We start from the raw sequence: 144,179 nt of genomic DNA, 5'->3' as shown, positions 1-144,179 counted from the left end.
CCTCCCTCTCCTCACCCAGGTGTCAGACTAGCCCTGTGGATTGCAGCCTTTCCCTTCAGAGTACTGCTTCCTCCCCTTTACCCTTCACACAAGTTCCCTCGTTAAATCCCTTGTACATCAGATCTTTCCTTGGCTTCTGTTTCTCAGAGAACCCAAACATAGAAAATTTGTTCAGTCATACTTGTAAACTCTTTCAACACCCTCTTATATCATAGGAGATTGGGCACTTAATTTATTTGAAAGAGCACTAACTGCTATTGTAAGTTTACAATTATAATCATTGCTCTCTCCAAAGGTGTAGAATAAAAAAGAAAGGCCTACCATTTGCGTTCCACAGTTGCATCCCATATTTATTGATGCGAGACTTTTTTTCACTAGAAGCAACATGTAACACTAATAGCTTGTGTCACATCACAAGCTTTGACTCTGTTGCTTGGTTTCAAGTTATGGATGATAATATACACAGATGGCATGTTGCAAAACCATGTACACTTGTGCAGTCTATGGTGCAGATTATGCCTTACATTTATCATCTTGAAGAATGCTGTAAATACAAGAGACTTTATTCTTAGTAAACACTGCCTTATAGTCTGGTGATGCTTTATGGCCTATCCAGTGATTTTCAAACCCTCATTCCTTTAAGTATGGCTTTTTAAAAACAAATACTTGCCTATTAAGAAATAAAAATATTAGTATTTAAGGGCCTAGAGTCTCACCCATTCAACCTCTCTGCCCCAGAGACTCCTAGGATTTCCCCTTGCATTTTGAAAACCGCCATGAAAACTATTCCAAGCTTTGGGATCACAAACTAAATTTCTACCCCCTTAGGTGTTAAGAAGGTATTTACGGACCTTGTTCCATATGGTGTCTTTTTTTTAGCAGTGACAGAACTTTCTATGAATGACAGTGAAAATTACATATCTGCAACATTAATGGTGAAAAAATTAATCACAGCTGGCACCAACATTTTTCTTGGGAGATAATTGTCTTTGTTTAGGACAATACTTTGGTAAGTCTTTTTGTGTTGCACCTGAGACCATCAAGACATGAACTCTGAATACAAATTTTAAAATGATAACTAGACTCATCTGCTGTCCATATGTATAGGAAATAGAGGGCTGGAAAAGAACAAAGCAAAAGAATTGGGGGAGAGAAGAAGCAGTGACAGTCAAGCAAGACAGTAAGGGACAGGGTTCCTGGGTTTTACTCTCAAAAACCAAATGTATACTAAACTTCATTATAATATAAATTACATACAGTAAGTATGTCTGACTCCCACATTATAGGGCATCAGTCGTTGCTACAGTTGTTGAGGTGTTTTATATATTTTATTTTTAACCCACATAACAATTTCATAATGCACAGGATATTCCCACTTTACTGACAGGATATTCATCGCAACAGGCAAATCTTACTGACAGCTTACAAGGTGGTACAAACCATGTTAGATTCTGTGGTAGAATAGAAAACAGAGGAGGCTGACGTTCATGGTCTCAGGAAGTTTTATTTATCTGCTTTATGCTTGTGCCAAAAGATTTAATTCTAGGCATATATTTTAAAATGAAATACACTACAATAAGTCAAACTTTTTAAACAAGGCAACTCTTTAAGAAGTTAACAAACTTGGCCTTTCTAGTTCTTCATATCTGATAATAGACCCAAAATAGGTGAATAAGCTACTAGAACTACACACCTAACCATGTGTTACTGATTACTTCAGGAGCCTTTCATAGCTACGCACAGGATTTGGAACAGAACTTTGAATGTAGAATGTCTTCTTCTGTGCTTGATGTACCTAATCATGTCAGCACCAGCTGGAAGGGGCTATTGACAAGACAAGAGGGTACAACACGTTATATTCCCTCTATAATTCGAATTCAGTGGCAGGCTCTCACCTCCGTCTCCCCTTCCACCTCCATCAGCTTACAGTAGCTCGAGCCTAGAGCTCCACATTTAAACACACAGAAGAAAGTGCATGCAATGGCAGGTGTTGCTATGCTCCCAACACTTCAGTATCAGAGGTCTCTAATACCCAAATTATCATCGATAATTAAATTACTAATAGCCACATGAAATGCATACCATGTTAGGTTTCAAATGATGTTTTAACAGCCTTGTTAATTTGTGCACTGGTGACAAATTCTGATCAATTTCTTTCTCCTTCCTGGGGTTAAACAGTATATCCCATCTGCTTTCATCACCTTTGCAGCGCCAAAGCCTTATGAGTCTACCAATAACTTAGGTAGGTATTCAATTGAACCATTTAGTTTCTGCCATAAACATATAAGTAAATGTATGATGTACAGTCCTCTAAAAGGTGTTTTTTCCTACTTTTATAATTTAACAAATATTTATTGAATGACCACTATGTTCCTGGTGATGGAGCTATAAGATACAGAAGATACAGTTCTTCTTGTCTAGAAGCTAGCAAGGGACACTGACAAGCAGGCAAATAAGTAAACTGAATAGATAGAAATTCACAGAATGTTTATGGAAGCACTTGGGAGGACAACCTAGTCTCACAGTGGGGTATGTGGGGGCTATTTAAAAATTGATATTTAAAAATAAAATGTTTACATACTCTCCATATGGGAAAACAAAACCATCAACTATTTAAATGGAATAATTCCTAGAAAATAATTTTAAGCAACTGAACAAAAACAAACTGGCTGCTTAGTACAGCTTGTCAAATATGTATTTTATAATATCTGAGAAGGCTAATCACTTTTCTTAAAAATTAAGCACAATGGATATTTTTAGAAACTCAATATCCTTAAACTTCTATAATATGAACAATGTAAATAAAATGTTATTTTAAAATAAGACAATTTCAATGATTGTAACCTTGCTTTATGAAATTAGCATAAATGGCTAATGTGTTATATCTTATACAAGTGCTTAAAATATAGAGCATTTAGGAAATATGTTCAGAAATCCCCCCATCGATTAGGCATGAAAAGCAAACAAAAACTGCTATAAAACATAAATGTTTATCTGATATTAAAATACTGTAAATGTAATTTTTTCATTATTGATCATAGGTACACTAAGAAGCTGCGTTAGTGTGGTGCACATTTTAAGTCCCAAAGTTAAACACGTGTGTGTGTGTGTGTGTGTGTGTGTGTGTGTATTATTTTGGTTCTTATATAGGTTTTTCATTTTCAGGGAACAGAGATTTATTCAGGTTTCCTCATACAGAGAATCCTATAAAAATAAGGAAAACAGGAATTTTAGTCAATCCTCAAGGAAAGCCAGGGGGAAAAAAGCTGTTTTAAGTAAGAATAAGAAACACTGAACAGCCAGGCCTTGTAGCAAATGGAATGCAGTCTCTGAGAGCCAAAGCAACTATCAAGTTACTTCATTGCTTTCTCCACTCTCTGGGCCCCATTCCTCCCCACTCAGCATCTAATTGCTACCTGTCGGGGCTCCCTTTGGTACATTTCCGTGTCTGCTTCCACCACCAATGAGCACTTTTCTGTGTGTCTTCCAGTCCAGTCCCATCCGGGAGGGAGATATGATTAGTTTGGGTATCAGTGTCACAGTGATGTAGGACTGTCACCTCATGCTATCTCAGGAGCCTCTGGTGGCCTTGGAGTTGCCCACCCCGGTGAAATCACTGTGGTCAAGATGGCAGGGTCAAGTGGCAGACAGTGTGACCACCTATGACTGAACTGCCACCTGGAGTCCTCTTTGCAGGCCTTTATTAAATTAATGGTACTCGCTTCTAACACTTCCCGCGTGCGGCACAGCTGCTTTGGCATATGCTGACTTGAGCACCCTTTCTGCAATACACTGTGGATTATTCTCAGAGGGCTTCAGTTTCCCTAGAAACATGAGAAGCATGTAGACGAAATTGAAACCAGAAACAAGTGTATTTTCTTTTGCATCAAACAAAAACATTGTAAACAATGCTCAGTATCTGGCATTCTAGAGGGAAAATACGAATAAGATTTAAGGCTCTAGGGATTTAATGAAACTTTATCAAGACAAAATAAAACCATTAGTTGCCTCACTACATTAACTAGAGAGGAGGTCTAGAACCCTGGGCTCAAATCAGTATGTAAATTAGCCAATGTTTTCATTGTTACCTATGTGTTTTGGTGTTATATACCTATCACTTAGATTAAGATAAACCATAAATGTGCAAAGTCATGTACCTTATTAATAATTCAAAATGTTAATAGTCCATTTGTTAATATTTTGACTGCTTATTATATGTTACATGCAAAATAAAGTATCAAGTTATTTTGATAAGTTAACTTATTTAATACCTCATTCTAATAGAGTTAAAAATATTAATTATCCCTATTTACAGATAAAGAAACTAAGTCATAGAGAGGTTTCATTATTTGCTCAAGGTCAATTCACGGCTGCTGAGTGTTGGGGTCACGATTTGGTGACAGGCACCCCAAGTTGAGAACCTGTTCTCTTCGTCATCACTGTTCCATACTAGCTACCAGAGAGAAATGTTTAAGGGGATAGATTATCCTGGCTTTCAAGGAAAAACTACCTTCCCTGTGTGATTTTGTTGAGGAAATAAATTTTTCTTTCAACTTTTAGGCAACTAGGTGATCAAAAGTTCAGGAAGAAGAAAAGAAGCTGTAAAAGAAAAGGCAAGAAAGAGGGAAGCTGGTTCTGAGGACTGACTTTCGGGAAGCATGGGTTGGTCTGCCACGGTTAAGAATCTGTCTAATTTTCATCCTCTAGACATATATACACATTATACCATTTGAAGTACTTTCCCTAAATTTTCGTGACTACCCAAGGGTCTACTAACTTAAATTGTTGTTAAAAATCATCTTTAAACATGATGAGGCCTCTGTCCAACCTGACCTTAGTTCTATGGGATTCTCTGTTTTCCAACTGGCCGAGGGTAGCCCACTGGTTGAACTCACGCTAGGTCCATTTTGAGGTGCAGGAACTGGGAAAAGCAGGAGTGAGCAAGGGTGGCACATGTAGTTTTGGAATTTTCTAAAAACTGACTGCTTAATTACAATGCCAGCAAGTCTTGATTCAAGCACCTACTTAGCCTTACTTGGAAGCAAGGACAAAAGAAACTATCAAAGCCATACATTTTATGCAACTCATTTTACTATAAAAACCCTGTGTTTCCTTGGGGTGAAAGAACTCTTTCTAATGGCCAGATTATTTCTCCTACCACTGCTGGAATATTAGCTATCAGAAGACACTCTCCAGTACAATTCAATCACGCGCAAACTGGAGTCTGGCTACTTTGACAGTATTTTTATCCCAACACCTATCCGAAATCCAATGCACTGAGGAGTGACATTGTTCTCCACTCATAGTTTTCATGATGAGGCAGTTTCCACAAATGCACCCGCAGAAACAGAGCTGGAAGGATCCAAAAACACCACCATAGTTTGTGTCAAAATTTTCTCTTCACCAGATTTGTTTCCTTTCTTCTCATTTCTGTCCTAAATGATTTCTAACCTAGCAAATGGACCTCAGGCTCAATGGGTTCAGAAGCAATGTGTTTTCAATAAATTTTTGTCATGTGTTCTTAGGGTCTAATCCTCCTACAGGTATTCAAGTGTCTTTGAGATTTGTTACTAGCCTATCTTTGCTGTTAAGATTATGTCTTAGCTTCATATTTTTTGTACATAAATATTCCAAACTTACAGGAAAATAAAGCACGTATTATAATACTCATGTATCCTTCATCAGAAACAAATGAGTGATAGCACTTAGGGATGTTTTCTTCAGATCATTTTGTTAAGGAAATAAGAACTTTATTGATTCAACAAATATTTTTGAAGTACCTACTATGAACCAGCCACTTTTCTTGGTGTTTAGAATATATCAGTGAGCAAAACAAACCACAGTAGCTGCTAGTGGGAAGTTTGCATTCTTTGCAAGTTATTTTAAAAACTTTTAGAGGAAGAAAGCTTCCTGCCCATTCCTGCCTCCTGCTGTTTCCTTCTATGTGGAGATAACTTATTAGCACAGCAAGGCTGGCCTCCCCAGGCTCTTGCCTTTCTTGTGAGGAGGAGCCATTTCTCTTGCTGGGAGTCTGGGAGAAGAAGCTGGGTCTGGGCATTCGTCTCCTCCTCCTCAGGGAGAAACACGGCATTGCTCTTGAGCAGCAACATAATGTTAATTTTCCTGGGGGCAGCCCTGACCCTACAGGAATGGTCTGTATAAGCCCAGAGCGGCTCATGAGAGCATGGGCGCACAATTTGTGTTATGTTTATTTTTAATATTAAGAAGCCTGTTTGTTGCATTCCTATATCACATCCCTCAATCTAGACTTGATTGAAATAGAGGTAATATGTTGCTCTCCAGTTGCCAAATATTTTTGTTTGTTTGTTAATCAGTGCTAAGGTAAGTAGAGATCAATTATTGGGACTTCTCAAACATCCCTATTCCTAACTCTTCTTCCAGTTTCCCTCATAGAAATAGCTTCCTAATTGGTGCGTATTCTTCCAGTCTGTGGTTTGTTTGGTTTTGTCTTATTTTTAACAACATTTGTCTATAGCCATAAAAAATTCAGTATTATTTTGTGTAGTTTTAAACTTTACGAAACTGTTCTGTCACTGAACAAAAACTGAGGTTTGGCTGCCTGTTGCCACAAAAACTCATGAGGCAAGTGTTGGCGCAAAAAGGAGGGGTTTGTTCAGGTGCCACACCACCTGGGAGAGTTATGGACTCTTGTCTCAAAGGCTTCCTCATCTTCCCACTCCAGCCTGTCCTTCTTCCAGGGAGAGGAGGGGAGGGCTTTTTTCTATCTAATTGTATTATTAGCTTTTGTTGCACTGGGCACCCTGTCCATTCATCATTCTAGCTTTCCACATGCTCAGTGTAAGAACCTCCCCCTTCCACCGTCGTGATCAATGGGGGAGACTCCCTGGTGCTCTGACTGACTGTCCATGGTAACACATGTTATACACATTATCCTTTAACCTGTGTTTCACTAAATTTTGTTATTAAGTTCCACCCATATTAGTCTTGGTATAGCTAGTTTGTCTATAATTATTGTATGATATAATATCATTTAAATATAATATAAGTGTTTACCCATTCCCTCTGTGATGGAAATTCTTTTGCCTGCCTTACATCTCTGCTGTCTGTAGTTGTGCTTCGGTTCTTCTCGATGCACCGTGTACTCAGCTCTGGTCTTTTCACCTGCTGTTGCTTCTGTCAGGAGCGCCTGCCTCTGCTCAGCGTATCCCGTTCCCAGCCCCAGTGCTCACTGCCTGGCTAACTCAGTACGGAGACTTCTTTCACAAAGCTTTCTCTAGTCTGCATCATGTCTTGGCTTTTCCAGATTGTTGTAAGAACACATAATTTAAATATAAGTCCTGAAATTGAAAGTACTTCGTAAACTGGATTGAGTTCTACACACAAATGAAATATTAGTGAGTGATGTTTTGTAAATTCTCTGTTATATCTCAGCAAATTAAAAGTAAAAGTAAACTTTGGATACTGGCAGGCCTTTTCCTCCAGGACTAGGTTAGAAAGCTAGCTGGTAATGAAGCCAAATGTGCATCTCATATTCTCTTTTCTGCACGTTGCACTGAAGAATTTCTGATTAGAATAGAACCATGTCCACCGATTTAAAATCTCTAAGTTACATCAATGCTGGAGGACATAGTGAAAAAGAACAAATTTGTCTTTTTAAATTAAAAAAATGGGCAGCATTTTATTTTATATGAAGGACATTTCTTTGCAAAATGTATTGTTCATTTATTGTGTACTTTGTTTAAAATCTAGTTTAAATTATTTATGGTGATACTGTTGCTGGTGGAAATGAAGTCCTTTCACTGGGTCACAAGGAAAACATTCCAGGGACCCACTTATGGGAGGTCTGGTTTGTGGTAAAATTTATTGGGGTGGGAATAGAAGGCTGCCTCCAGGTCCCCAGTGTCCCGTCTCCACCCATCCCACCATGGAAAAAGTCCAACATCGCCTTCATCAAGTTCAGTACAAAGGCGAGTGCATAGATATTCTGTGCCATGCTGAAGCTTAGTCCAGTCTAGCCCACGCCTGTCCCCACCTGGCTGTCCCCACAGATGTGTTCCCAGCTGTGCTCTGGCTGGTGCTGTCCCCAGGACCACACTTGGAGCTCACACAACTAGACCCCAGGCCCCAGGCTGTTACAAGGGCCACAAGGCTGTTATGGAGAGAGAACATGCGAACAAAGAGGGAGCCTTTATTTCCAGGAGAGAGAGAGAACAGAGAGAGAAAAAGAGCTTTGTTTCACTTGGGTTATATTATCTCTGGCTTGGGAAGAACAGGCTCTTCGAACGAACCAATCAACTTCCTAATCTTTTGTGGGCTTGCATTGGATCTTCCCCCTGACAAATCCATTTTCTAGATCTCCCAGGGTCCTGGGTCCCTCATCCAGTCCCATCAAGGCTAGACAGATGGGCCTTTTTTTGTGGTCATCATCTTGGTTCCTACTGCACAAGTCTCATAGTAGGAGCACCACCCCCTGTACTATCTTGACTTCTCCTGTGGTTGTGCCTAGCAGAGGAATTTCTCCTGTTTTTACTCCTCCCTTGGTAATCCTTCCTGCCAGCCTTGGGGGATTAGATCCCGAGGGCAGATAATGCCTTTGGGAGAGTGTGAGGCAGTAACTTGTGAAGCACGAAGGTTCATTATTCTATTCAGCTCCTAGTTTATTTGGCTTCTTACGGATGATTCCCCTGTCCTTCATTAATATCTATCTACCTATACTAACTATACTTTATACTATAGTTTATAGCCTGAATCATGTGAGCCTTCAATGAAGATTTTTTGCTATTAACTCTTTGCTAAGAAGAATGGAAGAACAAGTTTTCAGTGAGCTTTCCAGAATGAGTAAAAGAATTAGTATGCATTTAGCATACATTATATATACTAAGTTCAGTTCTGAGGAATATAAATCTCTCTGTACAGTCCAGGGAAGTTTTGGTTTATTTTATTATTTTTTTTTATTTGAGAAAAAATGCTATGTTTCTGATGCACAGGGTGTTTTGTGGATAACACTCATTAGGGTTAATGGCATTAAGATGCAAAAATCTCTCCTGCTTTGTGAGAAGAACAGGCCCCATAATATTTCCAGGAGGAATACTGTGAAACCTTCATAAAACATTCATATCACTTGAATAGAAAAAAAAACAGAAAACCTCCTTTAATAAAACATTTGCCCCTATTACACTATGCTGCCATGAGAATTTTATTGAAGAATCATACAATAGATTTGCATTGCATGTACATTGTACAAATAATGAGAGCATACCAATGCATTTATGTTTTGAAAAATAGCTGCTGCACAATGAAAGTGAGTTTAGAAAAAACCTACATGTTCCTCCATTGTCCTGGCTTTATGTGTATGTCAGTCCTAGTTTGGATTCTAAAACCTATGTTCAGCTTTGGGTCTCAAATTAACACGATAAAGAAGAGAAAGCTTATTTTTATTTAACTTTCTGAGTTAGAGGGTACTAAAACTATAACTAAAAGTTTATAATGGGTAAAAATAAATAGACATATTAACAGAACTACAAACTAAATTTATTTTGCAGTATGATTGAGTATACATTAAATGCTGTGATTTAGCTGAAATTTTAGCAATGTGAAAATAATTTTAAAATAATATGTTACTTTTTGAAGTCTCTAAATAAAAATAAATTTTAAAATATCACAAAAGAAAAAACTTTATACATTACTGCCTATATATAATGCATAATTTCATAAATTCTAACAAAATATTATTTCTGGGCAACTTTTTGGGAAGCAGTATTCAGTTACTATTTATATATCTTGAGTGAAATATCCCACTCGTCTTCAGGAAATGTTAAAATGTTAAACATCTATGTTCTCCACAAGTAAATAACACATTATATGGCTACATTATGGCCAGATTATATCTATTAGTTACTGCTGTGTACCATGTAAATCTTTAGATTCCCCTGGGAAATGAGAAAATCATTTCAGACTTCAATAACTAACAATCAGTTATTGCTCTGGGCAATAATAAAGCTGAATGCAATTACCTAAAGTGAATTTAGCAGTGTAACAAATGAAATACAGATTCTTTTCCTCTCTTAAAATAAATGTAGCATCTCCTCATCCCACACTAGTATGTGTAACAGTGTCTTCTAAATAGAGTGTTGTCTGCATATTCTGCTTGAGACTTGAAATACATGTGGCTAAAAATTATAAAATTACTTCGTATGGTCTCATTTGGTGCTCAAAATAGCAACAAAACTACAAAAAATAAAAATAAAACAATAAGGCCCATAAGAATTGCAAAATGTAAAACATTGATTTTATTTAACAGGCGTGTGTCTTTAAAAATGTTGAATTTTACCAATAAAAATGTGAAACTTTTTTCACTAATTTTTGTTCACATAGGAAATAGACTAGGATGAAAAATGATAAAATCATTTTCAGAGCTAGCTATAAATAGGTTTACATATATATTATTCCGCTACACTTTAAGGTGTTTATTGAAATGAATATTAAAAAGAAAGAAGTGATTCAGAATAATTGCTAATTTATAAATTTAACTCAGGATTTATTTTTTCTATTGCATTATTTATTCAAAATTGATTTTTAATTCATTATTTGCATATATTTTCTATTTGTCACAACAGAATGTAATTATACTGAAACAGATTTCCCAGTAGAAAGTTAATCCTGCTGTTTCACATTTTGTTTAACCATTTTTTAATGTATAATTGTAGGCTGTGTTTTGGCACAGACCACTCCTGAAACAGTAGATTTCCTGGCAATTTGGCTGTTAGCATACATATGATGGTGAATATAGCCTTTCATTAGCTCTGTATTCAAATAGCACTGCCAAAGTATTTTTCATGTTCTTTACTCATTTCTGTTTATAATAAATCCTTGGAAGCTTGACGCTGACATCTGTTTTCTGAAGTAATCCTTTCTCTTTCCTCTATATGGGCTCATACTGACTTGTTATTGTAGGATTGTTTATTAGAATTGGGCTGCTAGCAATTATTATTATTATTTAAGAAAAATGGATTGTTTTGTGGGAGAAAACACATAGGAAAACTGCATGAATAATGTTACAAAAGAATATGTAAAAATTGGCACCTACAAACACTGACAGCATCTGCTTAACTACATATTTATTCTCTGTAGTTTTATTATATGTTGATTACTTTGAGGGATGCTTCTATTTCATGGACCACACACTACTTGAGAATCAAATTCATGTACCAGAGTAAAGTATTTATTGAATTTGCTTGTCTGAAACCCCTATTTTAATTTATCTCATTTGTTTCTCTTTCCCTTCCTCTCTCCTAACCTCTCCTTAGACTGCCCTCTCTTCTGACTGCCCTCTTTCCTCCCATTGACATTTATTGACCACGTACCAAGTTCCAGGCTCTGGGAGCCAACAAAGGCAGTTCAAAGGTCAGCTGGACATGGCCCCTAACCACAAGAAGCTCACCATCTAACAAGGAAGAAAAACACATAAACAAAAATGACAATTAATTTTAAGTTACTAAACAAAGCTTTAATTAGGATGTTTCCTGTACCCCCTGCCCCAAAGACAGATGGTAATCATTGTTTTTGCAAAGTTCAAATAATCTTTGCCTTCTCACCAAAATTCTTAGCTCTAAACTTACAGGATAGGATTGATCCATCCAATTGCAAGAGTCCAAAATTAGTCTTATTTCCTCCCACTCATTTCTAATTCCTATCTCATTCCCCTGGCTTTTGAAAAATATCTTGCCTTAATAATAGTCCTGCCACAGATATTTACTTTATACCATCTCCAGAGACTTTTCTAAAAGCTTACAAATATTTACTCTCTCTCCCCTCAGCTTTCTGTCATGCACTTCTGTCTCCTGCTTTCAGATTCTCGTATATTTGGTTTTGATGTATTTGCAGTTCCAAGTAGAAGGATAGTAGGAAGAGAATGGGCTTTAGGTTTAGATTGAATCAGAATCCCATCCCTTTTGATTAGTACCCTGTTACTTGAGTCAAGTTTGCAACCTTTCTGGTGCTCGGTTGCTTCATCTGTAAGTGAGGTTAATTGTCACCATACAGTTTTGTGCTGATGTTTCAATGATTGATGTAAAGGACAGTCCAGTGTTTGGCACTCAGTGAATGAATGCTTACTTGATGGTGTTGCTCTTTCTTCCTCTCTTTTCTCTCCCCACAAATTCTGTTCCCATCAGACATACGTTTCTATAACCTCCACTTTCCCACCCCTGCAACCATCTTATTACCAGAGAAGGGAATCTGGAAATGTTCATGTTGTTTTTTGATTTTATTAAAAATAAGTGAGCATTCTTAACCTACATATCTTATACATCCTGCCTGCCCACGGTTTTCTCTCCCCCTCTAGCAGGCCTGTAAAATTTTCTAGCTTGACCAGAGCTGTTAAGATGGGTGTTGGGGACAAGAGGTCCCATCTTCTCTGGTTGCGGCCCGTGAATAAACCTCTGTCCTTCTAGCCAGCACCTGTCTTGGCTTTTACTGCAGCAGGACCCGCGTTGCTTCACGACTACTCTTGAATGCTGGAGGGAAATGCCTACCAGATACTGCTGAGGCAATTGTATTTGTTTATTCAGACACCCTAGAAAAACGTGATTTGGTTCATACCAGTCTGCTCTCTTTCTCTCTTACACACACACACACACACACACACACACACAGAACTCTGAATTTTATTATGTGTTAGCAAACTCTTTGCAAATACTAACTTGTGGCTTCCGAAGCTGGAGATGTGTTCTTCACTATATACTCAGCATTTGGGGTGCCTAGAACATAATGGGCACTACATAATCTTGTGTTTGGATAAACCATGCTCTCTCATGCCTCTATGACTTTGAACATGATAGTCCTATTACATCCACATCCCTTTGACAGACACATTCCCTTTCACACCTGAGAGATTTTCTGTTGGTCTCTAGAGACATTTTTGTAAATTTTTCATTTAACTCTGAGCTGTCCTTTCTTCACTGCTCCCAGTGCCCCTTGGTTTTTACCTCTTTAAACAAGCAAGCAAAATACAGCCAGAGGCATTAAAATAAAGAACAAACTGACAGTAAACAGAGGGGAGGGGGAGGGAATAATGAGGGGTTATAGGGGAAGGGCCATCAAGGAACATGTATAAAGGGCTCATGTACAAAACCAAAAGCGGTAGGTTCGAGGACGGGAGTTGGGGATGGGTGGGGTGGGGGGCCATGGTGGGGTGAAAATGGAGACAACTGTACCTGAACAACAACGATAAAAAATAATACATATTAGACTCTTTTTGAATGTTTATTTACTTGTCTGACTTTATCCTTGAGGCTGAGTATCTTAAAGGTCATTTCATTTTTGTAGCTGCATGCCTAAAATAGTAACAAAAGTACAGCCTGTATAACAATCTTTTGAAATGAATAAAAACTAATGAAATTACTAATGTTTTTTGCTTTTGAGATATATCGATAATAATATTTCCCAAATGGTAGTTTAATTATATACTTACCTACAACTCCCCTTATGTTGTAGATAAAATACTTGTACTTTTCTCACAAAGTTTTATTTTTATTATTGTAGTCCTCAAGTTTCTTGACAGTCTTTGATGGATTATAAAGCATAGAAGTTTAAAAAGTATTGATTTTGTTTAATATGCTGCCTTTTTACTGTGTAACACTAACCCCTTCTAAATTTCCCAGTTTCTATCAGTAAAGTGCATTCTTACCCAAACACCTTATTCACCAATTGTCTGTTTTTAACTGCATATAAATCCTCACATTGAAGTTTAACTTCGTTTCCCTTTCGCACTACATCTTTATTATAACACTGAAAATTAATGGAGAGACTAAAATTAATATGGAAAGGAAATTAAAATATATCAATATTAAGTAGGAAACATATTTAATATTTGATTACATAATGCAATCATTAATCATTCATTCTTTATCTTACAAATACTTATTTTTAACTGCTGAGGAGCTTTATGCAGTGTCAAAGCAAAATTCAAACAAGTCTTCTGATTCCTAGATGAAATATATTGCTGTAATATGTCCTTTAAATATCACAAAAGATAGATTGAGCCACAAAGAATCTCTTTACAATTATTCTTGTTTACAATTATTTTCCATCATATCTCCCTTGCAGTGACTTACACAAAAGAGTGGACCAGGAGAGGGGTATTGCTGAGACGAGAGAGTGGACCAGGAGAGGGGTAGGGCTTGTTCAAACATCAAGATAAAAAGACTAAAATCATGAATAATAATCTTTGTTTAAATAATGTTTTATTTCTAAATTACAGTTGACATACAATGTTGGATTACTTTCAGGTGTACACTATTATAATTAGACATTTATATATCACTTACCAAGCGATTGTCCCAATCAATCTGGTACACATCTGACACCATACACGATTATGACAGTGTTATCACCCGTATTCTCCATGCTGTACTCTACATCCTCGTGACTATTTTGTAACTACCAATTTGTACATCTTAATCTCTTCCACTTTCTCACCCAGTCTCCCAATCCTCCTCCTATCTGGCAAACATCAAAATGTTCTCTGTCTATGTTTGGTTTATTCATTTGTTTTGGTTCATAGATTCCACATATAAGTGAAATCATATGATATTTATCTTTCTCTGACTTACTTCACTTGGCATTAACACCCTCTAGGTCCACCCATGTTGTTGCAGATGGCAAGATTTCATTCTTTTTTATGGCTGAGTCATATTTCATTGTATATATGCACCACTTCTTTATTCATTTCCTTATCGATAGACACACAGTTTGCTTCCATATCTTGGCTATTGTAAATAATGTGCAATGAATATGTGGATGCATATATATTTTTGAATTTGTGTTTTGTGTTTCTTCAATTAAATACCCAGAAGTGAAATTGCTGGACCATCTTTGCCTCCTCTGATAGACTTTGTTTTGAAGTCTATTTTGTGTAGTCTAAGTCATATAAGCCCAGCTTTCTCTTTTCATTTCCATTTTCATAAAATATACTTTTTATCTCTTTACTTTCAGTCTGTGAGTGTCTTCCCATCTGAAGTGAGTTTCTGTGTATATATATGGCCTTGTTTTCTTATCCATTCAGGAACCTTATGTCTTTTGATTGAAGCATTTAATCCCTTTAAAGTAATTGTTGACAGATATGTATTTATGGCTATTTTATTACTCATATTTTTATCTTTTTTTTCCTTTTTCCTCTTCAAGAAGTTCCTTTAACATTGCTTGTAATGATGGTTTGGTTGTGATTAACTCCTCCTTTAGTTTTTTCTTGTCTGGGAAGCTCTTTATCTGCCTTTTAGTTCTAAATTATAGCTTTGCTGGCTACAGTAATCTTGGTTGTAGATCCTTGCTTTTCCCTAATTTGAATTATTCATGCCAATCGCTTCTGGCCTGCAAAGTTTCATTGAGAAAGAAGCTGGTAGTCTTATGGAGGCTCCCTTGTAGGTAACTAACTGCTTTTCTCTTGCTGATTTGAAGGTTCTCTCTTTGTCTCTGATTTTTGGCATTTTAATTATGATGTGTCCTGGTTGGGTCACTTTGGGTTTATTTTGTTTGAGACTCTCTGTTTCCTGATCTTGTATGTTCATTTTCTTCACCAGGTTAGGAAAGTTTTCATCTTTATTTCTTCAAATAAGTTATTCAATTTTTTGCTTTTTTGTTCTGGCACCCCAATGATGCAGATATTGGTACACTTGATGTTGTCCCAGAGGCCCCTTAAACTGTCCTCAGTTTTTTTAATTCTTTTTTGTTTTTGCTGTTCTGACTGGATGTTTTCTGCTACCTTATCTTCCAAATCACTGATTTGATTCTCTGCTTTATCTAATTTACTTGACTCTCTCTAATGAATTCACCATTTCAGTTATTGTATTCTTAATTTCTGACTGTTTTTTTTCTGTTTTGTTTCCATTTTTATATTTCCTATCTCTGTTGAAGTTCTGACTGAGATCATTGAGTATTCTTGTAACCAGTATTTTGAACTCCATATTAGGTAGATTGCTGGTTTCCATTTTGTTTGGTTGCTTTTCTAGCATTTTGTTCTGTTCTTTCATTTGGGACATGTTTATTTATCTCTTTATTTTGGCTGACTCCTGGATTTGTTTCAATGTATTAGGTAGAGCTGCTACATCTCCCAGGCTTGGTAGGGTGGCCTTATGTAGTAGGCATTCTGCGGGGCACAGTGGCACTGTCTTTCTGGTCACATGACCTGGGTGTTTTAGGTGTGTCCCTTGTGTAGGCTGTGTGTGCACTCCTGTTGTAGTTGAGCCTTTATTACTGTTGGCACATCAATGGGAGGAATCAATCTTCAGGATGATTGCTAATGAGGACCGGTCATGACTATAGTGGAGGAACTATTATTCAGGAGCTGACCCTATGGAACAGGGTTTTCTTTAGGGGGCTCTGGTACCTGGCAAGTCTGCCCTTTGAGTGTGTCATTTGTGGAAGTGGTTGAGTGATGCTCTGGTGTGGTCTGAAGCTGACCACCAGGTGTGTTGGTTCTGGGGCCTGTTGAGAGGTATAGGCTGGTTCAGCCACTGCCTGTGACCTGCCTAGGGTCACTGTATATGACCTACAAAAGAAAATCTTCAGTTGGTGACCACTCATGTTGGGCTTCACGCCACATAGCAAAAAAGTACAGGGCACACAGAGGTCAGATGCTGATCATTGGGGTTGATGAACTTTTGAGAGATTTTAGGAAGGTCCACAGTGCAAGCCAAGATAGGCCATTTGTATGGAAAACACCCCTGGAATTGGATTGCACAGGTAGGCCTGCAAGTTCAGTAGGGTGGGATCTGGGGGAATCACCAAAGTGGGACTAACGGTGTTAGCCAGGTGGATGCCTGCAGGGGAAAGGCTCAATGAAGGTACAATGGCTTCTGCTAGCACTTCTGTCAGGGAGAAGGCTACCCTTCCAGTCCTCACTCTGAAGGCAAACAGTTCAGTTCCTCCCCAGTATGGTATGTCCCTGGCACCTCTCAAGCTGCTGCCCCAGTGCTGAAGTTTAGGGCGAGTTAATCTGTTGGTGAGTTCTGCAAGTCCCTGCACGCTCTCTTTAAGAGGAGCACCTGGGACTTCAGAAGACCTCTGTCTCACTCAGCTGTAATCTTCGATGGTTTTCACAGCCTGAAGTACTAGAGACTTCTGTTCCTGACATTGCATTGCTGGGCTGGGGACCCTGGTTTTGGGTTGGAACTTCTAGCTCCTCAGAGGGTATCTTTGCAGCTAAGATATTTCTCTTTATTCTTAATGACCACACATGGGTTTGTAACCAGCCGGTTCAGCATCTTCCCCTCACCCGTTGTGGTCTTTCATGGCTTCTTCTGTATATCTTTAGTTACACAACTTTTGTTCAGATAGATTTCAGGTGGTCTCAGTGATGGTTGTTCTGTAGGTTAGTTGTAATTGTGATGTGGTCATGGGAGGAGGTGAGTACAGCATTTACCTACTTTGTTATCTTGACCAAAAGTCTGTATCCCACAAACACTGAGGGATCATTAAGGACCAAACACTGTGTTAGGGGCTTTATATAGGATTAAAATATGAGCAAGTCATAGTTACTGTTTATTGAAATTCTAGTAGATAAAATTTTAGCCTTGGGGTTAACTAAACATATTGTTTCATTTATATTGATAATTGCTCTTGTTTCTCATACTAATCACATATACGTGTGTGTATATATACTTGATTTATGTGAATGTTTACAAAATTAATTCTGTAAATAATTAGTCTGCATTGATTAGTATTATAACATTTCTAGACTCCTCTTTATTTTATTTGTGTGAGTGTTATCTTATTGTTGGAAACCTTTTAATATTCTTACCTGGTCTATTACAGCTAGAGAAATGCTCAGAGACCAAATTGAGATTCTTTACATTTACACATAAGCTGAAGCCTGAAGGTATTAACAGTCAGAATCAAACCCAGTTCCTTAACGTTTCATTATCGTTTCCTTTATACATTTATTCTCCCACTCACTCATGCCTTGGTTAACTTATTATTCATTCATTCAATATATATATCAAAATCTACGATGTGTAGGTGCTAAGATACCAGTGCCTTTCCACAGTGCCTTTATATCTGCTACTAGCAATCACAACATCAAAGAAATGTTGTTCAATATTTTAAAATCCAAATAAATCACAAACCTCAAGTCTTACTACTAATGATTATAGATGTAAGGACAAGAATTGAGCTACATTTAAGATGACATAATACTGTTCACTTAAAAATTATAAAAATTTTTATCCTTGATATTAAGTCTTCTAGTCCCCTGAGGTTTATAGAGTTGGAGCTATCCTTTTTTATTTTTATAGGCATATAATGTCTTCTTAAAGGTCTGTCACATATGCTGTGTAAATTCTAGCAAGGTCCATAATATTTTTGAGAGTTTCTTAGAAGACTTCACTTCTTTGCTCCTTGGCACAATCTGAGTTTCTAGTGCCAGTTTGTCTATAGTTTCTGGTTCCACTGTCTCACTTCCTGTGATCCTCCTTTCTCAGTTCCTCTCTGCTCACCTGCTCTTTGATGTATTACTAGCAAAAAGTGACATTTGTAAAATTTTTAAATGAAGGTTTGTAGATGTAAAGGGGGATTACACCACAGCATTGAAAGAGAAAGAATATAATTGAGTATTAGTTATCTCAAAATTATCTACCCTCAGCCCAAGGAATTTCCTAGTGGATACCAGTGTTTATAGGCATTATCCTTATTTATTCCTTGCCCCTAACCTCTTCTGAGGTTATTCTCCCATTTTTCCGTTTGTTCTGCCAACACTTTCTCTTGATAATTAAAATTTCAGTTAATCTTTTTTGAAGATTAACTTAGTTCTCAATATCCACTCTGGTTGTAATTATAGGCCTCTCTGTGCAAATTCACAAGGCTTTTTCAGAAACAGCTTAGAAAAAAGAGCTGTTTGTAATTCTAGCTCTTGTAAATTTAGTAATAAAAACAAAAGTAGAAGCTTCCAAGAATTTAAGAGGGGTCAGCATCTCACTTAATTCACTATTGAATATATAGCTGTCATCTTATAGTAATAAATAACCAGCACTGAGATGACTTAGAGAAGAATGGCTCACAGTTCTTAATGTCAAGATGATAACAGTCTATGAATTATGTTATCTTTTCTTTGTGAACTATTTTTCTTAGCAACCATTTACTCCAAATACAAGTAGCTACTTCCTCCTTAAGGCCCAACACTATTCCTTATACATCATTGTTGTAGCATCTACAGGACACAACACACAGTTAAACCTACAGGTATGTCTTGCTTTCTGGTTCAAAGAAGTAGCCTAACCATTAATTTACCTCCTAATTTCATTGAAATAACAACAAACATAAACTGAAAATTCCATAAGAACGTTGACAGTAACAAAGGGTATAATCAATGGGCCAGGAATTTGAAAGAATTTTGGGAAAATGGAAAATGGAACAGAAAGACTCACTCTAGTGTGGCACATGCTAAGGCTGGGGAAGCAGACAACATCTAGCTCAGGCAAACTCTGCAGACTCTGGAAAGGACCTCATATTAATTTCAAGTGCTATGCAAAGTCACTGAAGAATTTTAGTCAAGGAAGTAACATAAGCTGATTTCTATTGTTAGAAGGTCATTCAAGGAGACTCTGGGAAAATGACATTCTGAACTCAAGTTCAGGACACCCATATTCCCAATATCTTATCAACTAAATTTTTTCTGAAATGCAGAAAACAGGACAAGTAGCTTGACAGAGCTGCAACCGTGTGTATTTGTTCAAGGTTTTTCTCAAAATTTGGAGGAGTAACCATGTGAAATCCTGGTGGTGGGTGTAAGGAAGCTCAAATTCAGGATCTTCCTGTGCCCAGAGTATAGCAAAAGAAGGCACACAGATGGACTGAGGTAATTGTTACGCCCAAGACTGGAAATACATCAAGACTTTTAACTGAAGAGAACACAGATGAGAGAAGCCTCCTTCTGGCACCTCAACAGAGACCTGCCAGTTGATAGGTACACATCACCTGCTCACAGGAAGCCAATCTGTGTACCTACTACTTTGATTTCCTACTGCATGAATAATTCAGGAAACCTAACCTCACTAGCAGAGTTGAATGAAGGCATGAGTAGATGAAGGAAAAATATCTGTACCCTTAAAGAAACCAAACAGATCCTTTAAAATAGATGACTTAGATGACCCCTATGAACTAAAATTGTAACACTTAAACGTTAAGACTTCTAAATTAACACAGGTAAAAACAGGAATAAACAATATAGGAAAAAAATAAGAAAAAGGAAAGAAAAGAAGCAACATAGTAAACATTTGTTCCTCTAAATATCAGCCTGGGAAGAAAAACATGTTTTGTAATTACTTTTAAAGAAACAAGTGAAACAAGGGGATAAAAAAAGGTGAAAAGAAAGGAGTGGGCCTAGAGATAGCAGAGATAAATAGACAAAAGAGGAACAGTCATTTCTTCAAGAGACTCACTTGACATCCAAAGACACAAGAAGTTTGAAAGTGAAAGTACAGGAAAAAAGTGTATTGCTTTAAAAATCCTTTAATATTAATAAAAGGAAGATAAAATAAAGAAACGTAACATTCCTCTTAGTAAATTAAAAAAGTAGTAGGATATTGGAATGAAAAAACTGTAGGCAGACATTAATAGAACTTTTAAAAATAGAAAGCAAGTTATATGGAAAAAACAATAAAATAGTTATGTCCCCTAATGAGCCTGATAAAAGACACAGTTATGAAAGTAAAAATACACATAATCTGAATAATATTAGAAACATAGTCAGAAATATATAGGTAATCAAAGATTATAAAAGAAAAATTGCACTTTTGGCAAAAATTTGAAAAATTGATAAAAATGGATGTTTGTCTAACAAAATTTAAGTTAATAATATCAACCCAAGAGGAAGAAAGCCTGAGTAGATCAATGACCATAAAATAAATTGAAAGTGTACTTAATATCGACCATTAAAAAAGGCATCACACTCAAGTAAACTTAGATATGCTATGTAACTTTTGCATGCTCAGGTTTTCTCACCTGTAAAATATGGATAATGTCTACCTCACAAAGTTGTTGTGATAATTAACTAAGTTAATATATGGCACTTGACTGTGTAAAAATTTTTAAAGAAAAACTTCTTGATTGTTAAAAAATTTAGGGAATTAAAAGGTAAGCAACAAATAATAGGAATATTGCCATGGTATTAATGGCATTAATAGCTAATTTGTAATAACAGACTTTAAAAATACTAATAAGTGACTTAGATCACAAAAAGGAAATTCATAAAAACATAGATTAAATATAAAATATTGGTGTAACAATTTTTGGTATTGGTCAGAATGTGGTAAGATTGAAACATAACACTGCAATTACTAAAGAAACCGTGTATCATGCTCTCAACATTGCTTATTAAAACAGCACAATGAAATATATTTTATTTTATTTTCCTCAAATGTTGGAAACTTGTTTTATATTTGTCAATAACAAAATTAAATTAACCAGAACATCTGCTTCTCTAAGAATTTTAGTCAATTATGGTACTAATACTGATGCTATTTTTGCTGTAATGCTTATGATTTATTTCTCTTTGTGTTTTCTCTATATTTTGGGGGAGGGTGTCAGATTTGTGAAAGATCTGTTTATATTACTGGTTTATAAATTAAAGAAAAACATTAAAATCAAATTTTACTTATTACAACTTATAGGATGTATTGCTATCAAGCAGCAAAAATGTACTGATTAACATAAGCCATGAAAATTGAATTTATTGCTGGGTCATAGATTTGAGAAACATGAATGAGAGGACCATAGAAGCAGCAGCCTATGTGAAATAACAAATTGATGTCTCTCTCTTTCTCCTGAATCAATAAAAATTAGAAAAAAGTAAAATGGAATAAGTTACTTAAATTAAATTTTTTATTTATTTCTGCTTCATTCTTTTTTTGAATATTATATTTATATATATTTTAGAGAGAATGGAAAGGAGAGAGAAAGAGGGAGAAAAGCATGAATGTGAGAGAGAAACATTGATCATTCCTGATAGGGAACCAAACCCAAAACCCAGGCATGCGCCCTGACCTGGAATCAGAAGGTGGACCTATGGAAGATGCCCAACCAACTGAGCCACACCAGTCAGGGCTGTTTACACACTTCTTGTTCTAGGCACTATTTAAAGCTCTAGAGCAGCGGTCCTCAACCTTTTTGGCACCAGGGACTTGTTCTGTGGAAGCTGGTGTGGTGGGCAGTTGGGGAGACAGAAGATGGAGCTCAGTGGAGCTTCAATTACTGCCTAGTTCCTGACAGACTGCAGACTGCCCCTGCCCTGGGGTTGGGTCTCCTGTTCTAGAGGATATAGCAGAGGACAAAACAAAAACTCTTCCTTATGGAGTTCCCATTTTGGAGGTCAGTATGACAGACAATAAGCCAGAATAAAAACTAAAATACACAGAGTGTTGTACAGTTTTTAGTGCTGATGATGATAAATCACAGAGGTTCGTGAACAAAGTGGAGGGTGGGCTAAATCATGGTAACAGGGAGAACACCTATTGTATTACTAATTTTAAAATATAGAGTCTCACTGTTTTCAATGTTATTGTTGCAAGTCATTTTTTATATTTAATGATTTCTTTTTCAATTTTAGTTTTTAAAAATTAAGATGGCACCTAAATTTTATCAAATACTTTAAAGTATGTAATTATATATTCATAATGACTTCCTCCTTTAATCCATTAGTGAGACTAATTTATTTATGGATATAAGCTTTTCCTAACTTTCCTAAAATAAGCCATATTTTGTGATAATGTATGGTTATTTTTAATGTGCTAGATTCAATTTGCTAATATTCTTGAAATACAGCTTTATAGTGAAATTAGTCTATATTTTTCTGTCTGTCTTTTAAAGATCAAATTTAAGAATTATTTCAATGAAGAATTTTTCATATTTTTTCTGCAGCCTGAATCATTTAAATAGCTTTGGATTATATTTTTAACACAAGAGTAGTTAATGTTTACAAGTATATATCTTTTTCGATGGTATCTTCGCTTACTTTTAGACTTAAATTGTTTTGATTATCCACATATTCTGCTATATTTTATTCTAGATAGTCATAATTTCTTCTATGGTTTAGTTTTAACTTTTGATACACCTGGGATTTGCTTTTGGGATGAATCATACTCCTAAACTGATTATTTAAAATAAACACATTTTATAGACTAATTCTTCCATTCCTGACAGATATCATCTTCATCACATATTACATTAAATCCTTATGGCTAAAGCAGTTTATAGATTGTCCTCTTTCACTGATTTGTCCATATATTTTATCTCTGTAGTACACCAATTTTCTTAGTTCTTCTTATTTATTACTTTTCAAAATAAAGTTTAGAATAATTTTTGTATGCCCACTGCCAAAAGGTAATAAATCACCACTGTATTTTGGTTGAAATGGAATTAAAATTACAAACTGGGGAAAAGGGGTAGACATTTTAATAATAGTTGCTTCAAAACAAACTCATCATATACTACTCCATGGTATAAAAAGGTGAATAAGATGTAATCCCTGATTTTGAGACATTGTGGTAAATATAACTTGCTAAATGTTCAGAGAGAAATATCTTTGTTGTAATTAAAACAGAGAACTAACACATGGGACAAACTGGGGATTTTGGAGAGCTTTTGGGAACAGATGGTGTTTGAGATTACCTATTTATTATTAAATGTTACCCAAGTAAGTGTTGAAGATTAAGTAGAACAGAGCCTATCTGGAATAGAATACTTTTAGAAAACTTAGATCACTGAACAAATTATAACACTTGAAAATAAGACTGACTTTTTATTTTCTGGTATGAAACTAAAAATTGAATGTATGCAATTAATCTAATACTCTTTTTTATTTAAATGCTGGAAAAGCTACCATTTGAATTTATACAACCATGTACATACACAAACATATACTTTTCTTCCTTTCTCCTTCCTTTGAAGGGAACAAAAAAAATAAAGAATATAAATGCACTCTTTGGGACACAATAATTTTAGAAAATATAAGTAAGTATAAGGTAAAAATAGAAATTCCCAGTGTGTCATCCAAAGATAATGCTGAGAACCATACACCATATCTGTTTGTTTCTGTACCCATCAGTATCAATATTGAGATTATAGTAAATACACTGTTAGCCTGATTTATCACTTGAGAAGTCACCTCCATGTTTTAAACATTCTTCAAAAATAAGACTTTAATAAGTACTATGTATCATGGAGTATGAACATATTGTGAAAGTCTTTGCATTAGTTACTGTAGATAATTTTTCTAATCGTTGTTTTCAGGGAATTATGATTTTCATTTATTCTGATGAATTATATATTTACCTCCTATAATTTTGATTATTATTAACTGTGCCAAGCAATTACTTCTGATAATAGCTCACCACAAACTAAGCCGCTTCTTTAGACTGCTGGTATTGAAAGACAATAATAGTACCTATTCATTCTATGTTTGTGCTAATTATGTAGAAGCTCAAATACTTATCACATAAAACCAAATGATATACACAAACATATAAGCCTATACATTAAATTATTATTTATAGAGTTGACATTCTCTGGAGGATAACTAATTCTTTTTTCTTCTTTTTTTGCTAGTTTTTAAGGAACATAGTAAATTCTTTGGAGAATCTAGAAAGTTTATGACATTTACAATTTTAATTTTGTTTACATCTGTTTACAATTTTTAAGAGCCACTTTTAAAAACATCAGTCATTGGACCACAAAGTAAAGGTAGGTGGATCTTTTCAGTAGAATGTCACCAAAGTAAGCTAGCTGCTATTGTTTCTAGAGGCTTTTATGATATATTATCTTCCTGAATTTGGGATATTTCATACTTCTGCAACTAAAAAAAATCACTTTTTAGTGTTCCAGATTTGATTAGGAAAGTTGATACATATAATATTAAATTGCAACAAATGGAAAGTTCTGAAAGACAAAGGACCTGAATAGACACTTCTCAAAAGATCACATACGGATGCCAATAGACATATGAAAAGATGCTCAACGTCACTAATCATCAGAGAAATGCAAATTAAAATCACAATGAGATACCATCTCACACCTGTCAGAATGGCTGTAATCAATAAATCAACAAACAAGTACTGGCCAGGATGTGGAGAAAGGGGAACACTTTTGTACTGTTGGCAGGAATGCAGATTTTGTGCAACCACTGTGGAAAGCAGTATGGAAATACATCAAAAAATTAAAAATGGACTGTCTTTTGACCCAATGATCCCACTCTGGGAATATATCCAAAGGAACCCAAAACACTAATTCGAAAAAACATAAGCACCCCTATGTTCATTGCAGCATTATTTACAATAACCAAGATCTGGAAAGAGACCAAGTGTCCATCAGTAGATGAGTGGATAAAACAACTATGGTACTTTTACACAATGGGTTACTATTTGGCAGTAAAAAAAGAAGAAATCTTTACACTTTGATAAAGTATGGATGGACTTGGAGAACATTATACTAAGTCAAATAAGCCAGCCAGAGCAAGACAAATGCCATATGGTTTCACTCATATGTGTAATTTAATGAACAAGCTGAACTAACAAGGAAAATGGGGATGAATTCATAGACTGAGAACAGGCCTACAGCTCTGGGTGGGGTAGGGAGTTGGGAGGTGGAGGGATGGAGAAAAAAAGAAAAAGGACTCATGGACATGAACAACAGTGTGGTGTTTGTAGGGGTGAGGGTGTGGGTGGGGGTGGAAGAAGGTATAATGGGGATAAATGATAATGGAACAAATGCATAAAAAAATAAAAATTTAAAAAATTCAACTAAAAAAAATTGCAGTGAGACAACTTTTTAGCTGGTCATTCCATTCTCTCCTAATAGGCACACATCTGGGGAAATGGGTCATACCTTATGCCCTGATTTGTAATTAATTTGACTTTCAAAGAGTAATTTATTTATTGTCAAATTGTTAAAAGACAATTCATTGTAATCCTTAGATTCCATCCAGTTTTTTTCCTGCATGGATAAATGAGTCTCTGCATGTCTATACCAAATCTCTAATTTCTACATTTGGTAAAGAACCACTGTAGAACAAACATTTTGGCCTCTATATCATGAATATTCATACAAACATTATCACTTACTGACTTCTGACAAAGTATCCACTGCAGTTCATTGTGGAAAGAATGGTCATCTATCTACCAGGTAAGAATGGAAAAGAAAGGAAAAGGAAAGAGTAGGGTACTATTCCACTTATCTCCTAAAAGTAATTTGTTAATAATTTAGAAAAATATAATGAAACAAATTTCCTTTTGCCATGTATAGAATAGGAAAACAGAACTATGTGGGAGATAGAGCCTTGAGCAATGATTCCAACAGTAAATGGAAAAACTTCCAGTTTCTGTATGTTCTGTGGTTCCAGAATTACGTAAGGAGTGGTGGGATGATGTGGACTCTGGCCCACAGTGTCCTCAGTGTTGTGGATGAGACAAGCCAAATTCACATGGACCACTGAAGTCCTGTGGAGGAAAAGGGATGGCACAGCCACTCTCCCAAGAAGAGAGCACCTTGGAGCATCTCCACCACTCTCTCAAAAGGAGAGTGCCTGGACTCTTGCTTGACAGTGGCTTTCTAATAGCATACATCAAGGAAGGTTTTCATTCATTATACTTAGGTTTGCTTTAGGTAATTACTTTTTACAGATAGCAATGGAAAGGATGTCACTGATTACTTCTTACAGATTAACAAGGAAAAAATGTTGCAAATACAAGAGAACGATAAGAGTAATTGGTCTGGTTACACTTCAATCCTTGGGAGAATTAGCACAGACTTCAGGAAGTTACTTTAAAGATATGCGGCAAGTATTTTCTACCTCAGCTCAGGGTGAGGGAGTTTTAGCAAGAGCAAGTCACAAAGCAGCCTAGGTATAATGCAGGACTGATTTCCCATGGGAGAACTGATCCGTGGGTTTGGCGTCCTGTGTGCCACCACGTGCCTATGGGCTTTTCCATTGGGCTGAGATACACTTGCCATTCCAAGCAGATAGGTTCCCTATAGTGGGACTCTCAGAGAGTGAGTTAGGAAGGTGTGTTCTAATTAAACTCTGAGTAAAATTCTCAGGCTACATTAGATTTTGATTGTTAATTAAAGATTAGTAGAGAAAGCTATCTGTGTTTATTTCTATAAACTATTCCTATTCTTTTTTATTAACACAGTTGCTAATTTTACTAATATGGGTTCAGCTATTTTCCTAAGTAGCTGTTTTTTGTCTGTAGAGAAAAAAAATCTTTAAAGATTTTAATGTAAATTTCAGACACAGTCTGTGTCCAATAGCTAAGTTACAAAACCATCTGAAACAAGATAATTATTGCAGTTGATATTCGGAAAGAGTGCACTGCCTTTCAAGAACTTGCAGAAAAGGTTGTTCTGATAATTTATACTATATAATCTATGGTATGCACAAACACGTATTTCATCCCTAGTCTAATCTTATTGCACATTTCAATTACTGAACTCACTGTAATGGCTAGATTAAAGGTCACAAACACCTTTCTAGTAATTTGACTTCCACATAATATAGATAAGGGAGAGAAAAATAGAAAAAAAATCTGTTACTTTTAACAATTAAATTACTCATTTTAAAAAGCATTGGATTATTAATTTTGTAGATTGACAAATTAAAATTCTTATCCTGTAAATATGAAACGTTAGTGCCTGGATTATGCTAATAGCTACATTATGTGGCATCTTACTGGCCAGAGCCTGGGCATGGAATGTGTAATTCAGTTCCTCAACAATGATGGCTACAAACTCATTTTACATTCTCCTCAATTAAAAGACATATTTTGCTCCCGTGTCACTGGGGCAACATTGGAGGACTTTATGACACATCAGACATGAACAAACAGTAAATACATGAGATGGAAAGTTAGTCTTTGGCTTCCCGCAGCAAATGGCAACTGAAAATATAGTGAATACAGATCTTCTCTAATGTCACTAAATTAAGCTATGATTCGGCTTTTTTGTATCAAGAACAGATAGATTCATTGGATTTCACCTACCACTGAGTGTATGACAGGAGTTGCTAGGAAAGTTTTTAAAAAGTGGCAGAAGAAACAAGGGGTAGGGCAGGGGTATCTAACATTTTGGTGCCTCTGGACTACACTGGAAGAAGAAGAGTTGCCTTGGGCCACACATTAAATACACAAACACTAATGAAAACTGATGAGCAAAACAAAAATGTTCATGCATAATTTTTGTGACATCCACCACCACAGATAAGCAAAAAATCCTCACATAATAACCCTAATTATGCAGCGGCCCTTTTGATAATCTTTTAAAATCATCAAGCAGTTCCTAAGTTTGTAATCACTACTATAGAAAATGTACATATCTAAGTAATAAAACAGAGAAATGTTTTAAGTAAATTTACGATATTGTGTTGGGTTGCATTCATAGTCATCCTGGGCCGCATGTGGCCCCAGGGCTACAGGTGGACACCTTTGGGGTGGGGTCCAGAAGCTATGGAGAGCTCATGAGGAATAAAGAAGATTTCATGGTCATTAGCAAAATTTGCAATGAGTGTTTATTGTATAGACATCTCTCTCTCTTTCACACACACAGACACAAACACTTCAACTCAAGGTTAAGCCTCGCCCCAAAAGCCATTTGTTTAAGAAGAGATCTCATATAAGTTTTGAGAATAATAATGATCATTCAAAATCAAAGTGTCAATCGAGTTTGTGAAAGAAAACTGAACTGAAATATATGCATAGTATCTCTAAGTTTGGGTCTAGAAAAACACTAAGACAGTGAATTTATTAACCTTTGGACACATGAAAGGTTGACAGAAATTTGTTATGATAATTGGCATAATAACTCATTTATTCTTACATGGAATTTAACTCAGTTTTCCTTTGTGGGGTTTCCAGATTTTATTGACTAAATATATAAAATGTATACATACTCAAAAAATTTGTGGAAAAATAATGAAGTAAATGTAGAAAAAGAGAGGGAAAGGCAAAATGGAAAGTAAGAGGGGAGCTGGAAGAAATAATCATGTTCTAGCCTATGTAAAAATTATAACTTGGGCCTTTATACATCTGGCACATCTAATTTGTATGAAAAACTATTTGATCTTAAGTTTCCATTTACATGATTAAAGATAGGGTTGCAAGTGTTAAATAAGTAATGATTTATTACAGAAAAATATGTTTTAAAAAGTAAACTAATGTCCATAACAATAAAAGAACTAAAGAATTAAGTTCCTCTTTTCAATTCTTTGATGAAGAATTAGTGTAAGATCATATATTGAGGTTTCTTTTTTATTCTGATATCAAATGTAATGTTGATGACCAAGTATATTCTCCACTTTTAGACCCTGCTAAACTTGACTTTAAAAACTTCTTTCTTCCTTTATTTCATCCGCATCACTGCAATGGTAGTATCATTTTCCCTGTGATGACTTCATTATTTTTTTATCATAGCTTATTTGAACCCTATCAACATAAGAAAGTATTTTTTTGTTTTTTTAAAGGTTTATTTTACATATTTTTAAAGAGAGAGAAAGGGAGGGAGGAAGAGAGGGCAAGAAGCATCAATGTGTGGTTGCCTTTCATGAGCCCCCTACTGGGGACCTGGCCCGCAACCCAAACATATGTCCTGACTGGGAATCAAACCGGTGACCCTTTGGTTAGCAGCCTGCGCTCAATCCACTAAGCCATACCAGCCAGGGCAAAAAGTATTAAGTAGACATAAATTCCAGCTGCATAATACATGTAAAATTCAAACATATACCTGGTATTTAAACACCATAATTTTCACAGGCTGCTAATGGACTTGATGAAGACAGAGTGGTAGTGGACTGCCAAATCATTGTTATAGTAATTTTTCAGCAATCTTTTCATTAGTACAAATAATGCCTCATGCTTCTTAACTTATAAATAGATTTTCAGGTATTATCTCAATTTAACTTTCCATTTCTGTGATTTTAGGTAGACATTTTTCAGGTTACTGAAACTTGGAGGGTTGAATGATTGAACTTAACAGCTAGGAGTATAGAAATCCAGAACCAAACAAAGATATGCTGAGCTGAGCTAATTAGCAAATCATAAAATATTCTTGTTTTTATTCTTCAGTTTAAGAAAAAATTGGATTTTTGAAGGACATAAAAGAGGTACATAAAAAAACAAGTGAGGAAATTACAAAACAAATTTGTGGACTCCAAGCCCTTATTCTGGCGTCTGATCAAATGATATCTGTGGCAGAGACAATGCTATATGCTTATCAAGTGTCATTTTCTTTTAATCCTGGGCACACAGATTACTTTTTCAAGCTTCCCCTCTCCCAATAGATATGACCAGGTGACTGATTTCTGGCCAGTGCAACATGAAAACTTTGGAAATTTATACACACTGCTTATTCTATGCACAGTTCCTAAATATACATCCATGTGATCTTTATCCTTATTCTCTTTTATTTCCATATGCATTGAATTCACCTAAGATCATCGAGGTGATATGAACTCTGGAGTCTCTAGATGAAAGAAGCCTAATTCACGGACAAGAGCGAAGACCACACTGACTTTCTGTACCAAAGGTGAAGTCAGCAGGAAATAAGCCTTTACTATGGTAAATCACTAAAATTTGGCCCTTGTTTCTTATAACAGTTCATCTACTCTATCCATATGAACAGTTGCAAGATATTTTGTTTTGGCTTGAGCTGAAGTTCAGTTCTTTCGATTCTTGTCTGCCTCTACTTTGTGTGTGCTGCGGCATCATTTCCAAGAGTGCAGTCTGAGGAGACTGGTAATGTCCCAGCACATGCGTGATAACCCTGCTCCTCTCTTTAGTCCAGTTCACAGAGTAAATAAAAGTAATGTGGAGTAAATTTATGTATGATGTCATTTATAATGCTTACTTATAACTCTATAACTTTTCAAACATTATCACGTATAATTCACTTAAAACTCTTCAAGCATCGTATAATTTTTATAACTTTTACAAAAAGTTATAACATGTTATAGTCTTTTAAATAACTTATTTATTATAACTTTAAAAATGTTTCAAACATCATATATAATTTACTAATAACTTTTATGTGTTTTATAACTTTTCAAACATTATCATATATAATTTTTACAGCAGCACTGTGAACTGGGTATTATTATCCCAATTTTATGGATGAGAACTCTAAGGCACAGGGACATTAAATAACTTGCCCAACCTATCACATAGAAATTGGACAGATCTACAATTTAAATTCACTTCTGAAAAGCCCCCAATTCTCCAAAATGGATAGTAATGAGGTCCACCTTTCTCTTATTACTTCCTCTAGGCACTATCCCCATCCCACCCCCTGAGAGAAGGAAAATCATCAATATACCATCACAATTTAATTTTATTTCTTGGCTTATAATGTGATTCTCTTAAGGAAGTCTAACAGAAGACAGTGGTATGAAAAAGAGAATATAATAGTTCCCATTGATATTTAAAGTACAATTTTATGGCTAAGTTTAAATATATCTATTTTGTCACCATTTATTTATTTTTCTAAGATTCATACAAAAAATTAAAAAATCCTTATTTACTTAATTCTGGATATATTAAAAAATGAAACTTTATTGTATGTTCTATAATATAAAATAAAGATTACTTTCATAAGAAAAAATAACGTTCTTGAGATATCATGATAAGCAATAGATCTTAAAAACAGTATAATACACTGTGGTCAAAATGGCACTAAGTAAACACTGTATCCTGTCCTTCTGTTTCAATTTCTTGAAGATCACAGTAAAAATATTTTTAGAATATTTGTGATTGCACTGGAAAACAAGGCTATACCATTTGGTGTAAAAAGTATGAGCAGTTTTAAAAGACCCAAAGGGGACTTCATTCAGTGGAAATAAGAGAGCTCACCTGAAACAAAGTGACAGAAGTGTTGGAGGAAAAAAGGTACCAAAAGAACCCCCCAGAAAACAAACAAATAAAAGTAGATAAGCCAGAAACTTGATTAAAAAATTAATATCAATACTAATATTAGACCAAATAGAAAATAAGGTAAGCAGCATTAAGTGGGGTGGGGGAAGGAGTATCGCATATTAATTAGTATAATATGAGAATTTTAGCTATATAGAACAGTAAAGGATCTTTTTTTAAAGATTTTATTTATATATTTTTAGGGAGGGAAGGGAGGGAGAAAGAGAGAGAGAGAGAGAGACATGAATGTGCAGTTGCTGGGGGCCGTGACCTGCAACCCAGGCATGTGCCCTGACTGGGAATCGAACCTGCGATGCTTTGGTTCGCAGCCCATGCTCAATCCACTGAGCTATGCTAGCCAGGGCTCATAAAGGATCTTTATGTACCAATCCATATAGCTACATAATATATAAAGTGAAGCTTATAAATATATTAAAAAATTTAATACCTTCACAATCATAGAAGTGTTAATACCTACCTTTAGAAACTTATGATTTCATGAATTGGAGATATAAAAATAAGAATACAAAATATTGTATAACACAATTAACAAACTTGATCTAGTAAATTAACATATATTTTTATAGAAGTTTGTATTCAATGGAGGATTTAAACACAAATAGGGCACCAAAATAAAAAAACAACTTACCATGTACTAAACCACAAAATAAATGTCAAAAATGCTACCCCAAAATTGATATTATAGAGGACATAGTCACTGATGGTGTTGCAAGGAAATAAGAAATAAACCACAAATAATAGCTCCCCCTCCAGGCCTTCTGAAAATCTATAAAACTATCAATAAAAAATGCTTTTAAGAAGTTCTTTATTAAGAAGAAAATAAATCTTAATTATAAACCACTTTTAAAAGCATAAAAAGCACTATGTATCAAAATGTATTCTGTATGCCCAGGCAGAACTCTGAGAAAGGTTTATGGACTAAAACACATTTTTAGAAAGCAATAAAGACTAAAACTAACTTAAAATATAGAACAAAAAATGACAAAAAACAGAAAAACTGAAGTCAATAAAATTAAAACATACTGATAAAAAAAATTTCTAAAGCTGATCAAGATAAATCAAAAGCAAGATTTTTACAGAGATAAATGTAAAAAAAAATCCTGGAAAATGTGGTCATGAAAAAAGGGAGAAACACATTAGAAACCCAAATTCACTGAATAAAGTTTAAACTAGTACAAGAAAATGTACAATTTTATCTCACAAATTTTTAAACCCATATAAAGTATTATCTGCTTCTGGGAAGATGTGAATTTCCAAGTGGGTTCAAGAGAAAGTACATCAATTGAATTAACACTTTAACCCCAGAAGAAATTGAAGCAGTAGCAAGTTCAGATAATTTTTACTCAGCTTGAGTTCTGGGAAGACTTTACAAAGTGAACAATTTCCTATTGTCTACAAAGATTCTCAGAAAAAAAGAAAATAAGGTAAAACTATCTAACTCATGAGCTAGTATATTCAACAGTGACCAAAACTAAGCCAGGATTATACATATACACTCTCTATGCCAATTACACTTAGAAAATAGATACAAAATAAACGAGAACATATTAGCCAGTAAAATTAAGGAACATTTTTTAAAAGGCATGACTGGGTAGTGTTTCTTCAGTATAAAGTATATTCCCATATTAAAATATATATTAATGTAGTAACAGTAAAATGTTACTTGTTTATTTTGGTGAGTAATGAATGATAAACACTTAATAGAAATATTCATTTGCAATAAAAACACAACAAAATGGAGCTAGAATAGAAGATTCTTAATTTAAAAAAGTATCAGATATTTAAGTGAACATCATATCACAATGGTGAAGCATTAAAAATATTTTAAAATACAATTGATAACAAGATGAAAACTTTCTTTATTGTAGCTATTCTTCAACATTTTTTGATGATCCTAGCTAATGGAATAATGAAAATAAAATGATATGTACATTGATAGATACATTCATACAAGATCCTAAATTCCAAGATAGTCTATCATTATTTGTACATGATTCCAAATTTCAAGTTAATCAACAAACAATGTTTTGCAACAGCTAAGAAGTTAAATCATGGTGAATAGCTAGATACAAGACCAACATACAATAAAAATCAAAAGCTTTCCCAGAAACCATCGGTAAGCAATTAGAAAATATAAAAGCACATAGTAAATTCCATTCATAAAACCACAAAACTGTAACATAAAAAAAACTAAAAAGAAATGGGCATAACCTGAGTAGAAAAAGTTATAAAATTTTAGTTAATGAGATATAAAAGTTATGAATGAAAAAATTATGAAACATTAGTTAATGAGATGTAAAAAAGACTAGTAATGTTCAGGAATAAGCACTTATTATTACAAGGTATCTGAAAATCAGTAGTGAGTATCAGTGAACTACCCACCAAAATGTCAATAAAATTTTCATGGAACTTAAAAAAATTGATTGAAAAATATATACGAAAGTTGAGAGTCCAATATTTAGTGTTATTATTGAGCTTAAATATCCAAACTGACCTTTGAAATTCTTATGTTAATTTCTTCATGCTGAAAAAAACTAAAAATGCTGGCAATATCTATATCAGCATTTATATTATCTATATCTATATCCATAACTAATCTATATCTAATCTATATTTAGACATCCAAAGAGCAAGTAAGATTAAAGCATTTTTCAACCAATAATATCAGAGGTGTGGCAAATTATATTTTCTGAAGATGGCTGCAACAATTTGTTCCATTTCAACATCTTCTGCAATGTGACATTCTGCTGCAAGAATTCCAAGCCACACTGTGAGGCTATGTTTTACTGTCAACAATCTCAGCTCAAGTGCAACCCAGCTTTGGAAACATCCCCACCCAGGTACCAGCCATTTGTGCAGAGTAGCTTAGAGACGATTCCAACTGACAGCCATCTGAGTCATTCCCTGGCAGTTCAGTCTTCCCAGCTGAGAGAGCCCAGATATTGTAGAACAGACAAGCACTTCCTGTTGAGTCCTGTCCAAACTCCTGACCCATAAGATTTTTGACCATAATAACATTGTTGTTTTATAACACTAGATTTGTGGTGGTGTATTATGCAACAAGGTAATCAAAACAGCTGTATTTCAGGAAGCAGTAGGAATACTGAAACTGCTTTTGCCCTAAAAGTTTATGTCAAAGCTAGAAACTTTGTTTAGAAACTTTGTAGTGGTTTTCACAGACTTTAGGGCCCACCCAAGATGGAAAATCTAATAACAAACTCTCAAACACTGAATTAGAAACCTCAGTGTAAGGAGGAAGCAAAATAAATATACTCAGGCTTTTATTCTCAAAGGACTATGGTTGCCCTGATTCTGAGCAGAGAAAGGGGGGAAAAATCCCTGAAAAGTTGTACACAAAAACTTGACTTTGCATATATTTGCAGCCAAATTTGATATTCTTACACTTCAATTAAGTTTTAAATTATTCTGCATTCTTATTGCCATAATGTGTTTATAGGGCAATACACATCAGCTCTTGAAGACTGCAGCTTCCTCCTACACCCCTCAAAGTGTGATAATTTTAAAATAAAATTGAGCAGTTCAAAACTTCTGTTCCCAGCTATGAATAATTAAGTAATAGACACCAGAGCTAAACTTTCATCTGAACCAACTAAAAAATTGGACACCTCAAATGATTTTCAAACGTTAGACATTAGGCAGCACAGGACAGTGATTCCTGAGAGAGAGAAAAAAACAGTGAGGTGAGGCCTATGAATGCCTCCATCCTCAGTGAAGACAATGAAGTTGGGAACTGGCAAGGCCAAGGCTAGCTACAGTTCACAGGGGTGCATACCAGAGAGGAGACTACTACAGAGTGAGAGCTTAGATATAGAAGTTACATTGAGTTTTAGTTGAATATTCACTACTGAATGTGTGTGAGGAGACAAGCTGAGTTTGGGAGAAAAACTACCTGGTAGAACAATTCACAGGACTAACAGGAATGGTTTGTGTCCTCACCAGTCAAAATGGAAATACATCATAATTCTAATGGCATTGGTTAGAGTAAACACAAGTGTATTCCATCAGTAGTGGGGAGAGATTAATAGATGATTTTTTACTTTGTTTCTGCCTAACAAAGCTTAAAACAAGCCTAACAAGGACTAAATTATTTCTAAGTAACAGCTGCATTCCAGAACAAAGCTCAAGAATATTTCAGGAACACAAAAAATAACCTGTCACCTAAGAAGGTAAAGTTCAAAATGTGTGATATTCAGTTTTAAAAAAATAAATTGCCAGGTATGCAAAGAAATAAGAAAATATGACTCATATAATGAAAAAAATTCAATCAATAATTACAGACCCAGAAAGTGACATAAATGATAGAATTAGTAGACAAGGGTAAAAAACAGTTACTATAATTATCTTCCAAATGCCCAAGAAGATAGAAGAGTGAATGAATATATTAAGAAAAGGCAAGGGTGATATAGAAAATGTGTCAAATTGAATTTCTAAACATAGAGAAAAATACCTGATGAAAATCTGGATATGATTCACAGCTGAAAATAGAAATGAACTTGAAATAGAAAGCAATGGAGCAATAAAAAAATACCCAAAACTATACAAAGAGAAAAATTTAGAAAAATATAAACATGTCAAGTAGCCTTATGTATTTTGGGGAGATTCCTTTAAGGAGATGAAAGAATTGGGGGATAGAAAACATTTGAAGCAATAATAACTGAAACTTTTGCAAATTTGATGTAAATGATAAACCCATAGCTCCAAGAAACTTAATAAACTCCAAGTACAAAAAAATGAAGAAAATTACATCATGATATACAATAAAACCACTTAAAGTGACTGATAAAGGGAAAATCTTAGAAGCAGTGAAGGAAAAGAATCGTTACTTACAGAAGAACAAATATAAGATAATAACAGATAGCAGACTTTTTGTTAGAAATAATGCAAGGCAGAAGAAAGTGAGTAGCATCTTTCAAATACTGAAATGAAAATTGCCAACTTGAAATTCTATATCCAGCAACAATATTGTTCAAAAATAAAGACTTATTCATGCATACAAAAGGTGCAGAATTCATCACTAGCACTTATACACAGTAAGAAATGTTCAAGAAAGTTCTTCAAGCACAAAAAATGTATAATACCAGATGAGAACATACATCTATCTATACAAAGAAATTAAGAATATTGCAAATCATAAATATGTGGATGAATATTTAAAAACATATGTTTTTAAATCTTTCTAAAGAAAAATGGAATTGTTAAAAGAAGAATAATAATATGTATTGTTGAGTTCATAACATATATAGAAATAAAATGCATGACAAAAATAATACAAAGGCTGGAGAAATGGAAGAAATGGAGAAATGGAGAAATGGAGTACTGCTTTAAGCTTCTTTTACTCTATGTGAAATGATACAATACCACTTGTTTCCTACCAGAAGAAATTGAGAAGGCCATAAGAACAGGCAACCTGGAATAATACGTTGTATATAACAAGTTATCCTTAGGTGTGGGAGTTTCTTTCATGGTCACTGTTGCTGATTGGGGAAGGGGACATGCTTGGAAGGTGAGTGTTTCTAAGCACCAAACTTGCCTGAAATAGTTCAGTAGAGGTAGGTCCAAAGGAAGATAAAATCCACACCCTGCCCCGGCACACACACACATAAAAAGCTGCCTTTCAGTTTCCACCTCAGCTTCTGCAGGAAGAACCAGTGCTTTCTGTCTCTCTTAACCTCTTTTTTTGGTCAAAATCCAATTCCTGTCCCTAGAGACAAGGCCCTGAAGAAGACACAGGCTTAAACTTGTAAGGTATCCATGGATACCATCACACCTTCATATCTGTTTACATAGCCTTCTAGGGAAGTCTGAGCTAGTTGGCATCTTCAGCTTCATTATTATGTGTTAAGTGAATGAATGAGTCATAGTCCGTGACCAGCATCAAAGGAAGGTCCAGGATCAACTGAGGACCAGCCTGAAACTGCTAGGAATGCCAGATGTGATGAAGTTTCTTCAGGTTTTCTATTTTATAATGCAATTTTTGAGATCTGTTTGGATCCTCTCTACCAACTAAGAACCCCTACTGAAAATATCTCCCATGATATTAAGCTGGAGACTTCGTACACCACCTAGACAGTAATGAACTTTTTCTCCCAAGGTTTATAGTCGAGATACTTCTCCCTAAAGTAGAAGATCACAAGTGGTGATTGTATGTTGGTCTGGCCCTTTTGAAATAGGAAGAGCTCATTATAAAAATGGCCTGAGGCTGAAGAGCTTGGTCTTTACCTTCTGTTGGATTAGTTTGGAGTAGGAGCTGCATTCCATGACACAAGGCCCACTCTGAATGATTTTGCACTAAAATGGTTGGGTGGTATATAGATTCTAGCCCTACAGCTGGAGAATAAGCCCACAGTGTGGGTGTCTAGCAGCTAGTGCATGTATATGTGCAGACTGCTACTGAACAATGTTGTTGGGGTCAGTGAAGTGGCCCTGTTTTCAGCTCTTTTGGCCTAAGGGGTCTACCTGCTCCTGTGTGGCCTCTAGCTAGCTATATAAGAGTTGGCCACCACAGGGATTGTTGTTGCTGTTGGTATCTAGATGTAAACCTGTACTGGAACTTGGTCTTGTGGCACCATGTAGGGCTACTGAGCAGACCAGGAGGAGCTAACCGTCTGCAGAATGCAAGTCGGCAGCCAGCAGACCATGCTACAAGTTTAGCTAGATGAAGGACTGCTGAACAAGATTAAGTAATTTGATGTTATACTTCTTATTTTAATATATTCAATGAATTTTATATATTTATAGCAGAATCATAATATATGCAAATGATCCAAATTGGTTCCCCTACATTTCAATATATTTTGATAGTGTGTAGGCCAAAGAAGTTAGCACCAATAAATATTAGGTTCTAGTTTACATTTCACCTTACCGTGAATTTAGCTAAATGGCATGTCTTTTACTATGTGATAAAGAAATAAGCTATTCATAACATACATCAGGATGTTTTCATTTTAAATTGTTCAATGTCCTTAAGATATATTTTATTTTTTATTTGGTTAGTTTGTTCTTCATAATTTCTTTTAATATACATTTGTGTCTATGGGAGAATTTCAAATTATAAATTTCTAAGTATTAAAGCAGAAACATGAGTTAAAAAATAAATAATTGAGGCATGGATAACATGAGATTCTCATTCTCCCAAAGTGGAGAGTATTACCAATTAATTGAAACATTATTCTTTTGAGTTTGATTATTTTGAAAAGTGCTCAAAGACTACTTTGCAACAGCCATATTCATACGACTGGCGAGCTGGTGGCCATTTTGTGGATCAATAAGCTGTTTGCAGAACAACTTGCTAGGATAAGTTATTCATAAAAATTTTTTCAAGATAAGAAATCCAGTTCCAGAGATTCATTATTCACTGTTCTCACCTTATTTCCTCACTCTGGATGGAATTTTAAAGTGTATTCCTGTGCATATGTAGCATGGTATTTTCTGCTGGATGATTAACCAGATACCAAGGTGTAGAGTTCCAGAATTCTGAATATATGCTTCAAACATCTGGAGCTATATACATATGGGGCATATACAGCTGTGTTTATTTCAATGATTACACATTTACATGACTATAATACATTTATTTAAACGTATCATCTCATATATGTGAGAATATTCAAACAAATGCATTTGCTGTAGTTATTTTAATATGCAATTGAAAAGATTCAAATAAATAATTCACTCCTTTTATTTAATCTTACTGTATTTATTTAAATAATGTACTTATTAATATATGATTATAGTGTTTTCTTTTTAGTCCAAAGCCAAATATTTTAGAAGATCAAAGAAGTAATGGGGATCACAAGTCATACAAATCAAAAAAATTTTGTGCAGAGGTATTCACAGTTAGCAAGCTTTCAGAAGAATTGAAAATTCAGCAGGAAAGAGAATAAAATCACTTGCAATTCAAGTGTTTCTATTATTCCAACAATTTTATAGTGTGATGAACATTTGAATTGAATCTCAAAGCATTTCTCCAAAGGTATTTTGGTTTATTTTTTCTTTCTTTCTTACTACTACTGTATCTGACAAGATAAACACTTCTGGGTATTGGTTTCATATAGTCAGGAAAGGGTTTCACAATATTAATCCCTTACCCCCTAATCTGGTTAAGAGTATTAAAATAATCTCATTTAACTGTATCTTTATTCTCAGAGACGAACTGGAGACTGGCAAGTAATTTAGGAGGAGAGAAAATAAAATTATAGCCTGGATTCAATTCCTGGATCTCATATTCTGGGAGATTTCAGAGAACCTTCTAGTTAGTCTATTTAGAGTTGTTCTTACTTCTTTTGTATTGTATTTCCTTTTTATTTTTTAAAGATTTTATTTATTCATTTATTTATTTTTAGAGAGAGGAAGGGAGGGAGAGAAGGAAATATCAGTGTGTAGTTGCACCTCTGGGGGACCTGAGTGCCAACTCTGGGGGACCTGGCCCACAACCCAGGCATGTGCCCTCACTGGGAATCAAACCCAAGACCCTTCGGTTCACAGGCTGGTGCTCAATTCACTGAGCCACTCCTGCCAGGGCCCATATCTCCTTTCTTTTCTTTTTATTTTATTATTTTAAAAAAATGATTTTATTGTTGTTCAATTACAGTTGTCTGTATTTTCTCCCCACCCCTCAACTCACCCCCTCCAAACCCACCTCCCTCCCTTGCTTTCACCCTCCCCCTTGGTTTTGTCCATGTGTCCTTTGTAGTAGTTCCTGAAAACCCTTCTCCCAACAGTCCCCTCCCTTCTCCCCTCTGGCTATTGTTAGATTGTTCTTAATTTCAATGACTCTGGTTATATTTTGTTTGCTTTTTTCTTTTGTTGATTATGTTCCAATTAAAGGTGAGATCATATGGTATTTGTCCCTCACCCCCTGGCTTATTTCACTTAGCATAATGCTTTCCAGTTGCTTCCATGCTGTCCCAAAGAGTACGAGCTCCTTCTTTCTCTCTGCTGCATAGAATTCCATTGTGTAAATGTACCAAACTTTCTTGATGCACTCGTTTGCTGATGGGCACTTAGCTGTTGTAAATTGTGCTGCTATGAATATTGGGGTGCATAGGTTCTTTTGGATTGGTGTTTCAGGGCTCCTAGGTTATAATCCCAGCAGTGGAATTGCTGGGTCAAAAGGCAGTTCCATTTTTAATTCTCTGAGAAAGTCCACACTGTTTTCCACAGTGGCTACACCAGTCTGCATTCCTACCAACAGTGCACTAGGGTCCCCTTTTCTCCACATCTTCTTCAAAACTTATTTGTTGATTTGTTTATGATGGCCATTCTCACTGGTGTGAGGTGGTATCTCATTGTGGTTTTAATTTGCATCTCTCTGATGGCTATTGATGCTGATCATCTTTTCATGTGTCTCTGAACCCTCTGAATGTCCTCCTTGAAGTGTCTGTTTAAGTCTTTTTGCTCATTTTTTAATTGGGTTGTTTGTCTTCCTGGAGTGGAGTCATGTGAGTTCTTATATATTTTGGAGATCAACCCTTGTCCGAGGTATCATTGACAAATCTGTTTTCCCATATGGTTGGCTCTGTATTCATTTTAATGTTGTTTTCTTTAGCCATGTAGAAGCTTTTTAACTTGATGAAGTCCCATTTGTTTGTTCTTTCCTTTATGTCATTCACTTTAGGGGACATATCCGTGAAGATGTTGCTGCATGGAATGTCTGAGATTTTTCTGCCAGTGTTTTCCTCTAGGGCTTTTATGGTGTTACAACTTATATTTAAGTCCTTTATCCACCTTGAATTTATTTTTGTGTATGGTGTAAGTTGGTGATCGAGTTTCATTTTTTTGCATGTAGCTGTCCAGATCTCGCAACACCATTTGAAGAGGCTATTTTTGCTCCATTTTATGCTTCTTTCCCCTTTGTCAAATATTAATTGATTGTAGAGACTTGGGGTTATTTCTGGGCTCTCTGTTCTGTTCCATTGGTCTATGTGTCTGTTTTTATGCCAGTACCAGGCTGTTTTGATTACAGTGGCCTTGTAATAGAGTTTGATATCAGGTATTGTGATCCCTCCTGCTTTGCTTTTCCCCCCTCAAAATTGTTACAGCTATTCAGGTCGTTTATGGTCCCATAAAAATTTCTGAAATGTTTCTCCTATATCTATGAAATATGTCATGGGTACTTTAATAGGGATTGCATTGAATGTATAAATTGCTCATATCTCCTTTCTTAAGGGCATTTTTAAACTAGGCTGGGCTGGCCTAGAGCAGTGGTTTTCAACCTTTTTTATCTCATGACACACATAAACTATTTACTAAAATTTTGTAGCACATCAAAAATATTATATTTTTTGCTGATCTGACAAAAATAATAGGTGTAGTTTTGATTTATTCACACTATACAGCTATGGTTGTGTTGGCTGTTGTAATTTTTTAATTTGACAGTCTAAGGGCAAAGAGGTCTGTGGTCCTCACTAAATTTTTAAAACAGTCAGGATTGCATGTTTTAAAAATTCTTGCAGCACACTGGTTGAAAATCACTGGACTATAATAAAGTGACATAGTTGAGCAAGAGAAAAATTAAATGAGAAGTTGCATAATTTTTTAAAGAATTTTAATTTACCACAAATATAAAAATACTGACTATAGGCACTTTTTTCATTAGTTAAATTATTGAATAAATGCAACCTCTCTATGCCTCACTTTCATCATTTGCAGGTTATAGATAATATCTCTCATTGCATATTGTGAGGATTACATGAGTCTAAATTATTCAGTTGTCAAATGTTTTCCAAATTATAGCTAATAATATTTCTTCCCATTTTGTAAATGTGAAAACTGGATTCCAGTACATACTTCCAAACCTTAGTTGTTGGTTGCATTTCAGGAATCACCTTTTCTATGTTGATTAATCTGTTAAAAGCTTGAATTGGAAAACAACATTGCTTTCTGAGACAGTTCATACATCCAGGATGATCCTTGGAGACTGTGAATGGGTACTCAGGTGGGAAGAGTTCAATAATCAAAATAACACACTTTTGTGTTTTATATTTATAAAACAAATCGCTGTCCTTGTTTGAATTTTTAGTCACATTTCTGGGCAGGTATATCAGCCCAGGATTCCAAAGGATGTTAAGACCACAGGGAAAACGCATTTGTGTCCAGGACCAGCGTAGAGGCGGGAGAGAGACTGGCCAATCGGAGCTCAGGCTGAGGACTGGTGCCGCCCACTTTGGTCGAGCACCGCCTCTTTTCCGTCCATCTCTCTGGGAGTGGAGGGGTGTCGCTGGCTCGTCTAGCCCCTGCCTCTAAGTGACAGGACCCTGTACAGCAACACTTCTAGCCGGTCACGAAGTTTGTCGGTCCTTGCTTTGGCTGAGCTGAGGTGTGAGTGTGTGTATGTGTGTGTCCGGAGAGGGTTATTTCTGGGAGGCGGGGGAGGATCTGGCCAGGAAGCTCGGGATCCGGGATTGAAGGCGTTTTGGAGACGATCTTTCCGCTTCTGGGGACGGCACTTGGGCGGGCTGGGCTAAGGGAGGATCTGGAAGAGGAGGAACCCGGGCCCTGGGGAACCCAGTAGGTATGGTAATGACTTAAGGACCCGTTCCAGCGAACCGGGCGCTCACGGTGGGGGTGGGAAATAACCTGTGCGGGATTCGGGCTGGCGGTGGACTTGACTGCCTCGGTTGCTAAGGAACGCGTGGTTTCCGCTCTGCCAAAGTGTCGGGCGGAGGCGGCTGGGCCCTGGAAACCTAGCCACGCCCACCTCTCCAAGGCCTTCAACTAGAGATTGGCTCCTTTGTGCTGTCAGTTAATACGTGTCCGTCTATTTTATTCTTCAGTTCAGTGGGTTGTGTAGTTCTTGCTCTGTCGTTCATCTACCATTTTATGACTCTCCACACTTTCCATCTTCACTTAATCTACAAGTATCTGCAGACTGAAACATTTGCCAGGAAGAGCTTTAGGCAGCGTGAGGTGGTTTTATTAGGGGCGGGTGGAATGGGAGGAGTCTTTTCCCCAGCGCTTGCTGAATCACTGAACCCGCAAGGGTGTCCACGTAGATAACTAGGAATAGGGGCCTAGGAGACCTGGATTGTTATATCTGGATTCTTCTTTTTCTTGCTGCTGCCTGTTTTGATCTCAAGGAGCTTCTTGGGAAGTTGAGGCAATTCATTACTGGACAATATATGTAGGATCTATCTCCCTTTCAGACGTATTGTGGAGAGGGCGGATACTAGCATATATATCCCTATTTTGCTTAATTCGTCCATATTAAAAAATGAACTATGAAATGGTAACCACAAATAACTATTTTACATTTCTTCTTTGCTCATATCAGCCGTTGCCCAGTGATTCAGCAGAATAAACAGTCCAGAGAGAAAACAAAGGAGCTAAAAGTCTGCTTTTACTTCCCTTCTGCTAGGTGTGCTGTATAAATCTCCAAGAAGGAAGCTTTTATAGCTTGTTAACACTGGGAAGAACCTTGACCTAGAAATGTGGAAACTGGCAGGGTTAGGGAATGTTTGTCCTTAGGCAAACCTCATAACTGTTATCCATGAAGTGGGAATATTTATGTGCCCTTTGTTCCTAAAAAGTAAGGAGGATAATTGATTGTGAAAGTATTTTTAAAGTAATGATTTACACAGATGTAAAGTGTTATTGATTAGAATTTTCTTCTTTTGTCTATAGGATCTGAATTTGTAAACATACGTGATTATGATCAATTAGCTTAAAATATTTTCAGACTTCCTTGTAATTTCTTTTTTATCTTTGGGTTATTTAGAAATGGGGAAGACACCCATTCTTCTCTCCATTATTGATTGGTTCTGGTTAGGTGCACCAGGAATGTCATGCATGACACTTTTTTCCCCCTGACATCACTAGATTTTTTTCAAGATTATATATATCCTGAAAGGATTGGGAAAGATTACCTTGTAATCCAATGATGAATATCTTTTTGGTAACATATACCACTCTGAGAAGCCAAGGAAAGCTATTGACTCTCCTCTTAGAAAAAGACAAATTTGAAGCATAAGTGGACGCTAGATTAAGAACATGTGTTTTCGATCAACTTCTTAAGTAAAAAGGAAATTACTCTTTCCCTTTGCTCATCCCACAGAGAGATTGGGTAACTTATATCCGAAGTTACATAGCTGGGAGCAGAGTTGGATATTCTTTCTTCCAGAGTGCATTTTACTACAGCTTACTTTAGTTCACTTTAGTTCAGGGTCTTCAGCCAATCCCCAATCCTTTTTCTTTTTTTTTTAAACATTTAGCAAACAGGAACTACCATTGCTCAATAAATTGTTGCTGTCTTTCAACACCATATCAGCTGTATTTTATTCCAAATTACTTTGATCATTCTCTTAAATCATATTTATTTGAGGAAGAGAATTATCAGATATTTTGGGAAAATATTAAATTTTTGAAGTAATCATTAAGTACATAAATTTTCTCTTTGATTAGGGTCCATTCTGGACAAAGAAAAGATGCCACTAGAATATGACTACCTGACTCCTAAAACTCTTTTCTTAAACTTAAATGAATAATCTTTTATAACATTTTAATTTCCTGTGGCTAAAAAAATATTGTGGTTGGTTCCACTGTGACTGTTTTCCTGATTTCTGTATTAAAATAGAAGGCTATAAATAGAGGGGTTTTCCCCCAAGTTCCTTTATCTAGCTTTATCAATAAAAGTGGGCATTAGTAGTGGATATTGTCATCAGATGTGGAAAACAATGAGGAAAAAGTATATGGCTTTTGTAATAAACACAACAGTATGTAGGAGCACCTGTTGTTTCTTTACCACTTACAATTTTATTCAAACTGTTTAGTATGTTGAAAGACAAACTGAGAGATATTAAAATGTTTGAGAGTTTACTTGAGCAAAAATTGATTTGAATTGGACAGCATTCAGTCTAGCAGATAGGAAGGAGCTAGACTTTTAGGCAGAAGGGTATGGGAATGAGGAATTTATACTGCCAAAAAAAAAATAAAAAGGGCTGATTATTGTGAGGTTACTTCCTTTAGGGGATGGCAGGGGCCTATCAAGCAGATTACCTAACTAGTTAGTGCTGATCAGGTGATTCTTGATAGACTGGTTTAAGATTCCTGTTCTGGAAGAGCTGAAATTGTAGTGAAGTCTTGGGTTGGTGATGTGGGGTTGAACATAAGCAACTCCATTTTGGGCCTGTTGTCTTGTTTTTAACAAGTATTTAACTATCTCTCTCTTTACTCACTTCATTTCTGATAGAGAATTGGAAATAAGGACAAGTAGATTAGAGAATGACAGCTTTTAGGGGATTAGTAAATAATAGCTCATTCTCTTGGGTTTGTCAACGGACAAGTAAAGTTTGCATTATCAGTTTTGTTACTAAGGAGCTGATTGGACATAGTGCTTTAGATAGGAGACCATAAATGAGTACTAGGACCTCTTGCCCTCTATTACTTCTACTCCCTTTCTCAGAACCTAGATTTTAGTTCAGAGTTACTGCTCTGCATGCTCCAGGACAGACTGAGAGAGGAAAAGAGGACTTTAGGTGTTTACAGGTTTATAATAGGGTGTCTCTACCCGTTGGAACAATATGGACCAATGGATTTTTTCTACCTATCAGATCATTTCTCTTACTGTGCAGCTGTGAATAAGGAGTGAGAAACCAAGACGTTAATCTGGTACTCCAGAGACTGACTAGGGTGATACCTCTGGGCCATTTGAAATATGTGGAGGTGATTTAAAATTATTACAGTGTCTTTAAAAAAACTCTATTGGTTTAGGGACTCTACAGTTTAGGGATGCTAAATATTGCATAATGTAGAGGTCCACCAGCTCAAAGAATTTCCTTCTACCTCAAGGCCAAAAACATCTTCATTGAGGACCACAGTTCCCCAGGAAGCTCCTTTATGTAGAAGCATGAGGGTAGTCTTCCCCTCTAGTCTTTGTTCCTATGTATCCGTGTTTTTGATATCAGTAGATTTGGCTCTATGTGTGAAGGTCTTAATGAAAATTCAGCTTAGAATATAGTTATTTTTTGGTATTCTTTCAGAATGACTACATTGATATTAATGGAAACAGGGATACATATTTTATCATATTTGATATTCTCAGGACATTTCTTACTTGACAAATAAGAATCAGAGAGTCTTAGAGACAAATCTTTTTATATAATGCATATTACTACATTTAATCCTTTCTTATATGGTAGAAATGTGAAGTCTCTTTGCAACAATAGAGTGAGATGGATGTATGTTTTTGGGGGGAAAGAAAGTTTATTTCTTAGCTTACCCCTTTTGAAATGTTAACAACAGTAGAAAGGTAATACTCTCTACTGCAAGGTTTAACAAACACTGTTTTCTTGAATTAGAAGATGAAGACAGTGCCATAAATGAGAGGATCTTGTCATTTTCATGGTTTTCAAGCCGCTGAACATGGAGAGTGACAGCAGGAATAAAAAAGTTTAGTTCTTCTACAGAGTATTATGTAGTGACATAGTTACAAAAATAACATACTATTTAAATTGAACAACTTAAAATTTAAGCAAAAACAGAAGCAAGATGGTTTAATCCAAAGAACATTTTTACATACTTTGAATATTAAAAATATTTATGTATCACATTATGTAGAATAATAAATTCTATAGATACTTGTGGCAAAATCCTTATTGTCTATTTCAGTTTATTACCTACACCAGGTAGAAGGTACACTAGACCAAAAGTTTTAGACTTGGCTCCAGCATAGACATCTCATATGTTGGGTTTTATAATGTTTCCAGGCATCAAGTTCTTCCGTTGTCCATGAAAAGATTTGATTTGTGATTTGCTACCATTTTTTTCTCAAGAATATGCTTGTATATTATAATTCATACTTGCTATTCACAGTGATTCTCTCTGGGCAGGGTAAATCATTTCTTTCAGGTGGGAAGTTATAATTTTAAAGAGAACTTCCCAATTTCTGATTCTATTTTGTCTGTTTCCTAGAGGTCCATTCTGTCTCTTGTCTCCTCAATATGCCCCTCCCATGCATATGCACATTTTGTAAACACTAGACTATGTAGAAATGATCTATGTATATAATCCCTTTCAATGCCAAAATGTTCTGGACAATAAATCCCATAAAACCAAGGGAAATGAAATCAGTAGAGGACTCAGAGGCATACCTGTGAAAATCTAAGAAGTTTAAGCTAAGAAGGACATTTAAGAAAATTCTTGGACATCTAACACGTGCAAGACTACATGGTGTCTGTGGATAGGAGAACTGCATGTAAAAACAACAGCTAATGATTATGTGACCAGGAAAACAGTAAGGTAGAACAAAAAGATGACAAAAAAAAACTAAACATACGAGAAATGGATTAGCTTTGTATTCCAGCTGTAACAAACAACCACAAATTTAGTGACTTAAAACACCGCAAACTCATCTTATAGTTCTGTACTTCAGAAACCTGACATAGGTCTCACTGGGACCAAAAACATGGTATCCGCAGCGCTGTGTTTCTTCCTGGAGGTTCTGGGATGCCATCTGTGACCTTGCCTTTTCCAGCTCTGGAGGCCACCCATATTCCTTGGTTCATGGTTCCCACCTTCCATCTTAAAAGCCACCAACATTGCATTTCTCTGACTCTTCTTCTGCAGACAAATCCTCTTCTGACAACAGCTAGGAAAAGTTACCTACCCTTTTTTTAAAGGCCCACCTAGATAAACCAGGATAATCTCTCCATTTTAAGGTTTTTCATTTAATTACTTTTGCAAAGTCTCTTTTGCCATGTAAGGTTACATATTCACAGGTTCTGGGAATTAGGACTTTGGCGTCTTTGGGGGAGAGGCATTATTCTGCATACCACAATATCATATAAATCCACATGATGTCGTAAATAGCAGAATTGATACCACGGTAGAAAATTTAATCATTGTGGAGAATAGACTTGAGAAGTTCTTGTAGCTAAAATATTGAATTCTTGAACAGATGACATGTGGAGGAAAAAGAATGAAGTTCACTATATGAATATTTGAAGTTTCTGTGGAAGACTGTAGTATACATAATTGTCCCTAAGAAGAAAGTAGCATTTGAAAAAAAAATAATAAAGAGGTAACATGAAATAAAACTTTCTGAGCTGAGAACATCTTTGAGTACAGAAAGGACTTATATAAGATGTAATAGCCCAAAGAGACCCGATATCAAAAAATTTTCAAATTATGATTTAAAAAAATCCTTTAAAAACCTAGAAAGAGAAAAATGGCACATCACTGTCAGGAAACAAAAATTAGGCTGCTCCCAGACTTCTTTTCTGTAGAATTAAATACCAGAAGAAAACAGAGCAACATTTTTAGAGCTTAAATTTTTTTTTTCATGCAGTTTGTATTTCTGGTGTGCCGGCAATAGAAGATGACTCCTAAGAATAGAAGAGACTAAACTACATCCTGTTTTGCTTTTGGGGAAAAACATAAAACACCAGTAAGACATACAACTATTGATTAAAAGATGATATGATATAAACACAAAAAACATGATTTATAGAAATATAAAATTAATGGTACATCCTAGAGTCCTACGTCCTTATGGAGGTAGCTCAAAGTACTATGTTAAATCTAGGTTAAGAGCTGACAGCAAATGTAATAAACTGCTTGCAAGAGAAGATGTATAATGTAAAAATTCAATAACAATACTCTAGATTTAAGTAAACTTTTGTGATCTTCTGATTTATTTATGCCAAAGATAAAACCAGGTAATTCAAGAGTAAGTATAAATTTAAAACTATACCTAAACCATTGATTGGCAAATTGTGACCTATGGCCTGCTCAAATCTTGCTCACTGCCTGTTTTTGTATGACCCACTAAGAATAGTTTTTACACTTTTAAATAGTTGAAAAAATTAAAGTAATATTTTGTGATATGCAAATTATATGAAATTCAAATTTTATTGCTTCTAAATAAAGTTTTATTGAAGCACATCTGCAATCATTTGTTTATATATGTGTCTGTGGCTACTTTGGAACGAAAACAACTGTGTTGAGACTTGCAAGACAAATGCAGTTTGGTGCTCTCATGCTTTGCATTGCTTCTCAGAGCACACAAATCGCAGTGACATAGTCATATCTTGATTTTGCTTTCTGACCAGAAAACCTAAGATATTTATGATTTGACCCTTTTCAAAAGAATTTTACGTCTCATGACCTGATCTCCAAATTTTCGTGTGTAACACTGAAGTTTTTAATTCTAAGGAACCAAAGTTATTCAGTTATTCCTCTTCGATGTTTGGTTTACTCCAGCATCTCTTTGGTCTTATATGGACTGAAGTTAAAAACAGAAACCTGTTATTCTTCACATTTAATAATCCATTTTCCATTTTTACCTTCAGTGAAACAAAATTTATGTAAAGATTTTAGAATTTTATTTCCAAAGGCAAAAGTCAGTCAATACTGTAATATTGTAAGAAATCATGGCTACCATTGTACACCAAAACTCTGTGCTTGTACAGATAGACATGTACATTATGTAATAAGTGAGTTATATGTCAATCAGCTAGTTAATCAGTAAAGATTTGTTTGGCAGGTATAGGTGATTAAAAAGAGGAAGTGGCGTTGAAATGAGGTTCTGAAGGATGCCAGTGAATTCAAGCTCTTGGGACAAGGAGAACAAGATTTGTAAAACCACTAAATTGCAAGTAGGATCCTGTGATTGGGAAATGAAAGAAGTTCAGTCCCTAGAACGTAATTTGGAGAAAAGTGGCTGGAGTTGAGAAAATAAAGACCTGCTGAACCAGACTGAGAAGGCTATTATATGCCCTAGAAAGCAATTTTCATCCTGTGGACAATGAGAATCCATTTCAGGTTTTTAAACTGTGGAACAACGTGATCAGATTTATATATCAGAATAGTGGTTCTTATACTATTTTCCAAATACAGCAAACAATAAAATTCTTTAATGCTATGACTATACTTTCACAGAATAAAAGTTGCCTTGGGTTATACCCACTCAGGTCCTATTTATAACAAATGTTTCCTTGGGGAGGATATAGAAACAATCCCCTACTTACCCTAGAGACTTAGGTGAGCAGGCTGTTAAATAAACTGAAGTCCTTTAAAATTTTCAAAAGATTAAAAAGTTACCTGTAAGGTAAAAGTAATCTTTCTGGCTTCTGGGCACATAGAGCTGCTCTAAGATACTATGCTTCTTTTATATGTGACTTATTAAAACTTTATGGAAACTTGAGATGATGGAAGTTTAGTTATGGACCACTTGAATATATTTGAATTTTCTTTCTTAGATATTAAAAAAAAACATTCAAATGAATGCTTAGCATTCTTCTAAGAAAATTAATGTATTTGTTTTGAATGCCTATATCTAATTTGACTAAAAGTATATCCTATTTTAAACCTTGATTTAGATATATAGTGAAAATAGTTTCCCAGATAATATTGTTTCACATTTATACAAACCTTTATATTTGAAACATTTTCATAAATGATTTCATTTCATCCTTATAGTAATCTCTTTAATATATATAAAAGGATTCTGTTTTTTCCATTTTACAGACGTAAAATCTCCCTGCTGTCTGATCTGAACACATTCTTCCTTGTAGAGGAATGTGAGTGAGCTCTTTGATTAGATAGATTTGAGTTAAAATTGCTGCCATTTTCCATGTTAAATGTGTATGGTTGGGAAAGTCACTTCATTATTGGAAAACTCAGTTTTCCCAATTGAGGTTCATTGTAGATTGGACATTACCTTTCTATAATCTAAAACTTCCAGGACACATCTGAACCAAACATTTTAGATAAGGACTGTAAAGTCAAATTGTTATGACTATTATTTTATAACAGCCTTATTGAGACATAATTCAAACCATAAAATTTAAAGTGTACAATTCAGTGGTTTTTAGCATATTCACAGAGTTGTGCAATATTCTAAAATTTTAGAATATGTTTATCACCTCAGAAAGAAACTCTGCACCCACTATTAGCTGCTCCCTCTCTCTTCCCCACCCTTGGCCTTAAGCAACCATCAATCTATTTCCTGTCTCTATAGATTTACCACGCTGAACATTTCATATAAAGAGAACTGTAGAAATGATGCATTAATTGGACATTTGTGACTGGTTTCTTTCACTTAGCATAAAGTTTTCAAGCTTTATTCATGTTGTAATGTATATCAATATTTTATTCCTTTTTGTGGCTGAATATTTTATTGTAAGGATATATTGCGTTTATTTATCTGTTCATCATGGATACTTTTCCACTTTTTGGCTATAAGAAAAATGCTGTTAGGCACATTTGTGCCCAAGTCTTTTTATGCACATATGTTTCCATTTTTCGTGAGTATATATACATCTGGGAGTGGAATTGCTGGGTCATAGGGTCATTACATGTTTGCATTTTTTGAGGAGCTGCCAAACTGTTTTCTAAAATTGCTGAATCACTTTATTTTCCCTCCAGCTGTGCATGAAGGTTCCAGTTGCTCCCCATTTTCAGCAACCACTTCTTTTTGTCTGTCTTTGGTACAGCTGTCCTGGTAGATGTGAATGGGTTTCTCATGGTGGTTTGATTTACTCCCTAATGACTGATGATATTGAGTATTTGTCATGTGCTTTTTAGCAATTCATATGTCTTCTTGGAAGAAATGTCTGTTTAGATCCTTTGCCCATTTTTTTCATTGGGTTCTTTGTATTTTTACTATTGAGTTGTAAGAGTTCTTTATGTATTTTGGGTACACTTATCAGATCCATGATTTGCAAATATTTTCTCCCATTCTGTGACTCATCTTTTCCTTTATCATATACATTAGAGCACACAAAAGTTTTGTTTTTCATTTTGATGAAGTTCATTTTATCTCTTTTTTAATTTTGTTGTTGTTTGTACTTTTGGTAATGATTGCCTAACTTAAGGTCATGAAGTTTTACTTCTGTATTTGCTTCTGAGCATTTTATAGTTTTAGCCTTTGCATCTAGATCTTTGATTTTTTTTTGAGTTAATTTTTGTAGATGTTGTGAAGTAGTAGTTCACCTTTGTTCTTTTGCAGCAGCATTTTAAAAAGACTATGCTTTCATATTATGATGCTGGAGCTGGATTATTATCACTATTTAAAATTACCCAATACATTTCGATCTGTTTTTTTCAATGGTATGATTAGAATGAATAAAACTTGTGTTTTCAAATATTTGGGGCTAAGTTTTGAGTTGGTATTATTTTATTAGATAGTGTTTGGAACCATTTAAATTTGATACTTTTATCTAAATGAGAGCAGTGGTAGCAGCGTAAAACAAGATAACATCAGCGGCTGGCACATAATAGTTATTTAGTAAACATTTATTGAACAAAAATGAATAAATGATACATTATTTAGTTTCCTTATTGCTTTTTAAGTGAGCATTTAGTTTAAAAATTAACATATACTGAAAAGTTTATGGTTAGATAAATATAGTTATTTTATAGGTCAACTCTACAAGTTGCAATATAGAAAATAAATTTGCATTGGTCTCTTTATATTCATATTCAACTTTAAAATACTGTGGAAACATCTTTCCCTAATTAGTGACAGATATTTGCCATACTATGTACCATTCTTAAAATGTAATATGCAGAAATAACATTGCTATTTATTGTAGTGGGAAAGGGGTCTTCATATAAGTAAATTTGGGACACACTAGGTCATGTAAATGTAAGTAGGGTTTTCTATTATAGAGCTTCTCAAAACCTTTTAAAGAAAACGTGTCTCGTAAAAACAGGGGCATAGTACACAACATTTTCCATGTTTGGTCATAGAACTTAATTCACTTGAACATAGAACAGAATTAGCAAACCTAAAAATACTTTTTGGAAAGTGCTACCACAGTGATTTTATTTTGTGGACAATTAGGGAGCTGCAGATTATCCATTTAATATTTATGTTAAATTTTGAATGCCACTAAGGAAAAACAGCTAAGAATATTCTTATTGGTATCTGGAATTGAATATGCCAGGAATGCGAGCACAGCTTCCTCGCCTTTGGAAACACCCCTTGGCAGCTTTCCACTTGGCAGCTCTCCACCTTCAGACCTGGCAGCAGCAAGGACACGGCGCAAGGTGTGTTTATTTGATTTAACATTTGGCAAAAAGGTTTTTGACTTGTGGTTTGTTTTCTTTCACTTTGTTTTTCTTGTTTTGGTTTGTTTGCTTCTGGCAATGAACTTGGGTTCAGAATGTTGTTCTTTCTTATGGAAAACAGTATAACAAGGTGAAAATGATTGTACTTGTATTATTTTTTTGTATTTTGGCAAATGCAAGTAAATGAGACAATAGCCACAGAGCTATAAATCTTCATCTGATTTATTTGTTAAATTGTTTAGTGTTACTAATTGTCTACTAGGATTCAGTGCTGCATTAATTACTTGATCTCTCTTGATGTTTGATATACCATGATCCTTTGGTACATTTCTGTATTTTGATAAACATATATTGGTTACAATCAGTGTCCCCACATAGTAACTAATAAAGAGATTAAGATCTTCATAAAATATCAGTTATTCAACATTATGTTTAATTTTTCTTGACTAATTGGTACATCTGCTTTTCACATGTATTGTAGGGAGAGGAAATATAATATGAAAGAATATGGGCCTCTATTATATGTCTGATCTTATCTTCTGTCCCCTTCCATCCCTCACTCCTCTCAGAATTCTTCAGTGGTTCCCTGTTTTACTCAAGATAAAAGACAAAACTCTTCAACCGGCCTGCATGTAAGACCTGGCCCCTTGTGACCTCTCCAGTCTCATCTCTGAGCACCCACTCGCTAATCCGTACTGGCTCTCCTGTTGTGCTTTGAGCCTACCAAGCTTGTTCCCATCTCAGTTTTTGCAGTATTCTCTCTACAGAGTTGCTGTTCTTGGATATTTGCATGGACAATTTATGCACTTCAGTTTGAGATTTTTATTATAAAGGTCACCTTCTAAAAGAGGTCTTGTCTGGTATCCTGGTTCTATATTTTCTACTTAGCATTTATCACTATTTTATAAACTACATTTGTTATACTTATTTGTCTTGTTTATTGCCATTGTTCACAAGGTTATTAGTTCCTACGAGTGCAAGCAAGGTTTTTTGTTTGCTCTGGTTTTACTCTGTCTCTAACAACTAGAGTAGTTCCTGGCCTTTGATGAGTGAATGGATGAATGAATGAATGAGTGAACAAATGAACAGTTAATTAAGCACTTACTGTGAGCTAGCCACTATGCTGAGTGATGAGGATACAGGGATGAAATACCAGCTCCTTCCCTCAGAAGTACAGTTTGAAGGGAAATGGACAATTATAGCAGCCACCGAACTACAGTGTTGTGTTATGATAAGAGTATTTGAATAGAATGCTGTCATCACTCAGAGAAGCAGCATTTGAATCAGACTGTGCTGGGCCTCTGCAAGGCTTCCCCAAAAAAGGTAACCCTTGGTATAGTCAGAAGAGCCTAGGTTGTGCTCTAGAACAAACAAGCCCATATCTCGGTGTCCCACATGTCTGTTTCTCACACAGGCCGCATGTCCAGAATGGGCTGGGTAGGAGAACCCGTGTTCACCTAAGGCTGCATCTGGATGGCTTTCCATTATCACTGCAGCAGTGGGAGGGGAGAGGCTAATTAAGCATTGGCATTTCAAGTTTCACTGGTCAAAGCAAACTGTTGAATTTCAAATAGGGGACTGGGAAGTGCAATATTATTTTCTACTGAGGGGGAAAGGAAAATTGGAAGATACATAAGTAGAATGACTGACTGACATACCTTTCTGCTGTTTTAAAAGAGTATAAGATATCCAGGTAAAGAAGTATTTGAAATGGTTTTCAGAGAAAGGAAGAGCATGGGCAGTCAGTAAGCTGTTAAAATATTATTTCAGGGAACTGTGTGTGATTCAAAGTAGCTGGAGCACAGTGTGTGTGGGAGATGAAGAGGGTGAAGAGATTGGAGGGAAAGAAGGGGTTAGATTATACCAAACTGTGGAATTAGAACTGTTTCCTAAAGGATGTAGAGAAATATTAAATGATATACATCAGGGATATTTCTTGATGAAATTTTATTTGTGAGAAATTATTCTGCAAGCAGTGGAGGGGGTGGACTTGAGGGGAGGAAGACTAGACACAATAAGACCAATTATAATGCTAATGCAGTAAGACTGGGAAGCCCCCAGAGAAGAAGGGCAAAGGTCTAGGAGATAAAGGAGGCGAACAGAAGGTATATAGATGGGGTGAGCTTCAGGACAGAGATACCTTAGCAGGAGACGGGCACTGAAATCAAAATAGAGGTACTGACATGGACAGTGTGGCTGAACATGTATGTGTGGATTTGTTGTGTTTGGTATGTGTGCACATGTGTGTTGGTATGTGTGGTGAGGTGGCACAAGATTGCGATGTAAGTGATTCTTACATAATGATTTCCAATCTGTTTGTGACTTGGTAGACCAGACTGAAAGAAGGGGGGTTGAGGACTTGAGCAGAGCCCTGCAAGTTGGAATAACCACTGAGTCAAATGGGAGATAGAGCTGACTTGGAGCAGGGAGGTTGCCGGTCAGTGTTACATGCTTATAAAAAGTTAGATTACACATTTTACTATAAAAATTGCATTGGGAAGCTCATTTGGCTTTTTTCCTTTAAATTGTTTAGAGTTTAACAATAATTTAAAAATATACACTTAGAAAAATGTTGTGTATGTTGTTTCCATTAGAGAGACTCATTACATATAATCTAATCCCTGTCCCCAAATTTGGGTTACTGTGATAAGGAAGACCTAATTATTTCATAACAAAGGAAAATTTCTTAAAATTAGTGAGATAGGTACTCAGAGCTTTTATAAAATCATTTTTTATGATAAGCTTTTAAATAAAGAAGTATGTTACAGTCATGTTTATTTTTCAAAAAAAGTAGAAAAGTCATTGGAATATTTACAATATTTTTCTTAAAGGCTTTGAAAGACATTGTTAGGAATGTAGTGTAATTTAGAGGATATTTTAAAATTGTGTTTCTTGTTTTCCATTATGTGTTAGGCCCAGGGTTATTTTAAACATTGAGGATTTTAAATTATTGCAAATTAAAAATTTGAAGCCTCAAAAGAACCAATTTTATCTGAAGTCAGACTCCTGCTGCTCTAGTCGGAACTGTGCTGACCTGCCCATGCGTGTGGTGGGTATATAACAGAAATGGTGACATGCAGATTAGTTGAAATAATATCAAGAGCTTACGACTCCTGGGGAGACAATAAGAGAGAATTGGTAGAAGTGTTTACCTAACAAGATTCTGTTCTTAGACTGGAGGATAATTTGGGACATCTGGCAAAGATTAGTTATTCAATTGTCAAATTTAAAAATGAGGACTAGTGCTTAAGCTTTTGTTTTGTTGTTGTTGTTTAGAAGCCTTCCATTTTAGAAGGTAAATAAATACTTTTGAGTACTCATTGTGGATTTGTAGATATATATATATATATATATTCCAACACTTATTGACAGTAAGACAACTATATAATTTGGCATCTTACGAGTTATCCAAAGATACTTTTATTCAGTCACTTAGCTGATGATAGATGATTAGAAGGTTAGAGGATCAAACTATAGCATAAACTGTACATTTTTATGTAATTAAGTTATTTTAATATCTTAAAGACTTTTTATATCTAAGTCTGTTTTTATATCTAAGAACCTTAAATATAAGGGAGTACATTAACTTCTTTAATGAGTGTGAGATCATCAACTTCAGTTTATTTTTGTTTAAAAACCATTTGGACTAAGTGTTGCTTCAACAGTAATTGATTAAGCCAGACTGATGTAGTGATACTAAAAAGAGAGAGTATTTACTATTTGGGGAAACACCATGTTAAGTAGTTTATATGAATTAACTATTTAATTTAACCTTTAAATTATTACTATACTCATTTAAAAAATGGAAAAGAGCTTAGCTGGATCAACTAATAAGTGACAGTTAACTGAAAGTTTGACCTCTAATATCAGGAACAAGGCAGGGATGTCTACTCTTACCACATTTTTTATTTTTATTGTTATTTTTTAATATTTTTTCAAAAGATTTTATTTATTTTAGAGAGATGGGGAAGGGAGGGAGAAAGAGAGGGAGTGAAACATTAATGTATGGTTGCCTCTAGCACACCCCATACTGGGGATATGGCCTGCAACTCAGGCATGTGCCCTGACTGGGAAACAAACCAGTGATGCTTTGGTTCACAGGCCTGTACTCAATCCACTGAGCTACACTAGCCAAGGCCACATTTTTAAAAAATATAGTAGTGGAAGTCCTAGCCAGAGCCATCAGGTAAGAGAAAAAATCCTAAAAGGCATCCAAACTGGGAATGAAGAAGTAAAAGTGTCACATTTTGTAGATGAAAAGAGTCTTTATATAGAAAACTAAAGAATTCACACACGCACAAAACTAATCAATACTAGAAAAAATAAACAAGTAAAGTTGCAGGATAAAAAATCAGTATGCAAAAATCCACCACAGCCTTATATATTAACAATGGAATTTCAGAAAAAGAAATGAGAAAAACAATTTATTTTGCAATTGCAACAAAAAGAATAAAATACCTGGGAATAAACTTAAAGATGTGAAGGACCTATATGCTGAAAACTGCAAAGCATTACTAAAAGAGACAGACTCATAGATGGAGAAGAGGTGACAGCTAGTTGGGCAGTGGGGGAGATTCGGGGATGGAGGGATTGAGAAAAGGAAAAGAGGCTCATGGACATGGATAACAGTGTGGTAATTGCAGGAGGGTGGGGGATCTAAGGGAACTAAATGGTAATGAGGAAAATATAATAAAGATTAAATTAAAAAGATATTTAGAGCCCTGGCTGGTGTAGCTCTGGATTGAGCATGGACTGCAAACTAAAGCATCACAGGCTCGATTCCCAGTCAGGGCACGTGCCTGGGTTGCAGACCATAACCCCCAGCAACCACACATTGGTGTTTCTCTCTCTCTCTCTCTTTCTCCCTCCCTTCCCTCTCTAAAAATAAATAAAATCTTTAAAAAAAGACATTTAAAGAGATAAAATGAAATGGGCAATATTCCATGTTCATGGATTGGAAGAATCAAGTTAAAATGTCCATGTTACCTGAAGCAATATACAGATTTAATGCAATCCCCATCAAAATCCCAATATCATTTTTTAAAGAAAGAGAACAAAAAGTCATCAGATTTGTATGGAACCACAAAAGACCCCATTTAGCCAAAGCAATCCTGAGAAAAAAGAATGAAATTTGAGTTATCACACTACCTGACTTCAAATTATACTACAAAGTGATGATAATCAAAACAGCTTAGTACTGTCAGAGAAAAAAAAAAAGACACACAGACCAATGGGCTGGAATTGTGAGCCCAGAAATAAATCCACCTATAAATGGAAAAATAATTATTGACAAAGGAGCCAAAAACATACAATGGAGAAAAAAAAAAGCCTCTTCAATAAGCGGTGCTGGGAAAATCAGAAAGCCACATGTGAAAGATTGAAACTAGTCTACAGTTTGTCCCCATATACAAAAATTAAAAATAATCAAAGACCTGATATCAAACTTGAAACAGTAAATTACATAGAAGAAAACATAGGTATTAAACTTATGGACCTTGGTTTCAGAGAAGAGTTTATGAATTTGATTCTAAAGGCAAAACAAGTAAAGGCAAAAATAAATGAATAGGGTTATATAAAACTGAAAAGCTTCTGCACAGCAAAAGAAATGTCCATAAAAACAGAAAGGCAACCGACTGAATCAGAGGAGATATTTTCAAACAACAGCTCCAACAAGGGGCTAATATCCAAAATATATAAACAACTCATACAACTCAACACCAAACAAACAATCTGATTAAAAATGGGCAGAGGATCTGAGACTTCCCCCAAGAAGACATACAAATGGCCAACAGATATATGAAAAGGTGTTCAACTTCAGTAGCTGTTAAGGAAATGCAAATTAAAACTATAGTGAGATACCACCTTACACTTGTTAGAATGGCTATTATCAACAAGACCAGTAATAACAAGTGTTGGGAGAGGTTGTGGAGAAAAAGGAACCCTCATTCACTGCTGGTAGTAATGTAAACTGGTGCAGCCACTATGAAAAACACTATGGAGGTTCCTCAAAAAATTAAGAATAAAGTTACTGTATTATCCAGCAAACCTTCTTCTTGGTATCTACCTGAAAAATTTGGAAGCATTTCTTTGCCAATATATATGCACCCCTATATTCATTGCAGCATTATTAACAGTGGCCAAGACATAGAAACAACTGAAACGTGTCCTTTGGTAGGTGATTGGATAAAGAAGATGTGGTACATATATACAATGGAATACTACTCAGTCATAAGAAAAAAATGAAATACTGCCATTTGTGACAACATGGATAGATATTGAGAGTATTGTGCTAAGGCAAATAGGTCAGCCAGAAAAAGTTAAGAACCATATAATTTTACTCATATGTAGAAAGAAAACTGGAAGCAAGAAATGAATAAACAAGAAAAAAACCTCATAGACACAGACAATATGGAGGTTATTAGAAGGCAGGGGTGGGGTTAGTGAAAAGTAGAAGGGGTCAAATATATGATGATGGAAGGTGATTTGACAGTGCAGGACACACAATGCAATATACAAGTTATGTATTATAGAAATGTACACTTGGAAGCTATATAATCTTATTGATCAATGTCATCCCAATAAATTTAATAAAAAATAAGTGACAGGACCAGAAAGGAAACAAGTTAAAGTAGGGAATAGTTAACCCACCTTTTATCAGGCTCATATTTTTGTAAAGGATAACTTATGGTAATAATTTAAAACTCAGATTATTTACATTTATATAATTAAGCATAACATGGATATTTTAAGTTAACATAATGTGGAGAATGTTTACTTAAAAATGTGTACTGAGTATCTACTATATACCACATTGTTTTGTTTTGATTCTTCAGTGAAGAAAACAAAGATGCCTGCTCTCGTGTTACTACATTCTAGTGAAGGGAAGTCAGGAAATAAGCAGTAGACTAAATTTAATATGAAAAAAGCTTTTTACTTTTAAAGTAATAGTTGACAGGTCTAAAATAAAAAAAAAGTTTCTTTTGTAACATTGGTAATCTTATTGTTCATTTTGTAATGCTTGCATAAGATCATGAAAAAAATGAAATATTGATTGCTTAAAATGGTTATTTATTTTAAATAATTAATTTGAGATTAAATATTATTGACCATTACTTTGAAGAAATCTCCTCTCCTCCTCCTTACACACTGAAGATGCAGCATTCCAAGAAAGCAATTTAATGCCATTTATTATTTGTAATAGAACTTTAAAAAAAATAATTATGGGCATGGGGGGTCCATAGTTAAAATGTGAAAATGAATTAAAAAATAGTTAAAGACTGAAAATGAATTAAAAAACATCTTAGGACATATTTTTCTTACGAAGGACACATTTAAGTACAGTCTTAGCCCTTTAAAATAACTGCAAATGCTTATGATTGAAGATTTAATTTGGTTCTTTTTGTTTGCAATGTGTAGCTGTGTCTTCGTGTGTGAGTGAGAAAAAGGGAGGGGGAGAATGAAAATGAGGAGGATGAAACATACCAGGACTCCCTAGGCACTTTGGTTTCTGTAGCTTTTCAGAGTCCTGCCTCTGTAATTGAGGGAATGGACTAAATATTTACATATATTTTTAAAAGAGTATGTCATTTTTTTTGTCATAAATTTCTTCTATTTATTCTAAGCTATGTAAGTGTTACCATACTGGATATTCATTTTTGTAGGTGTATCTAGTATACTAGTCTGAACCACACTACTTGGTAAACCCTCTTCCATTAATCCTTTTTTTGTGTGTGTGAATGCTTTTAGGAGTTAAATAATGGATACAGTTAATGGACATAATTATCGAAGTTATAACGATGTGATACAGTAAAAAAATGTTCAATCACAAGTCATTAACAAAGAATGAAAAATATTTAAGGGCAAATGAAGAAAGTAGCTTTTAAGATAAAATCCGAACTGGAGTATTAAAAAAATCACTTTGTTGCATGAGGCATAGGAATGATTTTTGCTGAGGATAAAATCTATATAAATAAAAGAGCCTAGTTCTGTTAATAACTAAATTTTTGTACTTAAATAGTATGAAAGTCTTTGAACAGGCTCTAAAAAGTCTTGGAAAAAATAAGGTAACAAAAGTGTCACATGCAGTTAAAAAATATACAGTGATGTGTATTACACATTAAGGAGAAATTGTTCAATTGAATATTGTGACCAAGGCCAGTAATGTGAAGAACTTGGAAAACAACATTCTTTTTGTTCTTTGTTAATTATTTCAGGCAGGTTTTTCATGGAATGAGAGTTGTTTACTTTCATTAAATCCCATTTTTTGATCTGAGCTAAACAGGGCAATTTTAAAAGCAAGGACTAGAGGCATTCACAGCCTTTTTACTACATTCATTTTTAAAAGTCTTATTTGAAACAATGTTCTGGTTTATGATTTTCATGTTTTCTTCCCTTTTAGAAGGAGGCAGATGGTATGAAAACTGGACTCCCTTATTTAAAGGGAATGTTGATATTTATAACCAAGCTTATCTCCAGCAAGATTTGTTTTTTGCAGCTGTTTTAGGTTAGAAAAAATATTATATTAAAGCCATGGCTTGTTTTTCTTTCCATATTTGGGGAGGTGGGGATTTTCAGAATGTGAAAAAGCGATGTTTGATTTTAAATGTGAATACAATGTAAACTGTGATTTTTTTTTTGCTTCTCTATGTGAATTTTTCTGTTTGTATCCTGTGGTTTCACTGATCTATTTCCTAGATATATCACACTTGAGAAATAATTTACTCATCACTTTCATATCAATGTATTCTAGGTATTATAGTAGATTTTCATTAAGAGTTAGCCTATGTTATCAAATAAACCACTTTCTAACTTTTTATTTTGATACTTGAGTCATTTTCATTCTACCCAGAGCATCTTTTTCACTGGGAAATTAACTCTTTCTCTTCTGTTTACTAATTACATTATTTGCTATAAGACATTTTTTCTTTTTCTATTCTTTGCTTCTGTTTTCAATTGCAAATAATACGGTTTTTGTCTGGACATATTTTAGAAACTTTCTTTTATTATTTAATTGAAAATCAGTTGTATTTTATACTCTACACTTAATGCATGGTGCTGTCTTTTTTGGGCACAAGATAATACTGGAATGAATGTTTGTTGCCAAGATTATACATATAATCTTGTGCATATGTATTTATATATGCACTATCACATAGACAGTTTTTCATAGAGTATTTTTATAATAAATATATTGATTTGTGAATTAATGTGATTATTTATTTATGTAGAGATAACTTATACGAGTTATATCTGTGCAAAGTCCAGCCATTATTAATATAGTAAGAACAGTTTGCATGACATCAATGTAACCTGGCAGCCAAGGAGAGTAGACTGGAATGCACATATGTGAACAATGATGACTTCACTGTACTAGTGATTAAGGGTGATAGACACTTTTAAGTGAGCATGTGTACTGTGTGGCTGTCACATTCAAAATGACTGAGCGAGTAGAGCAACAAATCTGCACTAAATTTTGCATGAGCTTAAATAGTCCCCTGCAAAAATTATTTGGATGATTCAGAAGGCTGCAGCTATGGGTAACTGGTGATTGGCAGCTTCATCATGACACTTTGCCCACTCATGAATCACATCTGGTGCAGTTTTTTGGTGAAACATCAAATCACCCAGGTGACTCAGCCTCACTATCACCCAGATTTGGTGCTCTGTCACTTCTGCCTTTTCCCAAAACTAAATTCACCTTTGAAAGGGAGGAGATTTCAGACCATCGATGAGATTCAGGGAAATATGACAGGGCAGCTGGTGGCGACTGGGAGAACTCTATGTGGTCCCGAGGTGCCTATTTTGAAGGGGACTGAGGCATCATTGTCCTATGTACAGTGTTTCTTGTTTCTTATATCTTCTTCAATAAATGTCTCTATTTTTCATATTACATGTCTGGATACTTTTGTACAATTTTTTTTGTCAAATTAAATGAAGCTTCACTATTTACATAGAAATTACCTTCCTGAATATGAAGTACACAAATATGATTATATCAGGCTTGTATATTTTTCCTCTTGAATACTTGAAATCAAAATTTTTATTTAAAAGTTTTTTTAAGATTTTACTTATTTATTTTTAGAGAGGGAAGGGAGGGAGAAAGAGAGAGAGAGAGAAACATCAATGTGTGGTTGCTGGGGGCTGTGGCCTGCAACCCAGGCATGTGCCCTGACTGGGAATCGAACCTGCGATGCTTTGGTTCGCAGCCCGTGCTCAATCCATTGAGCTACGCCGGCCAGGGCTATTTAAATTTTTTATTGCCTGTTAGCACTCACATTTAAATTATTTGCTTTATCACCATGAAGACTAGAATATTGCTTAAATCTATGAAACCAACCATTGCTAGTAGCAAACAAATTAATCATCTCGAAAGTTTCTGCCTGCTTTCTGAATAAATCCTTTAAATGTCAACCTTCAATACACAAAAGAATCACTATCCCTTTAATCAGATAAAGTGAGTACCTTTGTAGGTTTTATCATTTTGGTTTATTCCTCGAGAACACAACAACCTAAAATTTATGGGACACAGTGAAAGCAGTCCTAAGAGGAAAATTCATAGCTTTACAGGCCTATGTCAAGGAAGAACAAAAATCTCAAACAATCTAATTATGCACTTAAAGGAACTTGAAAAAGAATAACAAACAAAGCCCAATGGAGAGTAGAAGGAATGAAATAATAAGTATCAGAGCAGAAATAAATGGCATAAAGTAAAAAAAAAGTACAAAAGATCCGTGAAACCAAGAGTTGGTTCTTTGAAAAATAGAAAAGATCGACAATCCTCTAACCAGACCATTCATGAGTAGTACAGAACTCCACATGGCATGACACAGCTTTGAAAGGGAGTTTTAAATTGAACAATTGTGAGAGTTTACACAGAATGGGGAGATAGTAGAGTTTTAGCCAGTCAGAATGGTGTTAATTCATGATCAATCTGGGCATTTGGTGGAGACTACAGAGTGGATAATTTCTTATAAGCAGGGCTGACCTATCTCTAGAGTGAAAGCTATGCCAAATACAATCTAGACAAAGTGAAATGAACCATGATCAAACTGACACTCAAGTAATTTAGTTGGTTCCCCTTCTTTACAATAACAACAACAAAAACATGTTTCAGAGGAAGAAAACAATATCCAGACCTTCAATAATGTAATATTTATAATACCCATCATCCAATTAAAAAATAAGACATGTGCCAAGGAGCAGGAAAATTTGATGCAGAACCAGGAGGAAAAAATAGTCAATAAAAACAGACTTACAACTTACAGATTTGGTGAAACTATCAGCAATAAAGCTAATCCATTATTATAAATGTTTTTAAAGGAAAATATGTACATGGTAGAGCAAAGGAAGGTATTGGAATTCGAAGGAACTTCTGGTTATGAAAAATATAGTTTCTGAATTTAAATGTTGCTGGACATTAATAGAATACACACTGCAAAAGACAAAGTCAGTGAACTTGAAGGCATTGTAATAAAATCAGTCCAAAATGAAAGACAGAGCCTCAGTGATTTATGAGGAATATGAAATAGTCTAATACATATGTAGCTAAAGTTCTAGAAGGGGGGAAGAAAAATATTTGAAGAAATGGCAGAGAATTTTCTAAATTTGATGAAAACTTGAAACTTGCAGATCTAAGAACTCAAGGAACCCAAATCGGCATAAAAATAAACAGACACCAAAGCATATCAAAGTTAATTTGATGAAAGCAGGGATTTTTTTTTAAAAGTAGCCAGAGCAGAGGAGGAATGTGAATTGAAGAAAAATTTGAAGAGTGTTCATGACATTATATCAGCCGGAAGACAGAGGAGTGACATCTTTCAAGTACTGAAAAAAATAGTTGTGACTCTAGAATTCTATACCCAGCAAAAATATTCTTCAAAAATAAAAGACAAAATAAATACTTTCGGATCTAACAATAAGCTGAAAGAATTTGTTTTCCAAAAGCTGACATTACAAGGAATATTGAAGTATTTTATGAAAAAAGAAAAATGAACCATTAACGAATGTATACAAGGAGCAGAGAGTACTAGAAATAGTAAATATGTTGGTAAATATAAAAGCCATTTTTCTCATTTAAAAATTTTTAAAAACATTTGCTTAAAGCAAACCTATTAGTTACGGCTTCCTCTGACTCTGTTGTTCTTGTTCACTGCTAAGCACTGTCCTGGGCCTCGTCTGAGGAAGGCTTTTTTTGTTGTTGTTTTGTTTTTGTTTAAGTGGAAGGCAAGAGGATTCATTCGACTAAGTAGAATGCAGATGTAAAATGTATGGCAACAGTAGCCCAAAGGACAGGGACAGTGGATACAAATTTATATAGTGAATATTCACAAAATGAACACTCATGTAACCAGAACCCTGATAATTTCTATATATTTTGTAGTTGAAGTGTTTTAATCTCTGTAGTCTGTAGCATTGATGGAATTTGAAGTTTTTATTGCTTTTTGACTATTTCAAGTCTATATTTTCTATGAATCATTTCTCCTTATGAAATGGAATGTTATTTAAAAAGGCCAGTGATCAAGCAGTACTTTGACATCTTTTAAACTGAAATGCCCTCTAGAAAGCATTACACATTTGATATCACAGGGATTAGGGGATGGATGGGGGATAGAATCTGCTACAAAGTAGAAATTTGGTTTTCTTATTTGTGTTTTGGTTTATATCTGTTATATTCTTTTCTGTATCAATCTGTTTTAGAAACATTTAAAAACACTTTTTAGAATTGTACTTTCTTCTGTATTTCCATTTATGTTTCCATATTGTAGAGTTATATTAGTTAATATCCCAGTGCTTCTTCCCATTAACCTTTTTCCACATCGTTTTCTCATATTATTAAATTCTGTACTCTTTATCGTATACCTCTGGTAGTATAATTTGGTGGTTTTATAATCATGTCCTTTGCATCAATGTTTGTAAGTGGAAGTTTTAACAACACAATCTGTTTGAAAACTACAAGCCTGAAATATTCTTATATCAGTAAAGTAATGATATTAACACATGATATTTCAATATAATTAATGCAGTTCTGCAACTTCTATGAATTAGATATATACTATTCATTTTTTGTATCTATTTACTAATAAAGCTATTTTTAGTAAGTCATATAGAATTATGAAACTAACTAGAAATGAAATAGCCAAAGAGGGCATTCTGATGGTTGCCTTGAGCTGTTTATTTTGCCTAACATTCTCAAATTAAGTTTACCTCAGTGACCATGTCTTTTCACTGGTTTTAAAAGAAAAGTTAAAAAAGTATGTACTATTATTATTTGGTCCTATCCTAATATACAAGGATATGTTTCTAGGCATGAAATAATTATCCTTAACTTGAAACATATGCTTATGTATTCTAGGTTTATACATTTGAAGAAAATTTAGGAATTATCTGAATAGGGAAACAGCTTGATTTTGTCAAGGTCATTCAGTCTTTTATTGAAAAGACATGGCTAAACTAAGGTTTTATGTCTGCGGGCTGTTTCCTTCTGTGCTTGTATTATGCCAGAGGGCAAACATTGAGTGTTTCTTGAAAACCATCTATTTGCCAATCTAGAAGTTTCTTTTTTAGTTCATTATTCTTGAAGTAGTTAGCCAGAAAGAGAGAGAGGGGGAGAGAGAGAGAGATAGACAAATCCAGGTTATTTTTTGCCCACTTTAAGTACATTTAAGTGACTTTTCCTAGGATGTTTTTGTTAAATATGGAAACCTAATTACTTCAAATAGATAATACACATTGAAATGACTAAAATTAGCATAACTAATGCTTGCCATTAAACTAGATCAAGGAAGTTCAATGAATTATGAGCAAAATTTGAAAAGTTGGACAAGTAGCATTGTCAATGTGCCAATTTCAAGTCTTCTGTCAGAGACTGACAAGGTGCACGTAGAGGGTCCATGAAGCTTTTCAGTGGACTTCTGAGACTTACTAGTTTATGTCCTAAAACTAATATGTATTGGGAACTTGGTTCATGTTTGCTTCAATGTAAAATACATGCAAATTAAGAAAAAATAAAAATTTTGTACTTTGAATAAGCCAAACTTGGTTATAAATAGGGATTTTGATAGATTTAGAATGTGTCAGAGCATTTTTTTATCTACACTGAACACAGATATACTAGAAGTTCCCAAATGCATTTAGTATTTGGGCTAAACATTAAAAATATAGTTTTTTCCCTAGTAAACCTTTATCTCAAGTAACTTATTGAAAGCTCTAAATCATAAACATGTTTTATTACTTTAGAACCAAGAAGAGGGAGTGCATGTTGAAGAATTATGATAAAATATATATATATTTTTACTTAGGAATCACAGAATTAAAAATAGATGCCATCTGAGATATTTGCATTTAGAGCTTATTATTTTTCCTAATCAATTACCCACCAGTTTTTGGTGCCATGTAGATGCAGTTAAGTATTTTATTATCTGTATGATAATTGAAATAACCTTGGGTTTCATATAATTTCCTTAAAATAATTCAGTTTAAAGAATTAAAAGTATTGAAGAACTAATTTTTCGACCTTTAGATCTAGAGCCCTTCTTTTGATAAGCCTTTATCTCTTCAGGAAAAACCATCTGAAGGTGGATTGGTTAATGTTCAAAGTATACATGAAACTGCCCTTTACCTCAGAATCCAAGAAACCAAGCATATACTGGCTTTTCATTCTTCTGGGCTTGTTAGGCTCTTAGCATTCAGGGGAACCATCTGCCTGCCCCACTGGGTTTGTGCTGGAATTGTAGATGCTTTTGGTCTTTTTACTAGGTTGGCTCTGTGTCCTTTCTTGTTTCGGTACTTTGCAATAGTAAAACAGCATTTGCAGTTTTATTTATTTGGTACGATATTATTGTAACCTGTAGAAATCTTTTGAAAGTAGTATACTTTACATAGGTTATAACCTGTATTTGAAAGAAAGTATAATTTATGTCCTTAATAACTTTTTAAATCAACTATTAAAAGTTATATCATAGGCCAATTATAGTTTAACTAACCTATCTCCTTTTATAAATATAATACAAGAAATTACTGCAGTTCATTTCCCATTTTGCTGAATTTAAACCCTGGTAAGTAGTAATGATCTTTTTTTTTTTTTTTTGCTTAGGAAAATTGTCATTTACTTGATGAAAATTTTCTTCCTCCCAGATTTGAAATGCCCATTCCTTTGATAATCATGCAAAGTACAGAATTAAAAAAAAAATCCGATTGGACCAAGCTAAAGCAGAAAGCCCCCAGTGATGAGCATTATTGATGTATGTGCGAGGTAGCTTTTTGTCTCTTCTGGGCAGTATAAATTTAATGTGTTTTCAAGTGTGTCGTAAGTCCAGATGCCACAACAATCTGTGCATTAAAAAGGCATTAATAAAAGTAAGTGAAATATTTGTGGGTGCTTCTTGGAGGGGGCCAGGGAATTTGTGATATAATTATGTTTGGGTCAACTAATTCTATTAGGTATTAGGACAGACAAGTGTATTGCTTTCTTGTAGCAATTATAAACATTTTATGATACAGATTTATAGCATTCCTATACCCTTACCACCTACCTCATGTCTATTTTTCCCTCTATGTTACCCATGTTTGTTAATGGCATTAGTAACTGTCTAACTGTTTTACCCAATATGGTCCATGAAACAGCTGCGCTTGAAAACCCTGGCAGGAAGTTGGTGTTTGTTTAAAATGCAGTTTCCTTGGCCCCTCCCCAAACTTACTGACTGGGTATCTTTGAAGAGTGAGGCCTGGGAAACTATATTTAATTATTCAGATTTAATCTTCAGTTTTTCCTCTGCCTTATACCTCCATCTGGTCTGTTCCCAAGTTCTGAGAAGTCAAATACCAAATACTACTTTTCTTTCCATTTGCTGCTTTGCTCCTTTCGTGGGTTGCCTCATCAGTTATTTTTCCTCATCAGTTTTAATTGTTATCAAACCTCCCAATCCCTCTGATCTATTAAAAGGTGCCTGATCTGGTTACCTTACCACCTAATACCTTTTTATGATTTCCTGTTGAGTTGAGAAAAAAGTCTAAAGTCTCAGACAATTACTGAAAGCTTCCACAATTTAGTCTTTCTACCCCATTCAGCCTCCAGCAAAAGATGTCACAGCCCTTGCTCAGTCCTCACATCTGCCTCTAGCAGTGTTTCTCCAACGCTGGCATACAGAAAAATTTCCCATGGATGTTTAAAAAAAAAGTAGTGGTTCTCAAACATTAATGCATGCCCCCCCCCAAAAAAAAACCCCACAGAAAAACACCAAGAAACTGGAGGTTCCTAGATCTTAGGCCTTGAGACTGAGGCAGTGGGACTGTGCTGAGGCCCAGGAATGTGCATTTGAACGAGCATCCCAAGTGATGGATGGTTCACATTTTGACAAGGGCTGATCTAGAGCCTCTAGTTTCTGGTTGAGAATGTGCGCCTAATTAGACTCTTGAGACCTGAGTTTTTCCTGAGATGCTTGGTTCCAAGCCAGCTGACCCTTTCCAGAGGAACTGGGACTTCCCCATTTTCCCCAGGCCACAGATGACTCCTGACAGGTCTCGGTACTCAGTGCAGTTCTCAGTGCTTTTGAGATAAGGTAGTTCAGATGGTACACATTTCTGTTACTGTCCTCCACTGTCCAAGGTGACCTGTTTGGCTGTTTGTCTCCCCTGAACTCTTATGCCCATATTGTTCTGTGTTTTATTTTTTCCATGAACCAATGTCTTGATATTCCCATTCCTCCTTATATTTTTCTTTATCCCTCTTGAATCCCATCAAGCACATAAGTGATTATTTCTTTTACCTCTTTTTTTTAAAGATTTTATTTATTTATTTTTAGAGAAGGGAAGGGAGGGAGAAAGAGAGAGAGAAACATCTATGTGTGGTTGCCTCTCATGTGGCCCCCACTGGGGACCTGGCCTGCAACCCAGGCATGTGCCCTGACTAGGAATCGAACCTGCAATGCTTTGGTTCGCAGCTCGTGCTCAATCCACTGAGCTACACCAGCCCAGAGAGGGCTCTTTTACCTCTTGACATTAATTGAAGTCTGATTCTCTTAGAGACACAGTGTCCCTGAACCCATCTTAAGTGGAAAGTGTTCTCTGCATTCTTGTGGATCAAGAGTCTGGTGGTTATTTTTTTTTTACTTCCTTATTACCACCTTCAGATCATTTACTTTTCCATGCATATAAAACCCCACAGGACAAATGAAACAAAATAAACCCAACAAGACAAATGAAACAAAATAAACCCAACTCCTTTGTGGTTCATTCCATTTGACTATAGTGCTCTCCACCTCTTTTTACTGCTACCTGTGGATATTCAGGTCACTCTTCAGTCTTCCTAATTTACAATAGTTTAGAGTCTTTCCTTTTCCCGTAGCCCCAGTCCTGCCACCATGCTGGGTGCCTTCCTCATTCACATGTATGATGTGGTGTTATCCTGGTCTCTCATGTCTTTAACTGCCGTACTATTCTATCACTTTGCTCACCTGCTCCCTCTCAATAACATTAATTACCTTACACTTTATTAATAACCTTGGTTCTTTTGTGATAAAAGTTTTTACTCGCAACACTTTGGTTATCTGACCTCATCCAAATCTCTATGTCCAAAGATTGATGTACTTTCTGTTTAACTTGAACCCCCTGCTCTCTTCACTTCTCTAGACTCCACGATATGTGATTTTGCCCACTTTTTATAGGCTCCTGAACTTCTTTGCCCTACCGCCCTTCTGTCATGCCCATCTGGGGAAACCCAAACGGTGCTTAACCCAGCGGTCTATCTCTTCCCTGTGCTGGCAGTGAGCAGCTGAGCACTCAGAAAGAGATATATTATTTACAGTCAGGTAGTTTGCTGCTACCATGTTTCACGATTACCAAATGATTTTGGTCTCTTAGTGCTTTTCATCAATCCTGTTTTCCCTAGATAACTCTTTCTATTCCTCCACACTGTAAGTTCCAGCCTCTGTGCTCTCACATCTCCAAACTTCCCACCTTCTAGTTTGCTCTTAGGAGATAATCTTGCTTTCTACTTTGTCGTGAAAGTAGAGTTACCAGATAGAGCTCCCTCTACTTTGGGCTACCCAGCCTCAAACCTTACATGTATTATTAATCATCCTTTTCCTCTTTCCTGTCTAAGTGAAAGAAGTAGTCTGGTATGATTATTCTTTCAAGTATGCACTGAATTCTGTCCCTTTCTGTTTACTTGGACACCTCTGTCATGTTTTACTTTTCCTTTTGTATCATCAGCCCTCACTTTTTACTGGCTCTTCCCACTTATTTTGATCAGCTCAAATTTCCATCTGTATTTAAAAACAAAAGTCCTCAAGAGGAAAACAAGACAAAGCATAACCAAAAAAAATGTGTCAACCTCAATGTGAACTTCTCTACATACTATCCTTACTTTCCTTCCTTTTACTTTATAATAGATTTATCTATACTTTTCATCTCTGCTTTCTCATTTCTTACTTATTCCTTACCCATAGGAAGTCAGTGTTTCAATGTGCGTCAGGGAAGGAGCAGGGATAATCATCATTGTTAATTGATGTTACAAGCACCTGTAAGACTGATGATGTTTCAAGGGCCTGTGAAACTGATGAATGCCCTTTCAATTTAGGTCCAAAGAGCCATTGCTTCTGCTACTCAGCATAGCATGTTTCACATTTATCTCCATTGTTATGTATTATCAGTTATTTTGCTGCGTAGCATATTACACTGGTGAGTATGCCACTGTTCTATGTCAACCATTCTTGGGGCTATTTTCAATCTTTGGCTATTATGAATCAGGATGCGATGAACATCTTTGTGGCCATATATATTTATCTCTGTTAGGTAAATTCTTAGGAGTAGAATTTCTAAACTTTGTTAGAAATTGCCAAACAATTTTCCAAAGTGGTTGTATGATTTCACGCTCCCATCAGCAATATATGAGAGTTTCCGTCGCTTCACTTCCTGCCAATATTTTGTGTAGTAAATCTTTACTCGAACTGTTCTAATGTATGTGTAGTGATATCTAAATTTTAATTTGCATTTTGCTGATTACTGATGGTGTTGAGAACTTTTTTATGTTCTTATTTCTCATGTGAATATCTTCTTTGGCAGAATTTCTGTTCAAGGCTTTTACTCATTTTTTATTGGGTTGTATTTTATTTTATTTATTTTTTATATATTCTGGATGCAAGTTCTTTCATCAGATACAGGTATAACTATTTACTTCCTTTCGGTAACTTATTTATTTTCTCACTGTACCTTTTGATGAACAGAAACGAATTTTGAAATCCAGTGCATTCTTTATTTGCTTTTATGTTCTGTACTGTCTGTGTTCTCTCTAAGAAATATTTGCTTACTCCAAATTCATGACAGTAATATCTTTTTCCTTTGTTAAAACGAAATAGCTTTGTTTTAACTCTTATTTTTTTAGGTCTAAGATGTATCCTCAATTGATTTTTGTGGATGGTGTGACATAGGGGTCCAGGTCTTTTGCTTGCTTGTTTGTTTGCTCCCTAAGGATATACAGTCGTTCCAGCACTGTTTGTTGATACTCTGTTCATTTTAGTCCCTTAATATGGCTGGAGGGTTAGTCCCAGTGATTAACATTCCTTTCCTGGAACATGGATTTTGGGGGTTCCAGACATAACTGTCCTGTAGTTATTTTTCTTATGCACTTTTATATCAGCATTGGCAAGTGATCAGATTTTAGAAATCTTTTCACATATTAAAGTTTTTACATACTCTCTTTGCAGCTATAAAGGAAATTAATTAGCAAGGAAAAGACGAGGTGGTCACTTTGATCCCTGAAAGCATCAGGAAGACTGCTGTTTAGTTGTGCAGTTTAATTCAATAGGAATTTGTTCATCCATATGATGACTTATCTCAATATGTTTATGTCAAGATATCCATTTTCTACTTGGATACAAAGGTATATATTTTGTTAGTCTTTTAAATTGACTATTTTGTTTTAAATGGACTATTTTCTTCATTCTATATGTATGTACAATCATCTCTTGAGATCTGAATTAAGAACCCTTGTTTGAAATATTAAAATATAGATTCCACAAGTGACATTTAAAGTAAATTTAAGAGCATGAGTAAATTCATGAAAATGTGAATGAGCTTGCCAAAATCGTGGAACTAAAAGCTGGATTTGATACTGTGTTGGAACATAGGTAGAGAAGAAATGACAAACTTGGACATTAGTGGTTCTTTAGACTAAGGATTTTTGCTTAATCTAGGAAATAGGCCATCATATTAATTATATGATCAATTTGAATTTTTAAAATATTACTTTGCAAACATTGTAATGTTTCCAAAGATCAGGGACACGTGTCTCCTTTATTTCGTACTTTATTCTTCCCTGCATTTGGAATGATACTATGTTTTCATGATTGGTTCTCAGTTATAATCCGGTGATAACCAAACATCTTTTCTCTCTATTTATAATTTCATACTTAAATAAGAGTTCTCTTAGTAGGGTCTATCTTTTTTTTTGTTAAATTTTATTTTAATCATTGTTCAAGTACAGTTTTCTCCCTTTTACTCCCAATCTAGCAGGGTCTATCTTTTAACCTTAAAAACAGATGATTATTTTTCTGGAGTCATAGATTAGGTTTTTTTTTCAATGACCTGTGTTTTAATCTGTATTTAAATGTTGCAGCCTGGATTGAATACTTCTTTTCTGGAAGCAGAGACGTATGTGGAGACACCAGGTTTCTTATTTCTTTACTTGTTCTTTATAGGTTTCATAAGAAAAGTATAAATGAACAATAAAATAACTTGCTCAGAATGTGATTAAATATGAAACTACTCTTTGTATATTTTCATTTTAGTTTTTCTTTTTTATTGAATTTATTGGGGTGACACTGGTTAACAAAATTATACAGGTTTTAGGTGCACAATTCTACAACACTTCATCTGTTCACTGTATTGTGTTTACCACCCCAAGTCAAGTCTGCATCCATCACCACTTATATCCCCATACACCCTTCTCCAACACCATCCACCCCCACCCCCAAATCACCACACTGTTGTACATATCCATGAGTTTTTCTTTTGTTTTTTTTTTTCTGATTAATCCCTCCATATTCATACCTAGCTCCCCCACTCCTATAACTGACAGCCTGCTCTCTATGAGCCTTTCTCTGTTTCAACTGTTAGTTCATTTTATTCCTTAGATTCCAATTATGAGTGAAATCATATGATACTTGTCTTTTTCTGACTTATTTCTCTTCCCATAAAATGCCCCAGATCCACCTATGCTGTCACAAAGAGTATAATTATCTTCTTTTTTACAGCTGAATAGTATTCCATTGTGAAATGTACCACAGCTTTTTAGTCCACTCATCTACTGATGAGCACTGGGCTGCTTCCAAACTTGACTATTATAAATAATGCTACAGTGAATATAGGGGTGCATATGTACTTTCAAATTACTGTTTCAGTTTTCTTTGAATAAATTCCCAAAGTAGAATTGCTGGGTCATGGGCAGTTGCATTTTTAATTTTTTGAGGTAACTCCACACTGTTTTCCACAGTGGCTGCACCAGTTTGCATTCCCACCAACAGTGCATGAGGGTTCTCCTTTCCCCAAATCCTTGCCAACACTTGCTGTTTGTTGATTTATTGATGATAGCCATTCTGGCAGATACCTCATTGTGATTTTAATTTGCATTCTGTAATGATTAGTGGCATTGAGCATCTTTTCATATGTCTATTGGCCATGCGTATGTCCTCTTTTGAGAAGTGACTATTCAGGTCCTTTGTCCATTTTTAATTGTATTGTATTTTTTTTTGGTGTTGAGTTGTATAAGTTCTCTATGAATTTTGGATATTAATTGCTTTTCAGATGTATTGGCAAATACATTCTCCCTTTTCATGGCTTGTCTTCCTATTTTATCAATGGTGTTCTTTGCTGTAAAAAAAGTCTTTGATTTGGTTTAGTGCCATTTGTTTATTTGTTATTTTGTTTCCCTTTCCTGAAGGTGTATATCAGAAAACGTAGTGCTCAGAGAATGTCAGAGGTTTTACTGCCTATATTTTCTTCTTATTTTATGGTTTTGAGTCTAACATCCAAATCTTTAATTCATTTTGAGTTTATTCTTCTGTATGGTACAAGTTGATGGTGTAATATTACTTTTTTGCACATAACTTCCCAGTTTTCCCAACATCATTTATTGAATAGACTGTCTCTACCCCTTGTATTTCTTGCCTCCTTTGTCAAATATTAATTGGCCATAAAGGTGTGGGTTTTCTTCTGGGCTCTCTGTTCTGTTACATTGATCTGTATGTCTGTTTTTATGCCATTATCATGCTGTTTTGATTACTATGGCCTTGTAGGATAGTTTAATATTGGGTAGTGTGATTCCTCCAACTTTGTTTTTCTTTCTCAAGATTGCTGTCTCTATTTGGGATCTTTTGTAATTCCATATAAATTTTTACAGTATTTGTTTAATTCTGTGAAATACACCATTGGTATCTTCATCGGAATTGCTTTGACTCTATGGATTGCTTTGGTTAGTATGGACAATTAAATAATATTCTTCCTACCCATGAACATGGTATATCCTTCCACTTACGTGTATCTGCTTCAATGACTTTCTTCAGTGTCTTATAATTTTTTGAGTTCAGATCTTTTACATCCTTGGTTAAGTTTATTCTTTCTTTCTTTCTTTCTTTCTTTCTTTCTTTCTTTCTTTCTTTCTTTCTTTCTTTTTGAAGCAATTGTAAATGGGATTGTTTTCTTAGTTTATCTATGTGATAGTTCATTATTGCTGTATAAAAATGCAATTGATTTCTGGATATTTATTTTTTATCCTGCTACTTTACTGAATTCATTTTTTAGTTTTAGGAGTTTTTTGGTGGAATCTTTAGGGTACCTTTCATTTCTTCTCTTATGGTTATGACTAGTACTTCCAATACTATGTTGAATAAGAGTGGTTAAAGTGGACATCTCTGTCCCGTTCCTGATCTTTAGGGAAATGATTGTAGTTTTTCCCACTGAGGATGATGTTGGCTATGGGTTTCTCTTTACTACTTTGAGTTATATGCCCTCTTTTTTCCCCTTGCTGAGAATTTTTATCATAAATGGGTGCTGGATTTTATCAAATGCTTTTTCTGCATCTATTGATATGATCATGTTTTTTTTATCTTTCGTTTTGTTTACATACTGCATCACATTTATTGATTTTCAGATATTTAACCAACCTTGCTTCCTTGAATAAATCCCACTTGGTCATGGTGTATGATCTTTTCAATGTATTGCTAGATTCAGTTTGTTAATTTTTGCTTGAGGACTTTTATATATATGTTCAATAGGGATATTGGCCTATGATTTTCTTTCTTTGTAGTGTTTTTATCTGGTATTAGAATTAAGATAATGATGGCCTCATAAAATGAGATTGGAAGTCATCCCTTTTCTTTAATTTTTGTGATAGTTTGAGAAATATAAGTGTTAGTTTTTCTTTGAATGTTTGTTAAAAGTCACCTGTGAAGCCATTCCAGTGTAGGATTTTTGTTTGGTGGAGGTTTTTTGTTTACTGCTTCAATTTCACTAGTTGTAATCTGTCTATTGCAATTTTCTGATTCTTTGTGATTCAGTGTTGGAAGATTGTATTTTTCTAGGAATTTATCCATTCATCCAGATTGTCCACATGTTGGCATATAGTTGCTCATAATATTTTCTTACAATCCTTCGTATTTCTTTGGTGCTGCTACTTCTTTTTCATTTCTGGTTTTATTTATTTAGATCCTCTACTTCATTCAACCTACTTTTTATTCCTTCTTTGTGTCCTTCATTTCAGATATTGTATTCTTTTCTGACTGGTCTTTCTTTATGGTGTCTATATCCTGTATCATGTAGTTATCATCCTAATAACCATTACTTTAAACTCTATATGTGATAAATTGCTTGCCTCTATTTCATTTAGCTCTTTTTCTGGAGATTTCTCATGTTCTTTCTTTTAGGACCTTTTTTAGTCTCCCCATTTTGGAGAATGCCTCTTTGTGTTTGTTTCTGTGTATTAGATAGTTCTGCTATGATTCCCAGTCTTGGCAGGGTGGCCTTATGTAGTTGGTGTCCTGTGGGGTCCGGTGCTTTTCTCCTTGACCACCTGAGCTGGGTGGGTGCTCTGGGAATGTCCCCTGTGTGGGTTATGTGGGCACTCCTGTTATAATTGACTCGTAATTGCTATTGGCCTGTTTGTGCATGGGATCGTCCCTGTGGCTGGCTGACTGTGAGGCACAACCTCAACCCCAGTGTGCAAATTGTTGTTCAGGTGGTAACCACATGAAGCAGAAGTCACCTCAGCAGTGTTTGGTCCCTGCCAAAATTTCTCTCTGGATATACTGCATGTGAAGTTTATTAGATCCTGCTTTGATGTTGTCTGAAGCTGGCCACTAGGTATGTTGGTTCTGCGCTTTGAGAGGGACTCTGTTACAAGCCAGTGTAAGACACTACCTGTAACTGGCTTTTGCATAGTTTGAGGCTACTGCTGCAGGACCTGGATCTCACAGGAAGGACCAGTTATGCCCCAAGGCCAAGTTTTACCAGCACTGGAAGGTCAGCAAAAGTTCCAAGGTAACCTGAGATCTGCCTAGCTTACCTTTCCCTGCTGGGTGCCTGCTGGGCTTGCTTACTGAAAGAGCTCTCTCTATAGTCCTCAGCACAGCTTACACTCCACAGTGATAGACAAGAGGGTATAGAGGACGTGGGATTTTACTTTTCCCAAGACTGGTGCTGCATGGAGTGGATTGCTCCACCCAAGAAAGATGGCATCTCCAATATGGGAGAATGACTTTACAAAGGTATCCTGGGAGCTCTCTCTTCAGTTCCCCAGAGCCACAAAACCCAGAATTTCCTCACACAAATCTAGTCCATTGTATCTTCACTTTGTCAGAGCCCTGGGTAAGTGCTGTGAATGAGATTTTGTACATTGGCCCTTTAAGAGGGTGCCTGTGTCTCTATCAAACTCCCATCTGTCCCTGGTGGACAACAACCCTATTACTTTCACAGCGAGATGTTATGTGGGTGCCCATTCCTGGCTCTTGTGTTCTGGGCTGGGGAGCCAGGTGTGGGGTTTAGATCCCACACTTTAGGTGAAAACCCTATGCAGCTGAGATATCTCTCCAGAACCTCAGTTGTCACCCGTGGGTGCTGGTCCAGTGCTTTTCATGTCTCCACCCATCCTACCATTTTCTATGTGGCTTCTTTTGTAAATTCTTGGTTATAAGTCTTCTCTTCAGCTAGTCTTCAGTTGGTTATTCAGGATGATTATTCTATAATTTACTTATAACTCTGATTTGGTATTTTGAGGAGGTGAGTGTAGTTTCCATCTACCTTGCCTCCATTTGGGATCTCCTATTTTTGTTTCCAAAGGTCATATATTAAGCTTACAAATACATGTGGAAAATTGCTGTGCAAAACAAGTTTAAGACTATATTAAAAACTAAAACACCATTTAATCTTAAAACTTCTAAAGAGTGTAAAGTGTCAGTTAAATAAAAAAGTAACTATGAATTATCTAAATATGCAATTACATATTAAATAAATTAGTATTTTCCTCCTTAAATATGTTATCAAGTTTCAAGAATATTGTAAACTTGGATAATTTAATATGAAATTATTCCTACAGCAAGATTTATAAATAATAAATATTATCTTACTAACTCATAATTTAGTTTTTTTAGGTCTCAGAGCAAGTTAATTTTTCAGAGAATGTAATGTCCTTTATAAAAGAAGGTGATGAGATATCCTCTCCAAGGAATTAAATTGTGAGAACAGTTTTGGTATTGTACATGCTAATATAAATCTGTTATTCCCTTTTCACATATATAAGAACACATTTTAAATTGTGAATGATCCTGTATGCAAATAACTGTCTCAGTAGAAATTATGGCTATATGTGCTAATTTCTCCCTGGATTTCTTGAAAGTTTGCTATCTAACCATCAAGGCAATAGAAATGAATGCTGATTACTACAAGACTTTGAACAACAAAGAAAAGTCAGAATATTTTAGAAGTTCCTGATGTTTGAGGCATTGACAGTTGACAGTATTCCTCACCATACACATGAATAGATATCACTTTAGATCATTTAAAATAGGCTGAGTGTTTTTATTAGGAAAGTATAATATTTTCTAACTTCTTATATTTATTGTAGCTAATAAAATGTGAGTATTTGTGCATGTGTGCATTTTCTAGGCATGTTTGTTTCAACATTTGGTAGGGTGTCATTTAGCTTAAAGAATAAAAAATAATAAACAGAAGAATAAAAGTTACATTTTTAACATTTTGATTAGGGATTACCAATCATTCAACAAACATAGGAGGCCAACAAGGAGGCATAGGTAAACACGTTTTGCTTCCTTGCACAACCACAGGAAAATTACAACTATACCTGAAAACAAATACCACCCAGAACCATCAGAAAATTGAGCTGTATGGAAGTCCAACAACCAAGGATTTAAAGAAGCCACAATCATCCAGGCGGATACACGGAGAATGACAGAGAGGTGAGGAGACGCAGTGGGGCATAGAGAGATGGTGGTGGTGAAATGGGTGGTCCCACGTTCACATGTGGTGAATAAAAATTGGGAGGGATACCTTGGGAGAGAGTGATCCCAGCCTCAGGCCAGACCACACAGCCCAGGGTTCCAGTGCCAGGAAGATCCCCATAACTTCTGGCTGTAAAAGCCAGTGGGGTTGGGCCAGCAGAAGAAACTGCTGGATTTTCAGCACACTCCTCTCAAAGGGCTTGTATGGACTGAGAACTTAGGCAGACCAACCCACTCTTGGATCCAGCACCAGGGCAATATCTGGAAAGGCACTAGTCACATACAGGGAGGAAGTGAAGTGACTGGAAACAGGGTGAGTGCTGGAAAAATCTCTAGAAGCCAGGCAGCGACATTGCCCCCTCTCCAAACCCTCCCCTTAACATAGAGGCACAAAGTGGTGAAATGGGTTGCCCTGCACTGGTAATTACCTAAGGCTCCTCCCCACACAGCAGGTGCCTTTTCTACAATAGGCCACACTACTAAGGAGCTGTCAAAACACCTCTACCTATACTCAGAAACACACACAGGGAGGCTGCCAAATTGGGGAGACAAAGAAATATGGCCTAAATGAAAGAACAGAACAAAACCCCAGAAAAAAACTAAACAAAATGGAGATAACCAACCTATCAGATGCAGAGTTCAAAACACTGGTGATCAGGATGCTCAAAGAACTCATTGAGTGCAGCAACAACATAAAGGAAGAAATGAAGGTTACATTAAGTGAAATAAAGAAAAATCTACCAGCAACTGACAATAAAAGGAAGAAAACTAGACTACAAATCAATAATTTGGAACATAAGAAAGAAATAAACATCCAATCAGAACAGAAAGAAGAAACAAGAATTTAAAAAAAGCAGGGATAGTAGAGAAGACCCTAAGACATCTCCAAACATGCCAACATCCGAATCATAGGGGTGCCAGAAAGAGAAGAAGGACAGTAAGAAATTGAAAACTTATTTGAAAAATTAATGAAAGAAAACTTCCCTAATTTGGCAAAGGAAATAGATGTGCAAGTCCAGGAAACAAACAAATCGGACCCAGAGAGGACCACATCAAGATACATCATAATTAAAATGCCAAAGGTTAAAGATAAAGAGAGAATCTTAAAAAGAGCAAGAGAAAAGGGGAGAGCTACCTACATAGGAGTTTCCATAAGACTTTAAGCTGATTTCTCAAAAGAAACTTGGCAGTCAAGAAGGGACTGGCAAGAAGTATTCAAAATAATGAGAACCAAGGACATATAACCTAGATTACTATATCGAGCAGAGCTGTTGTTTAGAATGGAAGGGCAGATAGAGTGCTTCCCTGACAAGGTAAAACTAAAGGAGTTCATCATCACCAAGCTATTATTACATGAAATAATAACGGGACTTATTTAAGAAAAAGAAGATCAAAACTATGAATATATATGCCAACAAATTCACAGCTATCAAAAACTGAGTTTTTTAAAAAACAAAAAGCAAACAAGCAGAACAGGAGCAGAGACTCACAGATATGGAGATCATTTGGAGGGTTATTAGCTGGGATTGGGAGGGGAAAATGGGGGAAAGTTGCAGGGATTAAGAAGCATAATTGGTAGGGACAAAATAGACAGGGATGTGTTAAGAATAGTATATGAAATGGTGAAGCCAAAGAACTTATATGCATGAATCATGGACATGAACTAAGGCGGGGATTGCCGGAGAGAATGGGGGTACTGGGTGAAAAGGGGTAAAGGAGGGAAAATTAGGATAACTATGATAGCATAATCATTAAAATATATTTTAAAAAACAGAAGCAAAAATGTTAAACTTGTTTCTCTTTAATTTCCTAGGTTGAAATTCTTTTCAAGTTTTTATATTCATAGGTCATTATCCGTATAATATGTGTCTGGTTAGAGAGTATAAGGCCTTATACAAATTTGGGTTCTTTAGATATTTTTGTCTTGTCTATTTAAAGCTTATTTTTAAATAAATAAATTTCCATTTACTTGGGTGAAGAAACATTGCCTGTAGATATATTATTTTTCTGTTTATTACAGGTAATGAATGAATGAAATGTTGGCCTCTAAAATGTTACCTCTTTTGGGTTATTGGTTGAAATGACAAGGAAGAAATTGGAGGAATAATAGTGAGTGACTGTTTTGGTAGATAGTGTGAGTAATTTGCTATTTAAAAATGTAAAGTATTCCATAAAGGCAAAATATAAAACTAAATTTAACAGGGAATGATGTTTTGTGTACTTATTCATTTAAACTAACTTCTCTCCTAAATTTAAGTGATATATTTTTAGACCCACACAAAAGAAATCAAGATTAAAATAACTTGACTCTTCTTTACAATTAATAAATACAAAACACTATGCAAATTGTTTCTATATAATTAAATGCATATTTTGACATTTTCAGGGTGCTTGTATTAACAGAGTTATTTTTTAATGTTCTGAATTATAAAACCTGAGAATATAGGATTAGGTCATGTTCTGGTTTTATTTTTGGAATTTTAAGGATGTGTGTTATCTTAGATGTAAGAACTTATATTCTGATTTTGGGACAAGGAAGATGGCGGCAAGATAGGTGGGAGCGGAGTCCACTTTCCCCTGCACACGGGTGAAACACCTAGCCGATCTTCTGAGGAACAGAGCGAACAGCCAACAGTATCCCAGCATATATGAAGATTGGAGACCAAAAATTGTAGAGGACATTGAAAAACCAGACGGTAAGGAGAGTGCTTCAGGACAATAAAGTTCCTGGGCCCAGCTTGGAGACCAGGGGTGGTGTAGCCCCAGGTCTGGTGCCCACCGGTCTTCTGCAGCGTTCTGGGGAGAGAGCTGGGTCAACGGCTTCCTGCCCTGCCAAACAAGGTTTGAGCAGCACTGGGAGAGACCTGGTTGCTTGAAGTTGCAGGGGGACAATAAGGATGAAGTGGCAAACACAGGGACTGTGTGCACCCACTGAGACTGTGGACACAACTGGGGAGAGTTGGGCCCTGATGAACCCTGACCGGGCCAGTACCCTGTCTGGTTGGAGAGTGGGATGTGTGAGAGGTGAGGCGCTTATTTGGAGTGGCAGGCTTGAGCAGGAGGAATTTTTCAAAAACAAAAAGTGAGAAAAGAGGCACTGAGCAGCTGTTTGGGGAATTCTCCTGCAGCAACCACCCCGGCCTCCTGTGCCCCTAACCCAGCCAGCTGTGCAGTGCTCCTGTGGTGGTGTGGAAGGCCCTGCCCTCACATCCAAAGGCCGGGGGAGTGTGTGCACCTGAACCTGCTAGACCAGTGGCTGCCTGTCCTGCCCCTGTAGTGGAGGCCGAGTGCTCATGCTGGCAGCACCTGGAGGGAGCACGTCTGGCCTCACCACTGCCCAGAGGCACCACGCACCCAACCCTTGTGCCCCAAAGGAAGCAGCAGAGGGCACACACCTGCATCTTCAGGAGCAGCCACAAGGGCACCCCTGCCCTGCAGGGCTGACTGGCTCTCTAAGAGGAAGGTGGAGATGCCCCCACAGGGGAGAACTGCAGGGCTCAGGGAGTCAGCAATCCCAAAAAAGACTTAACTCAGTGGTGGGGGAGGCTGAACTAGCCTGAAGGGACTCTGAGAGTCCCTAGCATCTAGGAAAGCAAAGAGGAAGAAGGTGGTGAACTGTCCCTAATTAGTGCATCTCAAAGACAGAGCAACTGGTGGACTGAAGGCATAGGCTGGGCACAGAAGGGCACTGGGGACCGGGCAGTGAACAGAGGAACTGGGCTGGAGGCTGGGTGACTGCAGCTCAGAAAGGGAGAAAAGCGAAACCAATCATCCCTCAGCCTGCCACAGCCAGGAAGACCACCAGAACTGGCTTGGTCAGTTTACAGCCAGCAGGAGGCTCTTTTCTTTTTCTTTTTTTTTTTAAGTAATTTTTTTTCTTTTAACTCCTTCTTCCTTTCTTTCCTTTCTTTTTTATTCCTTCTTCCTTTCTTCCTTTCTCTCCCTTTTTATCTCTTCTTCATTCCTTCTTTTCTTATTTTAATTCTCACAAGTGAGACAATAAAACTTGGAGCTATGAAAAGACCAGAGTTGGATCCAGAGAAGGGTCATCCCAACAGCTGAGACAGTGAGACAAAGTTCACTTTGATACTCCAGAGAACTTGCAAGTTACTGTATTTTTGTATTATGCTTTTTTTATTATTCTCACATCTCTTATTTTATTAGTATTTTTGTATTTCTCTTTTTTCTGTTTAGTCTTCTTTGCTTAGCTTGTTAAATTGCATTGTTTGGTTTCCCTTGTTCTCTCTTTCATAGTGTATTTTTAATTTTCCATCTTTCACTTCACTTGTGTTCCATTAGCACACTACTCTAGGTCCTATACTTCCTATTCTTGTTATCCAGATCACATAGATTCTGTCATATGATTGTTGCTCCATTACTATTGTAAAGAATTGCTGTTCCATACAACTGTAAATATTACACAACAGTTCTCCCAGATCTTAGCTCACTTCACTGTTTCCTGAACTTTTCTTACTATTGTGGTTAACTCTATTCTCTTGCACACTACACCTATTTTCTGTCCTTTACTCTCACTTTACCTCATAATCTGACCTCCCACAAGCTCACTGCTTTCTAGATCCAACTCACAATCCTTCCCCCCTAACAAGAGTCTTATCTTCTTTCCACCCCTTCTAAAGAGTGGCTAGTTGGGTGAAATACGGTTAAAACTATACACATCCAAAGGATCTCCTATCTCTTTTCTACACGTTGGTACTTTAAATACCATAGAGTACACTTCTGCTGTCTTAAACCATTTTGCCTTCCTCCTCCAACTGATCACAAAAAAAGAGTATGTGGAAGCTATGAATATCAAGGTACCTGCTGGAAGAGGAAACCCACCAACAAAGGAACCACCAACAGATAACAACACAAGAAAGTGAAGGAGGGAATGGAAGCCACACTAACTCAACCCAGGACTGATCTGGAAATACAACTAAATGGTGGAGAAATTACTCAGAACAAACAACTGAACAAGAACAAGAGAGAATCCTCAAAATCTTGTACACATGGAAGAACCAGCTTCAATACAACGTGCCCACACTTGCACAATAGAATAGAAGATGTGGTGGATGGACTAACCCTCAGTTAACCAGCTGGAGAGGGAAAGACCCAACAAAGAAAGACCCAACAACAATCAAAACCCAAAGATATACAAAGAGCCACATAAATGACAGCCCAAGACCAGAGAGCTCGGTGGATCAAGGAGACTGCACCATTGAATCTCACAGGTCTTCTACCGTAGAAGTTTACACCAGAAACCCAAGGAGTCGAAACTGATCAATTAAAAAAGCTGAGGCTAACAAGAAGAGTCTCACAAATAATGGGAAGACAAAGAAACAATCCCCAAATGAAAGGAAAGGAGGAAGCCTCAGAAAGAATGCTAAATGAAACAGAAGCAAGACAACTATCAGATATTGAGTTCAAAGCAATGGTTATAAGGAAGCTCAATGAACTCACAGTGAATTACCAGAAAGTACAGGGAAACTACAATGAACTCACTGCAAACTATATCAATATGAAAAAGGAAATAGGAACCATCAACAAGGGCCAGGAGGAAATGAAGAAGATAATTTCTGAATGTCAGAACACAGTACAAGGAATCAAAAGCAGGTTCAATGAGGTAGAGGATAGGATCAGCGAGTTGGAGAACAAGGTAGAAAAAAACATCCAGAATGAGCAAGAAAAGGAAAAGAGACTCAAAGAATGAAGAGAGGTTAAGGGAAATGCAGGACAACATGAAACATAATAATATCCATACAATAGGGATACCAGAAGGAGAAAAAGAAGAACAAGGGATAGAAAACTTGTTTGAAAAAGTAATGATGGAAAACTTCCCTAATTTGATGAGAGAAAAAGTCACACAAATCTAGTAAACACAGAGTCTCAATCCAAGGGAACCCAAAGAGGTCCACCTCAAGACACATCATAATTAAAATGGCAAAATTCCAAGATGAAGAGAGAATCTTAAAGGCAGCAAGGGAAAAACAGGAAGTAACATACAACGGAGTCCCAATAGGACTAGCAGCTGACTTCTCAATGGAAACGCTCCAAGCTAGAAAGGAATGTCAAGAAATATTCCAAGTAATGAGAACCAGAGGCTTGCAACCAAGTCTACTTTATCCAACAAGGCTCTCAATTAAAATGGAAGGCCAAATAAGGAGCTTCCTGGACAAAGAAGTCTCAAATAATATACCTCCTCCAAACCATCTCTATAAGAGATGCTAAGGGTCTGCTTTAAGAAGAGGAAGAAAAACGGTGAAAGAGAGAGGAACACGGGTACAAAAAAATGGCAATGAATAATTACCTATCAATAATAACCTTAAACATAAATGGATTACATGTCCCAATCAAAAGACACAGAATAGCTGAATGGATAAGAAAACATGACCCACACAATATGCTGCATATCAGAGACCCATCTCAGAACAAAAGATTTACACAGACTGAAAGTGAAGGGGTGGAAACAAATATTCCAAGCAAATGGACAGGAAAAAAAAGCCGGGGTAGCAATACTCATATTGGACAAAATAGACTTCAAAAAAAGCCGTAAAAAGAGACCCAGAAGGTCACTTCATAATACTCAGGGGAAGAATCCATCAAGAAGACATAAACATTGCAAATATATATGGACTCAACATAGGAGCACCCAAATACATAAAGAAAATCTTGGAGGACTTCAAGAAAGATATTGACAGTGACACAATTATAGTAAGGGATTTTAACACCCCACTGTCAAAAATGGACAGATCTTCCAAACAAAATATCAACAAAAATATCGTGGCATTGAACAATGCCCTAAATGAAGTGGACTTAACTGGTATATGTAGAGAATTTCATCCCAAAGAAGCAAAATTACACATTCTTTTCAAATGCACTTGGAACATTTTCAAAGATAGATCACATGATAGGACACAAAACAAGCCTCAACAAATTCAAAAAAATTGAAACCATATCAAGCATTTTCTCCAACCACAAGGGACTGAAACTAGAAACCAATCTCAAGGAAAAAAACCCAAAACACTCAAACTCATGGAGATTTAATAGAATGCTATTAAATAATGAATGGGTCAAGAATGATATTAGGGAAGAAATAAAAAAGTTTCTGGAAGCAAATGAAAATGAACTCACAGCAATCCAAAACTTATGGGACACAGTGAAGGCAGTCCTGAGAGGAAGTTTATAGTGATACAGTCCTACCTAAAAATGATAGAAGCATTTCAAACAAACAACCTAATCCCATACCTACAAGAACTTAAGGAACAACAACAAAGACAGCCCAGAGCAAGTAAAAGGAAGGGGGTAACCCAGATCAGAGCAGAATTACATGACATAGACTAAAAGCTCAATTCTAAGGATCAATAGATTTAGGAGCTGGTTTTTGAGAAGATAAACAAAATCGACAAGCCTTTAAGCAGATTCATCAAGAAAAAGAGAGAGAGGACCCAAATAAACACAATCAGAAATGAAAGCAGATAGATTACAACTGATACCACAGAAATACAAAAGATTGTAAAAAATTACTACAAAGAACTATATGCCAAGAAATTTGAAAACCTAGGTGAAATGGGAAAATTCCTAGAAAAATATAATCTTCCAAAACTGAATGAAGAAGAAGCAGAAAGCCTGAACAGATCAATAACAGCTGATGAAATTGAAACAGTAATCAAAAAGCTTCTGATGCACAAAAGCCCTGGACCAGATGGTTTCATAGGAGAATTTTACAAAGCATTTAAGGGAGAGCTAACTCTTATCCTCCACAGATTATTCCAAAAAATTTAAGAATATGGAAGACTCCCAAACTCTTTTTATGAAGCCAGCATCATCCTAATCCCAAAACCAGATAAAGACATAACAAAGAAAGAAAACTTCAGGTCAATATCGCTGATGAACATAGATGCTAAAATCCTCAACAAAATATTGGCAAATGGCATCCAGCAATACATTAAAAAGATCATACACTATGATCAAGTGGGAGTCATCCCAGGGATGCAAGGATGGTACAATATCCACAAATAAATAAACATAACACACCACACAAACAAAACGAAAGACAAAAATCACATGATCATATCAATAGATGCAGAAAAAGCATTTGATAAGGTACAGCATCCATTTATGATAAAAACACTTAGCAAATGGGAATAGAGGGAGCATTCCTCACCATAATAAAGGCCATATATGAGAGACCTACAGCTAACATTATACTCAATGGATGAAAACGTAGAGCTTTCCCACAAAGATCAGGAACAAGACAAGGATGCCCTCTTTCATCACTCTTATTCAACATAGTACTGGAAGTCCTAGCCACAGCAATCAGACAAAAAGAAATAAGAAGCATCCAAATTGGAAAGGAGGAAGTAAAAATGTCATTATTTGCAGATGTTATGATAGTATACATAGAAAATCCTATAGACTCCACAAAAAAACTACTCAATAAATGGATTTGGCAAAACAGTGGGATACAAAGTCAATACTCAGAAATCAAAGGCATTTTTGTACACCAACAATGAAATATCAGAAACAGAAATCAGGAAAAATAATCCCATTTGATATAGCAACAAAAAAATAAAGTGCCTAAGAATAAACCTAATCAAGATTATAAATGATCCGTACTCAGAAAACTATACAACACTGAAGAAAGAAATTAAGGAAGACACAAACAAATGGAAGTGTGTACCATGCTCATGGATTGGAAGAAGTAACATAATCAAGATAGCCATACTACCCAAAGTGATTTATAGATTCAATGGAACCCGTATTAAAGTACCAATGACATATTTCACAGATATAGAAGAAACATTTCAGAAATATATATGGAAACATAAATGATCCCAAATAGCTGCAGCAATTTTGAGAAACAACAAAGCAAGAGGGATCACAATACTTGATATCAAACTGTATTACAAGGCCACTGTAATCAAAACAGCCTGGTACTGGCATAAAAATAGACATTCAGAGCAATGGAACAGAACAGAGAGCCCAGAAATAACCCCAAGTCTCTACAATCAATTAATATTTGACAAAGGGAGAGAAGCATAAAATGGAGCAAAAATAGCCTCTTCAACAAATGGTGTTGGGAGATCTGGACAGCTACATGCAAAAACAATGAAACTTGGTCACCAATTACACCATACAAAAATAAATTCAAGGTGGATAAAAGATTAAATATAAGTTGTGACACCATAAAAGTCCTAGAGGAAAACATCGGCAAGAAAGTCTCAGACATTCCATGTAGCAACATCTTCATGGATATGTCCCCTGAAGCAAGGGACATAAAGGAAAGAATAAACAAATGGGACCTCATCAAATTAAAAAGCTTCTGCATGGCTAAAGAAAACAGCATTAAAATGAAAAGGGAACCAACTATATGGGAAAACATATTTGCCAATGATACCTTGGACAAGGGTTTGATCTCCAAAATATGTAAAGAACTCACATGACTCTACTCCAGGAAGACAAACAACCCATTTAAAAAATGGGCAAAGGACTTGAACAGACATTTCTCCAAGGAGGACATACAGAAGGCCCAGAGATGTATGAAAAGATGCTCATCATCACTAGCCATCAGACAGACACAAATCAAAACCACAATGAGATACCACCTCACACCAGTCAGAATGGCAATCATAAACAAATCAACAAACAAGTGTTGAAGACGATGTGGAGAAAAGGGAACCCTAGTGCACTGTTGGTAGAAATGCAGACTGGTGTTGCCACTGTGGAAAACAGTATGGAACTTCCTCAGAAAACTAAAAATAGCTATTCCGCTGCTGGGGTTATACTCTAGGAGCCCTGAAACACCAATCTAAAAGAACCTATGTACCCCAATATTCATAGCAGCACGATTTACAGTAGCCAAGTGCTGGGTGCAACCTAAGTGCCCATCAGCAAATGAGTGGATCAAGAAAGTTTGGTATATTTACACAAGGAGGAGCTCGTACTCTTTGGGACAGCATGGATGCAACTGGAAAGCATTATGCTAAGTGAAATAAGCCAGGGGGTGAGGCACAAATATCTTATGATTTCACCTTTAACTGGAACATAATCAACAAAAGAAAAAAGCAAACAAAATATAACCAGAGTCATTGAAATTAAGAACAATCTAACAATAGCCAGAGGGGAGGGGGGTGGGAACTGTGGGGAGAAGGGTTTTCAGGAACTACTGCAAAGGACACTTGGGACAAAACCAAGGGGGAGGGTGGAAGCAAGGGAGGGAGCTGTGTTTGACTGGGGTGGGGGGGAGTTGTGGGTGGAAAGGACAGACAACTATAATTGAACAACAATAAAGTAATTTAAAAAAACTTACCATATTTTTCTGACTATATGACCCACTTTTTTACCACATTTTTTGCTTCAAAATTTTTTTTCCTATTTTCCTCCTCTAAAACTTACGTGCGTCTTATGGTGCAGACCCCAGATGCACTTAAGGTTTAGAAAAGGAAAATAGGGGAGAAAATTTTTAAGTAAAAAATGTGGTAAAAACATTTATCTTACAGTCAGAAAAATACGGTATATTTATGATGAGTGAAGACTTAATGTATTTGAGTTTTTGTCTTTCTATATTAAATATATCTATCATATAAATTTGACAATTATGAATAGAAAGAGATTTTTTAGCTGAATTTATAATTTTCTTTCACATAAGGATTATTAATTTGGGGATACCTTTTACTGTTAGGTGGGAGCATTATTAACACTGCTCTGTATGACCGTATATAAGTAAACAGTACAGTTTCGTCTGAGCATATTCAAGTTCATTTGGTATTTGAGAACCTTAATAATGCTCATTAGCAAAATGACACCTTGATAATTACATCATTGTATATGAAGACATCTAAACATATTTGTTTTAGTTAGGGTGATATTACTCACTGTAACTAATACATACAAAAGGTATAGAAGCCCAAAAGCTACAAGTTTATTGCTTGTTCTCACAGCAGTGTGAAAGGGAAAAACAAGTTGGTTGAAGAGCTGCTCTCTGTGCAGTTATTCAGCAAACAGGATGTCATGTCTGTCCTCTTCATCACATTCTTGTCCAGTGTGAGTTTGGAGGTCACCTCCATTTCAAACAGATGGATGAGTACATAGGGAAAGTATTTACAAGCTAGTTCTAGAAGTAGCAGACATCAATTTACTCTTATTTCATTGGTTGAAACTCAGTCACATGCCCAGAAGGTAGCATTAAAGGAGGCTGGAAAATATATTCCAGTGTGCTCAGAAAAGAGAGAGAGAGAATGTACTTCAGTTAGTAGCCCACAGTTTTTCCCATAGTCTCTCTTTCTGGTCATGAAACAGCCATGCACATCCTGTTTCCTGCCTCCTCGCAAGGGAGATCCAAAGGTTTCCTATCTACTGCATCCAGCACAAAGTGGAGGACATACAGCCAAACTGCAGTGTCCTCTCTCAGTCTGGAATGTGGTTGCTTGAGGCTTACAGACTATGACGTTTACTTACTCTTCCTGAGCCTCACCAAACCCCTAATGAATAATGATGAGGCAGAAGATAAACAAATAACATCTCCAATAACTGCTCCCATTTTGACAGGGAAGAATAGAGAACACAGGAGTCATTGATCAGTCATGGGGATGAAATCTGCTACACACGGAACCACTAGAAGGCCCATTGTACCCACCCCACCACTAGCAGAGCCAAACACTAAACACTGAGAATTGCAGTGGAGAAATTGAGTCGCCTTTTTTTGCAGAGCACTAAACAAGAATAGAAGGGAAAGCTATGGCCCAGAAGCCTGAGCTCCCCAATCCAGGATTCAAGTGGGTTTGTAAGGGGTGATGGGGAACAGGTATGCAGAAGTGCTGGTGGAGCATGTTTTAATTGGAGGACCTCGGAGTTTGGCCATTCATTGTACAAAGGCTTCAGCACTGATCTTCCTGGACAATGGGCCCTTCGTTTTTGAAAGGCTTCCAGTGTTGCGGGGTAGGGGAGAGATAGGGTGAGACTTTGGTTCCTGGGTACAACTGGAGGTCAAAGTTCTCTCTCCACATGCTTTGGCTGTATGACTTGTGGTTTTGGTCTCTTTTCTCTGAAAAGCAACTCAGTGTCTTGTTAAATTGATTAGGACCTTTTTGAGCTGGTTCAGTGGTTACACTTAGATCCTGATTATGATTTTTTTAGATAAATTTTCTTGTCTATTCTCCATGGCTCTGCCTACTAGATGGTTCTCCTTTCTGTTCTCGTATATGAAGTAGATGTTACAAATCTACAGTGTTTGCTTTGCATGAAGGCTCACACTTTGCTGCATTAAGTTTAGAGGCCCAATGGTTAGTTTTCATTCACAAACTTGTTTTAGATGGAAATTCTGGTTTCCTCAGATTTTAATAACTTTCTTAGCATTTCTAGTTAGTTCCATGTACCAGTAAACACACCGCATTGTGCGTCCTAGATATAGTTCTGTTATCTGCGTCCTTTCCTGCTTCCTTTCTATACTTTAGGACTTCCTATGCTTTTCTCTTTGCACCCAAATAGTGGCTGCCTTCAGATCTGAAAGAGTAGGATCGGGAGAGAGAGGGGCATCCTTAATCTCCGCTTTGACTCTATTTTTTTTTTTAAGTAAGAAGTCTTAGTAGTCCTTAGTGCTTTGTTCTTCAACACCCTTTTCACTTTTATTCCCAACTATTTGGATTTTAGAAGTTGGCTTTTCCAATCTTGTTAGTCTCCAAAATATTTGGCTTCATAGTCCCTTATATTTTTGCTTAAATGCTGGTCTGTTCTTGCCTGACTTCATCCTTATCTTGTAGCTTCCTTATCAGAGCAGAGGAACAACATTCAGGCACCACTCTGGGAACTCTTAGGTCTATACTGAGACCCCACCAATGTATCATGCACTCAGTCATAATAGAGTTCATTCCTTTTTCATTAGAGTACTGCGTTGGTAAACAGAATATTCTGCTACAGCCCCAGCTGACCAAGGTTCTGTATCCCTATAAATGTACTCTTAGGGTTTGTCTAGGGATCATTTACATTCTAGCCAATTAGGGCAGGGGAATGTATGATTCAAGGGGGGAGATTTTTATGCTTAGTTCTTCAAGTGACACACATCACTTCCATTCATTCTGGACAACTCATTGACAACACATTTGAACTGAAGTTAGGAAATACAGTCTAACTCTGTACCAGGGAGAGAAGGAGAATATGGATTTTAGTTAGTAGGTTATCTCAGCCACAATATTTAAACTAAAAAAAAAAAAATTCTAGGATTTGAAAGATATGTAGTGAATTAAATCAAACAGTCCATATAACGTAGTAAGAATGAGAATATTAATAAATGGCAGTAAGTTAAGCCATTTTAAAGAAAAGAGGCAGAACTAGAACTCAAATTCCTGCACTTTTGTTGTTACGTCATGTTTTGTAGAACAAAAGTCAGAGTATCTGAGACTCAAACTTCAGGCTTGTTGGGTAGCAAAGTAGGTAACTGGAAAGAAACACACTGCCAAGAACAAGCCTACAGCCTCAAACCAACTGCATACATATGACATTATTTTCACATTTACAGATAATGCTCTAATAGTGTGTTAATTGAGCATTGATAGTGCTTGATAAAATCAGTGTTGCCGAGAACAAATGATTGGAAAATTTACCCCCAATTGTATCCATGATCATTTATTTGAAATAATTTTGTGTTCTTTACTGATATCTAATGGGAATAAGTCAAAGGTACTTTTACCTATTGCTTTAGAAGTGAGTTTTATGGGATAAATTATTCCTGAATTTTGTGGATAGTACTTTTGATTTTTTAGGACTTCACCATAATTTTTTTTTCTTTGCAGCAGGCATTTTGGAAAGCAAAGATGGGGAGAAAAGTTGCCTACACTATAAAACTTCCTGTTGACCAGTACAGAAAGCAAATCGGTAAGCAGTGACTTCCCTTTGATACATTCCTGCAAATTAAGATAAAGAAAAGAAAGCAATTATATGTGGTATGAAGAAAATAACTTTACCCTAATACATATGGTATGCAGAATATGAGTAATGAGAGAGTATGTAAAATTTTTAAGGAACAAAAAATAAGTACAGAACAGCCTACCAATGGGAAAATACCTTTTGTGTACCTGTGATTTTTCAAAACTCTTATAATTTTTATTAATTTAGTAAAACCAAAAAATATTTTTATTCTTAAGGCCTTAATGGTTTTATGTAATTAGTGTTTTAAATTAAATCTTATCTATGTAAAACTTTTAATTCTGTTGTCTATTAATGGTAATTATTTGGTAACTTCAAAATTCTTTTTTAAAATGTATTTTTACACGTAGCAAGTGTGGCCCCCACGTCCACAAGAGGAAGAGAAATTCTGTGTCTGCACCTCCCTCAGCGCAGGGTCACAGGTCCCCCGGTTGCCCCTCCTGCTGACACAACCCAAACACCCTGACTCGTCCTCCACTTTCATGTCCCCAGCATAGCCAGGAACCCCTGCTGCTCCTTCCTCCCACTCACAGAAGCTCTACCCAGGCTCCTCCTGGCTCCAGCACCCCACCTCCCACCACAGCCCCTTCTGCAATGGGCTGAAACTTCATGGGGCACCTGGATTTTCTCCTTCCCTTTCCCACAAAGATTTCCCATCTAAAATCGCCATCTTCATTTTCAATGCACCCCTCTTCACTCTCAAAAGCCTCTCAGAGGTCACCTATTACTTGAATACAGTCAGCCACAGGCAGCTCACTCCCGCCCATGTCATTTGCAGACAGCTGTCCCTCTTAGGAAGTTCTGCAATTTCCTTCTAAATAAGATGAAGCTCATCTCCAGATACTACTGTAACAGTAGTGCCTCTGTCCCTTGAATCACCCTTAACCCTCTAAAATAAGGTGTGAATTAAGGGGGTCTCTCCAGGCAGGGCCAGCATTCACGTTTATACATAAATAGGGAGCCTTTGAAAAAAATTATTGTTCAGTTACAGTTCCCATTTTCCCCCATTACTCTTCCCTACCCTATGCACCCCCACCTCCCACATTCAATCCCCGCCTTTGTCTTTGTCCATGGGTCCTTTATACATGTTCCTCGACTTGACCCTTCTAGAATTTTACCTCAGTAAAATGATGGACTGGAGGAAAGTCTACTTATCAGCATAGAAAGATAACAAGAAGCTTACCCGTTTTAGACTATGCTCTAGATCATATGGGATCTTCTACCTATTCTTTTCAAGAATGCATGGAATATTTATAAAAAAATTACCCACATACTAGTCACAAACCAAGTCCCTAAAGCCCTACAACCACAAATCTGAACAAAGTGTAGCAAATTAGGAATCAGAAGCAAAAAAAGGTAACTTACCCTTACCAACTCCTTCCTTATTTTTCACATGTTTCTTCTACCCATTCTCATTTTTTTGGATATTAAAAAAAAGTTAATAAAAAACTTTTTAGGTAATTGAAGAATAAATAGAGGTTAGCAATAGAAATCAGAAAATAAGTAGAAATAATTGATATTGAAAGAATATATGCCTATTCCATAAATATGATACACAAGTTGCTCTCCATAAAGGAAAAAATATTTCTGTAAAATAAAAGAGATGCAAACAAAGTGAAAAATATTTATAATACATACAACCAATTAAAAGTTGTATGTAGAAAAATAAAGTCCTACTACAAGTAAATAAAATAGTCTAGAAACCCATAGTAAAATGTGCAAAAAGGAGATAATTCTAAACAAAGAAATTTAAATAGACAAACAACAAAACAAATAACTATTACAATAAAAAGTGAAATTAAAGGGTGTTATATAAATATCTAACTCACCTAACTGGGAGTTAGATAAATGCAAATTACAAAACAATATTTCTAACTGAATAATTTCTACAGGGGAGGTTTATGATGTTTGATTTATTTCATATTATCCTTTCTTCACTTATAGGATGGCTTATGGATAAGTAATGAGTTCTTATGTTGTTTATATGTGTAAATAGAAGGACTGACTTACCAGATTGAAGTCTCTGATCAAATGGAATGTGCTAACCACAGAGATGAAGAGTAACCATATTGTGAATCAGTCCACAATCCCACTCTTAAACATACGGACAATCTAGAACACGTCTGTCTTCTCAGATAGCTCCTCGTATCTGCATTATGTTCCCATGGAAAGTTCTCTTTTCTGTTCTACTTATCTGCACAATACAGGGTGGGTCAAAAGTAGATTTACAGCTGTGAGTATGTGAAACACAGAGTTTATTCTTATAATATTATTTATTCATTATTGTGTCATTTTCTATATGAACAACTGCAAACGTACTTTGGACCCATCCTGTATAAATTATCCCATGACCCACCTGTCTCACAGGGCTCTTGTGAGGTTTGTGAGAAGTATCACAGCAGTTGGTAAACTAAGTGTTGCTTGGGTGTCACGGAATATGAGTTACTCTGTGTACTTTGCAAATACAGTGCTGATAATCAAACAAAATATGTTAAAACTAGGGTAATGAGGGCTTACTTTTGTTTAGTCTTTTTGAGGACAATGCCCTGCAGATGTGAGATTCTCATACATACACTCTAGAATATCATATAAATAAAAGGTTTTTGTAAAGATAGAGAAAGAAATGAAATAGAAAAGCTATTAATTAACTAATAAAAATAATTAACATACCTCATTCAAGGATTTTCTCAAGGAAGGATTTTCTGATATTCTGTGACAGAGTTAGCAAGTACCACGAGCCTGCACTCACACTGATGACACAGGTTTTCTGTTACTGATAGCATCTCTTTTAAACAGCCCTGTGCAGATGTTCCCAAGATATAATCCAAAGTGTGAGGAAGGGCTCAAAGCAGCTAGAATGATCTTGGGGAGGTATTTCAGCTCTGGTGTTTTAAAAAAGTGTAAATAGCAAATGAAGTGAGTATTACACTGTTTTGTGAATATTAAAGTTATTAGTAAGCTAATTTAGTTTGCTAATAAACTTTCACATGTGTGTGTAATGTCCCCTTTTTACTAAACCTCATTTACATAACCTTACTATGGTCAGTCAATAATTATATTTGGCAAGACTAGTACCATTCTTGGAATAATGACTTCAACATTATTGTTTAATACTTATCATCTGGTAAAAGTTTTGCCTTTCAATTATGTACTAAATGACAGTGATTAATGGCTTTCATAAAAGCCTTTTTTTAAGACAATATTCTTTGCTCAGGTAAGAATCAAGTGAGCTGACACTGTCACTGGAAATGCCTTGTAGTTATGGAATCTTCAGAGTATGTGGATGCTGTTTTAATTATTGTAGCGTGATCTTGAAGTGTGTACTGAACCAAGATGAAAACCTCACTTCAAGGCAATAAACTAAGAAAAATGAAATACTACTGACTACAAGGGGAAATAAATTGGCTTGGGCCTTATCATTTCTTCAGAAATAATTTTTAAAAAATAGATGGTATGACATTGGCTAATATTCCATGTATTATTCTAGAGGTAAATAATTTCAAGATGAAAGTGGGAATTTTATAAACTGTTTTAACATAAGATATTTTATAAATAGTTGTTATTAAGTATATCAATCCAAATATTTATATGTGCTAGGCAAATTATATAAAAACACAACTAATTTACTTCTAAAACTTGATTTTCTTATATAATAGAAGTAGCTAACAAATATTAGACATCTTGTGCTGGGAACATCTATTTTTTATCCTCACAGCAGTTTTATGAAATAGGAACTATTATTACCTTAACTATTATAGATCAGGAAGACTCAGCATAGATGGTTGAAGAATTTTCCCAAGGTTCTACAATTGGTAAGAGTTAGAGCCAGGACTCAATTTCAAGAAATTGACCACAGAAGCCCTTTACTATATATACTACTTCCCTGGCCATATATTAGGTATTGGCAGATGTAAAGATACTTAACATCTTTACATCTTACTACACTGTAGCTGTGGCTAGAGTCTCAGTATCTTTGCTCCTAATTTAGAAATACTAAGGCCAAATCCAAAATATGATTCTTGCATTTCTTAATTCTTTCTGCATTTATCAAACACCTAAGACTTTATTATAGTTTATTTATCCTATGCAGTTGTATACATATTTACCACTTCCTTTATCCTAATTCTCTTTTCCATCCCAGACCTTCTATGATCCCTGAAATCATTTTCTTTGTGACCGATGGACATTTTTTTCAGAACTTCCTATATCTGCCTACTGTGACGAGTTCTGTTTCTTTCTTCTATGAGATTGTCATACCATTAATTTTGAAACATGTTTCCTCCGCTTATAGAGTTCTCATTTGGCAGTTTTTATTTTTATTTCATCATGTGCTCTTTCAACACATGAGAATATCATGCCACTGCATTTAGACTGTTATTTTTGCTGCTGAGAGTCAATCTAAATGTTGCTTCTTTGAAAATAGTAACATATTAAAGATATTTGCTATAATTTCTATATTTAATTGATATTATTTAATTTTACAATATCTTTTTTCTTCATCAACGTTGAGACTTATCCAATTGTACACACATTATAAAGAGTTAGCTTTTGTTACTCTAGGTTCTATTGAGGGTTTTTTTTGTGTGTGATTCTACTCTTTATGATTTCCTTCATTTTAATTCTTTAACTTTTTCTTTAGATATTTGAGCTGGATGCCTTACTATTTATTATTCAAATTTTTTTTACTAATATACTCATTTAATAGATCTGTTTTCTTCATTATATCATTGGCATCATTACATTATTTAGAGCTCTCTTAAATTGTTCAGTTATATAAATTATATATTATATAATATATATTCAGTATAATATCTATTGAATTATGTATATTAGTGATAAATACAGATATATGTATTTCAAATTGTTTTTAACCTGATTAATTTTTATTTTCAGAGAATATTTTCAATATGATGTCAGATTATGGAATTAAGTTTTCCTCTATTGCTAGTATGTGATCAGTTTTGTTAACTTGTCTGTTTTTGAAAGGAGTAGGAATTCTCTAACATTAAGATGTACTTCTGCTTATGTTAGTGGTGTTGTCCATACTGATTTGTACTTTACGTGAATGTTTGAACTGTCATTCTGTGAGAGAGGAGAATTACAACATCCTCGCTAAGACTGTGGAGACTATGCAGCCGTGTATTTTTTCAGTGTTGGTTTATATATTATAGTGTGAGGCTGTGTTTTTGTTGCATGGCATTTCTAAACCGGTATACATTTCTGATAATTCCTCTTTTTCTGTTAAACAATGGACTCATTTATAAGTGCTACGAAGTTTTTTCTTAGAGTTGTTTTTGTCTCACATTGACATTGGTAAATATCTCTTTTTGTTTAATATTCTGATGTTTAATTTTCCACCCCTTTCCATTCATCTAACCTTGACTCCGTTTTGCATTTTTGATATAGTCTAAGATTCTTTGATTTTGAGCAAGCAAATTTAATCCTGTATCATTTATTGTGAATGAACAATCCAGATTATCTTTTCACAGTTTTATTAAGTATTTTTTATCTTTTTTTCTTGCTAATCTCTACAATAACCTTCTTTTCTTAAAATTTTTAAAAGTTTTTCATTCAATTCCTTCTCTCTCAATTTTCTCAAATTTTATCTGGTACATTTGACTTAATGAAATCTAAAATGTATCAATATCTTTATCATGAACAATATAAAGTTTTTAACTCTTTATACCAGATTACTCCTTCTGTTGTTTATGTTGTTTTATTAATTTCTCTCTTGTTTTTAGAAGCACACAATGATTACAATGATTATTTTTAAGTTTTTAACCACCAGTGATAACTTAAAGCTAAGTTTATGTTTGCTGCTTTTACTAACCTCTGCCTTTTTTATTTCCCATCTCCCTTCTGGTGAATTTCCTTGTTCCTTTGCCTTCATGCAAATAGTCATTAGTATCAAAATTTCTCAATGTCTTCTTCTAAGACAGTATTGTTATATTGTACTCATAAAGTATAATTTAGCTGGGTACACAATTCTAGTTGATATTTGAACCGGCTCTCTGTCTCTGTCTCTCGGTCATTTAGTTACTGCCATTTCTAACTTTCACCCATGGATTTATAATTTCAGTGACCTTTTAGTCATGTGTAAAATGTCTGTTGGGTAATTTAAAAATCCTTTTTTATTCTATTTCTTTGGTTTTTCTCCCTTAATTATTTTAAATCCCAGTTATAGATTCTTCTACTGTTTCTTCTTATGGTACCAACTTTCCTATTGGTTGGTTGTTGTATTGACTTATTCTACCTCATGCTATTTTTTTCTTCTTCCTTTCTGTTTTTTTATCCCTTTGGGCTTTATGGTTCTGAGTGTGTGAATTCAACTTCAATAGAGGTTCATCCGTTTTGTTTTGTTTTGTTTTGTTTTTTTTTTGTTTTCTCCCTCTGTGAGACTCCTAGCAGTCTGAATTGCGAAATTTTTTTTCCAGAACCATGTGCTACTTAATAACTGACAGTAAGGATTTTATGGTTTGGGGACCATTATTCTGGATTTATTTGTTGGCCTGATATTCCTGAAATTTGAACCTCACACCTTGTTTTGGGTGAAAGGCTTAAGATTTGTATTTCTCACAAGAGACACGTCTTTCCCCCGTACCCAGAGCTTAGAAGAAGCAGGAAGACTCATTCCTATTTCACCACACAAGTGCAGATGATTTTCCTCTTCTCTTTGTATGACGTGGTCAGCCCTTTGAGGACCTTCACTTTATTCTTATGTCTCAGTTTCAGCTTTTGTCTCACAGAGGCACTGTACATTGAAAGAGGCACTGGGCCTTAAAAGCCAATGCACTTGACATCTAAAACCAAGTGCTGACACCCCGCCCACCAGCTCCACACCAGGGCTGCCAGAATGTCAGCTGGGACTAGCTATCTTGATTTCAGGTTATTCTGTTGTTGTTTGTGTCTGGCATTTGAACATCTTTATTTCCTTTTACCATAAATACATGTATGTATGTGTGACTCTGTAAACATAATGTATACATTTATAGCGTTATAGAATGGACATTTTCCTACTGTTTTTATGTACTTATATCAGAAAAGGGTCTGTCTCAGTTCAGCCTACTATGCTTTCAGGACTGGAAGTCCTTTGAATATTTTATTTTATTTTTACTTATTGATTTGAGAGAGAAACACTGATTTGTTGTTCCTCTTATTGATTCATTGGTTGATTCTTGTATGTGCCCTGATTGGGAATGGAACCCACAGCCTGGTGTATCGGGACAGCTTTCTAACCAACTGAGCTACATGGCCAAGGCAAGACCTTTGAATATTTTACTTCACTGATTGCTCATACCACTTCTTTTCTACCTGTTTTAAATATATATGCCCGTGTGTATTTATATATTTATATTTTTACCTATCAAGATTGAAACATTCTTCTTGCAGGTAGAAGGTCTACCTAATTTTATTTTTGCATCCCTAATAGTTATTCCTAATGACAGAAAGTATTTAATGAACATTTGTTAAAATAATCAATAAAATAATTTCCCTAATTCTTAGATAAAATTCTATATACCATTTGTTTAAACTACTCTAAATTAGTCTTAAATGTTTTGTCATTTCCCTTAAAATAATAAGCAGTATATTTAACTGACTTGAAAATGTATTTAAATAACATTGTTTAACTTTTTTGAAGTTTTTAAATCTTCCTTGATACTTTCTGTTGTTTTCCTTTGGTTTTATCTCTCTACCCCCAAGGGTACATTGCAAATAGCAGGTATTTAAGAAAAATGTTTGTTGAATTTTTTGTCTAGGAGCAAACTAAAATTGATATACTTTATAATAAATATCTTTTTAGTTATGTTTCCCTGTGTACATAAGTTAAGTTGCTTGGTTAGCATTTTAGTATGATTTTTTGGAAAGTAATTTATATCTCATGAGCAACTTGTTCATCTTTATAGCAACCGAAAGCATAGTACTTGTTTTTTAGTACTTAATATGGTGTTAAGGGATGGTGTATCCCTTATAATGTAGGATTAACATCAAGTGGTTCTGTCCAAGCGTTGAAAATTATCATTGGTTTGAGTTGCCTCTGTTGCATGATATTTAAAAGTTTGCATGAGATTTTCATTTGTAAGGATTTATTTACCAGCTTCCCCTCATCTGCTCAGATATTTATAAATTTGAGAAAAAAACTTCTTGCAAATTTTACTTCCATACATAACACCTGTTTTTATTTTTAAGGGAGTGTGTGACATCATTTTCTACATCTGGCTAACTATAAAAGTGTGCTATGTTGGTAATAATCCACTGGATCTGTATTTTATATTGTGTTTCTGGTTTTATAATACTTTTCTTTTTGTCAACTTGATTAACATTTTTATTATTATTTGCCTGTGACCATGGTATTTGTGATTTTACTCATTTTGTTGTTATCAAAAAGTCAACCCTTTGTACTGACTGACATAGCTACTGAGTTTGCTGTGGGATTCCATAAGCAACACTATTGACCCTTGCTTTTTAATGAGTTTTCTACAGTTACTTGTGGTTTTTAATGTAGCAACTAAAATATTATATTCATAGGGCAGTTGAGAAATTACTTTGTATTCCAAATTGAACTGCCCTTTTGTGTATAATCTTGTTAATATGAGAAAAGTAAGATGCCAAACAGTGTTTTGCTTTTGGAAGAAGCAAGGAGGGGTTTGGAACTGTTCATGAGAAATTATTCTAAAAATGTTGAAGGGAATATAAAAGTCTTTACTGTTGATTACCAAATTTTAATTTTGTCAGTATTTTTGGCATGCTGTAAATAACTCATCTTCTAGTAATTTCTTTGAGCAATTAAATTTAGACTGCAAATTTTTCTTTTCAAATATTTTGACTCTTATGTCTTTGCTTTTCCATTGTATCTTAATTGGTATGGTCTATATAAATGGACAATAAATTATATATCTTTGTTATAGAGATCAGACAGTGAATAGAACTTGGTATTCATCCCAGACAGAATTATGATTGAATGTATTTGCAAGATTAAAGCACTGAATTTACTTTTTTTCTAATTAAAGGCAATTAAAGATTTCTAGACACAAATAAAAGACAATGAATTGAGGAATAAGTGTAGGAGCCAGTCCATTTGCAGGTGAAAAGATGTGCCTTTGAAGCAGAACCAGCTGTATTTTCATGGAAAGAATAACAGTTTAGGAAGCTTTTCTGCATGGGCTTGCTTGATAGCATAATGTACTCATAAGCAGCTTATGCAGTATTCAGAAAATAACAGCGCATTAATTTTTAAAGCAGTGAAGGCAGAGGTAGAGCTGTACTGGTACAGGATGATAATGAGTGTGGTTAGTATAAAGTCCGCTGTTGAGAAAGAAACAAAAAGAACTGGGCTTCCGAAAGATGAACATTTATAAAACAATAACCAAATATTTACATGATAATGAACTTTGGTTGCAATATCAACAAAGGGCAAAGATGCAGTCTTATTTCTGGGAAAAACTAAGGAATCAAAAAGCAAATACCAAAAACAGTTAAGTAATCTAATTTTTCACCAAACTAAGGTAACTCAGTAAGACAGTGGCATAGGTAAAACTGAGTATTGCCTTAAACATTAAATAATTCATGATACAAACATAGGTTTTTATGTTGTATTAAATAGAGCATACAAATTGTTCTATTTCTAAATTAATATAATATGAGAAATGGTAAATGATAATGTTAAGGTACCTAGATGTTTATGATTTTTTATTAACTATATGTTTTATAGCTACTTGTAGTTATTTATAGAAACACTGCCCATGCTAAAGTTAAATATATTAATTATACTGAATAAGAAAGGAAATTTTAACACAGATAATATATAGTTATTAGAAATTACAACTGAACATCACTTTCTAAAATATTGTTTAAGAAGTAGATACTACATAGATTGTCTGCAAAGTATAAATAAAAATTATGAATATACATGGTATTATCTTTGTTATCAAAAATCCAGGCATAATTTGAATTTATTTTTACATCAGTGTTTTCTTTTTACTTATGATTTTGCTTTTAGTTGATACCCATAATTCTTGTTTAAGACTTGAAGCAGGAAATTCTCTTGATTATGTACTGTGAGTTTTCAAGTATGTATTTTCAGTCCACGTTTAACAGGAAAAATAGGAGGCAGACTGCTTTGATTTGTTGAAGTTGCTTGCGGTGGGACGTGGACACATATTACTATGTGAATCTTAGTCCTGTAATTGGAAGAAACTTGATAATTGTTTTGGGCATAAGATTGATTAAAGTGAATCCAAGGAAGTATATCTATTACACTTTGGTCTTAGTTTTATAAGGATGTGAGCCAGAGCCGGAAATAGCCATGCTCCCAGAGTAAAATAAGAAGTAGAAACTGGTGGTGGAAAGAGAAAGTTCTGCATAGCCAATTAAGTCTTGAATTCATGTCAATCATAACTAAATGCTTATTCTTATCTCCTAGAATCTATCAATAATTAAACTCCCCTTTTCTTCCTCCTTTTTGCCATCTCTCTGTCCCTCTTCCTCGTTTTTATGCTATTTCAGTTTGGATTTTCTGTCTTTTATCATGAAAATAAACCCGAAGATCTAAGATCCTCAATAATTATCCTGGTGTTTTCCAACCAAGCCTGGGATTGCTGTTCTCTAAGTCCAGGATCTTGAGATATTGAATAATATTGAGTGATATTTTGTTTTTCTTTCCTTCTCTCTCTCTGTTTCTTTCTTTCTACTAATGTGATCTAGCCTAATGGAAGAAGAAGAAGTATTTTTACAAATTTGATAATGCTATTTTACAGAGAAATAGATCGTTTATAAAAATGGGTATTACACTCTGGAAGTAAACAAAGAAGTATCAACTCAGATGTCATTGTCAGTACTCTAGCTAGTCATAGTGGTTATAATTTATGACCTGCCTCCTCCAACATTCATTCTAGATCTTCTTGTCTCTATCAAGCACCTTGGTTTGATGAACCTTTTGCCTTTAGTGGGTAACTCAAGTCTTCATATCTGAAGGTTCTAGGTGATTCTTCTAGTTAGAAAGTTACAGAGAAATTTTATTAAATTTTACCATTGGTCATTATAGTATGTGGGTTTACTGTAGGAGTTCCTTCATGTGTTTTCATGTTACTTCTGGCCTTCACTACATATTAATGAACCATATAATCCTTGATAACCAGCATCAGTTATTCCAGCCAACACTGATTCCCCATTTTGCCTGTTTACGGATAAGCATGAATAATCCAAACTGAGTAGGTGACAGATTCAGCTTCTAAGTAAGGAAAAGTAACGTTGTGTCTTTTTCAGGTTACCTCTCTTTCCAGGTTAAGTGCACAACAAAATGTACTACTCAAACTTTGCTACTGGGAAGATTTCCATTATATTTAGATTGTTTTGAGGTCATCTCCAAGGGTGGCAGTTTACTTCTAGCTTTGGGCAGCATATTATAGAGAGCCTTCTCCAAACAATTTAACTGCTATAATTTATAGTTGTTGAGTTAGATGAACCATGATTCACGTCTGGTGGCTCAGGACAGATGGTCCCAGAGGCTCAAGACCAGTTAGTCAGTCTGCGTCAGAGCTTGGTAGCAGTCCATGAGTTATTGCTTCCCCTTTTTTTAATTAAAAATATTTTATTGAATATTATTCAGGTGACATTGGTTAACAAAATTACATAATAATACCGACCACCCGTATATTGTATTGTGTGTTTACCACCCCAAGTTACATCTTCTTCCATCGCCACTCTCCCTCCTTTACTCTCTTCTACCTCTCCCACTCCTCCTTCCCCTCTGGTAGTCAGCACACCGCTGTCTGTGTCTCTGAGGTTTTTTTGACTTTTGCTAGTGCGTTTTTCTTTCTCCAATTCCTTGTAAAGTTAGATTGTTTATTTGAGATTTTTCTTGTTTCTTGATGTAGGCCTATAATTATATGAATTTCCCTCTTAGGACTGCTTTGCCTTTGTCCCATAGATTTTGGGTTTTTGTGTTCTTGTTTTCATTTGTTTCGAGCTATTTTTTGATTTCTTCCTTGATCTCATTGTTAACCCGCTCATTGTTTAGTAATATGTTATTTAGTCTCCATGCCTTTGCATATTATTCAGTCTCTATACCTGTGTGTGTTCTTCAGCTTTCTTCTCATGAGGCATTTCTGGTTCCTTACTGCTATGGTCAGAGAGGATGCTTGCTATGATTTCGATCTTCTTAAGTTATTGAGGCTTCTTTTGTGTCTTGTGGTTTATCCTAGGAAATGTTCCATGTACACTTGAAAAAAATGTATATTCTCCTGCTTCAGGGTGAAATGCTCTGAATATATCTATTAAATCTGTCTAATACAGTATGTAATTTAAGGCCACAGTTTCCCTGTTGATTTTCTGTTTGGAAGTTCTGTCCATTAATGCCAATGAGGTGTTAAAATCCCCTGTTGAGAGTGTATTACTGTCAGTTTCCACCTTTATATCTATCAAGATTTGTTTACATATTTAGGTGCTCCTGTGTTTGGCGCATAAATGTTCACAAGGTTTTATCTTCTTGCCTCTTGTTGGGTAGCTCTCTCTATCATTATGTAGTCTTCTATGTCTTCTCTGTGTTAAAGTCTGTTTTGTCAGATATAAGTAATGCTACCCCAGCTTTTTTTCTTTTCTGTTGCATGAAATATCTCTTTCTATCCCTTCACTTTTAGTCTGTGTGTCTCTCTCATTTAGAGGTGGGTCTCTTATAAACAGCATGTATATGAAATAGGTCTTGTTTTCTTATCCATTCAGCTATCTTGTATCTTTTGAATGGCATTTAAGCCATTCACATTGAAAGTGATTATCCATAGGTACATATTTATTCTTTTAACTGTGTTCCTGTTCCTGTTCCTCCTCTTTTGTTATTCAAGAGAGCCTTTAACATTTCTTGTAATACTGGCTTGGTGGTGATAAACTCCTTTGGCTCTTTCTTATATGAGAAGCTGTTTATCTGTGCTTCAATTTTAAATTCTAGCCTTGCTGGGTAGAGTAGCCTTGGTTGTAAGTCCTTGGTTTCATGACTTTGAATATTTCATGCCAATCCCTTCAGACCTGAAATATGAAACTGAATAATTGTCTTACCCAGTGTACCCCAATAAATTCAGTAAAAAGGGAAAAAATGTGAATGGCCTAAACTTACTATTAAAGAACCAGAGGGCTTGAAAATTTATAAAAGTTGAAATGTTATAAAATGACCTAAATATGTGTTGTATATAAGAAAATGATTTCAAATATGGTATTTTTTAAAAAGAGAAATGCTTCTAGAATGGAAATTAAGGACTTCAAAATTGTACTCCTCTGTAAAAGCAACAAGAACAATAGCAGAACAAGTAAAAATCAACTTTTTTAGATATTTGGAAAATAACAAAAGACTTACAACAATCCAAAGAATATTTATTGAAGAAAAATATATGAACTTTGATAAGAATATCATGCTTTTTTTAGAAACTTGCCTTAATTCCATATTTTTTTCCTTAGCTTTGCAACTACAGTTGTTATGAAAAACAACATCTCATAGCCACTGGAGAAGGCATCATGGATTTGGATCTACCCGAAAACTTACCGTCAGGGAATTGTTGCTGTTTGACATATCAGCAGCTCACTGAAAAGCCCCATCCTCAGACCTTGTCTTTATTTGACTGATTTAGGGCTTAGTCTTTGTGACGAGCCATTTCCCCGTGGCATTTGACACAAACAATGAGTAGCAGGTACTTAACATCACGACTCCCTGAGTCAGCATTACTAGTGGGATGTTAGCGTATGGCTGACCTAAAACCATAGGTAAAAGTGGTCAGTGAAATGTCTGTAGGGTATCTAAAACCTTTGACATAGATTTTTGGGAATCAAAAGTCATGAGACTCTGCACAGCTATCCCATGTTGAAGAAAGATGTGTAGGGATGTAATTTCTCCTCTTGTTGATCTTGAGAAAGCTAGCAGGAAGTGAAGGGTAAGGCAGAGCTATGAACTCCTGTCAGAGCAGGAGAAATGTACAGGGTCAGTCCAGAAAGTATCCAGCCATGTAATATACAAAATAGAGGCATTTACTGAAGAAGATACAAGATACAAGAAACATTGTACGTAGGACAATGATGCCTCAGTCCCCTTCAAAGTAGGCACCCATGATTCATCTCCATTTATAACCTTCTTGAGGAAATCTGGTTCATTGGTAGCAGTTTCAATCAAGTCATTAGCAACTGCAGCACGATATTCCTTCCACTCGGGTAGCAAAAACCACAGAGTAAATTTTGCCACGACGTGTGTCCTGCCAAAATCCTGTGTCAGAATCTAGGACACAGTAGTTTTTGGATTTCCCAGATCAGCTTCTAGTTCTCACACTGTCAATTGCTGATCTTTGCTGACTGCAGCCTGTACATGTTCAACATTCTCAGGTGTTCTGCTTGTTGTAGGCCTTCCAGAACATGGATCACTTTCAACAGATTCTTGACCATCTTTGAAGCATTTGTGCTGCACATCTATTTGCACTGCACTCACTCATTCATCCCAGAAAGCCTTCTGAATCATCCCAGTAGTTTTCGCAGAAGAATGTTCAGGCTTAATGTAAAATCTGATGCAGATGCATTGCTCTACTTGCTCAGTCATTTTGAATGTGACAGCCACACAGTACACACGCTCAGTTAATGACATCTACAGCCCCCACTGACTAGTACAGTGAGGTCACCACTGTTCATGCATGCACATTCCAGTCCACTCTCCTTGGCTGCCAGGTTACATCAATGTTGCACAAGCTGTTCTCATAATATTAACAATGGCTGGACGTTTTCCTGGACAGACCTCATTCGTATCATATGTCTCAGCAATTCTACTCAGATTATTGAAAATATATGTTCATATAAAAACCTGGACACCTGTGTTTATAGGAGCTCTTGCCATGCTTGCCAAACACTGAACATAACCTAAAGGTACTTCAGTGAGAAAGTTGATAAGCTGTAGTAACTTCATAAAATGGAATGCTAATCAGCAGTTAGGAAACAATGAATTGCTTGTATATGTTGAATACGACTTGGGTGAAACTTAAAGACTTTATGCCACGTGACTGAACAGACAAATCTATAGAAATGAACAATAGATCAGTGGTTGCCAGGAATTATAGGTGGGAAGAGGAGTGGGGACAGAAGGATAGCACAAGCATGTTTTTTGGAATGATAGAACTAGTCTGTATCCTAATTATGGTATTAGTTACACAAATCTATACATGAGTGTGAACATTCATAGAACTCTATACCGAAAGAGAAAAAATATCAATTTCACTGAATGATAATTTAAAATTAGAATATAATTCTATGCATGGTGTTAAATGAGGATAGATAGACTTATCATGGTGATTACCTTATAAGGTATATAAATGTCTAATTATTATTTTGTTCACCTGAGACTAATATAATATTGCATGCCAACTGTAACTAAAAATTATTTTAAAGCTATAAAATGAAAACAATAAAATAAAAGTGTTACAGGATTATGTGGGAGGGCAGAAGCACAAATCAATCAATAGGAGAAATGGGAGGAAACACTACTGTTACCTAAATTATATCTCGGGAAGAAATGACATAAATAATGTCATTGAGAATAGAGCAACTAGACAACTTGAGGTCCCAGATTGGTGTCTTCGGCTTGAATTGTCCACGTTTTTCCCCATATCAAGTGTAATGAGCAATTGCTAAATAAATACCGACTTTGGTTATTACATTATTAATGTAACCAAAATCAGACCCAATTGTATTCAAGACATCATCTATATGTAAAATCTAGATTTTATAAATGTATTTTTCTTCCAAGTGTAAGTATTCAGCAAGTGGGGGCTTCTGTATTTTATATTTTTTTTAAAATCAGGCGAACATAGGTACCTTTCTTGAAGCTTTAAAAAAATAAAATGTTGAACACCTCTTTGGATTTAATGGAAAGATCTGGTTTTAGTTATAAAGAATTTAATAGATGCCACTATAAATGTTTTCACTGAGTAGGCTGAAACCATGTTTTTCAGTATATACTTTTGGATATACTGAAGTCATGGTTATCATAGTTAGCAAGGAAAATGCTGAATTAATGACATATTCAGTATTTGGAGCAGTACCAGATGTACAATAATTTTTAAAATTATCTACTCAAAAACACAGTTTCAAATGTTCATATCAAATTTAATAGATAGCTAGAATATTATTCTCTACGAGGCTATAGGATTTGAAACAAAATAGAACACATTTATTTAACCAGTGGTTAAAGGCATGTGAAGTCAAGTAATAAAATCTCACTTTAACTGACTCTGTATTTGAATCTGTTTTATGAAAAGCGTATGGGTTAGGTTAATCTCTTTTTCATTTGTTTATTTTTCTTCATTGCACCCAGGGATTATTATAGGGTACATATGAGATAAAACAAGGATGACTTCTTGGCCTCATATCTATAATCTTTCCATTTCATTGTAGATTCTCATTAGAAACTTGCTTTGTGACCCTAGGTGTCAGAGACATTCGATATGCCACCATTTTCATGGTTCCGAACTGTTTCATATCTCAGCAGGAACGATGACATGAATAGTCTGACCATTGAGATGTGAAATCAGAATGAATATTTGTCAAGGTTTTTCCAAAGAAATTAAATGTTGCTAATTTTAAATGAGTCAGAGTAATATTTTTCTGTATTTTGTTCCTTCCACAATTTAAATTTAGATAATTTGATATACATTTTTGCAATTCACTTATTTCTGGATTATTAGACCTGCATCATCAAGTAACATTTATTAAGCTTTTGCATGTGCGTAGATCCAGAATGACTGCTGTGTAACAGTGGTTAAGAACATAGCATATACTCTTTCTCTTTAAAAAAAAGACCTCCATCCAAACAAACACTTATGTGTCTAGTGAACACATCTATAGCATATCTTCATTACTCCCATCCAATTGACTCACTTCTTTGCCATTTCTAATTTTAAAAGCTTTTTAGGAATTTTAAACAGAAATTTGAATCATTAGCAGACACATTAAGAAATACATCACACATTGAATTTTCATGATTTATCTTAGTTTAGATCAACTGCTTTCAAATTTATTTCCGTGTGTGGAAGATGTGGAAATTAAAGAAAATAAAGGAGGAAGTTTTGGAAAGGAACCAATCACTGAAAGGAGAGACAGTAAGGTGGAAATAACAGGGCTGCATAGCAATGTAAAATTGCTGCCCAAATGTTGACTCCCACTCAGAATGACATATTATATATACTGTTACGTCTGAGACTCATTAGACCTAGCTCCTAGTTGAGGGTGAGGTTAAAAGTGTATATTCTAGTCAGTGCTTTTGTTGTTGTTAAGTCTGTTTCTTCACAGGCTGTAAGAGCTCTTTTATTACTCAGTGGAGTCACGAGATAGTACACAAAAAAAGAAATCTGGTGACACTAAGTCATTTTTGTGCATTTTTTTCCTGTGAAATGTGGCAGAGAAGATTAAAACTAACATCTAAGTGTAGCTGTCCCATATCTGTTATCAAGCCGTATGTATTCTGTCTTCTATTAAGAGCAAACAAGTTAAATACATCTTTTCCCCAATGAATTCAATAAGTAAAAGTTAATTATTTACAAATCCTTTTTTTCTTAGATAATTATTTGGAAAAATTTGAGGAGAGTTCAGAACTTGATTATTTAAATAATATATCCATAATAAAATAAGTTTATAGTGAGTTGTTAGATTATGAAGAAAAAGTTAACTTTACCTATTAATGGGATCTTATGTATACTTATTTATCTACATATTTGTTCCCAAATTCTTCCACAGGTTCACTCTCTGTACTTTAAACATCTTATTCTCTAAAAGAAGTTTTTGTCTTTTTTTTTAAATACTCACTGCACAGTAAACCAAGGATACCTGCCATATCTTTTTCCTGAAAATGTGTAGGAGGAGGAGGAAAAGTTGACCTTAGAGAGACAAGGTCATGGTCTCCATAATTGGGAACTACTTTGCAACTTTGTGTGCCGGTTTCACTCTATTTATACATTCTTTGACATTTCAGACAGCTGTTGAACATAAAGTACATATAAGCGTAACTCATTGTCTGAAATTATTTTTTTCTAGGTAAACAGGATTATAAAAAAGCCCACCTTATTTTACGAGCTACCAAATTGAAAGCAGAAGCAAAGAAAACAGCAATAGGAATAAAGGTACATATACTAGATAATTTTAAAATTTGATGTATGCATGCCATTCACTTTCTAAAACTGATTTGGATAAATGTTGAATTCTAAATGGTTTATGACATTTCAAAATCTAAGTTGAATGCCAGAATCGAAGATTTTTATAATGAATTTATTTAATGGGCAACATCCTTCTTATCCTGAGATTTTACCAGGTCTTAACATAAAACACAATGTCACTTGCAAGAACCAGTTATACTTAAATCACAATTTATTTTTTCTCTAGCTGCTGTATATGCATTTCACTGATTTATGTGGCCTGAATCAAAAACTCTCATTTTTAATAAAATTCATGTGACAGTTGTTTAAATTTTACTTGTAATTATATATACTTAGATTATTAATATATGTAAATTTACTCTTTGAATTATTATGGTTGTCAGCACTCTCCATGATAAATTCTAATGATGTTCCCACACTTGTTCTCTTAGAAAAGCAGTGTTTTTAACTACTTAAGAGGGATATATGCAGCTGAGAATGATGTTAGCAGATATTAATCCAATGTGTTAGTACGATGAAATTCAACAAAATTACATTTCCATTATTACCCGTGTCAATTCTTTGCCAAGTATTTAGAGTCAAATTTAACTACAAATAGAAAAATTAATTTAGTGGCTCCACTGTCAAGTGTGTAAAACTATAATGACTAGTACTTATATTTTATTTAAATATTAGATGTTAAAGGAGATTTTGGTTTTCTATCTGACAGACAAGAAAAATCAATTTTTCTAAGTTACAGCTGATAGCAAATGCCAAGGTATTACCACGAAGCTGTAACAGCTGTTGAGCTGCCAGATGACATATTTGGTTATCTTCCAGAATTTGCTATTATGATTATGAAACACTGCCTTCTTTTTGCTCCTGATCGCTGATTTTGATCAAGCATTGTCGTGTGATGCGGTATGTTTTTACAATGCAATCTCCTCACTTACTGCTGTCAGTTTCTAATGGGAAAAAAGTGAATTGCTTTTTTGTTGAAAAGAGAGATGATTATTAATCTTTTGAAGTTTTCTTCTAATTTCATATGAAGTTTCATTCATCTTTAAAATCATTTCCATGATATCACCTTTCTAAAAGCAGTGCTTAGTTTTATCATTCTACAATTAGTTACCTGATTATTGTGTCTTGTAATGAGAGCATTTGTTTGTTGTTTTCCACCAAAGGAATATGACACGTACTTTTATGTTCCACAATGTGGTATTTTAGTTTTCTTTTGTTTTTTTTTTTGTTTGTTTTTATTATCTTTTTAAGAAAACATTGGGGTGGCAAACTCCACTTGTGGCACAATATAGTGAACAGCTGTCAAGCAGAGTTTGGAAACCAGTGCAGCCATTTGTCTGTAAACATATACCGCTTTCTTATACATACCTTCTTTTTTTGTATAGCCTTACAGTTTTTGGTATTGTTTTAATTTAAGGAAATAACTGTGTCCCCAGTATAAGTCTACCTTATGGTGCAATTGTTTGTCTTTTTAAAAGCAATGTGGAGTTTATCTTTTTATAAGAAATTTTTTCTTAGATTTCATTTACAATTTGAAGCATGAATAGAAGAGTTTCTGACATCAGAACATAACTTTTTAAAAAATAAGCTAGCACATTTAGATTTATGAACCTATGGGGAAAAAGCCTTAACTTTAACCATTGTTTACTTTGCTTGAAATTTATGTAAAGGGCTCATTAAAATAATAGGAAACTTTAAAAAATCAGAACCATGGAGATGTTTTACATTTCAAATCTGGCATACTAATTAGTTTGCCCTGTCAAATTTTGATTGCGTTGTCATTTTAGCATAGGATTTTAAATAACAAAGTTTCTTTTAGCAATTGCTCTTTAATGCTATTTAATTTCCCCAGTGAGTGATTTTATCCATATTGATAATGTCAGAGAAGCAGCTAGAGACTAATGAACATCAAACGTGCTTGACTCTTACCTAGTCGATATGTTATGGCCATAATATTATATTTTATTACTTCAGTACTTATTCTTTAAAATGAACCAGAGTTATGCTCTTAAAATAATTTCAGTGTACAGAAGATATGAATAGCTGCACAGAACAGAAAAGTCACAGCGATGAAAACCCTGAACACAAAATAAAGAGGCCTAGGATCAAACCCGTCTTGTCTCGGACCACGACCTGGCTGGGTGCACTCTGGCACATTTGGGAAGTGGAGATTATGCTGGTTGCTTCACAGGGTTGTCAGGAGAGTTAAGTAATAAAATGAAAACACTTGACATTGAACTTAGCACATCGAAGTCATTTATGAATTATTAGTAGGTTGAGAAAGTATTTCTTTGAATTAGTTATTACTAGTTTGTATTAATAAGGCTTTCTTTGGGTGTTTGTCATTGGCCTGAAGATCCCCTACCTCAGCTAAGTCTGCATTGTGTAACTACATTATATATTACAGAATGCTCTCAGTGTTGCTGTGGAGATAGTGTTTTATAATAGTATTATTCGTGTTGTAAAGTTTTCAATGCATTACATAATCTTAACATATTTTGTATATAAATCATACTTGAACCTTTATTAATTTAGAAATTGAAAAAGTTGTTTGAAAGGACAAGTTGTTGAAAAGCGCCAGTGAGAGGTGATTATCAATGAGATGAGAATGATGGCCTCCAGTCAAGAGTGAAAACGTTGTTCTTGCATTAAACGTGTGTGAATGGTTATCTCTGATGCTGAACAGTTTTGTTGTCCCTGTGCAGGACAGATGGGTTCTGCAGTTGTGTATCACTTGTTCATTACATCCTCTTAAAATTGGCTGCCGTGTAACCAGATGGGTCTGGGAGCACAGCTGTGGGTATAAGAAAATAAATGAAACCTGTTTGAGTCTACCATGCCCTTTGAGATGCCAACATGTTACAAACTTTAGCAAAGAAAAATTCACTTTCATTTGTTATAACATTGGTATGTTAGATTGGAAAATGATATCTTAGAAAAATAGTTGACACTCTTTCACCCCCCTAGTTTTTATTCATATTTATTTTTATAGTTTGGAAATCTAAATAAATGTAATGATGAGCTACACATCTGTATGAGGTATCCATTTGTAATTTCAACTTTCAGGTTTTCATGCTTATTATAAACCATATTCACCTTAATGTTTTCAATGTTTGGTTAGCATATGTTGAATTATTGATACTGCATCATTATGAAATGTAAAATCCATTCATGTAAATGCAAATAAGTTACTTTTTCATAAAATAATGCCAGGAAGGGGTATAATAAATGAATGAAAATTAGAAGGAGATATTAGGCCCTTTGGGAAAGTGAACTGGCACTATTTACTCTTTTTTCTGTTTAGCCAAATGATATGTTAATATTGAATTCCTTGATAGTGTGTATATATTTTAAAATATAGAATTTTAGAAGTGAACTGGCACTATTTACTCTTTTTTCTGTTTAGCCAAATGATATGTTAACATTGAAGTTCCTTGATAGTGTGTATATATTTTAAAATATAGAATTTTTGAGGTAAAATATGAATTTTGCCATTGTATATGTAGTAAATATTTTGGCTATGAGTGCGACATAATTGATTAATATAGTGCACATTAAATCAGCAAAGGAAGTAACCAGGCCCATCCTTCACAGCTGTGGTAAATCACACCATATCACGCTTCACGCACTAAGCGCTCGGCTTTGTCCAGCACATTATGAACTATAGGTTTTAGAATATAAAAATTAGAGGTTCAACAAGTAATAATTAATAAAGATGTTTAAAGAGGCATAATCTAGAAACTGGTTATAATAGTTTCTTCTCGTTAAGAAATGATCATTAAAAAAATTGTATCCCATTGTTGTAACTAATAATGAATTTATTGAAGCAAGAAACAAAATTAAACCAAATAGACTATAGATAAACTTTGTAGACACAATCTACATTGCTTGCCCCCTACATTTTTATATCCAAACTATGAAAATCATTGAAAAGTATGAATGTTAATTTTACTATTAGTAACACACAAATTTTTAAAAAAGTAATAGAAATGACTTGCCCAACTGGTGACTTGCCATTGAAGTAGTTCTTGTCAAGTACAAATAAGCTTCTTAATGGCAAAGAGTGTTAAAAATTAATGTGATTATTAGGTTCAAATTGTTCATTTTAGACTGTGGAGTTTTATGACTTTTTAATGATAAACTGGTAACATTAGCCAGTCTCATTTCATCAAGTCTACTTTTTTTTCTTCCTCAGGAAGTTGGCCTTCTACTGGCAGCTATATTGGCCCTCCTCCTGGCGGTGTATGCTTTCTTTTATCTCAGACTGACCGCAGATGTTGACCCTGATCTGGAATCTGATGAAGATTAGCTGAGCAGCAATCAATGCATTATAAGGAGATAATTTTTTGAAAGCACCTCTTGGGACCGGTGCTTTCTGAAATACTGAAACTACAACATCTTGAATTCTTTTTGCTGGTATTTTCAGTTTGCAGATATATCTTTTTAAATAGTTGCATAATATGTCAAGAAAAGAACCTTAACCTAGCAATGTAGCATACTGTATGCTACCGAATACCTTTATAAATCTTTCTACTTTGACAGGCAACCTGTTCATGGTGCATTTAAATAAAATGGAAAACAGATCCCAAATCTTCAGATGTGTCAGCCAACCTATGTGTATTACTCCATCACTTACAGATTACTAAATCTGTTTTTGTTCCACATATATATGAGAAGTAAAAGTATGTATCCTTATTTACAAAAACATACTCAAACCACATTCAAAGCTGAAGAAGGAACGAGAGTCATGGGAAATTTTTCATTTTACGAAAAAGTCCTGCTTTCTTTCCAGACATATTTTGCATCATTAGAGAGACTATCTGCACATACATCTACAGTAATCTTTTTCCTCCTTTGCCAACTGCTCAGCGCACATGTGCTCCATCCGAAACGGCACCTGGATGACAGAAGCGCAAAGAGCCACATATGTCTCTAAAATAGAGTTCCTTTCCTCTTAGGCTGTCTAAACTGATGTAAATAGAAAGTTCAGTTGATATTGATTTTAATTAACTGATTACTCTATTAATATAAACTTGGAATTCTATTCTAATTATGTTGTTCTGGCTGCTTGCAGCATCGGTTTGCTCTTCTTGTTAGGGAGGTATGTCACAATCTGTCGTGTAATTGTGCAGTCCCCTTCCCATAACAATAACAGAAGTCCTACCTCCTCAGAGTGATCTTCGTGGTTTATCTCTTAAAGCTGGACAGTACAAAGTTGTTTCAAAAAATTACATTTTGTCTCTTGTCAGATGATCATGTAGAACTCTTTCATGAAAAATAAACAGAATAAAATATGTCTCATATTACTTGCATATGCAGTTTTCTGTTTACGTAATTTTTTCAAGGTATTTTGCATTTGTTGCAATATAATGACACATATATTCAATATTTTTACTGGTAATTGAATTTTTCCATGTTTTTAGAGCACATGAATGCATAAAGCTTAGAAAATGGAAAAATGGAAAAACACATATTTTGCAGTATTGTTAGCCACTACCTTACATACAGTTTTATAGAAAATGAATAGTGTGAAACATGTGCACGGTGTTTTATAATGTACACATTGTATTTATGAAGAGTAAATAAAATGTTAAGATTGCTTCCATACTTGCCAAGAGAAGAAAGATTTCATAAATACCCTCCATATTCTTTGAGACTTCTGCAAATAGTTGATGTGACTGTAGCATTATGTTCTGCAGAATGTTTTCAAGTAGCATAATTATTCATCAGTGTAAAAACAGCCAAAATTTCCAATATCCTCACAAATCATTTATGTCAAATATCAGAGGGCACAATTTAGACAGTGTTATTTACTGGATTCTTCCCCTTGAAATCACAAACTCAAGAGACAGACCAAGAGTTCCTATACACGTACCACAGCAGACCAATCCAAGTGGCATTTTTAGGAAAGGTTACAGCATTTAATGCCATGTGGTGTGTCTGTTTGTGAAGTGGGTGGCAAGGGAATATCCAAGCTGGCATTTTGGATATGATGGGCCTTTTACTTTCCCGAGTGACGTGCCACATGTCAAGAAATACTTTTTTCCCCACTCCTATCACATTTACGTGAACAATTTTCATGTAGTTAGTTCCCCTCCCATATGGTGTTAAAAAACATTCTTATTAAATAAAGTTATTGTTAATTTCAGTGGTAATTTAAATGAGAGGATATGTACTAATTATTTATTACATACCAATTCAAGTGAGATGTAGCAGAATTTGCAGTATATAAAATAGATAATTATACTCTTGGAAATGTTTGTATGTTCATTACCCTGAGGAAGAAAAAGAACTTCACTACCCTGTTCTATTCTTGAGGTATTCTTTTGGGGGAAAGTGTTCCTTTTTAAAAATATAGTTAATATGCAACATTATATTAGTTTCAGGTGTACAACATAGTTATTTGATTAAAATGTTCTTTTTGATAGCAATAAATATTAGTCTAACCATAGTATAATTATAGTCAAGTTTCATTACTTAGTTTTCTGATACCCTAAACCTATGGCTAGTCCATTTGTATAGCTGATTGATTTATAATGACCTCAGACAATTGTAAGTCCCAAAGGCTAAACTCTGATTTTAATAAATAGCAGGTAAAGTGAAACAATATATGTTTATGTACCACAGTTTTTGTGAAGTGCAAGTCTTCATACTCACATTAACTGAGAAGCAGGCTGCCCTCTGGAAAGAAATCCCAGACTTTAGTCTGGTTTCAGTCTTTGAGGAGGTGATAGCCAGCTTGCAGTTTCGGAGGACCACACTTTTTGAGTAGTGAGTGGTGTTTGGCATAAATCGGAGACTGGCACCAGACACAAATTTTAAGCACGTTTTTTTCCCCTCCGATAATTGACTGCTCAGAGAAATTCAGAAGACAAAGACAAAAAAAATTATAATGACTTTTCAGAATGTTAGAGTCTGTTAACATATTCTGCCAAATAAATTGCTACTAACTCAGCAGACTTAACATATAGCCTATGTGAATGAAGCTGGAAGGGTTGCTGGTTCCTACTTTGCATATAAAATCAAGAATGTAAAATGCACTTGAGAGGAAATGTAAGAAATATAACCTCATCTAGAATTTCTTTTAAAACAAATGAACAAAAACCTGATGTGGACTCTGCCCAGCGAGGTCCATGTGTTGTGGCTGCAACGAACAAATTCACATGGACTACAGAAGTCCTGTGGAGAAAAAGGGACGGCATGGCCACTCTCTGAGTGAGAGAGTGCTGTGCCCCCTGCCTGGACAGGCCTTTATTGCTTTTCTGGGTACATTACATAAAGGATGGTCCTCATTTACTATTCACAGGTTCGCTTTAGGTGGTTACCTTTTACAGATAACAAAGGAGAGTAAGTTGCTAATTACTACAAAGAAAAAGGATATTTGCAAATGCAAAGGAAAAACTGGTTGAACTGGTTACACTCCATCCTTGGGAGTTTTAGCCTAATTTTAGGAACTTATTTTAAAGATATGCAGTAAGCATTTGCTGCCTCAATTCAGGGTGAGGGAGTTTTAGCAAAAAGCAAGCCTCATAGCAGCCTAGGTACAAAGCAGGACTGGTTCTCCACAGGAAAACTGATCCCTGGTCTGGGTTCCTGTGTGCCGACTTGCTCCCCCCTGGTTTTCTGAATTGGGCTGGGCTACACTTGTCATGCCACGTGGATAGGTTCCCTATAAAAACCTATCTTAGTACTAGCATAGGTTTTGTTATTGTTTTAAGGTGGCAAAATACTTGAAGATTTTCTATCTTCAGTATTTCTTAAAGATGGAAGGAATACTCCCATCCAACCAATGGTGCAAGATTCTGATAGTATGTTCTTATTCAGTTTTGTAATTCCAATAATAAAGTGATCTACCCATACTTAATAAATGCATGTTAATTTCAGTTAATATTTTTAGTCCCCTTAGAGTCTGACACAGATTTTTGTATGTGGTGGATGATCAAAATTACTTGCAGTTAATAAACAAAAATCATAATATTAATCAAATCAACAGTTAGCATTTATGGTCATAGGTTGTATTTGGGCACATATGTGTTTCATCCTGGTTTTCTTTGAGATCGAGACAACTAGCATTACATTTACTCTGGAATAAAGGAATTGCTCTTTTCTAGGAAATCAAATATTTTATTTTTATCTTAGTATTGTTAAAGACCATACTCAATGTTTTTGATATAACTTAGTATATACCTCTTCATTTATGAAAATAAAACTAAATTTTCACTATAATGTTTCTATTTATGTGAATACTGAAGCAGTATATTTTCCATGGTTTTAAAATTTATAGTCAGTGATCAGTAGTGTAAATCATGCTTTAGATAAACTTCAAAAGTAAACTTCTATAAATTAAACTTAAATTTTAATTTATTCATAACATAAGATTGTCAAGCCAGAGACTATCTAAAATGTTTTTTTTTTTCCTTACCAACAATTAGATTTCTTTATACTTACCTGAGGCTTCCCTGGGGAGATTTCTACCACTTCTCTCCTAGCAGCATGGCCCTCCTTCATTAGAATGGCTCCAGTGCAGACTAGATAGAGTAATGTTTGCTACGCTTTGTTTCTTTGACATCATATCCAGAATCAGTGCCATCTGCAGTAAAAACTGTAGCAGATGAATGCATTACCTACAGAAATGTTCTTACTGCTTTGTACAGGGTTTAGCTATGCAGGTACAGAGGGATGTGAGAGTCACTTAGAGAGCTATAGCAGTGTGGAATTATCCATAGTGAGTCAGTAAATTCATCTAAAACATGGAAATGCTGCTGTATTCTGCATTGTGCCTCCTTGTTAATTTTTTTTATCACCAGGCAACAGACTTGAGATCCTTATTTTAAGAAAAATAAGATCCTTTAAATGCCAGAAGATTTTTTTTTTGATGACAGCACCTCCCCCTATTCTTCATTTTTTAAAACAACAACCGATTTGGTGGGGAGGCAGCCAAAATCCGAGGTGCCAGTGCCTCTCGAGCAGATGTCACACCATTATTTTTTAGCTCGTTTGGATGAATAAACATGTTAAACTGTGAAGTTTTACATTTTAGATTTTTTCATTAAAAAAGGAGACAATCTGTTTACTGTCCTAATTGAGACAACAATCCTGTGGTTGCCAGTTTTGGCAGTCATAACAATGAACTATAAATATTTGGACCAACCAAGTGAATGGTGACTGTAAAGGCTATAGCATGTGTCAAGTTCTCTTTTTAAGGACACCCATCTTAGTACGGCATTTCCCCCCGAAACTTCTTTAAATGCAATTGTTTGTGTAAATCTGAAGGGTCCTGGTAAGCCTAAAATTGATTTCAATGTCTCATTTCATTCTAGTTTATCATCGTCTTTAGGGTTCAGTTGTCCATCTGATTGTGAAAAACTGCTTCTGTAGTTGCTCTCTCAAATGTGACAAGGCAGGTGGGTCTTCAGTGGATTGCCTAACCTGTACATTCTAGGAGGACACCAAGTTCAGATGTCTCTTTTTCTGTTTTCATATTTATCAGGTGAGATTAAAGCCATTAGAAGTCTCTTAAATTCTAGCAATTCACTTTTTAAAAAGATTTTATTTATTTATTTTTTTAGAGAGGGAAGGGAGGGAGAAAGAGAGAGAGAAACATCAATGTGCAGTTGTTGGGGGTCATGGTCTGCAACCCAGGCATGTACCCTGACTGGGAATCGAACCTGAGACACTTTGGTTCCCAGCCCGCGCTCAATCCACTGAGCTACACCAGCCAGGGCCCATAGCAATTCATTTTTAAAAGAAGGCTTTATAGATAAACAAAGGTGAGATATAACTCCTACAGTAATCGCTGTGAGGAGAGATCATAATCTTAGCCTTTATTAGGATGCTTTACATGGAATAACAGCATGGGAGAAGTAGGTAGACCAAAGAGATATAATCCAGACATAAAAACACCCATTACTCTAGTTTCCAAACATTCGTGATCGAGACAGAAGGTGCCGTTCTAGGCATCTTAATTGAGTGCTCTTGCTCTCTTCTACTCGCCTCAATCTGCCTCAATCCCAAATTGTAGGCAATCTCTAAGGTTCTTTTCTTAGGGTGTATGAACCTCACTTCTACTTCGTTGTACTTCATTATGTGCATACTATATTAACTACCTGTAGTCTTTTCCTTAGAACCATCATTAATCTTTACCTATTTTTTCAATATCTTTGACTTTTTTACTTACTACTAACCACATGCGTTCATCGCACAAAATTAGAGAGACTAGTACAATGAATCTCAAGTCTACCCATGTATTAATTTCAGTAATTACCTTCAATAATTACCAATATTTTGCCACTCATATATCCCCCCATCTTTTGTACCTTAAGGTATTTTAAAGGAAACCTCAAATATGGTGACATTTTACCTATAAATATCACAGTATAAATCCCTGACAAGAACTTTGGTGTTTTGTTATTTGCTGTTTCCCGCCCACCCCTTGCACTAACTAGGAAGTATTACAGCTGATAGAATCAAATTGTTATCCTTTAACATGTATTACCAAGGCCATATTCAAATGTCCCTAGCTGTCTCTAAGTTGTCTATTTATAATAGATCTTGAATCAAGATCTGTACTATATTAGGCTGTATATCTTTTTTATTCTGTAATAAACCTCTTTTTTTCTTTGATGCTATTGATCTGTTGAAGCAGCTCAGTTATATACCCTTCTGAATGTCCAGTATTATAGATTTGGTCTCTTTCATAGTGTTGTTCATTTGAGTCTTTTACTCTATTTTCTGTAAGCTATCACAGGTTAGATTAGACCCAGACAATTTTGTTGTTATTTAAGGTAAGAATATTTCATAATACTTAAGAAGACACAGTATCTGGTTGCCTCATTTGTGATGCTGAAATTTATCAGTGGGTTTATGTAATAACTTGATGTCCTCCAAAATAATGTTTTACATCAATATTTTAACTAAAACTTTTAGCATCCTTTTATAATGATTATACCTTAAAATAGAAGACACCACCTTTTTAAGGTACATGAATCATGTAAGAAAACTAATTGTATGTCAGGTCAAATAGAAAACATCAGTAAGTTCCATAAAATAGAGTATTGTAAACAACACTCTGATTACAGTACAGTAAAATTTGAACTTAAAAATTAAAATTTAAATAACAGGCCATTGTGCAACACTTGGATTAAAGGGGGAATCAAATGAGGATTGAAAAAGAAACAATTTAAAGTATCTCTATTTACAAATGATAGGATAGTATGCTTTGAAATTTTTAGAGAATCAATGGTAAAACTAAGTAAAATGACAAAGATAATGAGGAATATAAAATTTTTAAATGAAATATCTTTAACACTCTTCAAAATGGCAAAAATAAAATCATAGGCAATACCAAATGTAAATTGGGTACTAGTTACATGGGTATTCATTTGATTCTTTTTCTTGCAATAACATACATGTACATATATAAATAGTGAGTGCTCTTAAAATTTTGAGTCATTTCAGATTAAAAACAATAAATGGGAATAAGGTGTGATTACTGCATTCATAAAAATAATCTACACATTAACATTTCAAAAGGCTCTCTAAGAATTATTTATTGGTTTCTCAGTCTGATGATTTAGTTACTTATGGATAAAATTTCTCAATGCATTTGAATATATATCATGTGAAAAGATCATTTATTAAATATATTGAAACAACTGAGTATTCATTTAGAAATTAAAAGATGCTTAGACCATGACTTAAAACTAGACTAATTTCTGATGGTATTTGTGGTTTCTGTATGAAATAAATGAAACCATAAAAACTATTAGAAGAAATTGCAGACAGTTTTGGAATATTTAAGTGGGGGAATTATTTCTAGTCATTGATTCATGAGTCAGAAATCATAAAGGAATTACTGTTGGGTTATAACACATTAAGTTAAAATATAACATGCAGTCCATTACCCATTGTTGATTAAGGATGTGAGGAAACAGTCTCTTTCATCTGCTGCTTGGGGGAATGGTAATCTGGAAACTGGAAAAGCTGGCCTTCATGCTGCCTGTCACTACCAGACCCAACAAGCAGAGACAGTAATCGAATCTTTATGGGTGCCTTATTCAGATGGCCAGTGATCTGGGAAGACAGTGGGTTATGTACCCTAAACAGACCATCTTACGTTTACTTTCAAGTCAGCCTTTTTTTATAAGGAGGAAAAAGTACTGTAGGTAAGGGATTTGGAATTCAGGAAAGAGGTTAATCATATAAAAGCTGCAGTCCAGCAATTTCCCTAATGTCCTTTTGTCTCTTGACGGGTGATTTTCTATCTGGGTCCTGTGTCCTGTGTCCTGGGTGATGGGATGTTTCTCCCTGGAACACATGGCTCAGATACCATCTTGATTGCTTAAGGGTCTCTTCTGGAGCACAAAGGTCAATTGCCTGGGGTCTCCTGGAGTCAGGGTGGGTGGGACCTTCAGTTCCTGAAACAATAGCTTTTCACATGCACTAACTACCAAGCTTATTAACTATTACCTAGAATAAAATTTTCCAGCTCTTGAGGTCCCTGATCAGTTTCCCTTTCTGGAAGGTACTTTTGCAATGTATGTTAAAAGCCTTACTTAGTTTTCATCCATTTGACTTGCCTTGTACTGAGATTTGTATGGCATCTACTATTATGTTATTTATCCATGCATCTTCTGTATTTCTTGCTTTTTGAACATGGCTGCTCTGTTATTTGGTATATTGATAATTTATATCTTTCATATCTTTATTGTGAGTTTTGACTTTTAGCATTATTGAATGTCTTTGTTGGGTTTTTTGTTTTTGTTTTCCATGGGGTTTTTTGGTCTGAATTTTACTTTTCTTTATTAATATCACAATTACTGCTGTCTTATAGTTTCATTTTCTTGATATAGACTTTCCCATACATAATTTCAACCTTTGAATTACCGGTCCCTTGCATAAAACTACAGAGATGAAATTTGCTTTGTGAGCCAATGTGAATTATTCTTCTCATAATAGATGAGATAAGCCCATTCACAGTTTTTGATTGTTGATATATTGGTGTCCATTCTGTATATAATTTTATGTTACCCTATATATTTTATTATATATACTGTGCATCTATATTTGGTATGTTTTTTCTCTAAAAGTTTTTTGGAACACTGGTATTTTTATTTAGAGGATTCTCTTATATTTTATGCCTTTGTAGTACCCTTAAATATAATTTTTATAAGTTATGTTTTATTCTGTGGGTTGTCAGTCTTATGTGATATCCTTGACTGTGGTCCATTTCCTATAAAACAGCCAATAATCTCACTCTATCTCTTTTGTCTTTCTCTTCCTCCATTCCAGTTTTTTCTTTCCACTCTGCCAGAACATTTTATATGTAACATGTACCACGCACACACAACTTTTAACCCTTGCCACCACTCTCTTTTTAGGTATGTAATGCTTAAATTTAACTCTAAAATTAATATGTGAAATGATTTTCATCACTTCTTTTGCTCAGATTTTCCCAGATATTTCCTAGCTTAATGAAGCTCATCCAACTGAAGAATGGCTCATATGTAAAGCATCCCTGGATTTGTTGACAATCTTTAAAGGTGTTTTTCTTTTTTTTAAAGATTTTATTTATTTATTTTTAGAGAGGGAAGGGAGGGAGATACAGAGAGAGAAAGAAACATCAATGTGCAGTTGCTGGGGGTCATGGCCTGCAACCCAGGCATTTACCCTGACTGGGAATTGAACCTGTGATACTTTGGTTCGCAGCCCACGCTCAATCCACTGAGCTACACCAGCCAGGTAAAGGTGTTTTTCTGTTGTAGTTGGATGGTTATAAAACACTTGGTTTTTAATTTCTTTTTATGAATTTCTTTAAACTGTTGACCCACTGTTGTTTGGTTTATCATCAAACTTGAGAAGCTCGATGCCACCTTTTTTTTTACCCTAGTAATTTGATTTTAATGCTTGAATACCTTGAATGTTTTTTTTACCCTTTAATATGAAAAAAATATTGTTTTTCTTAGACTATAGTTTTACAAGTCAGTTGTAGTACATGTTTTATTTTCCTTCTTCAGAGACTTGAGCTATAGGGATGTTGAACTCTGCATGTCTTCTATTTCAACCATTTTCTCTTTGACCTTTTAACTTGTTATCTCATTGTTATTCTGCTTTTCTTCAAAGTGCATTAGTAAATTTTACTATAATCTACAACACTATGGGTATCTTTTAATTTATTCTTAATTTCTGAGATGGACTTCTTTCTTCTTTTTAATTTCTTTAATGAGATCAATCAACTCTTATTGCATTACATTCTTTTCACCACTTATGGTCTTAACTTTTAAGATGTTATATCTAGTTTATATCTATATCTATATCTTTATGTATATCTGCATATCCACATCTGATACTTGTTTGAGGATTTTAATTCAGGAAAAAATCATCTTAGAACATTACTCTGTTTTATGATTTTCTTAATTCTTTACTGGTAGGGAGCATTTCATCAGCTGAAATATTGTGATTCGAATTTTCTGTTTTCTTCTTTTGTTAGCTTTGTATGGATTTGGCATGATTCATTTTTTCTATTCCTAGTTATTTTGGGAGTAGAGTCTTTAGTCCAGGAGTGCCAACTTCCATCAGCCTAGGGAGGCCGTTTTGTTTTAATGAATGCTCAGTGATAGGAGAGAGACAAAGGATTGGCATGCCTTGTTTCTCCTTCATTTCTGAAGGATCCTCAGTTTCCCCCTCTTACCTTCTTCTTTCTCATTTCTGCTACATTTTCAAGGACATAATCTTTACTTTTATGATTCTCTCCAAAACACATTTTGAAGCTTCAATACCAATCATTTTCTATCCTTTTTCTTCTAGCAGATACTGTGAACTACCAGACCCCCAATTCAGCCACTTACTGTGTACTTTCTTTTTCTGGATCTATTCTTTTTCTAGGTGCTCTACTTTTTAACATCTTTTAAGCTTTCCCATTCTTGCTTTCAGCACCCACAGGCTTATATTAGTCTTGGGGGGTCTGTTGGAATGTGAAGTTTATATCTCTATTTATAGGTAACTTGATTGCGTGTTTCCTCCTCCCCACTGAGTTTAAAGGCTTGAATCATTTGTGATTTTATTTACGCCCCTTTTTTGATACTATTGTTTTGAGGAAGGACTTGAGGAGAGGCTCAGGTTCAGGAGGACACCATTATCTCCAGTCCCATAATTTCCTTGGAAATAGAGTTTTGAAATTGACCATTTTCTAGGATAAACATATAAAGTCGCCTTCAGTTTGTTTTCGATAGACTTATAGTTTGATTTTAAAAATGTTTTGTGTCTTAAGCTGCACATCCTAGTTGCACTCTGTATTTTAAGGGGAGGGATCTTGTTGTTTTAATTTTCATCATAGTACCTAGCATAATAACCCACATATTATAGTTTCTCAATAGATACTAATTATTTAGTTACTAAGATTATCATTTATTGACATAAGAAAACCTTTTTATATAAAAAGTTGTAAGCAAAACATTTGGGTTATTTATATATGTCTTTTTCCCTCCACCCCTTATATATTTCTTTAAAAAAGATTTTTGATGTAAATTAATGTTGAGAAATGCCTTTTAAAATAATTAAAATGAATTTTTGTTTTATTTCCCAAATAAATATCATAAAAAGAAGCCACATTTTAAGGGAAAAACCCATCTGAGAACATATTCTCATGAAAAAACTGGAAATAATGGAGACTAAATAATTTCTTTAATGCATATTTTTCTTAGTATCTTCTCTGTAAGAAACAAATAAAAACTCATTTTTATTTAGCATGAGTAAAAATTAAAGCAACAAACAATAAGAAAATATAACATTATTGTAATCTTCATTAATTCATTTAATTTAAATGCAAATGATATGTTTTAATAATCATAAATTGCCTGGCGTCAGGTTGTTCCCAGTAATGAGCAGATCGAGAGATGGCACTTTTTTGAAATTCTAATAAACTACTCGACGAACCCTCTTCTTTTGTGAACATAGTTACCCCTTGAAGCATTCTGAAATGCAGAGCTGAAAAGATTTAAAACCTCACAAGAAGGTTTTTAAGGTTGGAATAGAAAGGCACTCTTGGCTTCATGGCTAGATCTGAACACCAAAGTTAAGAAGTAATTTCAAATCAATCTGTAGAAAGACTTCACCTCTGATCGTGAGCAAACAGGGGCCCTCGCCCTGGTCGGTGTCAGGAGTCATGTGACGGGCACTAACGATGTCTGGTGCCTTTCATCATCTGTCAGCGACCAGCCACGTTTCCACACAGGCTGCGGGGACATTTAATGAAACAAAACAGCGTTATCGAGCTGCACATTTCCCCATCCTCTTTGGTCCTAGAAATGAGACTCCAGGTTTATTAAATTGTGGCTTGTGGAGGTATACCACAATGATATTTTATTGAACCAAAAATTATAATAAGGTTCCAACTAACGGCTTTAATATGTGCTTCTGTTTCAAAAGTTCAAATCCAGAAAATATCACAGGTTTAAAGTGACTATATATATATATATATTTATATTTATGTATATATATATATATATATATAGAGAGAGAGAGAGAGAGAGAGAGAGAGAGGGAGTTTTATTCTTTAAAATTATTTGTTCATTATAAATACAAAAAGTAATAAAAAATTCAACCCCAATCATTTTACCCAGAAATAATCCCTAATAATGTTTACATATTTGTTATTTCAATTTTAACCTTCTAAACTTTATGATAAATTCATATTCTTATAAAAATATGTATTTTATTTGTTCTTAAGACTCAATAGCCTGTGACTACAGTGATGTCCAAATTTTTGGATTGAAAGATCCATAAGTGTAGATACAGACCCACCATATTGCCATATTCCTTCTTACTTAATCATTCACTCGACAAGTGTTTATTACATTTCTACTACATGCATGGTACTTTTTAGCATCTGGATAGATAGTGGTGAACTAAAACTAATAAGGAACTCTGTTCACAAAGAGCCCACATTCTGGAGAAATAAGTAAGCAGAGATGAAATAAGTGAAAATAATACAAATACATAAACATAATAAGCCAGGTGATGAGGACTACTACGGAGGAAAAGAAGGTAGGAAGGCAGAGAATGAGAGACCCCACTCATTCCACTTGCTCTACCACAGCGCACATGAACTGTTCTTGCCTCCTTCAGACATGTCAGACTGAGGGCTTTTGCTTTGACTGTTCTTTCTATTTGACTCACTCTTTTACCTCTTCCTAATATGTGCTCAAATGGCACCTTCTCAGTGCAGCCCACCCTAAACAGCCTATTTAAAATTGCAACCTGATGCTCTGTCCTGTTCCAGCACTCCGAAGCCACTTGCTACAGTCTTATTTATTCATGACTTAACACTTTTTACTTCTGAACACTCTGCATATGTACTTTATCCTGTTAATATGAATATTGTTCATTTTCAGTCTCGGTCCACAGGAAGGCAAGGTTCAAAAGAGCAGAGATTTTGGCTTAGTAATTAATGTACTCCAAGTGCTGAACCTAGTTCCTGACACATAATAAGTTAAAAAATATACATATTTGTAGGATGATTAAAGTGGAGATGCTAAATAGATGGTGGAAAAACTAAGACTTGAATTTTGGGGGAAAGTCCAGGCTAAAAATACAGATTTAGGAGTCATTTTGGGTGGCATTTTCCATCATAAAATTGGAAAAGATTTCCTATGGCATGAGTAAAAATGAAGAAAAGGAGTGGTCTTTGGAAAAGTCCTTAGGCCAGCCAATGTTAAGAAATCAGCATGATGAGGAAGCTCCAAGGAAAGAGGCTGAGAAAAGTAGATGGTGAAAAGTAGATGGTAAAAAGTAGGAGGAAGATAAACTAAGCACTGTCTTCTATGGTCCAAGCAAAAAAAATGTTTCAATAAAGAAAAAGTGTGCAAATTTGCAATATTCGACTTTTCGTTTGTCACTCTTTTGGCACTGCCCTGAAAGAAAACCTCTACATTTCCAAGTTATAAAAGCATTTTTATTTTCATTCCAATCTCATTACAAGGCATTATATTCCATCATAAAATTAGCCACATACAACACATATGCATAAAATGCAGTGTGCCCCAGTAAATGAACAACAAACATCTTTAAAGTCTTAAAGATGCACAAACCCCACTTTGGAGATCATTGATGTACAAAAGAAGACTCAGAGGGAGCTGAGATTGAGCCTGCCTACAGAATTCCACACCTGCAATCTCAGCTATCTTTGCTCTCCAGCAACGCCCTGGCAACGGCACACATTTCCATAGAAGGCTCGCTGGCCTGCATATTCCTCTTCTGTCCCTTTTTGGCCAAGGGACTAGCTGTGTTGGCTTCACATCCTGCCTGCTTCACCTCTGTGCTCTCACTTGCTTTCTGTCCCCTCCTTTCTTGCTGTGAACATCTTTCAGGCCCTTAATACTACCCTTTCTGTCTTCTCTTCGTAACCGAGTGCATCCCTCATAAGGCTCCTCTACTTCTATTAACTCTCATTTTCTTTTCTTTTTTACTACTCCCCTATGTCCTCAATCTCCACCACACTGATCTACCTGAGGTTACCAGTAATCTCCTAACTGTAGCATGACACTGTTGGAAGCTGTTTTGCTTGACACCCTTTCTTCTCATGGTTCAGTCACACCACATTATGCTTTTTCACTTCTCCTCCCGATTCTTTGTAGCCTGGGTGTTCCTCAGGGTTCAACCCATAATCCCTTTTTTTTTTTAATGTGAACCCTTTGTTCCAATCTAATTAAATTTGTGTATTTCTCAATGCTCACCTTTGTCTTCCTTCTTGCTCTTTAGTTGTGCTGCTTCTACTCTCCAGGTTTTTTATCTACTCTCACCACCAACCCACCCCATGAACTATAGACTTGGTGCTTTAATACTTGACTGAAATGGCATTTTCTCTTCCTCTCCAGGGCACTTTCGTGAGCACGGACCACCGTTCATCAAGCAATAGTATGATTTATGTAGCCTGTTATACATCTGTGGGTTGGTCCATGTCTAGTTCATCCTTTCCTAATTACACTGGCCTGGGATAGCTGAAACCCAATAAATGGACTGAATGAAGAATAAATAAGTAAGAATGTCTTCATATTACAATGACACAGAACAGTATGAAAAGGTCATTTAGTTAGCAACTTCCAGAATTGCCTAGCACACTCCCAAATTAAGGACAGCAAAAGAATTCTTATCCTGTTTTAGCTGCTGTGCTTTGGTAACAAAGTATCTCAGTGAGTGATGAGTGTGGCAGTTTCACTAAGTACGTATCCTTTCACAGCTCAGAATAACTGGATGCTAAAATATAGAAACGCATTCACAAATGCAAACTATAGTGGTTATCTTCTGTTATTTTCAAAGAGCCATTTATATGTATATCAATACTGTTATTTCACATGTTTTTATAATGTTTTAGACATTTATTATGTATAACTTCACACTTCTCTGAGTACCTTGGCAAATTTCACTCTGAAATAAAATTAACATTAATGATTATTAATTACATTTTAATGGAGCATTATATTAACATGTGAGATTAGAGCTTATTAGACTTTCTGCTAATATTCCTCATATCATAATTCCTTTAACAGTTTTAAAATTTATTATCCCACTATATTGAACTCCTTCCCTTGAGCATCACTCGGGCTTACAACTACCAAAACTGCTACATTTAATTAGCTAGGCACAATAAAAGCAACAAAAGCTACCATTTACTGAGCACGGCGCCAGCCTGGGCTCACTGGTGAACCGTCTGTGTGTACCTTTTTCTTTGATACTCACAGAGTCCTGGGAAGTAGATGATACTGTTATCCCCATTTTACATCAAAACAGAAGCTTTTCTAAGTGATTTTTTTTTCAAGGTCACAATCTAGGAATAATTGATCTACATTCCAAAAAATAAAAATGTCTTGTTCCAGAGCCGGTCTTTTAACCATGGATATTTAGCTTCTAAATCTTTATGCTTTCATCAAGACATTATTTGTGTAGGTGATACCACTTCCATTTAGTTTTCCAATTTTCATATTTTAACACCTGGAAAGTTATGCTGTATTTTGCTCTACCAGAAAATAATGAATGTTCCTAAATAAGGAACTCGTTAAACATATTATGGTATGCAGTATGTTTACTGCATTTCCATAATCTCTTATTTGAGAAACACCAGTTTAAAAGAAAATGAGCCTGACATAGGTTGGCTTCATTTTAAGTGCACCCAAGATATATTTTAAACAGTCCATTTCAGACTCTTGACTAGAGTCAAGTTCTCGGACCTGATTTGGAACATCAGAGCTAAGTTTGCTCATGTGTGGTTTTTCAAACTTTCAAATGCTCATAATTGCTTAAGGATATCCAACCTAGACTAATGAACTGATGTCAAGTTTCCTTAAAGTTCTAAATAATATTTGCAAGTTAAGAGACAAGTGCAATTGAGACAGAAATTCTTACAGTCTTTTCACAGATTTCAGGCTTCTATTTCTTCTTCCCAGCATTTGTTCTACCTTGTCTATATCAAGACCACTCTACTTGACAACTAAGGCAGAAAAAATAAATCGGATCTTATCACATCTGTCCTCTACTTGGCATCTGTCAGTATTATATGGTCAGACCTGAGCAACAGGCAAAGCTGGATCTTCCTGGCTCTTATTTGTAAGATAAGGGAAACTTTTTAATATTTATTTTTAACAATTTTTACTAACCACAATTTGTTTAGGAGCTAAGAACTCTTGATGGTATTCTATAGAGAGCTCTGCTACTCTTCTGGCATGTGTTCTCCTTAACAAATCCTTTAACATTGAAACCTACCAGAAAGTTCCCTTGGGGATATATATATATATATATAACTTCTAAAGAGATGATTCTAGACCATTTTGAATGAGCAGGCTTTGGGAATCTTATGAAAGCTATGAACACCCCTACCCTACACATTCAAGTTGTCCAATGAATTTATTTAAATTTTAAATTAAGTTTATTGGGGTGACATTTGTTAATAAAATCATATAGGTTTCAAGTGTCCAGGTCTGTGATATATCATCTGTATATGGCATTGTGTGTTCTCAACCCAAAATCACATCTTCTTCTGTCACCATGTATATGACCCTTTTTATCCTATATTGCTCCCACCCACTTCCTTCCCTCTGGTAACCACCATACTGTTGTCTGTGTCTATGAGTTTTTGTTTCTTTTTTTTTCTTGTTTGCTCATTTGTTGCTTTCAGTTTTGCAATCCACATTTGAGTGAAATTGTATGGTTCTTTATCTTCTGTAAACCAATGAGTTATTTGCTTAGCATGGTCTTCTCAGGATCCATCCATGTTGTTGCGAATGGCAGTATTTCATGTTTTTTAGGTCCAGCAGTAACCCACTGTATATGTGCACCACATCTTCCTTCTTCAGCCATCTAGCAAAGGACACTCTGGTTGTTTCCATGGCTTGGCCACTGTGAATAATGCTGCAATGGACAGAGGTGCATGTGTCTTTGTGAATATATGTTTTGAAAATTTTGAAAATGGTGGGTTTCTAGAAGAGGGGTTGTTAGGTCATATGGTAACTCTATTCTCAATTTTTTGAGGAGCCTTCACACTTACTCTTTTCCATAGTGGCTCTATATTCCCACCAGTGGTGAATGAGGATTCCTTTTTATCAACAGCCTCTCCAACTCTTGTTATTCCTTGTCTTGTTAATAATGGTCATTCTATCAGGTATGAGGTGGTATCTCATTGTAGTGTGGATTTGCATTTCCCTAATAGCTAGTGAAATTGAGCATAAGATCTGAAGCAATAGATTACATAGAAGAAAACATAGCTACTAAACTTATGGACCTTAGTCTTAGGGTTTTATGACTCTTTTTTCAATTGTAGTTTACATTCAATATTATTTTTTGTTAGTTTCTGGTATGCAGCATAGTAGTTAGTTAGATAAGCATATACTTTGCAAAGTGTTCTCCCTGCTACCATACGTAGTTATTACAGTATTGATTGTATTTCCTATGCCGCACTTTACATCCCCATGAGTAGTTTGTAACCACCAGACTGTACTTCCAAATGGCATTATCTTTTTTTCAGTCCCCCAAAACTCCTTCTTTCTGGCAGCATCTGCCTGTTCTTTGTATTTATGAGTCGGTTTCTTTTTTGTTTGTTCATTTACATTGTTTTTCAGATTCCACATATAAATGAAATCGTATTGTGTTTGTCTTTCTTGGACTGACTTATGTAACTTAACATAATACCCTCTAGGTTCATCCATGCTGTCACAAATGGTAAGATTTCATTTTTTGTGGGTAAGTAGTATTCCACTGTATATATGTATCATTTTTCTCTTTATCCAGTGGAACTTGATTGATGGGCACTTAGATTGCTTTAATATCACGGCTATTATAAATAATACTGCAAAGAATATAGGGATGCATGTATCTTTTCAAATTAGTACTTTGGATTTCTTCAGATAAGTGCCCAGAAGTAGAATCACTGGGCCATATGGTAGTTTTATTTTTAATTTTTTGAGGAGCCTCCATACTGTTTTAATAGGGGCTGCACCAGTCTGCATTCCCACCAAGAGTGCACAAGGGTTCCCTTTTCTCCACATCCTTGCCAACACTTATTGTTTCATGATTTATTGATGATAGCCATTCTGACATGTGTGAAGTGATATCTCCTTGTAGCTATAACTTGCATTTCTCTGATGATTAGTGATGTTGAGCATCTTTTCATATGTCCATTGGCTATCTATATGTTCTCTTTGGAGAAATGTTTATTCAGGTCCTTTGTCCATTTTTTAAATTGGATTGCTTGTGGTTTTTGGTGTTGTGTTGTATGAATTCTTTATAAATTTTGGATGTTAAACCCTTATGAGATCTTTCACTAGTGAATATGTTCTCCCATTCAATGGATTGTCTTTTCATTTTGTTTGCTGTACAAAACTTTTTAGTTTGATATAATCCCATTTGTTTGTTTTTTTTTTCTTGTGTTGCCCTTGCCCAGTGAGAGATATCAGAGAAACATGACTAAGAGAAATGCCTGAGATTTTACTGCCTGTGTTTTGTTTGGGAGCTGTATGTAAACCAATGACTTTCATCCATGCATGCTTGTGGATAACATTCTAATTAAAAACACCAATACTAAAGACTTTCTCATTTTCCTTCATTAGAGTTATCACAATTGTATTAAGGTAGTTAAAATTTTGATATAAATAATTTAATGGTATTTATTTTAAAATCTCACTTCACAGGTGTATATCTGTCTTTACTCTGAATATTTTGAAGACTGCCTTATAAGATTTATTTATCACTTGCATTTTCTACTACAACTGTGTTTTGTATTATTGTTTCATTTAAAGGCAGTGTATATAATCGCAAAATTCAAGGATTTGAAATATGTTAATCAAGGTATTTAATATCTCTAAGCTACAATATTCCCATCTGCCACATGTGATTAGGGTACACTTCAGTGGTTTTTTTTTCTTTTTTTGTTTTAATTGATGAGAAATAGATTCATGGGAATGTCAGCTCCCCAGCAGCAGAAATGTTAATTGCTATTTCTTAGCACATGTCCAGAACAGTGCCTGGCATATAGTAGGTGCTTAATGAATAGTTATTGAATGAATCAATAAAGTACACAAAGTTCCTAGCAGATGGTATATCCTTAGTAATGCTTTTTAAATCACAGTGGTTGCAATAATATTTCAGAAATGAAATCATCACCAGGAAAGTCAAGAATTGTTCGGAACATGCCTTTGAACTGCATTGCACTTGCATCAGGTATTTAGCTCATTGTTAATTCCCTTTATTCCTTTATATTTGTAGTCACTTCCTCAGAATGCCTTTAAAAATTTTTTTATCCTCACCTGTGTTTATTGATTTTAGAGGAAGAGGAAGAGGGAGATGGAGGAGAGTAGAGAGAGAGATGTGAGAGAGGAACATTGATCAAAACCTTTATCAATTGCCTCCCATATGCCTTTCTCAACAAAGCTAGCTAAGTTTTCCTGCTCCTTTTCTAAACCAGGAACTCTCCTATTTTTCACAATTTCATTTTCTTCACTGTCTGAAATTACTTTATGTGTTGAACTTGCTCATCATCTGCTTCTCCTGCTAGAAAGTAAGTTTTGTGAGATTAAGGACTCTTGTTCACTTGTCATAACCTAGAGTCGACTGGAGTGTCAGGCACACTGTAAGCACTCAACAAACATTGATTAAAGAATGAATGAATGAATGGTACGTAATTCCTATTCCTCCGAGGATAAGTTAAGCTTTTCCTCACGCCTGCTAACATGTGTAGGTCCTAGTCTCACGGAGCGTGGCATTCTCCTTCCTCTCTAGGAGGTCCAGCTTTAGTCATCTTATTGTTCTGGGAACGATTCTGTGAGCTATTATTCAGATCCTGCTCTACTCTCTCTGCCACATTCTAAATGGTGCTAATGATCCTTGTAGCAAATACCATTGGTTTCTGACCTCATAGCCATTTCCTCCTTTATCCTTTCTAACGTAACCCAAGTTCTGTTCAGGTATCCACACATTCACACAGCCATTGCTGCAGGGGAAGTTGGGCCAGTCGCAATCCCAGGGAATGAACCATGGCAATCCACTTCAATCACATGGCTTCATTCTCTTTTCTGGTGATTGGCTTAATGACATTTGACTCAGTGTTGGCCAGTGAGAGGTGAGGGGCATTTTTTGAAGTTTCTGTGAACTGGCAACAACATGGATCTAACACCATATCATAAGCTTCAGAGAACTCTGGAGAATACTAGCATTTGTGAGTACAAGAGAGCCTGGGAGAGCAAGAAAATGAACAAATATGAGAGACAGAATAAGAAGTGAGTGAGAGGAGAGGGAAGCTAAAAGAGAGACTGTGAGAGAGAAAATGAGTTTAAGAATAAGAGAAAAGTATATGTAAAGACCAGTTAACTGAAAAGTTCTAACTATACTATTTTCCAAGAGGATGAACAAAAATTTACTCTCCTGCCTCAGCTGGTGTGGCTCACCTGGGCATCTTCCCACAAATAAAAAGGTCACCGGTTCAATTCCTGGTCCGGGAAACATGCCTGGGTTGTGGGTTCTTGATCGGAGCACACATGGGAGGCAACTAGTCGATGTTTCTCTCTTGCATTGATGTTTCTCTCCCCATCTTTCTCCCTCCCTTCTCCTCTCTAAAATCAAAAATAAAAATAAATTTAAAAGTGTACTCTCTTATTGAACTGACAAGAAACGTCCTACAGAAGCAGCACAAAGTGCATCTTTCTATTTGCTGCTTTACTGTTAAGTGACTATGTAATAAACTTCTATTCAATGAATTAGATTATCTTAGAGACCTTAACGACATCTACAAGCTATGTCTTAAATATCGAGAATCCTGGAATTTCTATGTAAATCTTAGTTTTTATTTTTATGGTATTTATTTTCTTGATAATTGTCATCATCTACTTGAATAACACTGTTCATTGTACACTCCCTGTGAAGAGTATGGCGGAATGGCCACAGGTGTCTGGCACACTCGGACTGTGGCCAGGAGACCAGCATCATTAGGATAATGACCATGAGTCATCTCACTTGGCTGTGTGTTTGAAATCAAAATAAGAGGCAAAACCAACATAAGTGCAGTTAATTTAAGGCACTTTCTATTTATTAAAGCTAATTACAATTCTGGCCTACAATTAGTAATTGACCAAAGGATTACAATGCCCACGTCACTTGACTGAGTGTCCATGGCACTGCCCCTGGATTTAATGTTTCCAGGAATGGATTTCATTGCCTGTGATGTTATAGCTGGAAAGCGTCCTGCAGCAAAATAAGTATCAACAATATTTCGACAACTCCAAAGCAATTTGTGATTTTCTTTTGACAGTCTATACTGGTACCTAATATTAAAGCAATACAGCTGGAAGGTAGTTAATAGATGCAGGTAGGATGTTCCATCCTGTAAGAGGGCGGTTGCCTGTTCCCTCACCGGCTGCTGGCTGCCGCTCTCACACTGATAGCATGTTGTTGCCAGTGTTGCCACCTCATTAGAAAATTAGCTTTTAATTAACTTTGGAAGCTGTTGCACGGGTTTCAATAGGAGGCATACATTTGTACACATCTTGTTGCAGAATTAAACCACCCCTTCATGATTCTAATGGGCCTCTTCTGCCTTGCAGAAAAGCAGCAGTCTAGCCGCTTATAGGCAGCAGCTCCATGGGTAGCGGTGGCCACACAGCTCCAGCTTGCTCCCAATTACAAAGAGATGTCCTTTAGTGCCCTCCTGAGCAGCCACTTACTCCAAGGCCACTTGAGACATTAAACAGCAACAGAGAGGACCACAATCCCAGATGCTCCCCTTTCATTCTTCTGACCCCCAACCTGGCTTTAATGGCACATGGTCTGGCAAGAATGTGCCTTACCTCATTTTTATATTTAAACATCTCTGCCTGAGCACAGTGGTGATAAACCTACAGACAAGATAAATAGCTAGATTATTACTCTTCTCCCCAGGGGAAAGGCATGCTGTCAATTAGGCTAATGGGGGTTCCGGGTTTAGCTTTGGCATGACCTAACACTAGGAAAGGCTTTTTGCCCTGCATAGCTGCAAAGCCCGAAGATGGATTTGAAAAGTGGCTACGACCCTGGCGTGGCCAGTCAGCAAAGTGGGAAGTCAAGAACCTGATGATTAATCATCTGCCACAACAATGGGAGGGCGAGGAAAATGAGGCCCACGAGACCAGATCTTTTGAGCTTTGTTATAATTATACATACCCTCTTTCAATTCCATTTGTTGGCTTAAAAAGAGATATGGGTGCTTTCCGTTCAAGAAGCGAGGTTCCATCTTTTACAGTAATAAGTGTTCTTTTGTCGTACTTTTTCAAAGCACTTACTCTGGCATCTCATTTAATCGTATTACCAGTCTCTGAGGCACTTAGGGCAGGTTGCATTTTTCTCCTTTTGCAGCTGATGGAGCTATGTGACACAGCAGAGTTTGGTAATTTCCCTGTGATCACACAGCCAGCTGGTGATGGCACCAGGGCAAAAATTTGAACAATTTAACCGTCGTTATTTATGGTTCTCCATTGCATCAAACTTCACCCTACAACCACAGAAATTAGATTATGACCTGTTAGCAATCAATTTTTTGTAATTTTATCTATTATATTATTTGTTATGCATAGGTGACAAACCTAAAAATTAACTTCACTCAGCAAGTATAGTCTGCTAACAATAAAATAATTTACTTAATGGAAAATTAACAGCAAAAGATGACAGACTGTGCAATATTGGTATTTTCCATTTCAAAGACAGGCCTTTGCACTGTGGAAGTTGGAATATAAACCAAATAAGCACACAGTTTCCTGATTTTCCAGGGAGGATCCCAATTGTCATCTGCTGCCTAGGCATTCCATTCATGTTAGCCTTTGTCTTGGACAAAAATAGCCAGGTGGGATAACAGATTTTATGGCATTTCAATCTGAGGTCAAATATTTGTGTTCTAGTTATATTGTCCCACCGAGGAACCAGGCCTTCCATGGTTTAGCTCTTGGATGTTTTCAAGAAATGTGTTATTGGCTGAATACTTCCACTGCTTGCCTGGGAGCAAAGGACAGTGCTGATTCATGGAGATGACAATCATTTATGGGGCAATCCTTTGGCTCCCGGGGTCATACTTTGTTGCTCTCCCACACTACAATCTCCTTTAAGCATCCCCAAACCCTCTGAGGTAGGCAGAGGGTTTTGTTTTTGTTTTTGCTTTTAATAAGGAGGGAGAGGGAAAATGAAACAAAAGATCAAAGGTAGGGGATCTCTACATGCAGACCAGCACAGTCTGTTTGGAGAAGGGCCTCGAAACTGGTCAAGCGATGGTCTGGTGTGCATCTTCCTGGTTGTAAGGTTGCAAGTCAGCAAATCTCCGGAGCTGGAGTGACTGAAGGCTTGAGTCTGTATCTTTGAAGTTAGTTCCTAGGATTCTTACAAACATGCCATTTATCTATAAGCTACCTTCTAGAGTCAGCATACACAGTAACAATGTGAAAAAAAATGGTAGGGTGGGTTACAATACTGTTTAGCAGTAGGTTCTGTAAGAAAATATACTTTTCTGCCTTCCCACAACCTAGCAGAACTGTCACTACCTTACCTAGCAGACACTTCTCTAAAGTGATTTATCTCAAAGACATTTCCTAACTTAATTTAAGCACTTTAAAAACATTTAAAAAATAACTTACTCCTGTATAAGTATATAGATGGATATAAATATTGAGTTTTAGGGAAGACGCTGAAACAGGACTATCTGCCTAAAAGAAGTTCACCTACCTGGGCACACGTGAGCTTTTGCTTATATATTTTGTGTGCCCAGTAGTTTGTCTGAGTTTTGTTCTTTATTAATTGAGCTCGTGTCCAACATTTAAAAATGAAGAGATTTCCTAAAAGAAAAAGGAAGAAAAAGCGGTCTGGCTTTTCTTTAAAAATAGAAAAATTTAGACAACTGAGCCTACATGTTTTGATAGAAAAACTTTGCCAGGGCTTAGGAAGGGGCACTTGCGTTTGGTCAGGCACAGTGTCCTCAGTGGGCCCCTGCTCTTCACCACGTCACTTGTTTCTGCCATCTGCCTAGCCCCCGTGGGCTTTTGAGTTGGTGACTCCGGTTCCCAGTCTAGAAAAATGATTGTATTTCTTTCTAGAGAACCCGAATACTCAAGGGCTCCCAGCTGTCTTGCATTTGCGTGTGATTGACCACATCAGCCTGGCTCAGAATCAATCTTTGACAGTCACTTGAACTTGAAAAGGCTAAAACATCAATTAATGGAGTTGTGTTGAGATATTTTATTATGAGCATATGATTCTCTGCATATGTTTATTTCGTTGGTTGTATTTATATAGACATATTTTTACATCTGACAACTGTTATTTTCAGGAAATAAATTAGAGGTGAAGGTCCAGTCATCTTCAGCTGTTAGAAGTTAATATTCTCTTAACAGATGCACCAGAAACGGCTAACAGTATATCACTTTGTTTACACATGAGTTGGGGAGATAGAGGAGGAAACACATGTAAATAAACATACTTTTTTTAAAGGAACATAAATGTTAAAACCAAGTGACTAATTGCTTTTAGAGAAGAATACCTGGCTATTCACATCTGACCTGAATTCCTTCTCTTAATTAAGCAACAAAAAATTAACATAATTATTTAGGCAGAGGTGACATGGCTGATCTTCAGAAATATTGTAAAAAGAATTGATACTTTATTAAGTTAGGACATGATTTATTTTAATTATTTGGTCTTTTGACATCTTGGGGATAAGACAAATTCAACAAGCCTAAATGTTTCAGTGATTGGGGACCTACTAGAAAGAAGGGGTGATTTTAGTGGCAAAGCTCCAATTATTGGGACCCCCGTAGGACTTCTGGGGAAGAAAAGGAGAAGAGTAGCAGGGCAGAAGTTGGGGGAGAGAAGCATCTCCTTACTGTGGGCAACCTTACTGCTAACCAAAGATGGTGGAGGAATTCGGACTCCCTCTGACATCATCTCATCAGACCAGTGTGTTTAGAACTTCATTAGTGATCTGTTCGTAGGCGGTAAAATAACATCAAGATAATTTTTTAAAAGATTTTATTTATTTATTTTTAGAGAGGGAAGGGAGGGAGAAAGAGAGAGAGAGAGAAACATCAATGTGCTGTTGCTGGGGGCCATGGCCTGCAACCTAGGCATGTGCCCTGATTGGGAATCGAACCTGAGATACTTTGGTTTGCAGCCCTCACTCAATCCACTGAGCTATGCCAGCCAGGGTGAGATAATTTTTAAATAATGTTTAACCTTTCTGTGTGGTCTGCTGTCTTGTTTTTTTCTATTCTTTTTTTCTTCTATTAAAAAAAAAATATTGGCTATGACTGTTTCATCCTCGTCCTTGGCCTTTCCCTTTTCATTGCGCACATGACAAAGGGATGAGGCAAAGCGAGATGAACACAATGCTACTGACAAACCACGAGTTGCTGTCTCATCCTGGGCAGCTGCACGTGTTGCATATTTTTTTCTCTAGCCCTATCTCTTGTCAGGCTTTCTGAGTTTAAAGAAAAGTCAAACCTTCTGCCATTCCAGTAAACAAACAACAAGGCTCATATTTTTGTAAATTGTGATGTCCAAAGTCTAAAATATTAAGGAATACTAAGGTATAAATGATATAGTCTGATTCCCAAAGTCCAATGGCCCATTGTACTCATGAGTATCGATACGAATTCAGGAACAGAGAGCCAATTTACTCCTTTAAGCTCCTTTAAGCAGGGAAAACATTTTTGCAGGGAATTTGATTGGTTACAAAATCATTCCAAGAGCTGCAAAAAATGGACTCTTGGTTAAGCTCTCAAAAGTGACTCAAAAGCCACACCACAGACCTGGGTCATCAAAGGCACTGCCTGCCATTAGCACATGAAGTATAAGAAACTTAGTCATTCTTGGTATCCTTATATCTAGTCCGGAGTCTGGCCTGTCATGGTTAAAGCACTGCCAGGATTGGACCCTAGGTCTGTCTCATTCCTCTTGCGTCTCTTTTGCCACCACTCTCTGTTTAAGAGAACTAGACTGCTGGCCTTCTCTGTGTTCTTTGGTAACTAACTTGTTCTCTGTGAGTTTTTAATTCCTCATTCAGAAAATGAGCCTGATATATACTCCCATAAATTTCTTTTATGATTAAGAAATCACATTCTTGCAGAAGACCTGTTATAATTGTTAGGGTGCTTGGTGACGTGGGCTGTGAAAGAATTCACAGAGAGGAAAGTGTAGAGAATAAAGTCTTTACTCACTCTCTGAGAAAGGAGAGGGGCATGGTGTGGAGAGATGCACCAGCATTGAGGGGTGGGGGCTTGGAGCTTTTATTGGATTATAATTGGATTAAAAAGAGTGGAGTGGAGTCATTGTGTGGACCCTGGGCTGTTGGGGCATTGAAACACAAGGCTGCAGTTTGTCCCAATGTTATTTTTTGTGGGTGGCTGTAGGGAGTAATTAGTTCTGATGTTGCTTCCACTAACTTCCAGTCCTGGGGACAAGCTTCGAAAAATAAAATGGCAGTCGTGTTTAACAAGGTCATAGGCCTGCTAGGCAAATGGTGCCAGAATAGCAAATGGGGGTGACTTTATTCTTTCAATAATGAATAGCAATTCCATTTCTTTGTTCAAAAGCTTATATCAGCATGCAATACCTTATGTAGCAGTGTCTTTTTCTGAAACCCAGAGTCAACTTGATAGATTGGAAAAAAATTAAACAGTTTACCTTTTTGAATCATAGATTTGTGATGAATCATAGATTACTTATAATCACAAACCCATGCATGCCTTTGAATTGGCAAAACTGAACTGAAACTAGTATAGTTCATCCCTACAGAAATAGTGCTGGTAAATGGCAGTGGACTAGAATTTAAATAGCTTAGATTTTCCGTATAAATTAAACACAAATGATCAGGTTGATGAGTGCAGGTTTTTCTCTCATGACAACAATGTAGCCATATAGAAACTATATTTTTAATATGACCTTTTATCTTTTCCTTCCTTTTGATTTATGCTAGCCTTATCCAGCACCCGATTCTCTCACCCGCTTCCATCTTTCTTATTATCCATTCCCTTAAGAATCAGCCCTCAGGGCAGTAAGGTTCTTGTCAGGATCAAATAAGTTTAGGAACAAAGCCTGGAGTCTGTCGACCACAGAGACAGAGTTTCAGTCAAACTAGA

General features: G+C 35.5%; 1 protein-coding gene across 7 annotated transcripts; it reads left to right on the top strand.

The window, feature by feature from the left end:
* Window positions 1–43,139: 43,139 nt before the first annotated feature.
* Window positions 43,140–118,833, top strand: TRIQK (triple QxxK/R motif containing). Of its 7 annotated transcripts, none has more exons than XM_036031237.1 (6): window positions 43,140–43,278; window positions 80,300–80,431; window positions 83,009–83,169; window positions 94,261–94,339; window positions 112,436–112,521; window positions 116,750–118,833. In XM_036031237.1, exons 4-6 carry the CDS (start codon window positions 94,279–94,281, stop codon window positions 116,861–116,863), a joined length of 261 nt encoding a protein of 86 aa, XP_035887130.1. In that variant the 5' UTR covers window positions 43,140–43,278; window positions 80,300–80,431; window positions 83,009–83,169; window positions 94,261–94,278; the 3' UTR covers window positions 116,864–118,833. The 7 variants fall into 7 exon arrangements, with proteins under 7 accessions (XP_035887130.1, XP_035887128.1, XP_035887129.1 ...); XM_036031235.1 differs by having other exon boundaries at window positions 94,258–94,339; XM_036031236.1 differs by having other exon boundaries at window positions 82,959–83,169; window positions 94,258–94,339.
* Window positions 118,834–144,179: the final 25,346 nt, after the last annotated feature.

Source organism: Phyllostomus discolor, chromosome 7 (assembly GCF_004126475.2).
Source record: "Phyllostomus discolor isolate MPI-MPIP mPhyDis1 chromosome 7, mPhyDis1.pri.v3, whole genome shotgun sequence".
NCBI lineage: Eukaryota > Metazoa > Chordata > Mammalia > Chiroptera > Phyllostomidae > Phyllostomus > Phyllostomus discolor.
This window is presented reverse-complemented; position numbering and strand designations above follow the sequence as displayed.

Excerpts from the sequence above, each read along its gene's own strand:
- TRIQK (XM_036031239.1), top strand. The coding sequence starts at position 94,279 with ATGGGGAGAAAAGTTGCCTACACTATAAAACTTCCTGTTGACCAGTAC. Across the intron at positions 94,340-112,435 it reads CCAGTACAGAAAGCAAATCG|GTAAACAGGATTATAAAAAA; the intron begins GTAAGCAGTGAC and ends ATTTTTTTCTAG. Across the intron at positions 112,522-116,749 it reads AAACAGCAATAGGAATAAAG|GAAGTTGGCCTTCTACTGGC; the intron begins GTACATATACTA and ends TTTCTTCCTCAG.